Source organism: Echiichthys vipera (assembly GCF_963691815.1).
Source record: "Echiichthys vipera genome assembly, chromosome: 18".
Taxonomy (NCBI): domain Eukaryota; kingdom Metazoa; phylum Chordata; class Actinopteri; order Perciformes; family Trachinidae; genus Echiichthys; species Echiichthys vipera.
The window spans coordinates 12621037-12765215 of NC_139843.1; the positions used below are offsets into that span (position 1 = coordinate 12621037).

A 144179-nucleotide genomic window follows, 5' to 3' on the forward strand; every position below is an offset into this window, starting at 1 on the left:
TTTGGAATTTGGATACCTGCCGGAATTGATACCGATACCAGAGCTCCTTTTGCATAAAATTTGCATTACATCAATCATTAATCTCCATCCACACTGAATCTGTTAAAGCCTCTCTACAGCCACACAGGTGTTTTTGGTTATTCTTGCTTATCAGATCTCTGCTTTGGTTGAAGGTGGGCAGAGTTTTGAAGGGAATTTATAAGGTCGCCTTAACAGAAGACTCAGGAAGTTTTCAGTCAATCATAGTATACACATCCACACAGTCCTAAGAAGAGGTCTAATCAGACAGATTAACTGCAAACACCTGTGTGGGGGTTCAGAGCCTTTAAATACGCACTGAATGTTTGGAAAAAGCCATAACATTTATCCTGAAAAACAGCAACATTTACCATGCACCAGCAGACTCCCTATGTGTTTGACTAATAAGTGCGCTCTGCCACACACATAGGAACACAGATACACAAGTAGCAAAGGGCCACACACACTCATGACCTCCAAGATTCCACTGGTCTTACCTCGTCTCGCCCTGTTGAGCTCCACACATGTATTTATGTTTTTGTAGTGACATGAGAAGCTGTTATTTAAATAACTCTGACAAAAGCTCAGCTCAAAAAAGTCCATATTGCACTACACAGCTCTGAAAAAAAACTTGATTTCCCTCATAATGGCGAGTAATCAAGCAATCGATTACTCACAACCGTGCCAATACCAAAGCAATTTATCTGAACTGTAGGTTACTCTGGCTTCATATACAGGGTCTTCCCATGACTGTGGGAAATCAGCTGCCATGCAAGGTAAGGTTTAGCCTTCTGGCACCATAAAACATTTTGCTGCCAAATAATTGTTAATGAACCAAGAAGAGATAAATGATCCATCACAAACCCCAGACAACACTCTTTCTCTTCACCCCACTTTTGAACATAATTCAAAGCTGTGCACTCAGAGGAGACGGTGTGAAAATCAGCAGCATCCACCCACAATCAAACCACACCGCAGGACTGAATGCATCACTATCTGCAATGCCAGCATCCTGGACAGATGGAAGTGATATTGACATTCAAACCACTGGATTTTTCTCTCTCCCTATAAATATTGTGTCACGGTCCCCGATCATCCATAAATGTGTCAATTTCTGAGAAACACTAATGGACTTCAATGGACTACTACCAACAGTATCTCATTAGGATGTGCAAAAAGCTTGAACTTTTAAACGCATTTTGTTATATTTGTCATATACTGTATATGGGTGACACTAGACATTTTGATTTCCTCTGTTTGTCATATGGCTTATAGTCTAGTGATTAACAGTAAAGTTCAGGCAAGTAATGTAAATCAACTTTATTTGAAAGAAATAATGTGCGTAAATATTAAGACACTGGGAACAGTTTAGTTTAGCAAAATGGCTGGAAACAGCTATCTTGGCTCTGTCAAAAACCAAAATCTAAAAAAAAATTGTTCCAAGAAACACTCTTTTCCAGTCTTTCTACTACTGCTAGGATAACTCCTGGCAATTTTCCCAAAATGTCAAACTATTGCTTTTAGGCCAACAAGTAATTTGTCCCTAAAATACAATAATCATGCCGTGAAATGGGCTGATGGACATTATTTACTTTCAAATGCTATTTGTTAACACTGGTGTCAAGTAAATGTTCAATGTTTAGTGCTTAGTTCCTATATAGTTTCTTACTTAAGTCCATAAAAATAACCAAGCTACTTTATAGTACCCAAGTGGCACTAGATCGATGCAGTTGATTAATGATTATTTGACTCTAAATGCCTGCAGAGCATAGTCTGTAATTCTTTTATGCTTATGCACAGCTCTTTCTGCTCTGTGGAGCAAGACAATAATTCCTCTAAGCAGTGTGCATTAAAAAAAACAAGAGCCAACAGCCATGCCGGCACCTCTGTATGGATGTACTTCAGTAAAGCAGCACTTTGGCAGAAATAGTAATGTCAGCATGGCAACATGCTCACAATGACCATGTTAACACATGGTGATATTTAGCAGGTATAATGTTTGGTCACCATCGTATGCCATCTTAGAATACTAATAATAACTAACAATTAACCTAAAGAACACCTGAGGATGATGAGGGAATCTTACTAGAGTGCTGGACAAATTACAATTTTGAGGTGATGGTGGTGCTAGAGGAAAAGTTAAGGGATCACTTAAGTTATTACGATTCACCCTGAAGGTAACATTAATGTTTGTACCAAATATCATTGTATTACATCCAACATTTGTTGAGATATTTAACTCTCAACAAAAAATGTCAATCTCCCACTGGCGAAGGAGGAAAAGTCAGAAGATCACCAAAGTCATTAAAATTAATTTTCCGGGCACCAAGAAGGGTTGTATGAAACTTCCATCCAAAAGTTGTTAAGATGTTTCAGTCTGGACCAAACTGGTAGAAAGACCAACTGCTCAATATTGGCATCTGTAGAGCAACGCTGCAAGCAAGGCTAAAATTTGTTACACAACTCAAATGAATAGTGTTCAAAACAAGTGTTCATTTGTGTTCTGAAACAATTCAGCTTTTATACATGCAAGGCTGTATTTGTGTAAACTGTCTCATGCTCTAAGAAAAATAAATGACAGCAACCTGAAACTCAACATGGAATCACTACAATGCCTCTGACCTCTTGGATAAACCTCTTCAGCACTCTCAAGAGGGGTCAAGCTAGCACATCACATTGAGGAAACCCAGGGTTACACGGGCCCACATCCCAATCGTCTTAATCCAATCCCATGCCAGACCAGATGTAAACGGAGTCGAGGGACTCTGGCAATAAAAGCTAGCCTCTGTGGCATCCTCCACCGTCCCCTCCAGCAGGTTTCTGCTTGCTTGGTCTGTGCTGCCTGATGCTGGAAAACTGCCACCCGACTCTCTATCAAGCTGTGACCACCCTTCTTGCCAGTACAGCAGCTCTCAGCCAAAGACCCGAAGATGTCCACCAACTTCTTCTGAATCCCTGCCAGGAAAGCTGCAAGGGGCATTAAGCATGTTGTCACATGCGGACAGCTGTCAAGTTGTTTATTAACAGCACCCTGTATGAGAGAAATGCAATAGCAGGTGCTTACACTTTTGCAGCCTCGCTTCAGTTGCTTGCACTTTACTTGTACTTGCATGAAAACTATTACTCAAAAAACATCCCCTGCCAGTCCCCTGAGGCCTGCTGGGATCTTTGGAGAAGAAACCACAGACACCATGCTACACTGGTCTCACCACAGTCAATCCTGGCCCAAAAAAAAATCTCCCAATGTACCACTCATGCCTTTGCAAAAATTTCCAGGATACTTACAAGGATATATCATGGAAAATAGAATGCACAACCCCAAACCTAAAATAGTGTATCAGGTGCAAGATGGTGGTGGGCAGCATACAGTATAAAATGAAGTCCAAAGTGAATTCTGGATGTTTAGTTTTCTGCAGGTATGAGTGAAAAAAACACAGTCTCTGAAAATTATCAATCAATGTAGGTGATGATGGCAACAACCAGTATTTTAAGTCAGTATGACCATATTTGGTTCATAGGACTGACAAATGAGAGGAAGAAAATCCTTATTACAATTTTCTCCTTGCTTTGGCTAGTATAATATGTAAACATAATATTGTACTCATCGATAGCACTGTTGAGACAGGAGACACTGAAATACAAGCCCCAGATGGATTTTAAACTGCAGTCTTAACCCAGCAATTAGAAGCAGTTCTAAACAAAGGTAAACATTAAAATATACTAATAACTCATTAAAACTGTCGCTGTGGGTGCGAATTAACTCTGCAACACTAAAGAAACTCATTATAGATTTACTTCTGGGTTCAGACAACCAGAAGTCTTCTTTAAAAAAAATAACATCAGTCAGTATTCCTATCATTGAGCACTGCAGACACACTGTATGACAGGTTCTAACAGAAGACTGAGACTCAAGACATACTGTATGGAGTGTTTGCAAAAATCGGATGGGATGAAATTTGTTGGCAAATAAAGATAAATGGATGCTAAACGCTAAAGCAAAGTCAGTGAGCAAGGAGAAAGGGAGACGGTAGAGCTATCATGCAGTGTTAGTTTTGTTTATGGTTAAAACTTGGGATAACAGTTAAGGGTTAAAGGTAAATGTTTGAAAACTAAAATGACTTAATTATACTGTATACGGTGGGTTAAATTGTAACGTTAAATGATTCCTTATGCCTTGCTCGCGTCTCCCTTAGGTCAGCTACATTACTGCATGAATGATGTTGATAAATTAAGGGGATTAATGACACCTGTGCAAGTTACACCACAAACAATAACTTATCTAACTTGACTAGGAGTGGCAATAACTTGCCTGGGATACATCTGAATCGCAGATTTAATGGAAGTGCCCTTCCTTCAGAAGAGTAATGTAAGAAAACACCTTTCGAGTGATAAACTTCGCACAAATACAGGTCAGTATAGTCAATGTCAGACATTTTAATGGACGTGTGCATCTATTAAACTTACACATATAGATAGATTTTGAGATGGGCTCTGGCCAAGACATGAGCTGCCATTCGTTCATTTAGGTTCATGTCAGGTTGGGAATTTTCAGGCCAGATCATAGCTCTACACAAAGCCGGGTGAAAACCCACAAAGTTTCCCTTTAATTCACCAAATTAGATGCAGAAATATTCTGGCTCTACATGCTTTTTCCCTGCTGCCTTTTTTTGCCATTGCTGGCCTTTTTGTGCTTTTCCCTGAACGAGTCTGTCGCCAGGCAGTGGCTCTCACTCACAAGATCACATTCATTTTTCACTTGCCTGATCAGACAACCGCATGAGGCATTCTGTTCACCCAAATACTTGCTCCAGGCAAGCAGGCAAAGGTTTATGTCGAGCCCTGAGCATGGAACTGAATGGCTGTTATAAGTCAGTCCAGCAGTTTTAAAAAACTTTAGTTTTAACTTCAGAGCAGGATTTTCACCGAACAGGCAGAAAATCATTGTTTATTCTCATCCTGCACACTCATAAGACGACATCATCATGGCAAATTAAAACAAATTATAACATAAAACATCAACTGTGAATATCAGTGTGAAATGACAAAATAAGAGTGATCGTGGAGTCTGTCCCTGTATCTTATTTCTGCTTCAGTACAAGCAGAGACATAGACGCACTCAATATGCACAGAGTGTCACTGCGACTGTAAATGTGAGAAAACTGACTTAAATTTCTTCAAGTATAAATGCAAAGTGTATTTACAAGAACATTAGGTTTTTGTGTCTGTGTCTGTGTCTGTGTCTGTGTGTGTGTGTGTGTGTGTGTGTGTGTGTGTGTGTGTATGTGTGTGTGTGTGTGTGTGTGTGTGTGTGTGTTTAATATAATCTCTTCTCACTTGATTTAGATTTAAGTCACTGCTGAAAAAGAATGTCAGCTTAAATAATGCACTGTACTCATCCTACGCAAATTCATACTGTCCATAAAGAATATTTATGTGTGATGGAGGAACACAATGGGTAAAGAAGCAGCACCATCTACTTGAAACTGAAGGCCTGGATGTGTGCGTCTTCACCAATACAAAGTAGCATGCATGTGTGCAGAAAAAAGTGTGTAAGTGCAAACATGAGCACCTATTCTTGTGTGTGTGTGGATTCCCTTTCAGATTTCTCACAGCCAATTAGACGCACTTACTACTGGCCTACTGTACACCATTAAAATCAAAGGGAAATTTTAAAAGCAGAAATTCGTCTGTAGCTTATCATTACCGAGCTTACATTGTGGCGGAAACATCAAAGGAAATCCCTTTGGCTTGGATAACCACAGTGCATCTCTTATAACCAATAACACATAACAGAACATAGAAGAGAGTTAGTGAAGTGACTAAAGCAGCAGGTCAGTGTGTTTGGAAGTAGTTACTTTTCAAAGGGGTTTTACTGAAAAGTGAATTAAAAAAGAAACACATGGCTCTACACATATCTAGAGCTACGTCTAAAACCATTGCTATGAAGTAAGTCCAGTTATATTAATACAAAATAATGCATGCAAAAAACACAGCTTTCATACATAAAATTAGTTTGGAATTATATACAATCACAGTTGGTTTAGAACAAAAAAGATTCACTCCATCATGGACCGTAGCCTTCCATGGACCTTACTCACCATAAAAGAAGAGAAGAATAGGAGCTTTGTGCTTATTGGTTAAAGCTCCTGCTGCTCACACTGGCTGGAAGTCTCAAGTCTTTTGTGTCCTTCATGCAGTGATAGCATCAAAGATGTCAAGTAGTCAAAGATGGCTGCTACACCTTATTGAGACGCAACGGGAGACTTTAAAAGCTGGGCCAAAGAGGAGAGCAAAAGAAAAAACTGATGAAAGAACAGCTGTGGCTGAAAACCAAGGGGGCACACAGTGGTGTGGCCTTTTACTGAAGGTACTAGCTGAAGTACCTCGTTTTCAGTTGGACAGGTAAATATTTAAGAGTGTTTTATGCCGATATATATATATAACTAGGAAGTCCCATCAAGATTAAACATCTCTTTTGCAACTGAGGGCGCACTCACATTGTCCATCCCTACCATGCCCTGTGATTTAGGGTATTTGTCGCCCCCTCCCTCTTCCCCCGCGGGCCAGGCCCGTTTGTACTCACACTACCTGGGCCTCGGCGGAATACTTCTTGCCTGCCTATACGTCATCACACCGTAACACGTCACACGCATTGATTGACGTCATTGCGATGCGTCGCTTTGTTTACAAATCTTTCCACAGACCTCTGAGTTTTTGTGCGTCTTGTCCAACTGTTTTTGAATATTTTCATCCGACCATATCTGCAGTAAACACTCCACCTCCACATCACACCAACGTGAACCTTTCGCCGCCATTGTTTTAAATGTCTGTGCATGGTCCGTCCTTCTTTTTTTTCTATGTCCGAACAGGCGCACACAAAATGATGTCAGAACCGTCTCGAACTAGACTTTAGCCATAAAACGTGCTTGGGCACAGTACGGATGGACAGTGTGAGTGCGCCCTGAGACTTAGCAAAGACAGGATCACCTACACCTAACTCGTTTTGTCCTGTTTTTCAAACTTCTCACTTTGATCTGAACCAAAAAGAGTTGGTCTTGGTCTGATTGTTTCTAATGAAAGCATTTTTTGATGGATCGGACTTTCAGACCAATTACAGGAAATTCTGATAGGCGATTGTCGTGTTATAAGAGTAAGTAAGTGTGTGTAAGTGTATACAAAGTGTGTAGCTGAGCAAGAGAAGGAGAGAGAGTGTGACTGTGGATCATAGAGGCGAATACACTCAGACAGAGAAGAGATTAGCAGTAAAGTCGTAGTAGTGGTAGAAAATGTATTGTGTAGATTTCAGAGGAAGGGTCTATAAACAAGACCAGTAGAGTGATGACGACAGGAGGTAGATATGTCACGTAAAGATATTTAGTGCACTTGCATAATTAGGGTTTTCAAAAAAAAATCAATACTCGATTTGATGCGAACTTGCAAAAGTATCAATACTTTTATCGTCAACAGTGCCGACTCCACCTCCTCCAGACTAGGTATAACCTCAACCAGCAGCGCTGCATATAGAAGCTACAGCTCATCTCCCTGAGCATATGAGTTAGCTGCTGGAGGACCTTCACTACCAGTTTTAGTAGAAAATTAAAAAAGCAAAAGTGCCGTTTGGAAGTATTTTGCATTCAAGGCTAACAACCAGGGAAAGGGTAAAAACGTAAACTAGCCGCTATCGGCTAGCGTCTGATAATAAACAGTAACGTTAATGGCAGAGCCAAGCAGCTAATGTCATCAATCCTTCCTGTCTAACGTTAAGAGATGTTAATTTAAAAGGATGACACTATTATGAGTGTCTGAAAAATCAACCAATAAGACAGAAGCAGTGGATGCCTGCTATACCAACTCTATTTCATCAGCAACGATCATATGGAGCCAAGTCACCAGAAACACAGAAGATAAAAAGGACTACAGCTGAATACAGATCCCTGTTTACACTGTGGAGAAACCTGACTAAAACAACTTATTCACCAACTGAATCGAAGGTTTAACCTCCTTTATGGAATCATAATGTACACAGAAATCCCTGAGCTATACAACACAATGAAAGAAACAATACAGTTTGAAAGTATTTGTTGAATATATTTCTAATTTTCGAAACGTCATGTAACTTTTCAAAAGTGTTGTTATTGATTGTTTATATTGTTTATTTTATAAATTCTACCTTCATTTTTTGTAATTTTCTCCCTGTGGTAACGAAAATGGTATCGGGTATCGAGTATTTTCCTAGGTATCGGTATCGACTTTGAAATTCTAGTACTGTGACAACCCTATGCATGATTGCAATGTGAGACCAAAACGAACATGATCAACTGAATACAATAATAAAAAAATTAACCTTGGTTCTGACCTTGGTTCAGACTTCTAGGTATGTAAATAAGCTCAAACGCATTAAATAACTCAATAACCAAACTGAGAATTAATCATGATACTGACGGTCAGTGCAGTCCAGAGATAGCGCTCTATGTCCTGTCTCTGAAGCTGAGAACCTTTGAGGAAACTCCATGGGAAAAAATTGATGTGTCCCTTTAAAGCAGCTAAAGTCAATATTTCTACAGTGCACTTGTATTTGAAATGAATCAAGAAGTCCACACAACTCTGCAGTTCCCCTATGCTCTAACTTTTGAGCACCTATAAGATTCTTGTTCTTAGATTTATGGTGTGCAGTGTTTTGGGTCACTGTCACATATCTCAACAGCAGTGTTTTGACCGCAAATGTTTTCAGCAAAAAACTTGCATAGAATCAATCTGGAGACAAAGTTGGATACTAGCTGGTAAACATAGTGGATTATCGGTGAGGACTATAACCTGACCATAACTGAATTTTTTTAGGCATATAACAATAGTAAGTAATGGATCTAGATAACAACAGAACAGACTTTGCGGAGTTACTGCATATGTAGTTTAAATAAACATAAGGAGCGTATAGCCAGGTAAGCAGTTCTAAACTCAAAGAGCATGTTTTTTTTTCATGGCTTTTGTACTTTCAAAGGTTTATGTGCTAAAGCTTGACTCAAGACCTTTTGGATGCATAAAAGTTCGTATTGAAAGATAAGGATGCTAAAACCTTTATCAGTGGTATGATCCACCTCCTGCATATTAAACAAGCCTGAGATTTAAGAAGTTTGAACAGTAACACTGAAACGTTGTCAGAAACTCGTGCCTCATTCTAAAAAAAATCTACATGACAGGTGGAAAACGTCTAGCGAGACACCGTGACCTCTAGAAATTGGAATGGGTTAAAAAAGCTTCAGAACAGCTTTTCACAGTAGAAATATCAGCAGAGACATAATCCTGTCAGAGGGTATGATCCTGAGTCTTAAGTTCTCGGTTGGTAAGAATACTAAAATTCTCTACAGTTTTCTGGATAGGTTTCAATACTATGATTAAACGTGGAGCTAACAAGTTATGTTTTTCAGTGTCCAACAGTGAAAAAGAACCTAGAATTATCACATCTGTTTGTAAAGGAAATTGGAAGGAGCAGCTTCTAAACCGCTTTCTATACCAGACTATCAAGTGCTTATTCACACTGCAGACTCTATCCCTCAGCACGTAAGCTGGTTTGAGATAATTTAATTATTTGAATAAGGATTAAGATTCTATATCAGGATGCACGGTTAAGGAGTTGTTGAAATGATCAACACACCAGTGACACAAACAGTGACAGTGATTCGTTTAAGTACCGCAAGAAAATAAGAGCTTAGGCAGCAACAGTTTTTTAAAAAGTAATATTTCTATTTTAAGAAGTCTGTAAATTTCGACACACACCAAAAGGCTCTTACTCTTAATCAAAAGGGTGGGTGACTCAGACAGAAGTTATCAAAGGAGATGGGAGTATGTTACAAATATCTTTTGTTGTATGTCTATGCTGTGTTTTCTATTTGATTCTGCTCTCTCTGTTTCTTTTCTAGTCCAACCGTCCTACTGACAGTTTGTATACAATAGGAGTGAAAATCCTTTCCCTTCTCACTTCTCTCCGCCCAACCCTGTGACAGATGAGAAATTGAACAATTGATATTTCTGACAGAAACTCAATTAAATCCTGTGGCCACTGTCAAAAATGCTACACGAGAGGACTGTGTGTTTGTGTGCATACATCAATGAGATCATACAGTATAACCACACATTTTACTGCCTTTGTTGTGCTTATTGTATGAAAGAATATATAGAATAAATTAATCACGCATTATGTCTAGAAAACTGTAAAAAAAATGTACACAACAGACATAACGTCTTCATAATGTAAGCATTAAGACACATAAGGTATAGGACTTCTAGTCTAGTCAATGATTTCCTTATCTATCTGACCACACATTTTTTATCTGCTGATGGGGATTTTCATGATGGTAATTCTAATAAAATGATCTTTTCCTATGAGCTGTTGGTTACATCCATATTTCATTATGGCAGAATGCGGAACACAAAAAGAGAGTGAGAGAAAGTTAAAGAAAGAAAAGAAACACAGACTGTGCAAAATGCAAAGAGGGAGCAAGACTGAGACGAGAGAGGAACAGTAAACGAAAGAACGCGAGACAGAGACAAGCTGCCCCTGTGGCACTTTGTGATAAGGATATAATGTAGATTGAAATGCCTCATACCGGCTGAAATCAGCATAAAATGGTGCAGCAATTTTCTTTTTAAACTCATGTCATGGCTTGACTGTCAAATTATACACCGACTCCTCTTTGAGTGTGATCTGAATGCAAATGAGGATTCTAATCTGAATTTGCGTAGAACATCTGAACTACAGTGCAGGTATATAAAGTTTTGTGTCAACACCTCAATAAAACAAAGGGTCAAAAGTGTTAGACAAACAGCATGGAGCCTATCTCCAGAAACTCAAATTTAAATGGAAATAGTAATGTTTGTTTAAACTGTTATCCAAAAAATGCAAACCAAGAATTTGGTGCTAGATTTTTTTTGGTTTCCATCCCAATTTGTCATACACAGCCACATTGTCAGGACCCCTTGGCGTCTCTTGTCAGCCCTGCACCTCCAGCTACGTATTTCGCAGTGGCTACCCCTGCAAACCCAACTATTATGCTCCACACTTGTCGCTGTTTTTGAGTAAACTGCACTGTAACTTCTGTTACTGTAACCATCTTTTATAGGTTTTATAGGATATATATGTTTTAAATCTTTGATATGTTTTAAATTACCTTTGATGTGTTTTAATTTATATGTTTTATGTGTTATTTCTCCCAATGCTTTTAATGTTTTATGTGAAGCACTTTGAATTACCTTGTTGTTAAATTGTGCTATACAAAGAAACTTGCCTTACCTTGCCTCCACTAGGTCTATGTTTTAAACATGGGGAACACATGTTTAACGTTGTGAATTCAAACAAAACAACTTGGTTAGGTTTAAACCACTTGGTTAGGGTAATGAAAAGGTTAAAGGTTAAAATAAGTACGTTTCTCATATAACCCATTTTTTTCAACAGTGCTCAAGGGTGCCTTGTGCGTCAGTATCAGATGCCAAGGGTGGTATTTGACACCCTTGGAATAAGAATGGGCTGTACAGTTTATCCTGAGAGGACATTAAAGTCTGCATAAAATTTCATGGCAGTCCATCCAATAGTTATTGAGACTGTCGTAAAATGACTATGATTCTCCTTTTCTTTATTTTCTACAGTAAATAAATACACCATGTTGGTTTTTCAGGGTGGCTAAGTGCAAATTGGTGTCCTTGAAGAGCTTTGAGAAGCCTCCTAGCAAAATGGTAAATAATTAATTTTCATTATTTTTTTAGCCACTATACTCTAGTGTAGATTTGCACATTGACAGAATATAACTGGGATTGTTTTATTCATGTTTTTGCCCTCTTAACCTTGATGCAAACATTTACATGTTTTGTCCAAAACACCTTCACTTTGAATAATAGATGTTTGAGAATACCTTAAATATAAGATCCTGATAACTTCATATAAATGTGACACTGTAATGTTAATAAGTGAAATTTTAATCCAGAAAAGGTTTATTTGACATGAATCCTTTTTTTGAACATGCCAAAATGATTGGCTTGTTTGCAAAAGTAATTCATGGTCACTTGCTTAATGTTCCAAAAACAAATTATTCAATATTAATTCACATTTACTGCACTGCAAGGCAAAATTATGAAAATACATTTGATGCCACAGCTACCTGGACTGAACTGTCCTCCTTTTCTGTCTTTAGCCATCCACTGTCTGTGTGCTGTCCTCATCCTGTTTCATCCCTGTCATCATCATCCACCTGAATATGACTATCTGACCTGTGCTGGAAGACAAAAATAATCAATCAGTTCCAAAAACTTTAATGAAAGATGAAAGTTTCGGACAGGGTGTGAAACATGATTGACATCAAGTGAGGTTGGATTTATTTATAAACGTGAAATCAAAAGTGAAACTTTGTGAAACAAAAAAAAAAACACTTGCCGTTACCCTGATTCTTCTTTTTATTTGCCACTTCTTTACCTGACTTTTTTTCTGTCACTTTTCACCATCCATTAAATACAACCTTTAAGGGAAGAACTACATCACACAATGTCCAGGCTCAATCTGGAATAATGGTACAAAATAATCCCCAAAGAGTTGCACTTTCTAAGCAACTAGGGACTTGAAATCTTAAAAATATAGTGGTTGCTAGATATAAATTCACTTTACAGTTGGTAGCAGATGATAAAGGGGGGGGAACAGATACAACTGAGGTTTTCAGTCACAAAAAAGAAACAACATAGGAAACATTAAAGATTAAGTAATTATTGAGTTCCAGAGCCCCACTGTGCAGCCAAACTATTTCTGGGACCCCAATCCCATAATCCTCAGCTTGCCAACAAAGCATTTTCAAACTCATTTCCTGAGAGCATCACATCAGCCATAAAACCACAAATGGAGCAGTAAATAATCTAATAACACCCAGCAGTTTCTTTTTATGGCTACCTTTTTCTTTTTAGCGGTGGACAGCCTAGCTTGACTCTGCCTTCTGGCAAACGTTCAGCCAATTAAATCAAAGCTAAATAAGCAGTAACAAAGTGACACGGTTGGTTTGTGTTCGAGAGGAGGAGGGCGTAAAGCAAGTAACCAATCAACATTCAGATATTCAGGAGCATCTGTGGCTCAAGAGGAAGAGCAGTCGTTCGTAGGCAGATACTGAACCTCGAAATTCTCCCGATGGCTGTGTTGCATCTACCAGCCCCACAATCAACTAGGCAAATTAAAGGTGATGATTTTCAGTTCTTCTTCTTGTTTTGTTTAAAATCCTAATGAAAGACACGCATACACTTTTTTAGACCTACTTTTTCTAGATTGAGTGCACACAATTAATTTAAATGTAGTTACGTGTGCTAACAACTTTCCTGTCAGTGTCCTGAATTCGACAATCCTCCTGGCAATCTGGCAAAACGAAGCTGCTGTGTCACATTGGCCTAAGTAGGTGGAGCTGGATAATTGGACTGTGCCATTCTGCTTCAGCCAGAGGGGTGTTCTCTGGAGCCCCTTCATCTTCACCCTTCAGAAAAGGAATGTCTTCTCTCTCCTGCAATTAACTATGGACTGGCCAGCACGGATAATATCATACATCCTGCAGTTACAGTAGGAGATCAAGGCAGTGTCTCTTGGTCAGAGGAGTTCTCACTATATTACTTCCACTAATATTTGTTCTGTTTAGTTTTGCAGTTCTGTGGAGTATTCAGCTCTCCATCGTGTCACTTTTGGTTGGTTTTGTTATCCATCTTAAATGTTGGAAATATTTTGGGTGAATAAAACCCCTCCCAGTTTTATGTGTACCCTGGTCCTTCACACTGTGCCACTGGTGTGTGTGTGTGTGTGTGTGTGTGTGCGTGCGTGCGTGCGTGCGTGTGTGTGTGTGTGTGTAAATGGTTGAATCTGGCTTGTGTTGTAAAGTGCTCTGAGTGGTTGCTAAGGCTGGAAAAGTGCTATATAAATGCAGTCCATTTACAAATACCATAAACCTAATGATGTCTATAATGCAATAGCTCATTGCAGTGCAATGTTAAGTGAGATGTTGAGGGCATAATGCATCGTCAAGTGGGACTTCTACTGCTGTCCATTACACACCTGGATGAGCTGACAATCTAAAAATAATAATAATACAAATAATAATAACTATTGTAACATTATTTGTATAGCATATTATTTAATGCAAAGAGGCAGCTCAAATTGGCTAACAAGGCAAGATCAAATGAATAAAAAATCTGCTTTATGTATAAATATCCTGTTTTTATTCTAGCACATTGTGTCTGAGTGCTTAACCTAAGCTTTTAGTGTTGTCAGGGACACAGCAATGTTGAAATGTTGGAAGCCTGTTGTGCATTATGCATGCCATTATAAATGCTTATGACCAGTAGTGGAAATGACCAGATTTTACCATGGGAACTGTGTAATGTATATATAGAAAAAAGCAAATGAATGCTTGACAACAAGCAATAAATAAAGATTTTGTGAGTGAGTTGTCTGACTGAACATTTGATGTCCATTTAATGAGCAATTCAACCGAGATGAAGCACCCCTGATTTGAACACAAGGTGGGGCTCATCAAAGAATAAAAATTAACATAACGTTAACACGCCTAGATATGTCAGAGAGACCAATGTTAAGAGTTAGAAATTAGAGCAAACAATCGACTGTTGATCTCAACAGCCTACCTGTTAGCTGGTCCGCCTGCCCTACGAGACAAAAGGTTGTGATTGGTCAGATTTCAGTGTCTGAATGTGAATGGGGTCACACGTACCTGCCAGTGAAAATTAAAGATGAGCCCGGCATAGTAGTCTGGTTCCCAGGCTAGTACTGTAATAGAAGAGCACTTGTGATGCTAACAATTATTATAGAATAGGGAAAAAAAAGAGAAAGAAATTTCAATACAACAAAAGTACTGAGAATATGATAATAAATGTAGAGCGTCAAAGAAGACAGATTTTGTCATTTTTCATACGAGTGGAATTCTTAGTGACCAAATGATAGTTCAACTATAAGTTGGGTAATTGCTTTCCCTCCTACCTGCAATGCCTGTCTGACCTTTCTTTATAAAGTTACCAAATATCAAAGACCCTGTAACTACAAAGCCTTGCACCTCAACAACCTGTGCTGTTCACACTTTCCCGCTTGATTTTCTAAGACCGTAGGCGTAGTGACAAGGTTCACATTAGGATTTCAAAGGCTGAAAAAAGAAACGAAAACAAAGCATCCCTGCATACGACTAGAATTTAGTCACACGCATTTTAAAGATGTACACGCTTGTACATGCAGGCTAGTGTTACAAGAGATGTACACACTTTACACATGCATGTGCTGTAATCGACCACAAATCTGCACACAGGTGCATGTTAAACCCACGCATAGAAGATGCAGCAAGCTTTGATCCATATAGATTATCTAAACTAAAGCAGAATTAAGGAGGATGATTTAATTTAAAAATGCATTCAGTCAAGACCAATTATTTTCACATCATGTCTGTTGTCACACACTAAACTTTGGACAGGACAGACAAAACCCTCCACAAATGTGGGAGAAACTTCCACTAAAAGGTCCTTAAAAGGTAATAGTGGGATTATAATGCATTGGTGTTGCTTTACAAAACTTGAGCTAGTCAGTATTTGTGAATTAACATGTACCACATGTTATTGTCTTTCTCTCAACCAGTAAGAGATTATTATATTTATTTTAATAGTAATCAGCACACCGTCAGCCCTACCTCAGGCTAAGTTACTTCCTCACTATTGAACTTTCCTAATTAAAAAATTGCAGCATACTTACTTAATAATTAATTGTCAACAGATCCATCCCTAATGAGAACTGAACAAACTCTGGAAAAGCTAGTAAGTGAACTTTAAGTTTAGATTGTTATGTCAATCCACGTATTTATGAGTTTATTCAAAATGATTTGGAAAACTAATAAATTCTCAAACATGGTGATCTGCTGCTTTTGTGTGATTTGTATCATTTTAAATTAAATTAAATATCAGCCACTTAACTTACCCTGAGAAATAAATGTTTTTAAAAAGCTAGTAAGTGGACCTTGAGGTGGGATTGTTTTATCAAAGGCGACATAAACTCCTTGTCAAGCTTTAGTTTATGGCCAGGTTCATTTGGATCATGTTGAAGAATGCGGGGGTATAACTACAGATTTGACGCACTCCTTTCCCTTATGAAAACATGTTTTACTCCTCATTGATGCAGACAGAGATTTTACCATAAATACAGACAACAGTCCTGCATGCCAAGTGAAAGGCTTCCTGTAATTCCACAAGGCAGTATATTTCTTTATATTGCTATCTCCCTCACTCTTTCCTTTAGACACACACACAAACACACACGCACACGCACACACAGGCACGCAATATGCTGGGTCAGGCTGAATATGTTTAATCATTTATGAGTCACCAGCACTGCTAATACAAACTGCTCACCAATACCCACTTAATAATTAAAGCCTCGTATTGATTGTGGAATTACAATGCTTGTGTTGAGGGACATTAGTCAGTGCTACTGCTGATAATAACACTGCTGATTCCGTCCTATAAAACTAGCTTTAATACAGTTGGTGAATGAAGATTGACGGGATAGAATGAAAGGAGACAGGGGGGATTTGAAAGACACACAGAGTCAGAGATTGACAAGGAGTCTTGAGTAAAACTAAAAGACAAAAGTAGGGATGCACTGATATATCAGCAGAACATTACTATTGGCCAATATTTGCCTCGTTGAAGCACAATGTATCCTATGACGCCGCGGGTGACGGTGTCATAGGCTTTACTGGCTGTAGTGTAATAGTGATCCAGAGTGTTCTCCTCTCTGGTATTTGGGAAGTTTGTGGCTAAGGTTTCCTTTGTTAAAGTCCCAGAGGACAATAACTAAGGAGTCCGGATAGTTCCGCTCCACGTCCAGTATCTGGTCGGCGAGTGCACACTGTGCGTCCTGCACGTTGGCCTCCTGTGGAATGTAAACACTGACCAGAATGAACGAAGCAAACTCACGGGGAGAGTAGAATGACTTGCAGTTAATAATAAAAGTATCCAGGAAGGGAGAACAGTGCCGCCTCATCACTGTTACATCATTGTTGATGTAGAATATATATAATATCTCCACCCTTTGTTTTGCCAGGAAGCCGCGTGTCTCAGTCTGCGCCGTTAAGCTGGAATCCATTCAGCTGCAGCGCAGACTCTGATATGTTCCCACATAGCCATGTCTCCGTGAAGTACAGAACAGAGGATGAATAAAAGGCCTTATTTCTCCTCAACAGAAGCTGGAGTTTGTCTATTTTATTGCCCAGTGAGCGAACATTTGAGAGAAATATTTTGGGTAGCGGCGTGCGTCTTCCTCGTTGGCAAAGGTGCAAAAGCGCATCGGCTCATTTCACCCTGTGTCGGCGTGAGGCCACAAAGGTGAGCGCACCTTTGACAAGAATGTCCATTAAAATAGCATTAATATACATTTAACAGTATACCGGGTATTCCGTAAGAACTGGAGGAGAAGTTCTAGTGGCGCAAGACACTATAAAAAAGGATTTTGACTATGAAAAAGTTCCTCCAGTGCGGAAACGGCTCATCTTTGCTTATGACTTGAGAAGTGCGGGCTGTGTGCTGCCATTCCCGCCCCAGACACTGAATGTCAATCAAACTCTGGTGAAAGCCGCGTGGAGGCAATCCCAGGCCAGGCTGAATTTTGTTCTGATTTTCATGTACAGCACCTTTAAATAAGTGATGTTTATCTAGTCTGACTTTTAAACTTTTTGACATTTTTCCATCCCAGTGCACCTTCTCCAAGAAGGCCAGTCAGCTAAGCATTCAAAGAGTGTCCAAGTCCAGATGTTACATGTAGAAATTCATCACATAAAAGCATTTGTGTACCATGTTGTCCTGCTGTGTAATGCATGTTTGCATGTGTGTGGTGGAAATGAACAGAGAAAGTCAAAAGCAGAAAAAGAAATGGAAAGAGAGCGTGTTTAGACACAGTGAATGTGTTTCACTTCATGCACGTCTACATGTGCTGTGAGCTCCCTAATGAAAACATGGCATCACACCAAAGATGTGGTTTCTCTGAAGTTGACAGCCAGCTTTTACATTGATGCTTCTTTTCTAGAAAGGCTAAATAAAAAATATTCCCTCAGTTACTGATGTATCATTTATCATCATCACCTTTATTTAACGTCATTATGCTGACATTGAGTGTTTTGAGGGCTGGGAGTCAGAGGAAAGAAGGTTTTGACAAACTATATGAGTAAGACAAAATAGCAAACTGGACATAATACTCAACAGTTGTAACAGTTGTTTGCTGAATATATTGTTGTCACATTAACAGACAAATGATGAGGTACTATGTATTAATAAATATGTCTAATCATCTGGTCCATCTGGCTCCAGTCCCTGGATTTACTCACATTTTGGCAAATTTTAAGAAAACAGCTCAATGTGTGACAAAACTACAAACTGAATCCTATACCTTCAGTTGCTGAGTGCCTCATTTAAGTGCGCCTTAGCAGTTTGTCTATGCAGCTCCCCTCAGCTATAGCCTCCAGGTCACAAAAGGGTTTTTTTCATGTAATATGAGCAGCATCATTCACATTCATGATCTTAAATTAACCAATCCATAACACAATGTTGTTCCAAATTCAAAAACAAAACTTTTTTTTATATCAAGGACCTAATATGAATATGTATGATTTGAAAATGTGCACCAAAGCAAGCCTCACAACAGAAACATGGGTTGAAAAAATAAAAGCAGGATGTAGCCAATTGAAAATCGAAATGGAAAATCAAAACACAAAGACCCGTTATCCCACATTCTTCATCTTATACTCATCACCATCATCACTTGTCCATCCACATCATACAATTTGTCAACGCACAAAGCAGCAACTCTTAGCATTCTGGATGAGATATTTTTCACAACACTGACAACTTCAGTCATTCAACCATTAACAGCTCTCTTCTTCATTCACACATACAATGCTAGGACCTTCTTTTCTTGTCCCATCGTCACCGGAGTATAGAAGCAATCAGTACCACACATAACAGTATTAATGTGGTAGAATAAAGGTCGACTGCAATAAAGATGATCCTGATATTATACAGACAAACTGACAGACTGCGTGTTGGTATGAAAGATAAAAACAGAGAAAGACAGATGTTTTGCGAGACTGTGAGTGCAACGTTAGAAGTGTGTGTGTGTGTGTGTGTGTGTGTGTGTGTGTGTGTGTGTGTGTGTGCGGTGCGTGTATGTGCGTGCGTGCGTGCGTGCGTGCGTGCGTGCGTGCAAGCGTGCGTGCGTGCGTGTGTGTGCACATGTATGTGGGCTTGTGTGTGTGTCTAGTGGCAACAAAATCCAAACTGAACATATGAAACCTGTCTGTTTGCCTGGAAGTCAGAAGAAGATGAGTATATAGATTTTCTTCAACTGTGCCATCTGTCTCAAAAATGTAAGGAGCACATGTGCAAGCATGTGTGTCCCCCAACACACACACTGGAACATTCATTTGTAGAAAGTCCTTTGTTTGTCCTGTGGTCAAAAGAAAAAAAAAAAAACTAAAGCATGTAGTGCACATTTATTCTTCTGAGTCTTCTGAACTGCTCAACCACTTAACTGAACAGTTAAGACTTACTGACATCAACTTCAGTGCGACAGTTGTCTGACAAAAACAGAACATCTAAGCAGCTGGTCACTTCATCAACGTCATAGAAAATCCAGTACAGTTTTTTTTAGCAGCAGTTGTTTCCATTCAACTGTCAAGGGAATTTAAAGCAAACTTTTGAAAGGTTTAAAAGAAAAAAGCAAATCAACTACGCTGCGTAGTTTTGTCAGAGGTTGGCGCTAAAGACTTTGCATGGCTGTAATCCGCCAGTAAACAGCAGAAGAAATGTAGGTTGCTAACCAAAAACCAGAAGGGCGCATTGGTCATCTAAACACATGTACGAGAGAAAATTGATCTCTTTGGGTGGTCTTTGGAATTTGTTTCAGTTGGACAAGTTTTTGTTGTCCTAGCTAGTATTAGCCATGTTTGATGCTGTCCGAAGAAGAAGACATGTCATGAGAATATGCGGCAAGACTTTTATATGCGTTTGAGGAAGTTTTATCATATTTAGCTTTTTCCATTCAGTTTTTCAAATGTGAATCTATGTTTATGGAAGCACAGCTTATTATATTATATATCATTGTTATTCATAAATCATGTTTTTCTTATTGTGCACTCGAGGGAATATCAATTAAACCAGTGTTATTGTTGTGGTTTTAATGAAATGTCAGGACAACTATTGTATGCATTGTTAAAATGTTGTCCAATAGTTTGGTTTATAACCAAATACAAGCAAGGCTAATGGCAATTCCACCAGCGTCAGCTGTACTTTGTGTTCAGTGCTAGCAAATTAGTAAAGGATAGCAAGCTCACACTAAAATCATTTGATAAACATAATACCTGCTAATCCTGTTTTCAAGTCCTAGCAGGTGTCTGGACACCTAGCCTTGTTTAAATACCTTTCGGATATTGTTGTTGTAATCACTGAACAATAGTCACTGATGGAAATGGTAACCATTTGTCATTTCTGTAATATCAAAACATTCAAAAGAGATTGTTGGTTATGTGTCTGAAGCTGCTTGAATGTGACTAAATAAGTAAAGCTTTAATTTCAATATAGTTGGTGTCAAACGGCATAAACCAATCGAACCTATACAGAGTGGTGTTTCAGCAAACAACATTCAAAGATTTATTGTATTGAAGACATTTTTTGACTCTGTCATTTATTGTCTGAGCTTTTGATCCAGATACGTTGTGTATCTTGAAGACAAGAAGGACCCAGCTGCAGTCTGCAAAGCATTGGATCACTGTCATTGCTCCGGCTGCTTAGACAGCAGCCTGTATCTGGGCTCTCGTACCTCTCTCTGAGGTATTTGAGACGCTCTGACCTTTTGGTGGCCACTTAAAACTTTTAGACAAGGAGCTTATTGACTGTCAGCAATGATTTATGTTAGTAAAGACAGATCGCGAGGAGGGAGGGACTGAGAACAGAGGATGGAAAGGAACAAACAAACTGCTGACACCTTTTATGATAAAAATGCTACAGAAAGAAGGCAAGAGACCATTTAAACAGTAAAGCTGTAAGTGATACTTTGCAATCACTTATTATTTATGTTATTTACGTAGGTTGAACCCTAGGCTAGGCAAGTCTATTTATGGAACCTTCCAACAACAAGGCAACTCAAAATATGTTACATAAGATATAAAGGCATTAAAATATAAAGGGAACAAGAACAAATAATATCATATGTAGGGTTTTAAAAAGATTATAAACTAGATAAAATATACCAAGGCAAACAGTAGAATAAAAATCACTGTGCAGAAACAGTGCAGTGCAAGCTATGAATAAAAACTTCCAAGGTTAACTTCATAAAAATGCTGGGGGATTCAGAAAAGTTTTAAGCCCTGATTTGAAAGAACTGAGAGTTGGAGCAGATCTCTGGATCTGTTTCAGACACATGGTGCATCAAAACTGAATTCTCCTTCTTCCTGTTTATTTGTGACCGGCGAGAGTAAGCAGACCTGTCCCAGACGATCATCTGAGAGGTACCGTATGGGAGCAGAAGATGAGAAATGTATGTTGGCCCCAAACCATTCAGTGCTTTATAAACAAGCAGTACAATTTTAATGTTGAGTCTTTGGCACACAGGAAGTCAGTGTAATTATTAAATGCTGATAGACAGAAAGTAGTCGCTGTACTTTAAATAGGACTCAAATCAGTTTGGTACTGTGACCAGAATTCTTTAACAAGACTAGAGCAATGTAGGTGCTGTGGTGTGGTTGAAGTCCTGACCAGAAAACAAATAGTTTAGGGTCATGGTATTAAAAAAACAGGCCTTAAAACGTGAGGTTTGATACGGGTCTATAATTGTTCAATAGCGAGCTGTGAAGATCATTCTTTTTGAAGAGTGGCCAAATAACTGTAGTTTAAGGGCCTGTGGGAAATAGTCTGAGAGTAGAGAAGTGTTGATTATTTGCAGAAGACCTGATGCAATGTAGCTGAAAACAAAGAAAGCCTGCAGGTAGAATATCAAGGCAGCGGGACAACAATTTCAAATTAGCACAATTTCTTCCAAGGTTTTTATAGTCGGTAGGAACAAATTGTGTCTTGCTAATTGAATTGGTTTGAAGTGGATGCAAGAACAATACAGACCCTATACCTAAAAGGAGGAACTAACAGCGTGTCTAGTTTTCAGACAGTTTCTCAATGATGTTGGAGAAGGACTTTAGTTTATAATCTTTATTGAACATTTTAAAAATAATAGTAGTAATAATAATAATAATAATAATAATAATACAACAAACTAAATAAAGCGAATGAGCAGTAAAAAGGAAAGCAAATAAAGAAAAACAAGCAAATGGGATCCTCAGAATCCTAAGCGATAAACACATGACTCAAATAATATAGTTCATGTTTAAAAGGGATAGGAAGAAGTTAGGGTAAAAAATCGGGCTTGTGTGTTAAAACAAATCACAGCAAAACAGTAGCAAAGAGAATAACAAGAGATAGAGAAGAAAGTTTGAAGTTAAAAATTATAAATACACAAGGTACTGGTATCAAATTTGAATAAGTTGTCTCGTTCATTTTACTACTCATCAAAACCACCCACAGCCAGCAACCCACAGAAGTAAAATGCACGTGACCATTTTCACACTGCAACAATTTTATGAATTTTCTAGAAGTTGTGGTGCTAATCATGTTAGTGTTAGCATGTGATAGCAGCATATCTCTCAATGTGGTTGCATACCTTTCTTTGACTCATCATTCAATGGAAAAAACATGTGTGGCGATGTGTGCTAGTATTGTTTCGTTAGCTACCGAAGTTGAAGGCTAAGCCATGGGACACTTTTCTTAGGACCCACTCAAATGACTTGTGGGTCTCTGGGACTAACTACACTGAAAACCTTCTGATGAAGAAAACCTTGGTGACCTTGTTGATCTTATCAGTTCCATCAGCCCGGGTAGGAGAGAAATGTTCCCTCTTTTCGTTGTCCTTATTGTCAGCAAGATTGGTGTTACAGAATGTGCTGGGTTGGGGTGGAGGAAGACGCCCTGGAAGTGATCAACCTCCTGTTCACCAGCACTGTGTGACCACAGAGTGTTAAAGCTTTTTAACCACTTACTTGAAAAGGCCAACTCAAAACGTGTGTTTAAACTAGTGGGATTCAGTTTACTCATGCCATCAACCATGTTGCAATTATACCAACACACCTTGCCTGAACAAACGTGCTAATAGCCAATTAAATATGGCTGAATCTGAAAATGACTTTGGTCTCCGTTCATTCCAATATTTATCTTTGACTTCATTTCTCTGTGTCCACGTTTCTGTGTGATTCAGAAAGTTCACCAAAGAACTTTTTTCCTCTATGCCTCAGATGTTGTGACTGTTGCAGCATACTGTCTGTCAGGGCTTTTTCTTAGATGTTTTCATAAATCCAGACTGTAAGAGACTTTGATTGGAACATCAGAAATGTAGCAGTGACTATTTTTCTTTTATTATTATTCCTATAATTATGTTCTAGAAACTTAACCAAACTTTTCTTTCACCTCTCTTACTGCTGTCATGTCTCCTGTCTGTTTTCAAAAAAAAAAGGTTATGGAAGTGCACTTAACAATACAACATAGTTGATGTATGTATTTTGATCAAATTCATTTTACCTTTTAAAATAGATTTATATATTTATATCATTTTACATGAATTTTCTTTAGCTGTTTCTCAGTTCAGTTATATTTAAAGTTCACTAAAATCCACAGTTAAGACCAAAAAAATGTTTTATAAATGCATGATGTTTCCATAGTCAGTAAATAATCCTGCTAAATAATAATCTTGACTTCAATACTGACCCAAATATCGCGATTTAGATTTTTGCCATGATCAAGCAGCCCTATTCAGAATGGTGAAAAACAACAACCAAGGATGCATTACTAAACATACACACGTAGCTATTATACTACACTATACAACTACATTACTATGTGACATGGTTTACTATAATAAAGAAGGTCAAATATTCAGAAATAAGTCATTAAAAATAAAGAAGTTTATGATAAAGGTAATGTTTAGAACCAGTGTTCTCCCTCATGTATCAGTTAACTGCTGCACAATACCTATTTTTGTCTTCTACTCTCTCCACTGTTTCTCTCTCTGACTTACTTGATATTTTCACTGAATCTCTCAATCTTTTTCTCTAATTCTCTATCCTGTTCTCTTTCTCCTCTTTCTGTACCTCTCCCCATTGAGACTACTCTCCTCCCTCCTGCACTCTGTTCTTCATGCTTATTGTTCTACGCTTATCTGAACCTTCTCTGAAACTCCCTGCAGGATGGGTGGGGGGTGTACACACACACAAACACACGCCGTTGACTCGGCACACGCATTTCCAACTATGCTTCATATACTACGGCTATACACAAAAAGCATTTGGGACATACAGTCATGCTTTCACACAGGCAGCGGGCGAAGGTCACACATACACACAAATACACACATGCCCAGCAGTTGTCGTGACATTTGTAATAAATGGCTTAATGGAATTTCCTCTGCTGGTTAGAAAGGATTGAAATGCCACTGCAGGCATGATCACAAATCAATAAACCATTCTCAAAGCTGCCATTTTTGTGTGTGCGTGCATTTTTCCAGACCACAACTGGTCAAATTTTGCTCTGCCACAGCAGCTCCATTTTATTTTTCATTCATTTCATTTTGTTCCCTTAAATGTCCCTAAACCGTGCTGATAAGATAAGATGAACTTTATTGATCTTCAGGAAAACTGCGGCAGCCGAAAAAATACCTAAAATTAACTATATTGAAGAGTTTTCAGTGTTGCGTTGAAGGGATTATTTGCTGTGTCCTTTCTGTAAAGTAGCTAGTTAGCTATAGCAGATTTTTGAATTTAAACCTTGTAGGACAATACCATTGATACTAGGTTTTATCCAAGAACAAATTAAAGTAAGATATTTACTGACTGCCGAAGAACCCTGAATGTGTACAGACCATCGTCTCACCAACTTTTGTTCCAGCCAGTATTAAATTAGCACTAGTGTGCTCTGTTGTTTTTATCACCTAGAGACAAGATTAAATAAATGTGAATTTGGGGTTTTCCAGAAAGATCAGTAATGATATGGTAGAGATGTGCAGGGACACGGATTAAGGTTTAAATCTGATTCATTTAGGATAAATCCACACTGCCTTACTGCCTGTAAATGCCTTTCTGGCTCAAATATTTGATCCTCTTAGTTTCTACATGCTAAAGCACTTTGTAGACAAATTATTTAATTTTGTATTCTCCTCTGATCATTGCTTTACCCTGGTATTCTCCCCAATCCTCTGCTGGCTGAGTTCAGTGTGTCACTGAACTCCAACATGGCAATGAACACCCTAATTTCCCCCGAGAGCTTTGTGTGATTCAATAATGGCGCTTTCTCTTTTTTGAGGCTTAAGTGAAGGCATGAATTATTCTGGCACATTTGACGTCCATCGTTTTGGAAAAGGCATGGGAGGTAATATGTGCAATTTAAGTCAAGGATAGATTTATTAGTTACGCCACCTCAGCATGGATCTTCTGCAGCTTTTGAAATACTTTTAATGGACGTTTTCTTTTTTCTCAATCTCTTGTCCACTGTTCTAAAACTTGATTTCACCCTCGGACAACAGTAACCAGGACTGCCAGATACATTTTGAAACTCTGTGTGCACTTTCAGCACCCTTACCTTTTAACTTGATGTTCTGAACAGTGTCTGCTTTCAGCATTAGAAAATGATTGTCAGCTCCCGTCTCAGCTGAGCTCAAGCCACTGTTTTAAAATAAACATTTATTTCAGTCGATACTGATAAAGCATTACTTATTTATTTATTTATTTATTTATTTATTTCACTGTCTACTTGTAAATTTAATTTGGGGTATGTTTATATTTTAAATGTGATAACAAATTATTTAATTTCTTATTAACACAGTGTATTTAATAACTTCCTTATTAAGTTAATTGATAGTAGGTTTATTTATTTATTTAATCAATTAATAGGATTATTACCTATCTTTGTTAGGGAAACACAATTTGATAAAAAATGAAATTACCTTGGGAAATTGTGATGGACTATCACTATTTTCTGAAGTTTTTAGCCATTATGAAATCATCAGGTTAAGATAAAGTAAGAAATATTGATCACCAGGCAAACTAAGCCGCAGTTCTTGCAGTACAAGATAGGAAAGAGTGTAAATAAAAAGTGCTGATATAAAAAAGGGTTAGAAATACAAGGTTAAGAAAATAATTGTAAGTAGGCCAAAAACAAAGGTCTACTCGAGTTTTTTTTAATAGTATAGAGACAAGCATGTATATAAACTAGATTCTTTAGTGCTTGCTCAATAAAATAAATGATACTTCTTCTTTCTAATAAAGTGACATTTCAGACACCAACATAAACTGGGGGGCTATGTGCTTGTTACAGCAGCTAGAGGGCCCAGTAGCATCCTATATCATCTGGTACTTCCTGATAACTGCACAAACTCACATACAGTATAGCTACAAAGCTGGGTGCAGCAAGTGCAATAAATAATACACAGGCAGGCACCAAAAGACAAGCAGTTAGAAACAAAGAAGCCAACAATGTGGCACAGCGACCAAATAACAACACATCTGGAAGAAGCTACAACATGTCTATTGTTGTTTATTCTGTCGGCTCATCAAACAAACACCACAAAAACAACATAACAGTCCTGCACCCAAACCAGAGACGAACAATAAACTAGCTTTAACGGCTTACCTTTGATGTCTGCAATGACAACATTCAGCCGGTAGTCTCTCCGGGGAATGTTGACAAAGTTCAGTCTGACACGGTTGATGCCAGTGCGGACGTCCAGTACTTTTACAAGTGACGGGAAGTCTCACAAACTGCTTAAAACCGTCCATTAAACCGTGTGACGTGATGTCCTCCACAGCCGTTGGAAGTTAGCTAGCAGGTTGTTTTGGGAGTTAAACTAGCAGCTAACTTACGCTACGTTTGTCTACTTAGCTACTGGCCGGATGCTCACTAAGCTTACTCTCTATTTTTCTTACTTTTAGTTGTTTTGGGAAAAAAGTTTTGCCATGTTACAGCTAAACTCCCACTCCCCCGGGCTTCATGACCGACATGACAGTGAAGCATCATGGGCACACCTGCTCACAGCTTTTGCTAAATGTAACCATGGCAACTCAGAGACGATCAGGGGGCTACCATCAAGTGATAAACAACAACAACAAATGACAAAACGTTATCCTGAGAAATGATGAGAACGAATGAAGGGTATCCATTTAATGGATTAGTTTGAAATGGTTTTAGTGTGTTATTTTTTAGTATCATGAAAAGCGCTACATTAATAAAATTATTATTATTAGTATTATTATTATTATTATTAAGAGATTATTGGTTTAGCCCATAAAATGTCACTAAAAATCACCTGCACAATTTTTTAAACATTAGTGATGTCATGCAATTGCTTCTTTTGTGAAGTGGTTTTACTTAGGCTAACTAAAAATATCAGTACCACCCTGTGAAAGTACTTTGAGTAAAAGTCCTGAATTCAAAAGCAAAAGGGCATATTATTTTGTATCCTACTACAACATGTTTACATGCTTTAATGTTCAAAAAAACAATTTTTTTCATAATGTCTGCCTAAATATACCTGGATTCACCCCGTCTGTAACGCTCTGTTTTAGCTCCTGTCTCTTTAAGCCCCCCTCCCAAAAAAAACCCAGTCTGCTCTGATTGGCGTTATCAGTGTCTCTGCACTGTCACTGCAGCCAGGTACTTTCTACCATAGATGTAGGCTATTATAAGAACTGTATTCCGCAGCCTTGTCTTGCAGCCATTTTTTCTAGTTGCCACCAGCCCATAGGCTACCATTGTAAAAGAGAAGTCTGTAAAATTGCTGACAGGACACCTCAAACTGCAAACAAGGTTGATTATGATCATAATTTTTTTAATCCATGAGGTTTTTATATTTCTACAACTTTCCTCAAGTCAAGAAAAGCAATCTAAAGACCCGTGACTGTGAAGTCTATGGACTGAGCAGGAACTGGCGGGTGGAGCCGGCAGGAGAAACACTGCTGGGCGTATTCAGTGGGCGCACATCACGGAAGTAAACTTGAAACCCAGACATTTTTGGGGGTGTACAGTAAGGGCCAATCGAGCAATTCTCATTGAACTGATTAAGTGCTGGTATGTGATCCAGGTATTATAACACATCCATTCTTTCTACATATAGTATAGTTGTGGCATCATAACAGTATAGAAGCTGTGGCAGCTTGTGTAAAGGCACAGTTTTTGAATACGGGTTGTGTGCATTTCTCTGTAATACTTTCACAGTTAATAAAAAGCCATGTAAATCTCCCTTTTTACAAAATGGGATTTTTAAGCATAGGTTTAGAGTAGTATTATCAGCTAAATTTATCAACAAAAAAAAGATACTCATTCTGCAGAAAAATTAATGTCTTGTGAGAACCATGTTTCTCTGAAGGGTCAAAGCTCAGAACAACCGCCCTGTTTTCAATGTTGTAACTGTGCATTATCCAGCTAATCAGAGAGAGTTAGTTTATTTTGTTCAGGAAATTGTCTCATTTTCTTAACCCGTAAAGGAACAAGTCATCCTTTAGTTCACAATTCAAATTAAAAGTTGCCCCATTTGGAGACACATGGCATTTAATTAGACCTTTCATAGTCAGCATCGCCACACTACATGCAAATCTGACACATGGTGCTTATGGAGCCATTATCTGGGGAGCTGTAGTTGCATCATTATATTGGAACAAGTTTTCTTCCCGCTGGTTCAGTGTCAGAAACTGCCAGATCCTTGCAAAATGGCTCGGGTGCACAGGTGGTGCAACAGTGATGGGTTTTTGGTTCCTTAGCCAGCAATATTTGGATGAAATTAGGTCCTGGTTCCTTTTGCTGCACTTCAGAGGGATTTGGGTGATGTAATGTGTGAATCATGGGTAAAAATCCAACAATAATATAGTCAAGAATATACTTTTTTTGTGTGCGTAGTTGGCCCTGTGAGTAAGACCTCAGGAATGAGGAGAGGAAAGAGAACCGAGCACTTGAGGAAATGCGGAGAAAGAATCAGCTCGGCCTGACCCGCTTTTCTGCATTAACAACTGCACACACACATTGAGTGTGTAACACATTTGGAATTCATGGCCAAAGGTTTGAGGAAGAGTGATTTACATATTACTTTCCACACAGCAGTGCTCGCTTTACAGCACAGTTCACCAAACCTATTGTAAAACTAACCTAAAACTGATCATGTCCAACAATTATTCAAACTCGCCCTTTGCCAGTACCACAAACATTGCCCTGCTTATCTCTTATGTTCAGCCTTCTGTGGAGTCACTTGACCTCAACGTCATCACTGAGGGTGTTTTAGCATAAACTCAATCCATCAATGGCTTTTATCATTCTGCTGACTGGTGATTGTCAGCATGACATTGGCTCATGTGTTTGATCAATCACTATATACTGACATACCTTCAAGGGGGTACTATGAAAAAGTTCCTCCAGTTCAAAATTGCCTTTTGTTGCTCTTTTTTTTTTTTTTTTACCTAAAGTGAAATTCCCGTGTAGGATCATCCCAGGGTCTTTTTAGGTAAATTGGGTCATCAAATAAGTCAGCTAGACAATTTATTTTGTGTATGAACTATTAACGTAGATTTTTTTCCGGAGAGTCGCTAACAGCCTGCCGCGGCTACACTGATATACTCGGGGAGGCAAGTTGGACGCATAAAAACGTCTCTTTTAACCACAAATACTGCTCCAAATAACACCAAACCTCTGCAGTAGCATGATATGAGTCCCTTCACATTAACTGAAGCACCAACAACGTAGTTAGAGAACACAGAGTTTATTACAAGAGTGTTTTGAAAGACTTACCTACTGGCTCCAGTACAAGCCGCACCATTCAAGTCGATTACCAAATGCAATCCAAAGGGAAGGACCTCATTGATGATTTATTCCAGCAAACACTGTTCAAATAGTGCTGTGTGACATGCCCAAAAGGTAAGAACTGCTTAAATGAAGTGGTCAAAAAGATTATTTAGAGGAAAGTTGGTCGTTTAGACGATTTGACTAATCAGTATTTGGCAGATAGATTGATGGATAGATAAATAGTTATTAGTGACACCAGGAGGACAAAAGGGCATAATTACCACCACCGCTGTAATGTAAACAATCTGTTTTGTTGTAATTGCTGTAATGACGGGTCTGTCATTTTTCTTGGGAGAACATGCTCAGAATTGTTTTCAGGTAGGAACCAAACTCATCATCTCTAAAGATCAGTGGAGAGGTGTTTCATGTTTCATGTTACTTCACTGGTAAGTAGTTTTTAAATGAATTGGTTGGTTCTATCCAAATTTATTTGGAAAAAGGACAAGACATCATGACATCAAATGCAAAACTGGTCGATTATCACAAATACTCACGATGGAAAAAGACAAGGGGTTGCTGGCTACAGCGACTCAAAGGACAAGACAACTGGCAACACCTTTGATGTTTTGTTTTTTTTGGTCTTGCGTGACCTGAATGATAGAAATGTCATCAACACACACACTCTTTCGCTGGAAATACTCATTCATGGACTCAGTTGGACATTACACAGGTGAGTTTTGTTCAGCTGGAGTTGAAACAATTCAATGGATTCACAGTGTACTGTGTTTTCCTTTTCCCCTGAAAAAAAAAGCCTGAAAACTACACTCACCTTACGCCAATCCCACTGTCTCTGCCAGCCAGTCAACCAAGCGTTGCATTCCTTCTGTGCCAGTGTTGGCTCATCATACAAGATCCCCATGTGTGTGTGTGTGTGTGTGTGTGTGTGTGTGTGTGTGTGTGTGTGTGTGTGTGTGTGTGTGTGTGTGTGTGTGTGTGTGTGTGTGTGACTGCAAATTTACAGTATGCCTGTTTTTTTTTCTCCATTTTTTAAGGGGATGGAAATGTCGCTTGGTCAGTCAACAAGTCTGTCAGTCACTTTGTTCCAGAAAAAAAATATCTCAACAGGGGACTGTCATAAAATGTGGCACATAAATTCATCAAAGTTTCAATCCTAATGACCTTAGTGACATTTCATCTTTTGCTACCAGCAATTTCAGTTCATACCAAGAAACCCAAGACACTAATAACCAAATTTAAGTAAGATATTCTGGATATTTACACCACGCTGAAGGTAGATCTAATTATTTTTGTTCACCTCTTAACCTTTCCATCAGCATGATGTTAAGCTGCAATTCCAGCCTGTAGGCCTATATACAGGCATACCTCAAAATATGTCTTTTTTTTTCCTTTTTTAATAACCCAGTGACCTCCCCTCTGGCCATTTGCCAGAATTTTACACAATATATCTTATATTGCAAATATATAAACTTCATTTGCTAAGCAAATTCATGCCTCCCATAGAAAGGAATCTTTTAATATTGTTATAATGCCCCGCGGCTCACTCATGGACTTGCCCCTTCTGTTGTGTGTATAACCCACAAAGGTTATAGGGAAATGGTATGGTAAATGGTGCATTTATATGCTTCATACACTTAAGAATTGAACCACAAGACAAACTGTTGAGAAAGGCTCTGTTCTGTTTGACCCGCAAATCCAAGATGGAGGAAGGTATTGAGGCTTATTATCTGTGATGCATTATCCACTTCTTTATTAACCTATTCTACTGGAGTATACTGCTAAATAAAAGAGGCATTATATAGAAGTTATGGGTACAAAGACTTTCTTTTTTTCATTATTTTGAATCATGTGAACTTACTGTCCTGTTAGCAGTAATGAGTTAACAAGCTTGCTAACTGGCCATTGCCGGCATGCTAATTTATAGAAAGAGGTGACAGTATGCAAGTTAGCAAGCTTTTCAATAACTCTTTTGGATAAAAAGCCCTTTTACTAGTGACTGAGTTGTAGAATACTGAAAATAAACTCTCAGTAGACTGAAAATGTAGTCAAAATGTCATACTTGGAGAGTTATTGTGACTGCCTCATAACATATTCATGACTTGCTAACCATTAGCTCACCAGCTAGCCTACTGTATAGTAGTTCTTCAATTAGCTCTTTGAGTAGCCTACTCCCTGGGTCTATAGGTCTACATCAACAACAGGCACCTTTAGCACCATTTTCTACCTATTTTATGAATTTGTGTTGATGAATTTCATTGTAGCACTTGTGTGACCAGAGCTTTATGTAAACTCTGCTGTTAAGAGCATGTAAAGTAAACGCTTTTGTGAAATGAAATTAAATACAATTGTGGTAGGTCAAGGCAATATTGGAAATATCAGCAATGATCTATTTGAAAATTTTACAAGAATTATACCCTTAATGTTACATGATGTGCATTAGAGTTGTCAAGCACAACAAAGTAGACATTGTTTTTTTGTTTTGTTATTGTTCACTCTCGACAATTCTTTCTGTTTCTCTCTTTGTCTTTGTCAACAGGGTTGAAAGGCCTCTCCTTGTCTTTGTAGATGTCAAAAACGGCTCCACACTATGTATCTGCTTTTCCCCCGCCCCTTCCCTATTCTCCCTCTCCCCTTCTCTCTGTTTCTATTATCCAATAAGGGAAAAAGAGCTGATGTTTCTTGCTCCGTCACTCTCCATCGGTCTGTCTGTCTTTGTGTGTTGCTCCACGTCTTTTACTGATGTCAAAAATAGACCTGTTCACTCCTGTTCCCTCCTGCTCTCTTTTTTTTCAGCCTCTCTCGCCTTTCTCTTCCTCTCTTTCATAGATGTCAGAAATACATTTGTGTGCTCTGAATGTGGAGTAGAGGTGATGTTTGGATGTTTTGAAGCAGAACTGTCTGTCTAACCGTCTGAATACAAACTGAGACCTATTGATTCCTGTTTTACGAAGGGATCAGAGGCTAATCTGTATGGCACACGCAAACACATTAATGCACGCACGCACACACGCATGCACGCGCACACACACACACACACACACACAAAGAAACTCACACTTTTGTGCAAAAACCACATTCTCACACAAGTGCCCCCCCATTACAGTAAGTATGTGTTCATGCACAAATGAACAATAAAAACAGGCTTTCATGGATACACACACATACATACACACGCACACACACACACACACACACACACACACACACTCACACACGCACACACACGCGCACGCACGCACGCACGCACGCACACGCACACACACACACACACACACATAAGTTAACTTTAGGTCATAACACTGGTGAAAAATGAGGACTAATGGCCAAAACACATGGGCTGTGTAAGCGGTGTGACACGGCAAAGCACACCCATTATATCCAATTGAAGCTGCTACATGAGCCACCGGTACTCTTATTGATACTGATACTGACACTAGAGTACTCTCGCCTTTATTTGATATCCATCATGTGAATAGTAGCATCTCAGCATGCGGAACTGACAACTTTGGTTGTAGCGGTAGTGGGCCAATCAAGAACTCTTGGCTGCAAGTACAACTTACCAAACAGCGATGTTTTTTGTAGATCTGGGTTGAAAAAGAATCTAATGCAGGTGTTGTTTGACTGTAGGTGACAAGTTTCAATTTGGTACTGGGTTATTTTGGTTGATACCTTAGGTACCGGGTATCAATACCCAGCCCTAATACACACACACACACACACACACACACACACACACACACACACACACACACACACACACACACACAGTAAAAATATATAAAAAGTCAAGAGGATCATATAATTGTCTTGTGATTTTCCAAGCAAAGTGATTTGGGGGCTTCCATGCTGAGTTACTCGCAGCCTGTCACTCCCCATAACACCAACTCCTCTTTTATTAATTCCCCCTCTCTCTATTTTACCAACTTCTTTTATTTATTCAGGTCATATGTCTATTCTGCCTTCTGTCATGTTGATTTGTGGTGTGATTTAGATGGAAGAACAGAACAATTTAAACTAAATCAAAGCCAGATCATCATCTTAAACAAACTTCTGACCCCAGACATTTTTTTTTCCAGAAGACTATGATAATGCTTAGTTTTTAAACTGAAATCTAAGGTTGATGCAATAACAGATTTTTGGCAAGTAATATATTTTTAGGATTATGGTAAAAGAGAATCGATTGTGGTGATCTGTGGGATGATTTCTGAGTCAGAGAACATGGTAATAATAGGGGGTAAAAGAGGTACGTCTAAGCGTTGCACCTTCTGTCATGATGATTTGTGATGAAACTTGGATGAAATATTGCCCCAAATGGAGCCAAATTGTTTCCTGAAATAAGGTAGAGTTATCTGTCCGACCCTAAGGGCGCTGCTGCTGTCAGAGAGAAAATTGTTTTCCTTCAAGCCTAAACTTTTCTGATTTCGCATTCCTCAAAAAACTGGTGCAATCCTAAATTCGGTCACCGGCTGATTTAAATGGGTTACTAAATTATTCTGGAGATATTTGTGTCAGGTGTATTTATAAAGTCTTTTTCATAAACAGGCTCGTCACAAAGTTCTTTGCAGAGAACAAAGGATTATAATAGCAGATAAGGAGGAGGAGACGAGACGGATGGAACAAGAAATAGATCAAAACACACACAAGTGATGGCAGGATATTGTTGGCAGGTTTTAGTTTTCATAGAGATGCTGTATAGAGTAAGTGGCTGTTTTCGCATTCAGTTCAATTCAGTCCCACATAAAGTAACTCACACGCAATCAGTGTAGGAAAGTAATATCAGGCCAACAGCCAATAAATGCTAGCAAATTTTGACTGCGGTTGCTTTGTATACTGTACTTCGACCGGCCATTTTGGCAGGTACCCAAACCAGCATATGGGGGTTCTCTTAAAGCACAAAATGAGTTTGGCTGCTAGAATAATGGAAGTGAATGATGAATTTTGGGATGCATAAACCGCCATGGACAAAATCCAAAAGAGGGTTTGTTTTCTGCCCGGAATATAATGGAGTAGGAGTTTATAGAGTTGCATGAATAGACACAGCATATTACAAATGACAAATGTGTTCACAATGAACATATCATGGAGAAAGTTGTTCCACAGAGGAAAAAGTTTAAATGGAGTTTCTTACCTTGAAAATTAAGTGGTGATTAATGCGCTAATGCAAAAGTGACTCACTATTCATGTGTCGGAATTGTACGTTTCTGCAAACTACAGGTGCAACTTGTTCTCAATCCCTACTCGTCACACACTTGGTGTCTTTTTTGAAAACTGGATAGTGATGCTCCTAGGTTTGCTATGTAACTTAAGTTTGACTCTCACACTGATCACGAAACTCAGGTCTCCTGGATGAAAATCCCATGTGGTTTTGATGCAACCCTCGACCCCTAACCTCCTTCATTACCACAGTTTGGGGTTTTATACTACAGTTTTATACTACATCATACGACTTCCGGAGTGTGTAATATTGGCTTGGTAATGGTTTTACATAGGAGTTAGTTGAAAGCCTGGTGGATGGCAAATGCTAAAGGGTGCCAAATATGTTTCATAACAATGTATCTGTGGTTTGCAGAAGCCAACAATCTTTTTCGGGCAAATGGGATGTTAAAATGTTACAGGAATAAGTAGACATTGAGGCAAATGTGCTCATTTGCTTTATTGTCAAGAGTTACATGGGAAGATTGATGTGAAACTAAGTAAAAACATTAATATAATTGTCTATAATGCCTGTGATTACGTTGAAATAAAATGTATTTTATGTATGTATATGTAAAAGTAACTTTTCAGACACAAATAGCTATATGGTGATCTGTTAGAGGAAATATGATCTAATATCTATCCAGCTTCTTCATATTTCAGATTGAGTCTGTGCATTAAACTGTAACTTTTATTTACCGAACTGAAATTATTCTTGATAACTGGAAGTGACTGGCTGATCTGATACAGTGTAATGATTAACAGGATGTAACGGAATGAGAATACAATTTAAACGGCCAATTGTAAAAGTGTTTTAAGTGAAATATGTACTTTGAATCACAACTAAATGTATATCTATGCCGCCCTTGTAAGTGATCAAATATAGTAGTAGTATAGTTTATATACAAAATGAGCTTGAACATAGAAAAAGGAAGCCTGCATTAATTTACTGTACAAACACAGTGATGCACTTCTATTGTGTGATATATTGTGGCCCCATTCTTGGCAACGATTTCTTGAAAAAGATACATGCTTGTGTTTTGTAGCTGTCAGAGAGGCAGTGCCAGAGGGTTTGAAGTGATGAACCACGTCCCTTGTAAGAGAATAAGAACACTGAGCTCACGCAACAAAGCTCTGATTCAGTGTGGTGCCACAAGTTCCCCACATGGGGAACGTCTTTGTTGTATTCTTTACATTTGTATTATTGTTATAAAAACACCCTGTCCCCTTCCTCCCACCTTGGTATTTTTTGTAAATTGGCACTCTCAGCAGGCCAGTTCGATTCTCTTTCAGAGAGGCAGTCGTCTACCATTTTGATCGTTTGATCATTCTATAGTTGAAACATAGTTTCCATCAAATAGGCATTAAAGCTCAGCCATGTTTCCAATTATAGCGTTCCTTAATCGGCTTATTTCATGAATCTCATCACTGCGTGGTATGTTCATTTGGCCACTAACTGGATAATCTTTATTTTTATTTCCTTTTATTTCATGTCAAATGCTATAATATGGGATTTACTTGATGCACAAGGGGATGCCTGTATTGAATACCATGTCAGGCTAAAAATGATTAAATTGCTGCCTTGAATGCAAGCCACTCATACTGAGGAAGGCATTGCGTTGACTAAGATCATCAATACATATGTAAAGGACCAGTGTGTTGGATTTAGGGAAATCTATTGACAGAAATGGAATATAATATCTAAATGAAATTTCATTAGTGTATATGTATCCTGGAACTAAGAATTATTGTGTTGCTCTTCATATTTACATAATGTGCAGTTCCTCTTCCAAGGAGCCTGCTATGTTTCTACCGTAGCCAACAACATACAAACCAAACACTTTTGTATTTTTTCCCAATTCATTTTTATTTTACCTGAAGGCCACCTCATTTTCTACTCAAGCGGAAACCTCCAGGGCTGAAAAATGAAGCCAACACAGAAGTGCCAAAAAAGGGAGGGGTGAGGGAAGGGGTATTGAGATGCACACTGACCCTTTAACCCCAACCCCAACCTAACTTCAGCCTAAACAGAACCCTGACCAAAAACCATGCCTTAAACCTAAACTTTAATGGTTTAATAAGGAAATCTCATCTTCTTCTACCTTGTGAGGAATGCCTTTTTGTGCCCAAATGGGAAGCAAATCCCCATAAAGTTCATATGTGGTTTGTTAGATTACACAGACCCCGCAAATTTTTTAAAAGCGGTCAAGGATGATAAAGTAACAATCTTTTGCTATTTGACTGTTTTGTCTGGTTTGTCCTCCAAAGTTGTAAGGATTCTTTCAGACTTTTTTTCTTTTCAGTCAAGGCCAAATTTAATAGTGTCTCTTTCTTTCTCTTTCCTTTGCCGGAACAGATAAAGCAAAAAAAATGAGACACAGAGAGATGGACAGAGAGAAAGAGTAGGTGAGATGGAGGATATCCACGGCTGTAGATGTAATGGTCATCATTGTTAAGTCAATATTTCGTTTTCCCACAACAGCCATTTTCTCTGGGAGTTATCCCCCGCATCCTTGAACAAGACACTGAATCGTGCTCGCTTGCTGTTGCTGTCGCCACAATGCCATCATGCCTTAATTGTAGGATAGATGAAGGTGGACAGAAATGACAAGTTGCAAATAACATAGCCAACCAGCTTCAATATTCAAAAGCCAGACCCTTTTCTGCAGAATCTGGCACAGACAGAAAGCATTTAGCTCGGAGCTCAAGGTGAATACAAATGTCCAGTCCACTAATCATGGCCGGAAACATGGCTTAATAATATCAACAAACAAAATCCTGGGGTTGCATGGTTTAAGAGGGAGGATCCTCCAATCAGGAATAAACCAAGCATTTCATTGGCAACGTCAAAGTAGTGTCTTGAACTCTTTGATGAAAAGATGTTGATTAGGACCCAGAAAGCCAAGTCTGCACTAATTTCACAGGCTGGCACTGCCTTCTCTAATTTAACCAGAGGGTTAGACTCGCGATTTATGGCAAAATGCTTCTTTTTTTTTTAAAGTTTCAACTTTCTAGGAGTTGATCCCACAGGTTTGCTAACTTGCAGTGTTACAACATGAAATAACAAAAAGTAAAAGGGATGTGTTATTTATCAATTTGTCTGTGTGCTCATGTGGAAAAAAATCTCGTTTGTTTCTTTTATCCTCACCTTTGGGGGAGGCTGTTAGCTCAGCCTCAGGCCAGACACCTTTTTTAAGGTCGACAGCCCATCAAGGTGAGTGACAAGTACGTGAGAGGAAGTGCGAGATGGTTAAGAGTATACTTCCTGCCCCGAGAGAAGACTGTTACTCTTTCCACAACCTACTCACCAAACAAGAAGGCTGATATTGGGAGATGCCAAAAACATTTAGTGATGACATTTTTAAACATCCAGTGTTAACATTTATAATTGCTGGGCAATAAAAACAATTGATTAAAGTCACACCAAGTAAGTTGAATTTGTGAATTTCTGCGCCTCCCAGTGGTAGTACAGAAGACACTCCGCATCAAGGATCCAAGCCAGGGACACCGATCAATCAATGACTTGGAAAAACAACACAATGTCATCTCAGTTCAATTTGAAATATGCTATATCACACATACTATATTCTACACATATGAGCTTTAAAGGTCCCATACTATGCCATTTACCTCTCTGAATATCTGTACCGTCATTACAGTGTAAGACTGTAACAGCACTATATACTGTATAGCATAGTTGAGACATCACAACTGTACATAAGTCCTGACGGCTCGTTTCAAAACCGAGTTTCTGAACACAGACTGTGTGCATTCCTCTGTGGATTGAGAATTTTGATACTTTCACAGTATTTACAGAGCACCTTGATGTATTTATAATCGAATAAGACAGCAAATCTCACTTTTTACAATATGGGACCTTTAAGGATTATAAAAGGTCGTCATTATGGGTAAATAAAACATGAAAACATAAAACAAAATCAGTTTGCAGCATTAAGATCAGATGGCCCACATGCATCCACCTCCACACAGTTCATTCTTGTCATGATAGAAACCATACACACTTTGCTGCATATTAACACTGAGTAATGGCATTGAATGTAAATCTGGGCTCCAGAATCATCCAACAGAAATGTAATTTCTTGGAAGGCTGGCTTTTGTTTTCACGTTAGTCTGCAAAATGCCCCCTTTCCAAAAAAAAGGAAGTAAGATCATTCCTTTATACCTTAATGGTCATCTACTTCTGACATCACCTGAAAGGGTCTGTGAGAATTTTACGAGGGGTTGATGAATTTTCGCAACCTTCTAATCTGAAATCAGCCTCAGTGGAAATACATTTTTTTAACACAAACAATAAACAGACGAAAAACACAACCATCCATTGGTATACACATTTTTTTGGGTGATATGTATTAAATAATGATAACTTGGTGTAAGTGTGAAGCTAAATGCTAAGTGAATGCTAAATGGCATGTTCTTAAAGTGAGACTAAGTCACTTTTGAAAGAAGAAACAGCACATTCTTGCACCTACAGACTACTGATTTTGTAATTTATCTTTATCTTGTTTAAATGATAATGACCAAAACAAATACAGGATGAAAGAGAAACAAACAAACAAACACATAAAAGAGCAAAGAAAATAGATTCTCCTGCTTGCCAGTTAATGATCATTTAGGCTGAACAACACACAAATATTGAATGACCTAATCATTTCCATGATTAGAAACATTTACAATATACTTTGAGATTTTGAGTTATTTGACAGTCACGACTGTCAAGAAGAATCGTGTTCAGTTAAATGCATAAGTGAGAGAGAATGACGAGGATGGAACAACAGACTGAAAGAGAAATCTGAGAGACAGTGAGTCAGAGAAACAAGAGTCAGCAGAGAGAAAGAGAGCTGCAGAGATTGTTGCTCATTCATCCAGTCTCGCAAACAACAGAGTTACAGACGCTGAGACAGACGAGGGAGACGGGGAAGAAGAAGAGAAAGCGAGGCAAAGGGAAGAGGATCTTGTTCGGCAGAGAGATCACAGCAATACGGATCTATTTACAGATTAGTAATGGTTCTGACTGTGTGCTTGTGTGTGTGTACATACTGAAAGAAGAAACACACCTACACACACACACACACACACACACACACACACACACACACACAAAGCAAACTTACCTTTGCCTGGTTATCCTTATATCCCCTGAGCAGAAAGCAACGTATTGCCACTGCAGTTTGTCGTTGATTGGCTGTATTTCATTATTATACTGTAGCTGTTTTTGCACCATCTACAGGCCTGGGTATGACTATATGATATTCATCTTTATTTTAAGCATGTTAGTGATTAAGTTGCACACATTGATTACATTTCGGACTACAAAATGATCTTTAAAAAAAAAGTAAATCTAATTATCTAGTAGTTAGTAGAAAGTTAAAGTTAAACAAAATATCCTATGAACCAATGAAACATACCATTTGTCTCTTCTGCCTCTTCAATTTCAATTTGCTCCTCACATCTGATAATATAAAGGTCCCATATTGTAAAAAGTAAGACGCCGTATTAGGGCCAAGTATGAAAAAACCCCCTTACCCGGGTAATATTTAGAGAAAAAGAGTTACAGATTCATGAAATTAAAAAGTAGCAAATCTACTTTTCGACTTTTTCTCGTAGATTTGCCACTTTAAATCTCATAAATCTGCGACTTTATTTTTTCTCGTAGATTTGCCACTTTAGTCTCATAAATCTGCGACTTTTTTCTCAAAATAAAACCTCTCTTCTCCGGGTCTGTAGTTTACTTTTTTTTCACACTACATTGTCGTAAAAAGGTGATATTTTTCATGTCTTTTTTTGTGTCTAATTTGATGTGTAATTTTGAGGCAGGCCGAGGAGCCAAATAAATAATGTGAAACTATCAAAACGTTCAATCCACTGAGAAATGCACACAGCCCGTATTCAGAAACCGTCGGGTCATCAGTATGCTTGTGATGTCACACCTTTACTATATATATAGGTGCCATTACGGTGCCATTACAATCAGAAATTGCGGAAGACCTGGAAAAGATGACCAATCAGAGCAGACTGGCATTGCCTTCCCCTGGAGGGTCTTGGTATGTGAAAACCAGCCAGTATTCTTCAGCAGCAGTCATGTTACCTGTGTTGACAAAAATGCTGGCAAGTGAAAAGAAAAATTATGTTTCAGAGATCAATGAAACAAGTCCAAGTAGACAAAGATCGAATAAAGAAGGATCATATTATGTTCACATTTATTCATTGAGGCATGTTTATGCTGTGAATCACAGTGGTAATCAGTTTCTCTGATGTGACCAGATAGGACATTTTCTGTCAGTGTGTGGAGTGTGGCAGTCAGACACAATCACCAAGGGTGGACTGAAATCCTTCATACATTCAAATTAAATTACCTCCCTTCTCAACAGCGTCGGTAACTATGTTTTTCCACATCACGATACAGTAAACCCAGGGTGACTTCTTCAGTTACCCAAGAGGACTCCAACATAGTTGGGAGATGAAATTTTAATGACCTCTGGGGACTTTCAGAAGGAAAAAACAGAAGTGGCACAGACAACAACACAAAACAAAAAGGAATGCTAGACGTAGAGTTGGACATAAATATACAGTGTATTAGAGCCCGCATCAGCTCACCAGAGACGTGTTTTGAGTTGTTCAGTAGGGACTTTTCATTTAGCCTTCATTCCCTGTCTGACTGCAGTCTCCTGGGTGTTGTCGTCCTGCCTGCATTCCAAGACTTGGGGATTTCACTCTAACTCTAACACCGTACCAGGCATAAAAGTGCACACACCCCGTAATTATTCAATGTATTCTCATCAACAGGTTTTTATGATATCTTACAAAAACATATGGACGATAATTCGTATCCTATCTTATGAAATGTGACATTTTATTTAACATTGTGAAATGCTGACTAGTTACGTTTAAGCAGAAAATGTGACTAAGATGACTTGGTTAAGGTTAGAGAAAAGGAATCCTATGTTTTGGGACCCATCCACCACCTCAACTGTCCTCCCAAGGCCGTTGAAAAGGGGATGAGTCAGACTTTGGATTAACTCAATCAATTCCTGTTTCTGTGTCACGTGTGTTTCTCCACGGCCCCGCCACTTTAGGAGACAAAGTTTGTATTGTGAACGTGAACACAGATTATGGCCTTTTCCCTTAGCCACTGAAGTCAATATTGGACCTATTGTTCACAAGCCACATCTCTCCTAAACATTCTGACACCAAAATGTCATTTTTGAGACGGACGGATCAGGAGAAAGTCAACTTTGTTTGTTTCTGTCTCAGCAGCAATGTCACGCCAGATCTGAACACGAACACAGCCAGCTAATGTCAACTAACACACTCGTCCTCAGATAAATACGTTTTGCAATGCTAATCATGGCTGTTAGCTGTGTAAGAAAATCTAATTTTAGCAATAGAAAATATGAATTAATTATGTTTATGTAACTTTTCATCAATCCACATGATGTTAACATTACTTTCAAACAAGGCGAAACAGAAGGTGTATGACATTTCTCTCCAGTGGGGCTGCTTGAGGTGTGGTATCTGTATAGAGACATTTTGGCTGAGTCACCAAAAAAATGGTATGACACGTGTAATGGGACTAGAGCTGCGCTCTTGGAGCAGATGTGCGAATAGTGAATGAGGTCAGCCTCACTTATTAGAACATGCAGTATGTTTCATTATGTTGAAACTCCGAGCCTCAAGAGGAACATGCTTTTCTGCCGTGTCTTGCACTCCGCCTCTTTGTTGTCAAATCAGCAGTTGTTTATGAGCTTTCCAAGTACTTATAGAACTGCACATTTTCCACTCCTTCACCCTGAATGGTGACAGGTGTTAGTAGCATCAAGTTCTTATTGACATTCAGAATTTCAGTGGCAAGATAATACCACAGTAGAACCATGGAGTAGAGACAGAAATAGCTCCAGGCTGCACTTTATAAATGAAAAAACTGTTTTAGTTTTAAAAAAATACACTCAGATCAAAAGAAATCAGACCATCATGAATTGCTATACAGCTATATTAGATGCAAATGGCTCAGCACTCATGAGGATGCTATACGGATTATTAAGCCTCTTGAGCTTAATTTGTGATTTGTTTCATTGGGCTATGTAAATAAAAAAAATGACAAGAATCCAAGCAGCATGCAACAGACTCCACGGGGATTGCGGTCAACCTCTCTTGGGGTATACAGACGAGAATGTACATGAGGCACAATGCAATTCATGCACTCCCTATTTTTAATAGTTAAATAGATGAATAAATGTAATTTAAGAATGAAATAACATCCAAAACAACTTTCCTGATCTTCCCAGAACAGTTAGACTACCCATCTCACAGTGCTTTGCTGTGTGATTAATGCCAGATTAATACCCAGAATGACACGAACATAGTTTATTGAGTGAAACTTTCTGTGAAAAGTAATAGATGTGATCAATTGATGATGATTTGTACTTGATTGTTTATTTATTCTTAGTCATCACAATGTATATAATGAATAAACAGCAACTTGACAGTAAGTCTGTGATCAAATTGCTGAGTCACTGTGTTAACATACTGTTCATTATACTGGACTTCATTAAACATGGACAATGATCATCAAGTCCACAAGAGATATAAAGTTCTGGAAAGAGTGCTGACTTTTAAAACTTTATGGGAACTCTGCAATTAGACAACTTCAGCCAATTAAATCTGCTGCCTGGATCAAGCTGCTGTAAGCTTTAATCTGCCGCAGCGCACTGTGCAGCACTGTGCAGCTGTCTGACATATGAAGACCGTGAGAAGTGATATTTAATTGTCGTATTGTTTTTAGTTATCTCTCTAATGGGTGGGAGTTGGGTTGGGTGACTGGGGTGGTGACTCTCCTCCCCTTGCTGCTCGCCAAGATAAGAGCTGAAGAGACACAAATGTGTCAGAAAACACCCCGATTCACCCCCAAGGGCTCGCACTTGTTCACAATGACTGATACAAACTTGTTGTAAGTATTTTCAATTCTCTGTTTCTTCATTTAGTAAAAAAATCTATTCAGTAAAATTCACCCTTACAATTTATAAGAATGTCTGTGCATGCACATGTATTTTAGAGATCAGGATCTGACAGAGGTCAAGAGTCCAAAAGGGAGCAAAAAGAAGCAAAAGAAGGGAGATGTGTGGAAACCAGAGGGATCCAGGGACCCATTTGTTATGGTTTGTGTCTTTCTGTGAATGTGTGCATACGTGCACTGATGTAGGTTTACTGGTTTCTGTTTTTTGACAATTTGAATACTGAATAAAATTGCCCATGGGTGTATTGTTTGCATTTTCACATGAAACATGTAAATGCGCCAGTTTTGGCTGTTGGGCTCAAGCTGATGTTATGCTGCTGTGTGACGGTCAAATTACAATCTTCTTGGCAAAAGATTACATAGTAACTTGTCCCTGCTTGTCTTGTTATGCCCTAGCTGGACTCACTTTCTGAGTCGAAGCAGCAGGACATCCAGAGAGCCCTCCACCTCTTCTCCTTGGGCCCAAGTATGCCCAAGACCCTGCAGCAGGCCAAAAAACACATATACCGCTTCTGGGAAACACAGCCTGTCCCAGGACTGGGTAAAAAGCAACTCTCCTAAAAATGTCTCCTAAAAATGACATTCCTATTCCCCAATTACGTTAATACAGACATTTTGTGCCAGATTTATGTTTGTCTTTGATGTCTTCAACCAGGCCACTGCTCATGTGCCATGTGAAAAGTACTTCGATCACCTCACTTATTTATGTAAGAGACATACTAAGTTCAATGTAAACCATCAGCTTTTTCTCAACCTACCCAAAGTAGTTTTGTTATAATTGACAGTGTTAACCCCATGTTTAAAACAGTGACAATGGGGCTGTTAAGTTTGACTTAACACCCTTTCAAAATACAATTTCCTGGTCCAAGTGCTCTGTCAAACAAAACAAAGAACAGCGGTTGATCCTGTGAACAATTCCGATCACTTCTTTCTTTAGGGAGACACCTTTTCATCAATAAGAAAGAGGTAAAAGCACTGCTGCATTGTACAAATACAAGTCTTGGACCGACTTGGGCCCAGAAATCGTATTTTGAAAGGGCATTATGTCACGATTTAATAGCTAGATGGGTGCAGGTCACTAGATCCATCATTATGTCTTGTTTGTTGTTCTTATCAAAGCCACAGCGTAAAAAAAAAAATGTATTTAGATTTTTTTTTAAGAGCAGTTTCCCTGTACTGCCCCAGTCTTTATGCTAAGCTAAGCTAACTGACTGCAGCTACATATTTAACTTACAGACATGAGAGAGACATCAATCTTCTCATACACTAAAAAGCGAATAAGCGTATAAAATGCTGAACTGTTCCTTTAGGTGTGAAAACGTGCTCTTCACCGTAGAGAAAGTCACGCCAAATCCTCACTTTGACTTTTTGGAAAAACTACATCGTTTACATCACCTTTCAAGCTACTTCTATAATTTTATTGCTAGACTCCTACGGTTTATTCACAGCACATTACCACCAACATCTGTGGGCGGACATGTTATCATATTCCCCCTGGTGTGCATGTCTCGCTATGGCACCTGAGGATATGCGCTGGTGGAGAATATGTCGTGAAAAAAATAGGAGAAACATTCATCAAAACATTGCTGTGAATACCTTTAACTGGACCTCTCAGTTGCACAGATTTTGATTTTTAATTCACCTTTAATGAATGCTTTTATACAAAATAGTAAGAAGAAGGAGCCCTTTAATCCTTTTTTAGCATTGATATTATAACACAGCAGCCATTAACCGAAGTCCATCCTTCACAGTAATTACAATATTGCAAATGAAGTTGTGCATTCCTCATTGGTTTTTCTTAATACTTTCTTTATTCTTCCTCAGGTGACACTGACAGCATTGTGACTCATGGCCCAATAGTAGAGGGAGAAGCCAATGTCCGTAAGGAGCCCCTCTCTCTACCTCAAGGTTTCTCCTGGGACACTCTGGACCTGAGCAGCCCTACAGTGGTAAGTGTATCATTGCAAAGATCTCATTACAACGCACATCTTTCAAATTCTGGTCTTCCAGACGTGAGACACTATCCTTCTCTTAGTGTTGAATTCAGAAAAGAAATGGACTCACATATCCATGTGTCATTGCAGTTGAGAGAGCTATGCACTCTGCTCAATGAGAACTACATGGAAGAGGATGACAACACTATCAGAGTTGAGTTCTCTTCGGAGTATCTGCAATGGTAAGCTTCAGTCAGACGCATTTAGTCACTTTTGATTTCTAGATTTTGAATGTATGTCAGCAAAACTTTCTTTTTTTTAACCCTTTATTCATCTAGATAAGATTGATACATGCTCTGTTTCAGCCCCGTCTTGCATTAATACACCTTAAAACTGCTCAGTACAACTGCATCACATTTATTTTTACTTCTGAGTAACACTAATGGAATTAAGGTGTTGAAAGTCTATAAAGGATGACATTCTAGTCTGACCCCGCGACACACCGTTATCAGTTATGTCCTATAAACCAGCTACTCTAATCTCTTCACTGCTGCCTTTTTCCACTCTGATCTGCATAAACGGTATCTCCACCTTCAGGGAACACTTACATCCAAATATAATAACATTTACTTTGATACGAATTATTAACATTAGCATTCCAGGAACTGGCACAGGTCTTTGGCTGTGAGTTGAAAGAAAGCCGCTGTATTCATTCAGCTCAGTCATCTCATGCTCAATTCTTTTATTGGAAATAATCCTTAATCAGAGTTTATTGAACTATGCCTGCATGTATTCACAGTCATACTGCAGACAATGTCATTCTCTTCCTCTTAAGGGTTTTACAACCTCCTAACTGGCTGGCCCAGTGGCACTGTGGTGTACGAGTAGACACCAATGACAAGTTAGTCGGCTTCATTGCTGCTCTTCCTGCAGATGTTCGCATATATGAGACGTGAGTAGCTCATAAATATATGCAAAGATATCATTTGACATCTGATGAGCAATATTAGTATTCAGAGTTAATGCGGGCAAAACTGTAGCATTTTTACCTGCAAGTGTCTCGCAGCAAATGTTCAAAATGTGCTCTGCAGGGAGAAGCAGCTGGTACAGGTCAAATTCCTGTGTGTTCATAAGAAGCTGCGCCTCAAGCGGATGGCTCCGGTTCTGATCCGAGAGCTCACCAGACGGGTCAACCAGCGGGGACTCCATCAGGCTGTCTACACAGCTGGTGTTGTGCTGCCCACACCACTGAGCTCCTGCAGGTAGTCGCTGCTACACAAAGTTGATTTACATTTTATTTTAAGGGGAAATAATATGCTTATTTTGGGGTTTTACTGGCTAACATGTTTGCATGCTTTTATGTTAAAAACCACACTTTTTCTCATGCTGCCTATGTGAATATCTGGTCTGAAATTCTCAGTGTAAGCGCCAGTCTCTTTAAGCCAAGTTGGTCAGTGTTTTTTCGGGGTCTTCCGCATTTGCGCTCTCTGCATCTCTGCACCATCATTGCCGTCTGGGAATGACTGAAACGGCACTGTAGCTGCATTTTCTACCTATTAGTATACAGTTGTGACATCGGAAGTCCCGAAGGCTCGTTTAATAGCACAGTTTCTGAGTAAGAGCTGTGTTCGTTTCTCTGTGGATTAAGCGTTTTGATACTTTCACAGTTTTTTATAAAGCACCTCAACATGCATTTATAAAAGACATGGAAATCTTGCTTTTTACATGGAACCTTTAACTTTAGAGTGTTTATTTAGTCATTGTTATGTTTCATGTTATAAAGAAATACTTATGTTTCAGGGTCTTAAACGAAAACAAAACTTAAAAACTTCTTCAGCTGGTTATGCAGTCTTTGCTTTTAGTGTATAGTATGTGCTATTTCTTCTAAACAAATATGTTACCATGGGGAAAACAAATTAGTTTCACTCAGATAATCTAGTCATCTCATCTTTGGTATTTCTTTTATAAATCAACCATCTCTACCAAATAAACACACTAAAACTTTTAGGTACTGGCATCGCCCTTTGAATCCCCGTAAGCTGATGGAGGTGAGCTACCCGGGTCTGAGACAGAACATGAACCTGCAGAGAGCTCTCAAATTCAACCGTCTGCCTGAGGTTAGTTTGTGCTGCCACCTAGAGGCATAAAGCCATTACTGCCATTATAGTCTGACGTCACAGAGTTTCAACTCACTCACAGGGTGTATACAGAATGTTAAAGTACACTGATTTTAATTGTCATGAGATTGCGGTAACAAGCATCCCTACAGCACTTGCAGAAACATTACCTCCTCTCTCGCAGGTGACAAAGACACCAGGCCTGCGCCCTATGACTAAAGCAGATGCTGTGGGAATTCACTCACTTCTGCAGGAAAACCTCCGGATGTTTCCCCTCAGCCCCGTGTTGTCTTTGCAGGAAGTCGAGCACTGGCTGTTACCAAGGGAGAATGTGAATGACACCTATGTTGTGGAGGTCTGACTTGACAATTTGCCCATTTCAATTTTTAATAACTTTGGAGAGGGAAGAGCTTTCCTCTGCATTTCCTGGTGAAAAAAATACTTCTATTATGATGCAGGAGTTACTAACTGATTTACCTGCCCTCCACACGCACACACACAGGGTGATGACGGCACACTGACGGACGTGGTGAGTTTCTACAGCGTCTCCTCCAGGGTGCTGAATCACCCAGTCCACACTGGCCTAAGGGCAGCTCATCTCCTTTACATCGCTTCTACCGCCACAGACCCGGTTGACCTCATGGAGGACACACTGGTTCTGGCTAAATCTGTGAGTGGGTCATAATAAAAATCCCTTTCATTTAAAAAGTACATAACGGTTTAGACTTTAAAGACGCCATAATGTGCTTATTTTCAGGTTATACTTGTGTTTGTGGGTCTTCTGCATCAGTGCTCTCGGCTTTAACTGTAGCAGCATTTTCGCCCTATATACAGTATACTGCAGTGCCGTTGTGACATCACAGTAGCACAGAAATCCCAATGGCTTGTTTAAAGGCACAGTTTTTTTGTAAACATTTGTTTTTATCTTATTTTTTATTGAAAGTCAATAGAATAGATAACAATATATGTATTTTTAGAGGGTTTTTATGTTTTAAATGTGTGTAGAGTCGGTTTACTGTATATTACAGCAAAATAAATGCTCTTTTTCCTAATGGACAGAAAGGTTTTGATGTCTTCTCTGCTCTCGATGTAATGGACAACAAGAGTTTCCTTGAGAAGCTCAAGTTCAGCCTCATTGACAAGAGTCTTCATTACTACCTGTACAACTGGATGTGTCCTAATATGAGCCCAGACAAGGTACTGAATACTGTAATGTGAAATGTTACTGTGATTCTGCATATTCAAAGTCCAAAGCTCTCCACACGGTTTCTCTCTATTGAAAAAAGAAAATCAAGATCTTCTGTTCATCGTCTCATATCTTATGAAAGTAGAATCAAACTCCTGAATCTATATATGAACACAAAAGCAACTTGTAATCTCTCCTGATTCGTATAACTCCATTCTGCTATTATTTTATACTACACATTGGGAAACTTCAATGAACATAAAGAATCATGGGTCATTCAAGCAGTTCATTTTAGTGCGACAAGGGGTTTCATGATGTACATTTTCTTTTACTGCCACACATTAAGGCTGGTGGGAACGATCTCATTAACGCTGAAAATGCAAATCACCAGTAATTCATAGTAATGGCTGTATGTTTTACAGGTGGGCTTGATGTTACCCAACTAACCCGCCACTGAAAGAAGACAGAGTGGTGAAGATGACAGGACCAGAGTGATTGGCACCGACTGTGGATATCAAACTGCATCACCAGCACGAATCTGGGATTAAAATATAAACTGACAAACTGTTAAACACACTCACAGATCAAGGAAATGACTATAAATCAAAATATCATTCAAGTTGTAACTACATTCATCAACTGGTTGTCAATTATTCACTGAGTTCAGGTGCTCTGCTTGTGTGTGTGTGTGCGTGTGTGTCTGTGTTTGTGTGTGTGTGTGTGTGTGTGTGTGTGCGTGTGCCTGTGTGCGCGCGTGTGTGTGTCTGTGTGCATTAATCTCTGGGTAATTCAACTGGTGATGTGACACTTAATATTAGAAAGATCAATGCACTAATTTAGTTAGAGGATAAAGTTGTTAATCATTCTCCCTCTCTCTCTCCCTCTCTTTTTCTCTCTCTCTTTCACACAAACACACACACACACACAATTTCATACATGACGATACAATCCATTTTAGTATGCATGTAGCAGATGCATTATGCCAGGTGTATATGCAATCAAATTAAATCTCATCTAGACATGATATAAATACAAGATGCATGTTTATGAATCAGAAAGCATGTTTCTACAGGTTTAACCCCTTGCAGACAATTCATAAACAAAACTAGACAAAGTAATGATGCTTTCCTTGAAAGAAAGTACTTTTGGCTCTCTTAAATCTAAATTTCAAAATTTAAAATATGAACAGCAGGCAGGGGGCACTGCAACCTTAATAGTACAGTGAATCCTTTTATTGTGAGCAACCACAGAGAGAGATTAGATGCAGACACCACCTGCTTTGCATTTTATTGCAAATGCATAGAAAAAAATCACACACATGAATCAAATGTGTGTGTGTGTTTGTATGCATGCTAGATAGTGACAGACATAAAGACCAAGAAACACAGATAAAAGGAATAGATGACATGCTAACAAACCTAGTTTTAGGATGCCTTCAGGTCCTGTCAAAAATATAGTTATATATACTACAGTAGTCCCATGTATACAATTAATTAAAAATAATGCACAAGAAAGTATCAGCTATGTCGTCTTGTGATCTGTCAGAGTATTGTCTTCAAGTAGCATTTGTGTAGCTGATGCCAAATCTAACTTTACTAGATTATCTAACTATACTATTCTAAACTTGGCGGGTGGTGCCCATCCAAGTGAAAAAATAGGTTTTTTTTACTGACTTTATTTTTGGGCAATTTTCTTTCCTCTTTGTTTTTTGTGTGTGCAAAATAATGGATGGTTTTACCTCGCAATTAATCAAACGCAAGTACCTGTTTTAGATAACACTTTATAACCTTTATTAAACCAGAAAGGTCCCATTGAGATTCAATATTTTTTTCTTCCAAGGGGTCCGAGTCAAAATGTGCAGCAGAACAAAAAGTTTACAGCACAAACATGGACAACTGAAATTACACAAAAATACATAACAAAACGCAACAACAGCTACAAACACTCCAGGAATTAGGGGCTAAATGAATCATAGCAAATACCTGCACCTGCTAAAAGTAACAACATAAAAAAATGACTTTAAAGTATTATATTCTATTTGATGGCATGAAAGCCATAACGCATAAAGCATAACGTAGACACTACAATACAAGGGTCACAACCCAAAATGGTTTAAAAACAAATGTATTGCAAATTATTACATTCTAAAGCTCATTTATGTTTGCTTGCAACGGTCTTAACTGTATGAACTGCAGCATAGTAAATGCAACATAGCAATATGTTAACTACTACAACTACTACTACGGTTACTAAATGCTTAAAGGTTGAATATGGAGAATGAGCAGAACGATGCCATCTAGTGTCTCAAGATCGTAGTCGCAACAACAGAAAATAATTCCACCACTCGGGTTGCCAGGTTGGTCAGACCAGGCCCAATAGCCTACAGGAGACGGAGTCTGTTTGAGCCTGTTTGAACCCATCCCCCCAGGCAAATTGCACAATGAGAACAAGTATTGCAGAGGAGTTTTACTAACAGTTACCATAAGCCGTTACAGCTAAGTAAACATGAAAGTTAGCTTACAGATCAAGGAGAAACGTAGACATTTTGGCATGCGTTTTAATACCTCTGAATTCCTTTATCTCAGTCCACTGAGTGAATGCTTTGCCTATATTGACTGTTGCTTTTGCCCGTCTCTGTTCACTCAGCTGGGAGAAATAACAAAGCAGGTGCAGGATTGGCAAACTCCATTTCACCTACAGTAGCTGCCCACGAACAACAGGCAACCCTGGCAACCCGCAATGCTGGCCGCTATTGGCAGGTATAATGTTAACAGTACGTGACAGTCATTGTCAGTCTGTAAAATAACAAAATAAAATAAACAATTCAGACTAAATATATTTTTTATGGAAAAGCAATACTTTAATTCGGTACCCATCAAAACGCCCAGTGGGTGTATTATTTAAAAAATAAATATAAACCTTTTAATGAAGATTCTACATATTCAGCCTTTAAGTAAGTACGTCTAGCTCATATTTATAAAAGCAAACATGTTTCGTGAGTGAATGTCATTTGTAATTCCATACTTCTTTTCTTTTCTGACTGTTGCCTACTTACAAACGAATCATAATTTGGAGCACACATTTACCAGCAGTCCCTGAATGCATCGCCGCGCTGTGTTTGGGCCAATCAGAAGCGAGAAGGCATTTTAAGTTTGAAGTTACTAGACCTGCCGTCAGCTCTCAGTCCTACCGCCCCTGCATCCTGCCCGGGCAGGACAGAGCCGTGTCTCCGCACAGCTTCGGTTAGAGGATGCGTATAGAAACCTAAATCTGCTTTTTTAAAAGAAGACAAATGTCGACTTATTTCGGTTTTTCTATTTGGTCTCCCTTTCATTCTCGTCGATGACTAACGGCTGAACGTTAGTCGAGTTAGTGGCGTGCTGCAGTTAACGTTAGCATTGTCGGGGACTTTTCTCCAAACGCATCTTTATCTAATGTGCATGTTAAAACCTCATTTGTTGGAAGCAGCTCCACTGTAATATCTCCGTGGACGTTTTGTTTGCTGACGCTTGAGCACACCTCCTTAAAGGACTGCAGGTATGTTATGCACACGGCTGTTTATGTTGCAACTTTGTAATGAGTGCGTTGTTGCGGTGTAACTTACTACGGAAGCTCATCTATGACAGTTATATTGTTTCGGTACATATTGTTACATTTAAGGATATGATGCGTAGTTTTGTGTCGAAACGCTCTCGTTGGTTACTCACACTCTCTGCAACTGTCATTGCATGTGTCAATGTAGTTTCCTTCCTTAATCATCAGCCAGAATCTCATATACTGGAGGAGGTCGTGTTTTCTTTTTTTGCTTTTTAATCGTGCACTTGAAAGCACCTTCTTGCTATCTGTACCTTTGTTTTGCCAAGGCCTTTGTATAAGACACAACACCTACTGTAATGCTCCATTGAATGTAGGCTTTTTTTTTTTGTTATGGCCATGTGTGACATATCAAGTGACAGCTTGTTCTATCCTTTCACCCACTGTTTTACTTTGGACTTTGCAAATTGGTCAACAGAGACTTGTTCAAGTGGATTCAGCCCCTCTGCAGTGACAGGGAATGGGGCGAGCAGTTGGGGTTGAGTACTGTAAAAAAAAAAAAACACCACCTGTGAAAACAAAGTCATAAGAAAGTGTGAGAGAACTGAAATGGCTTTCACCCTGTAGCCTATTTTTCAACTCTGCTGGGGTTACAAGCTTACAGTCCAATGTCACTGAAGGCTAGATTATGTAAGTTGGCACAGGATAGTTTGGAATCAGAGTCATGTTTATCTGTGTCAAACTGCCATGGCTGTGCAAACATCTGTTGCAAACTGCATCTGTGTACAGTGAGATGAACTAGACTTGTTTGATTTCCTCTGAGATAGGGCGACTGCCCTCTCTCGTGAGGTGTAGCCCTTGTTTATTCAGTGTGCCTTACTTTGTAACTGGGCCTGGCTCTTATCACTTTTCACCAGGCTGGGAATTAAGAGGTTTATGTTCAATACAATGCAATTTTAGTGAGAGAAACAATATCACCTGAAGTTCATTACATTGTATTTTATTGTGTATAAGCGCTATCAGGCGTTTCAAGAGTAACTGCTAGTTTCTTTCTAGAGATTTACCGATCCAGTTTTTTCCGATCCAATCCAATACCTGTGCTGAGCGTATCGACCGATACTTATCCAATACTACTGTCGAATGAATGAACCGTAGAGATTGCCATGTGAGTGAAGGCATAAGGCTTGACATAAACATTTAGCCTTGTTTAAAAAAAGGTAACAAATTAACACAGTTATAAATGTACTTAATATTATTTATTAACAAATAACAAAGTGTACATTAGCGTCAAAAAGAAAGAAATAACACTTCCATGTAAAGTGCACTGCAAACTGATATTTTAAAATGTGATATAACATTTAGCAGCTGCCTGAAACCCAACAAACAACGGCTTAATTATCTTGCTGTGTATGATATTAATAAGACATAAATGACTGGATTGTAATGCTGGATCGGCCTCATTCATCCAAAAGCCGATCCAAAGGGTGAACAGAATAAAAATCTGATTCTCAAATGGTGAACAGACAGAATAAAACTTGTTAAAGCTTCATATCCGAGGGCTATGGTATTTGAGGCTTGGCCAGGTTGTAATTTCCCCAGTGTATGGCATCTCAGTGGCATGTGTCACAACAGGTCCACCAAGACTTACCTTAGCCAGCTTGTGTTGAGCAATCACAGAAAAAGAAAACTGATGCATGCCTTGATAAGACCTACAGGACAGCACATGTTTGTGTTACTCTTTAACTCATTAATAACAGCAAGGTGCTCTGTGTTACTGTTGTCGTGTTGGGAAGTAACAGAAAGTTGACAGCGACGCTGAGCAGTATCCAGCCTGTGCAGAGCAGCTGGAGCAGAACGTGTCCGAGCAGGGAGTGGCTCCTGTCATGCTTACACGATTCTGCTGCTCATTACCTGCCTCTTCTTTGGACCGTGTAAAGACCCCAAACAAGGAGACAGACGCTCCATTGTTGTTAAATAGAAGTAAGTGTTATGTAGTTGCGTTGAGGATTATCATTCACCTGAGTGCCTCTTGTCAGTCAGGGGGGAGGCGTCGCCTTGCCCCTGCAGGGATCTTGTTGCTCAACAGCACTGGTGAGATGGCTTTCAGAAGGGTGCAGGAGTTTGCTGTGGCTGAATGGCTCCTGCTTTAGAGACTTGTCTTGAGTCTTGATCTTCATCCCAACATCTACTTGTTATTCTTTTGTTTTTTTTTTCAGAGCAAGTCGTCAAGAGTGAAACTGTAGATCAAATCAAGAGAAAGCTATTCCAAGGAATGCAAGGGTTTGAATCACAATGTTGTTGTTTATTGGTTCCTGTGTGGACTTTCCCTCCGCTTAAGATCAGTTAATGGTCTCTCATTTGGGCTTTTATTTGTAGGTCCTGCAGTTGTTTTGCCAAACTTCTGTCACAAAGGTGTACGTTTGATTTTGATTTTGTTTGGTGCACTCAGTGAATGTGCCTCCCACATAGTTGAAAAGTAAGTGAACGGATCTTGTTAAATTAGGATTGTAAATGAGATTTAAATGGGTAATTAAGGTTTTTTAACAAGTCTCTAAGATGGAAACACCCAAAATAAGTACACCTGTGCACCCAGATTGCCTCAGTTTAGTTGAAAATGAGAAAAGATGCTTTTCTATCTGTTTTGGATCGGCAATGTGATGCTTTGATTACTTTCCTTCTTACATTATTTAGTAAAAGAATATACCACTACTCAATTGAAACTTACCTCCCTAAAAACACTCAGGAATAGGGATGTCACAATACCAGAAATATAGTTGTCAATACTAATACCAGTGAAATACCCTTATTCTCGACACTCAATTTGATTCCAGGGAAACTGAAATTTTCTCACCTTCACTAATTTGGAAGTGTTTTCTCCTCCTTTCCTTCTTATGGCAAAAATATCACATCATGATCTTTTTATCAAAATCATGATTTTATCACAGCTTTTTTACATTGATTTTTATGTATATAAAAGCTCTACATACGCTATGAAGATGTTTTACACAAGTAAGGGAAGCATTTATTTATTGTTGTAGATATTGTGTTTACAAGGTCAGCAAGATATTAGTATTTTAATTCAAGATTTTGAGTCTTAAGTTTCACCTGCATGTGTTATTTAACAGTTAAATAACATGCTGAAGCTGAACTGCAAAATGTAGCTGCAAAAAGTGAAGCGCGAGCCCATTTCTCCCCTCTCGCCTAAGCTCTCAGTAGGGTTAGATGTTGGCTGCACAGCCAAGACGTTCTGCAGTACAAATATTTATATAAAGCAGAAGGGATGTGACAATGTGAGCAATAGGAACTCCATGGGGAAGAGTGCTAGAGGGTTTCCCTCAGGCTAATCTTCACTAAGACATATTTATAAACTTAGCTAGCAGTTAGAGTGGACCGCATCCAGCTTCGTCACCAATACGCTAACTGTATTTGGTCAGCAGCTGCACAGCCAGAGCCCACTTCAATGATGTCTTTTACCAGTGTAATATTTGCATGGCACATACACATATGGTTATACTTCAGACTTTTATTTGATTTGCACACACATAATAGTTCCCATGTGTAGGGGCACCACAAGGCTTCTCTCCATACTACATTTCACTTTGGATTAGCTCAGAGCCTGAGCAGAATTTCATCTGACACCCCCGACAACTGCAAATAAAGCCTTAGAAATAAAATAGTGTGTAGAGTGCTTTGAATCTACGTTTATAACAAGTGAGTTTATGGGCAGCCTTCTCTGTGCATGTCAACCAGGGTTTTATCGCCTTTGTGTCCATGTCAGTGACAGATGGTGCCGTGAGACATCCATTAATAAATCATACACAAGCAAATGTATCTTTGTAAACCATATGTAGGGATAAAGTCAAAGTATGGTGCTTTAAACACGGAATCACTTTTCATGCATTCTGTAAAGGGGGTGTTACGTTTGCCTTGATTAAGGGACAGGTTTGCAGACAATATTTAAATAATGCTGGCCTTGTACAGCTTATTCTTTGAGTTGTATTGCCGTTCAATTGTGTGCACAAGGTTGTGTATAGTCATATGATTTCAAACCTGTTTCTGCTGTAGCAGCACCACAACTATGAGATTCACAGGACCCAGTTGTATTTTATGGTTGAATCAATATGAATATCTATAAGGAGATCGACCGTTTCACCAGCTGACCTGCAACAGCAACAAAACACCATCTGTTATGATATTTCAAATAACCAAATTAAACTGTTTACTTTCTTGCCAAGAGTCCAATGGGCCGACCAAAAGAACATCGCTAATGTTAGCTTAACATTTTTTTAATAGACTGAAAACAGGAGCAAATGGCTAGCCTAACTCTGTCCAAAGGTATCAAATTTGCCTACCATGCCTCTAAAGCTCACTGAATGTTGTAATTTGTTTGTTTAATTTGTACAGAAACTTAAGTGTAAAGGGGTGCCATTATGTGCCGGACTAATAAACAGTAACTCGCCATCCGTTGCCAGGCAATTGTCAGAATCGTAAGACTTTGGCTTTTGAGGTACCATTTCCCCTGGTTTCCAGCCTTTATGCTAAGCTAACTGACTGTAGCTTCATTTTTACCATACAGACATGTATGACAGTGGTATCAATCTTCTCATCTAACTGGCAAGAAAGCAAATGGTGCATTTCTCAAAATGTCAAACACAAACACAGTGTCCCATGCATATTTGTTTTTACAGTAATATCATATGAGGAGGAGTTTTTTGTAATTTATATTGATATTTATGGGGAAGGCTAATATCCCCAGTGGTCTCAGTACTGCTTACCAAAGTGTTTTAATATTTCAGTTTTTTTCTCCACTTAAAACAGTTTAGTTGGCATTAGGTGGTTAATACCGCTACTGTTAATACTCCATCTCTCAGCCATAACCCTTCCCCCTGCAAGACAGGAGACCTTTTTAACCCCTCCACTCGCTGCTCAGTGGCATTCCATCTGGCCAGATGGTGTCTGCTTCGCAGACTGGACACCAAAGAGCAGAGAGAGAGAGAAACCCTACCAGCAGGATTCAGCGGATGACACATTTCACCCCACTGAGCCCCCCCATGCCCCCTGTCATCCTCCCTCTCTGTTCAGTCCTGTCTGTATCTTATAGGCGGACAATCTGGGGATGAAGTCCATGTTGATAAGTTGTTGGCAAGCACATTTGATGATTTCACAGCTCTGTAGTTCCTCTGTAGTGAACTATGAGCAAGCGTTACAGAAGAAATCACTTATTTCTGTGTTTAGCCCAGAATGTTTATAGACATAGCTGGCGTCTCATGCTTTTGACACATACGACACTACACTCAAAACATTTACTGTATATAAAATATGTAATGTTATCATGAGTGGAATAATTGTTCTTTCATGTGGGAACTAGCAAAATGAACACTTGAAGTACATACTAGGAAACATACATTCCCCAAAACTTCAGTTCAACTCAAAGTAAAGTTGCCAAAAGTATCGACGTATCGATCATTTTTCAATACCACGTTTCAAAACAATAAGATATCGCCATTGTGCCCTGACTCAAAGTAGTTACAAACTGCTTTGATTGAATGTACTGATGAATGCCTCGGTTGATCTGCACATTCCTCACTCTTTCCATCAAAAGTTGGCTAATTGAATGCACTCAAAGAGTTGGTGGAGTGAGGTGATGCAATGCTTTCCATATGCCAGAATACAACAGTGGGTAGCAATCGATGTGAGGGTAGGTGCTTAAACTGTAGTTACTACAATACATCTGTCCCATTAAAATAAAATTGAAAAAAAAATGCTAGGGTGTTTCTGGACCACATTGAGTCACTGAAAGAAGTCCAATGTAGCACTGTGATTTGTGTTTGTGCAAATATGCACACATATGATCCCCTAGCTAGATAAAGCCCCATAAACCCCACCCTTCCCTCTCCACACTCGTTGGAGAGCCAGTGTGTATTTCTGTCGGCCTGTTTTTGTGATTCTTCAGTAGTGTGTCCTTGTGCACTGCAGTGTGTTTCTGTGTGAGTTTGCTTGTTTGCCTTCCCATACGTCACATTTAATGGCTCCTTTGAATGTGGCAAACAGAAAACCGGAAGGCTTGGACAAAGAGCTAAAAAAATTTAAAAAACAGAAAAAGGAAAACACACAGATGCTCCTCTGTGTTATACGTCTTTGGCTTTATTGAGTTTGAATGACTGTTGTCGCCCTTGGCAAAGATTTCAAGGAGGGGAAGCAGCACACTTTCTTTGCCTGGTGACAATGGTGGCTCCGCCTCAAGCAGGCCAGTACAGTTTTTACAGTGTCAGTTACTTAGGCAAGGCAGAGTGCAGGCATGAGTACCCAGGGGGTTGTTATGTCAACTGCCTCTCGGGTGACTGGCTGCAGTCAGCAGGACTTCTGGTAAAAGGGATTTGGGGGGAGCTTGTGTCTGTGTGAGAAAGAGAGGGGAGGGAGAGATGGATTAGTCTCAGGCCCTGTTTTTGCCCCATCCTCCTCCTCCTCCTCCTCTGCAGCGGCAGCAGATCTTGTCTTCCCTCCACCCCCGTACCACCAGACAGGGGCCCCTTGGCACCCTGTAGACACATGCCCCACAAAGCCATCACATCCACCCCCACAAAAAGCCCATTCACTCCTCAATCCTTTCCATCCTTCCTTTTCTCCCCCTCCTATGATCTCTGCAGTTCTCTTCATTCTGTTGTTGTGCACATCATCCTTTGGACTCTTTTCATCCTCCTCCATCCTTCTTATGCTTCTTCCTCCTTCCTGTGATTTTCCTTCCTCGATCGCTTCATTCGCTTCTCCCCCGTTTCCTATTTTCCTTGCAGGTTAAAGCCAGGGAAGAGTTGACTCATGTGATTAAAGGGTTTTATCCATTCGTCCTGTCAAAATCATCCTTTTGAAGCTCTCCATTAGCGGAGGCCAGTTTCAACAGGATCAAGTGTTGTGAGTCTCAACTTCATTCTGCTAGTGGTTTCAGGAAGGGTACTTAAACCGCCTTCAGTTCTGAATGATTGCTTTATTAATGGCCACATTGGCCACTCAGTATGAGGTTGATTGTTGTAAAAGGACGGCTCAAAAAAGTGTGACACACCCTAGGCCTGCTCCCCTCCCCTGACAGTTTCTGATGCATTTGTTTGGTCAAATAGATCGGTTAGGAGCCAGTTATTGGATTAGGGACTGGTGACCCGTACTTAGGCCTATCTGCTTTCAATGATTGGTCACATGACCTGGTTTCAGTCATACACACCCATGCACACAAACATGCTACGTACTGTACACTGTGCAAATCATGCAAAACACATGCATTTGTATGCTTCCTGGCAATATATGGATTAGTCAACAGTGGTCTGTTTCTTTTTCTGGATGCATATATGTAGATGCATATGCATGAATATCTTATGCATACTAGATTTGATTTTAATCCAAATTTTATGACAATATCAGCTTCACTGTCACCTAGATTTCCTCTGCATTGAATGTCTTTTTTGCTCCTTTATGGGACCTGAGTTTGGCTGAAAATTCCCCAGAGCTGCAGCAGTTAAAGAACTTTTCTTAAAAATCGACAGTCTGTTTTTTCTTGTTGTCTTTGCAGTCCATACAACGACATTTGGTGAAGTGGAGCAAAGTTTCCACTACCTTCCTTCAGGAAAAATGTGTGTCTATGTCTTTAACAGCGCAAAGTCTCTCTGATGTTTGCAAAAGCTTTATGTGGATTCCTGAAGGTTTACAGTGGCAACATGTTATCTTGATACAAAACGTTGGTTGCTGAACAGATACCTTCTGTCAGTAAGAACCAATGCCGAAATCGCCATATCGAGGAATGGCAGATTGTTTATGACTGAATTACAAACTGCTTCCGGCACCTGCTGTACTCAGGCGCAACCCCTCACCTAAACCAAACAGTATTTACAGTAAGTGAGAAGGCATCTGACACGGAGAATTGCCTGTTGTGGGTTCTTTTTGTCTTTTTGGCGGAAGTCTCCTCGGAAGGGAGCATTGGAGAGCTGCTGAAAACTGCCAAATGATGCATAACGATTTGTCTCGCATCATCTCGCTCTGCTGTATTTCGGCATATTTCCAATGCTCCGTTTGGAATTCCGCCATGGAGACAACACCGTTCATATTTTTGTACATCGATTAAAATGGGTAAAGTAGCTCTTTAAATGTGCATGCTCATTGCTTTGGTCCGGGACAGTGAGATAACCAGGTTATCACGCTGTCTATTTAAGCTTCACTTTGGGTGTTACTCGCTTGAAAAACAAATCCTTGAATATTTATGCTGTCAAAATCCCCTACTTTTTTCCATGCAAATCCACTGTTTATGAGTAGGGTGTAGCCTGCATTCCTGCTCTGTCCTGTGTGGACATGTGAATTCTGAAAAGATACACAGGCCAGTGGGCTTAAGGTCAGCTATGCCTCTGAGGCACCTTCATGTCTGGCCCTTGTCCTGGAATGAATCAGTATTGTCTGTATAGTGATAGTCATATCAGTATTTACTCCCTATGGGTGACATATATTCTTTTCCCATAATCAGCCAGATTTCCATTGCTTCACTATGTACATAATGACATCGGTGGGCTGTGAGTCATTTTTATTTCAATTTTGTTTAGGTTGTTGTTGTTGTTTAAAAAAAAATGGTTCAGACGCCCATAGGCTGGACTGGTGTGGAACTGTGTCGTGGTCTGAATAGCGTGTCGTCGTGTTGGCCTAGGCAACATTTACATAAGATATAATATTGTTGATATCAATGCGATTAGTTATATCAATAGAACATAGATCTATTGCCCAGCCCTAGATAAACTTAATGCATAAATGGCTAAAATAGAATGATAAAACGCATAAATAAACAGTTGAAATATTAAGTTAAATATAAATTAATGGTAAGTTAGCTAACATGAATGGATATATGGTTGAAATGCCTAACTTCTGCTAAACCAACCAAAGGAGTACAAATGCAAACTTAACCAAACCGACCTAAACCACGACAATTAAAGTGTTACACTATTGTTTATATATTTAATACTGATAACTAATGTCCGGATTAAAATAAATTCAATTGAACACATTTGGAACATTTAGGGTGGTGTCGATCAAGAGGTACTCAATTTTTTCTCACTCGGCTGTGGGGGTTTGTCAGACAAACAAACTACAGATTTCATTGACATGGATTAAAAGGGTGAACATTCATCACATTTAAAATTGCCTTCAAACTGCTTTGGCTTCTGCAACTTCTGCATTTGTCAGTAGGCCTTGAATAGCTATTATGTAATGCTATGATCACTGAAGGTCTTTGCAGAGAAGTAACTATTTAAAATCTGGGCCATCACGTTGTACTTTGACTTGTAGGGGAAATGATGACACTGAATCTGATACTGTTTTGAGTGCAAAGGGGATGTCTGGCTGTTGAACCCATTCAAAGTTTCTCGCTGCCCTTACCCATCCCGTCTCTCAAGAGGGTTTTGGATATTTGCCAAGTTCATGAGTAACATTTCCTTGTTAATCGAGCATTTATGAAAGAGGATATGGAGCACAGTCAGGAAGTGACACACTTGGCCTTTGTTGAGACGGATCTTCCTCTCGTCACCAGTAACAACTCCCAGTGGACAATAAGAGGTCAGAGAACACTTCAGTGACTGGAAACAGAGGACTTTATTTGTTTACATGCCTTAGAGGTGCAGAATAATATTGCCTGTATGAATTAGCAGGTAACTACAAAGCACAAAATTATGTTTCTTACACTCAGTTGTGAGAAGTATGACACTGCGTACACGTTTTTTCTCTTTCACATCATGAACTGAATCAATATTAGCACATTAAATCTTATTCAGAGCCATCGTCTTGTGTTCTGCATTTCTCTGCTTGCTCCACCATAAATAGGTAAAGACACCTTGTGGTGTTTTGGCAGTGTAAAACACCTACCAAAACAAACTTTCCCGGGTGAGTTCACATTTGCTGATAAGGGTGGTGATTCTTCATGTATGACTCAGCTGTGTTTTCAGTCCCCCTTGTTGCTTAAAATAACACAAGCAGCTTCCAAACAAAGCAGCCATGGTGTTCTGGGTCTCCACGGACAAGCTTTAGCGTACTGTTTTAGCACTCCTTTTATAGGTAGTGACCAAGGTGAATTATGTAAGCACGTGCACAGTCCTGAAATCAACATCCAAACTCAGGATCATTTTGCCTTCATAAGGAAATTTGCAGACTTTGGAGAGACATTCAGTTCAAAACCCCAAAATGGCTCACGTTAAAGATATGTGCTTTAGATTTTGATAATAAAAAAAAAAGGATAAGGACTGTGCGGACTTCACAACCAAAACAAACCTTATCTTGAAATGCTAAGTAATGCTAGATTCGAATGTAACAGGCTATCTCATTGGGCGTCGAGCTCTTGAAGGCATGAGGCTGGGTAATAGTGGATTTAATGCTACCAATTGATTATGCCTGCATGTTTTATAGGCCATTTGGTTCTCATATCATGCAGTAAATTCCATTTAAAAAGCTTCAGCTGCATCTGATCCTGGTTACATTCCTAGAATATGTTCTAGTTTCTGTTCTGGTTTAAAGTTTAATTGGCTATGGGTACTTGAAAACCTGGAATGGAAGTTCCTGGTGCTGATTTGTCAATTCAACAAACAGATGGTGAATTTATTTCTACCTGGTGCACTCTGCGCTGTAGATTCATACATTTCTGAGCGAAGGTGTCTCTGGCATCTCTGGGCTTATAACAAGGAACAGACAGCATGTAATCGCCCAGCTCTTACTTATTATTGTTAGCACTTATTTCCTTTGTAATATTTCAAAGCCATATTTTTAAAGGGGACAAAGAGTCCTGATTCTGGGTTGGTTTTTATAGCCCAGCAGGTGGATCGGGGTCAGAGGGGGTGCACTTCAGATTGGTTCAAGCTTGTCATCATTACGGAAAAGGCTCTTGGAGTCAGCTCATTTATGACCAGACTCACCTTTCTATTCCCTCCTGGCTTGACCCATTCTTCACTTTCCCTCTTTCTTCTCTCATTGCTAACATTGCCCAGACACGGCACTTTTCATATATATTTTTTACCCCTCCACCCCTCTTCCTGGCCATAAATGTGAGAACCAATGTGCTGATGCCCTGTTATTTGAGAGATACCAGGGGGCTACTTTAAACCCCTGGCCGTCTCTAATATAAATATACCTCATTTTATTCACCTTTTATCATTTCTGTTCTCCTTGGCTGTTCTTGGAGCAGAAACCCCAAAGCATCGTAAGCGCACTTGCACTGTGAGAAATGTCTGTGGAAAAGCCCCTGTGCTTGGTTTGGAGCATTCACAAATTACGCACACATAAGTTTTATTGCTGTTGTCAGCTGGCGTTGCAATTTTGCGTGTGCAGTTTTCAAACTTCTGCATCCGAGCCATATGTGTGGTTGTCTAGTCTGTGAATACTTAATAGAACAAAATGAGGTCAACTCAACCTCTTATATTTTTTTTGCCTCCTAAATTTAATTTGAAAAGTTGAAAGTTATTAAATAGTGTTTTTTTTTTATTGTGCTGGAAGTGGAAAGGAAACAAATTATCTTTTTCAAGGAGGCTGAGCTGAAGCCTGTCCCACCATGCATTGGTTGGGAGGCCATATACGCTGTGGATAGGTTGCAAGTCTTTCAAAGGGCTAACTCATGTAGACAGACAATTCACATTTAGGGCAATTTAGAGTTTCTCATGCCCTGTGTTTATAGTAAATACAGAACCATTATTAGGTAGGATAATGTTGAAAACCTCAACTTTTTCCACTGAAATTAGCAGGGTTTTGCATCTGCAGGGTTTTTAAATGCGGAAAAAACACGTTAATAAGCAATAGACTCCTTTCCAAATACTAGTAGTCTGCCTTTCTGTTTTTTTCTTCTTTTTTCTGGCATGTCATGTTGGACGTCGCATCATGAACGAGCTAAAAATAAATAAATAAAACCTTTAGTTAACAGTAGAAAGCAACATGGAGTTGCAATGGTATGGCTCTTACTTTTTTATATATAATAGAATTCAGTCTCTCTTTCAAAATTAAAGGGTGTGCTAAAGAGAAACTAAAATTCAGATGCAAAAAAATTTTGTCCACTAGGGCGTCATGTTTCCATCACTGCTGATCGGAGCTGGAGCCGATAAATACCTGTGACTACTACAGAGTCATTTGTCCCGGGAATGAAGGCCAATTGTAACCTTTCCAACTAAAGTCAAAAGCCAGATGCTTGTGGGTGTTTGTGGGTTTTGTCCAGTGGGAAAAGGGCTTAAGTATGGACTAAAATGAGATGAAGATGTTGTTTGATGTGTGATTTTTCGCTTTCTCTCCTCCCTCTTTCCAACTGGCTCCAAGTGAGTCGATGGAACAGAGGTTATATGAAAGTCTCGCTGCGGTGGTCGACTGACTTTGAGCAGAGCTGGCTGACATCATTCTCACAGGTGGGGGGGCTAGGGGGGATTGTTAGCCGGGGCAGGGCAGGGCAGGGCTTAGTTTGGAGCTCTACAGCTGAGCCACTTTCCTAAGCTGGAGAAGTTCAGTCTATGCCTTGGCACATCCAGTTTAACACAGGTTTGAAGTGCCTGTCATCAGAAATTTTACTCTACAATCATGATGCACTAATGGTGTCTTCCTTTCTTCTTTGCAGCACTGGGATGATTTTAATGGAGTGAGACACGGCTGTCAAAAGGGATCTACAGTAAAGCTGATCTACATATATCTGGGTTACGGCAATTGAAGTAGCAACTTGGAATCTTCTCACCGGCATTCAAACCCTAAATTACATCGAACTTCAAAATGGATGGTATAGACACCTTGCAGAGTTCGGCCCCAGAGACCAAGGCTGAGCGAATTGCTCGGTACAAGGCAGAAAGGAGGAGGGAGCTCGCTGAACGCTATGGAAACACAGACGAATTCACCTCCAAATATGTCCGTAGGGACAGGAAAATTGGAGACACATCCGAAACAGTGTCTTCAGAAAGCAAGGAGAAGGAAAAATATCAGGATAATGGATCAGAGCAAACATATACCAGGAGGGGTCTCAGGAATAAAGTAGCAGGACCTGTGGAGCACACTGATGATGAGGAAAAAGCCACTCACCTCAAATCGGACACAATTTTATCATCCGGATCAGAAGCTTTCTCCTCCACGAAGATGTCATCTCATTTTGGGTGAGTTTATTATTGTCACAAGTTCACAGTGTTATTCTCAAAGTGACATTAACTCGGCCATGAGACATGAAACACAAAGCTGTCCAGACATGCAAATTTAGTTAGCCAGTGCAAGTAGAGTCCATGCTTATACCTCAGCAACAGATCGCAGTAAAAGCAGTGTTTATTATTGAGGTCTCCTTGATATCTCAGTTTTTACCCCAGTTATAGTACAGACACAGCAAATATGCTTAAACCTGGAGCAGGTCCTTACTAAATGCAATTAATTCAAGTACAGTAGCTCCTTTCCAAGGCACCCCTTGGTCTAGGGAACATTTGCAGTGTAGCTAGTAAAGATGACTCTTGCATTACTGTAAAAGGGCTTGTTGGCTCTTAATAAGTGCAGAGAAGGCAACGAGTCATTACATTTGGAGTTGTATCATTTTTTGGAATTAAACACGGCTGCTAACATTTCCAAAATTGGCCATGTGTACAAAGCAGAGGACTGCCTCATTTATTTTGCTGCGACGACGTGCAAACTACTTGTTTTGGGTCACTTAACAGTCACATAGAGGATCTTTCATGTGTAACACGTCTGGGAGTAACAAAACGGTATTCGAGTCAGTGTGACATGAAAGACATTTGGAGTTGTTAGGAATGTTCTACTAAGATATTTTTTGTATACAGATGAAGTAAAACATGTCCAGTCATGGGTTTTGGGATGTTTTAGCTGTAATCAAGCCAAGGATTCTACAACGTGTGCGAGCAGCCAGACTTGTCTGTTCTTGAAAAACAGCCTGAGGGAATAACGAAGAAGGGAGAAGAATTGAGATGGTCAGAGTGCTGAGATAATATCAGAGATTAAGGCTTGCAAGCACAGCCATGATTTCATGCCCTGTGCTTAATGTAGCAAACAACTAGAGAAGCTGTGAGTGATGGCTTGTGATAGATATTTTAATAAAATTGAAAAAGGCATGTCTTGTGTTGTAATCAACTCTTAAAAGAAATACAGTACATGCATCACAACGTGTCTCAACAAATCTCAGCTATCAAGTGTTCTACTTGATCATGAATATTTATTCAAGTGTGTGGGTTTGTGTGTGTGTGTTCACGTATGAGTGTTCGCGTGTGTGTGTGTTCGTGCGTGTGTGTGTTTGACCGTAATTAAAGAGAAAATTCAGAGTAAAGTCATACACTAAGTTATGGACTACATTTTTCATTACAGAGAGCACGAAAGTGGGTTGACATGTCGATGCTTTTGTCTCGCATGTCTGTCATGTTAGCTACTAATCTTGCATCTCTGCATGACAGGGTAAAGCTGTGCAGGCATTCTTGTGCAACATACAGAGTTAAACAGAGGCTTCATAGAAGCTGTTGTTTTCAGCCAATAAAGAAGTCAGACGATCATCAGTTATTCCTGAGATAATGAAAAACTGTCTGTCAACGGCTTTATCCGAGACAAACAAGAATCTTTCTGTGTGGAGTTACAGTGAAGTTACAGTTGTAGGGTGACATTCCAACACTGCATTTTGGCATTTGAAATCACCCTTAGTGTTGTATGAAAATGCAGATTCTGTACTGTCCAACTGCCTAACTTTTAACCTGTTATTGCAAATGGAATCCCATTTTTCTGGTTGCCTTAATGCCGTAGTATGAACGAAAGAGCACTGATAGTAGAGAAATGTGAGTCTCTATCTAAAGAATGCAAAAGCATGCAAACCAATCAGTGAAGAAGCATGAATCATGTGACATCATCCTACAACAGCATGACAACAGTATGGGATTGGGAAGACCATACATCAGTGCATGTTACATATGTGATACAAAACTGTAGTTTATATTTGGACGAGCCCCCCAAATATGTTACGTCCCAAGTAGTGTCTAGGGGAAAAGGGATGAACACAAAATAAAATTCTATTAAAATAATACCCGGGGGGTTGGGGGGGGTCAAGGTCCAGTGGTTTTTTAAAAGGTAAATTAGGTTTTTATTAACCTTTGGTGTATTAATTAATACCAAAAAAACTGCAGCTTCACACAGCTGTAGAAAAGCATGCACACAGCTCGGCTGCAAGAAGAACACACAGCTAGCACACAGAGAGAGAATCCCCCCTCCGTAAAGTATATTGTATTATTTTGGGTTTGATGTTATCTCTGTCATCAAGCATGTGTAGTAAACTCCAGTAATTGTGCTACTGGTACGTTGGGGTTAGCCAAACACCTGGATTATGTGCAAGACTGAATGGGAATTAGGCTGATTATTGTTTACATGACTGAACCATTACACAGTCCCAGTACCTGCCATATGAAGAGCTGAGCTTCCCAAATGTTAAGCAAACAACTTAGAAACATCAAAATGAAATCTTTGAACTATATGCCACAGTCATGATTGTGACTGTTCTGCCCTCACCCTCTCTCCCTGTTTCACTGTCTCACTTAATGCTTTGTGTGTAACAGAACAGAGTGGGGAAGTTTACTGTGTTTGATGAATGACTGGCCTGCTTTTGAATATAAAGTGCGTTTAGATTTTCTCTCTACAACTTCCCCTGTTTATCCGTCTATCTGTTTTTATTTGCTAGCGTAGGACTGACTCATGCAGCCACTCCCCTTCAGTCGGCAGACAAAGTGTGGGTGGGTTTATGTAAGTGTCACTGCACCATGTGGTTGCAGAGGAGGATGTTATGAGACCTAGGTGGCATCAGTCCCAAACAGACTTTCTAGATGCTGAGCTTTAAATGGGTAAAGTTTTTTGACACTGCTTTCAAGTCTGCGTGCATTTCACACAGCCAAATATTGCTATTTATTTCATTACTTAAACTATTGTTACACCTATATCAATGTGTAATCTTCCATTGCATTTCCCATCTCCAACAACATCATATTTACATGCCCTAAATACTTTGCCGTGGCATTTTTAGGTTCCCCACTATAATGCAAAGTTGTACGGAGGCGTGCCAGCCCAAAACTGACAGAACTTTCCGTGGTAGCCAAACCCAAGCCCAAAATTACTCATAATCATATACTGCTGTATAAAAATTACTTTTCAACACTGTTTTGGGACTCAGACACGACACCAGTCGATGCAAAACGATACTGAATCAGATCGAGTTTTTAATCATTGTTATTTCCGTCATAATACAGCTGCACACTCTACACTAAAGAGGCCAATATACACAAAGTGCTTGTCAGATGGCAAAATAGCTTTTGCAATCCCCTTCCCCCCCAACAGCTTTTCGACATGGGAATAAGGGGGGGGGTATTCACACCCACTTCATGCAGAGATTGGCTTGGTATGGAGAGCTGAGAGAGTAAGCAGGGTTCGAACTTCTCTCCTTTTTTTAACATTCTCTACACAACTACTGTCACTTTGCATGTGAACAACCAACTGTAATGAGCAGCTGTTCACTCCACCTTAAAATGTGAAAACTTTAGCCCTCATGACGTCGTCAGACAACACACGAACAATTTATTTCTTTTTTTAAGCAGAAACTCTACGGTGCGCCTATGTTCATTAAAGTTATTAAAGCGATTTTTTGATTAAACTCCATCGCAGCTTTCGGTGATGTTTGCTGTAATATTTTATGCAATGTCCTGTAGTATTTTCCAAACTGCTCGCAGCTCATTTGCTCACAACGCTGCCTGTTGTTTGCAGTTTTGATGCAGCACAGTTGGCTAAACACTGATAGGAAATGGACCTGACTGCATTTAGCCGATACGATTCTTTACATTATGCCTGCCTTGGTCCTCAGCTTGAACCTGCAGATCGGCTTGGAGCCAGCTCCCCTTCTTCAGCAACCTAACCTCTGACCTCTCCCAGATGTCCACCATGATTTTCTATTATGTTTAAAAGCAGGCCTTTCCCCCTCCTCCTGTTACATCATCGCTGCTACCCCACAGGCAGCTGCTGTCCCCATCCATATTTAACGCCCATTACTTAGAGATGAATGGCCATCTTCAGAGGCTACACAGACATCGCGGTTATATCACTGGTAACATGGGACTGTAAGAGCAGCATGAGTAAATGTTGCAAGATCATACGCAGCACAGTGAGTGGCTGTCCATAACTCTGTTGATAGCTCGCTTTATATTACACCTTTTTATGTGGCTTGAGTGTACATTTTTGGACTATAGTTGTGTAAGTAAGACTTAATATTCTCATTTTTCTGTCTAGTTTGCAAACCTCACTTGTAAAAGACACATAATTTCTGTCATCACTTCAGTGTGTTAGAGAGTGACCTCATTTGTCTCTCTCTCTCCTTCTCTCTCTAGGCTGCTGGAATCCGATGACACAGAAGAGCCGAGGGGTAAGACGATCTCTGCACTTTCACTGCGCTCACACTGTGTTATCCCCGAACTCATTCAAGTTCTTTCTATTACTCAGCGTTAAATGGATACTGAGCTCATTGCTGACATCAGATCACCGACCTGTTTATAGATGTTGGCTGTTTTATATTCTGCCACCGAGGTTTTGTTCACTGTGTAATTTAAAATAAATGTTTCGCCTCAAGCGATGGTTTTCCTTTTCTCCAAAAATAAGGTAGATAATGTTCGGCACGTGCCTGCAAAGTTTTTTTTTCAATGACTGTGACTTTAATGGGTGTGCACACTGTACACTGGAGGCTTGTTTTAGCCAGCTTACATTATGAACTAATTTTGGAGCCTGCTGCTACAGAGAGGAGAAAATAGCTAAGTTTACACATGGGTTGCTGGCTGCTTGTCCCACTAAAATTCAGCCACCTGAGCCCACAGACTGCCTCCTGCCTTTTTACCTAACTGGGTGGCCTGCCTGTGTTTCTCTACTCATGTATTTGACTAGGCTGTCTTGCTTTTTGCTTTCCTATTGGCCAGTCAATTGTGTGCACGTGGGAATGCTCGACTGCACAAGAGATAGAAAGATAATGACAGCGGGAGGTGATAGGAAGGCCCCGTGTTATTTCAGTATTTCAGGGAGTGTGAAGCAGTGTTGGGTAAATAGCGTAAACAGACATTTCTTTACCTTCTAAGTCAGTCAGGAAGTCTAAATGATACTCAAATTTAATCAAAACATTTTACTGGAGTGTTTGCACAGCTACTGTCTTAGATAGAGCTTTTTTCCTTTCAGCAGCAGATGAGACTTTGTCAAGTTTAAAACTGGCGGTCACAATACCAGAATATCAAACCCCAATACAATATATATATATATATATATTTAAAAAAATCTGTATAACTCTTTCAATATCACAAAAAAGTCCTAGGCACACACACATAATCTTTTTTCTTAATCAACCTGTTCTTAAATGTTTTAAATGGCGGCTTGTAGGCCTACACATTCTTTATGTAGTTATTACTGCTTTTAGTCTGATTTCTTTTTTCTCTAATGTTGCTTTGCGTGTAAACCCAGTACATTGGGTTTCTCCTGTATAAATAAAGGATAAATACAATAACTAGTGTTTTTTTCTTAGAGCTTTGGTACCTTCAATACTTTCAAATGTATAATTAACAGAGATTTTATCGTTTTAAACATGTGGTATCAAAAAAGTATCAGATACTTTTAACAGCATTAGTGGCGATGAATTATTATTCTCCCTGCTGCATAGTGACACTTACATTGTTATATACCGTATACAATAGTCTTTCTGGTCTGATAACACAAACAGGATTATGGAATTACTGTATTTGGTAAATAACAAAATTGCATTGTAAAAGTTAAACCCTTTTTTTTTTCTTTTCAAAATCTTTTTTATTGATTCACAGTTGCAGTGCACTGTACATCCGGAAAGAGTGACATTTTCATTGTCATTCTATATAACCCAACACCCACCCTACCCACCCTGGAGACCTATACATCCCAGCCAAAAATAAATAAATAAACTAAATAAATATACTAATAAATAAATAATAGTAAAAAAATAAATAAACGGTAAATATTATTATTAGGTAAAAAAAAAAAATAAATAAATAAATAAAAATGCAAATAGTTACCTTCAGATGAGTTAGTGGAAGAAAGGAAAAAGAAAAAACAACAACAAAAAACAAAACAAACAAAAGCACGTATAGCACATGTTGTATGTTTGTTGTTTTATGCCTGTGTCTCTGCATGTCAGGTTCGCTTAGCCTGTCGGCCCATCTATGTGTAAGTTAAACCCTTTTCTAACCGCATTGAGTTTAATGGTTTTCTGTTCTATTTAAAAAAAAAGTATGTTTGCAAATATTTAAGATGTCTTTTTAGTAGTATCGAGGTTGTTAAACCACATTATTGTGGCAAAACATTTTGTTATGACTGGACTAACTTGGAAACAGAATACAAAATAAGACAGAATATGGAGGATTTACTTTGCCTTGATGCTTCTCTGGTTGGAAGATAAGAACTGAAGATTCAGAAAGAGGAACAAAGAGCAGTGGGTGTTCTTCTGTAATTGATGTGCGTGTGTTTGTGAAAGCAAGAGAATGTGAGAGCATTGATGGGGCATTTACACGGCTGATAAGCTTTTTGTCCAAGCTGGCAGAGGATTCCGTGCTCTGAGCCAGGACGCCATTTGTGGTCACTAAGGGCGCACTCACACAGTCCTTCCGCACCGGGCCAAAACAGGTTTTTCGGGTAGAGCCTAGTGCGTATGACCAGTGTGAGTGCAACCGCTCCGCGTCTAGCTGCGGCCAGTTGGCCGTCCTCAGTCCTTTTTAGAGAAGTGGGCTTTTGTAGAGCGCGTTTGCACATGTAAGAGCACGAGTGTGCACACGTTTACGAGCACAAGCACGACGCCTACGGCCGCTCTGACGTCATTTTATGTGCGCCTGTTCGGACATAGAAGAAAAAAAAAGACAGACCATGCGCGGACATTTAACAACAACAACAACAATGGCGGCAAAGGTTCAAGTTGGTGTGATGCGGAGGTGGAGTGTTAACTGCAGATTTGGTCAGATGCAAATATTTAAAAACAGTCGACAAGACGCACAAAAACTCAGAGGTCTATGTAAAGATTTGTAAACAAAGCAACACATCGCGATGACGTCAATCAATGCGTGTGACGTGTTACGGTGTGATGACATATGGACAGGCAAGAAGCATTTGCGCGAGGCCCAGGCAGTGTGAGTACAAACGGGCTGGCCAGCGGGGGGAGAGCATCACACCAACGTGAACCTTTCGCCACCATTGTTGCTGGGCGCAGCTGGGCGCGGAGCAGTTGCACTCACACTGGTCAAACGAACTAGGCTTTACCCATAAAACCTGTTTTGTCCCGGTACGGAAGGACAGTGTGAATGCGCCCTAAGGATTTCCCTGACGCTTCAGCTCTCCCACAACCCATCAGTATATATACAAACATTCAACCGGTCATACTGAATATATTGTAGAAGCCTAGGGTTAAATGTGTGTTTCCATTGCAAAAGAGCACTCTGTCATGCTCATATTAACAAAGTATCGAGTGTATTCAGAATGATTTCAGCTCACTTTGTCTTAACGATTAGATTAGGAAAGTTAATTCTGCTATAAAACAATCTCTACACTTCCCCTCAGAGTCTATTGGCTGAAATTCACATTTGCGCTGATTTTATTAGTCATTACGAGGTCAAAGGCCCATCCAATAAGCTCTCAGCAACTATGACTGAGCAGTCTTGTGAGATGGATGAAAACACTTATGGAAAAGTCAGTGAACTCAAGTGGAGGTTTTTCCATCTCTTGAGTTTTTCTTTTTTCACTCTTGTCTCTCGCTTGGTCTTTGGACAGATGATGATGTGGAGAAGATTGGACTGGAGTCAAAGCTAAGAGAGTACCGTCTGCAGGGAGTCAGCGGTCTGCAATGTGTAATGTGTCATCATCCGAACTAAATCATGCTATGTTTTGGACAGCAGGGGAGCTTAGAAACATAAATCTAGAGTATTAAAAACTAGAGCCTCAACAGAACAGCCGTCAGAAAAGGGGAGTTTGTCTGAGATTTTATTTGGATTTGTTTGTTAATTTGTTTTCTTTGGATAGGAGGAACGATTTTATCTCTCATTGTCAAGGCAATATAAACAGATCTGGAGTTGTAGAATGGACCTCATTTGAGTGTGTTGACTTTAGAAATGTGTTGTTTTAGAATACTATTAAATTGAATGCTTATTAGAAGATTATATTGTTAGGTCTGTTTTTGATTAGACAGCTCGCATGAGAAATAAGTGTGTTTCTCTCGTACACACACAAGAATGGTATTGCTTTCTTTGAGAAATCCATTATCTCACCATGAACTCTTGACTGACTGATAGATGCAGGATGGTTTTACCTTCCTGCCATATCTGAATCCACTGGAGCCCAGTGACTTTTCAAACTCATCCTGAGTCAGTGAAAATATCACTACATTCATTTCCTCTTTCTGATCCAGAGACACCTGGAAGCTCCGGTGATGCCAGTGACAATTTATTCTGTCTGTTTTCCTGTCTGCATTTTTCAAGCTGTTATCCGCAGCCAGATACACTTTTCACTTTTCACTTGACCTGGAAAGACTTTTTTTGAACCGGCTCTTTGGCTCATCATCTGAGAGAAGTTACTACATGACGGGGTTACTGTGCAAGGCCCAGACAATATGGAGGGGGAAAGCAGTGACGTTCGGCAGAGGGGCACTGGACACTCTCTTAGGATTAAAATATGGATGTCAGTAGGCTAGAAACTTGTTTCAGTGAGCCATGCATTCGTCCTCAGAAAAACCCACTGGTGGTGGAAGTCCCACAGGCAGTAGGGCTTTGACTTTTGCCCAAAAACCATTTTGGAAGATTGTTTTTTTTATTAATATTATTATCTGAATATATTCTAATATTTATTAATAATATTTTGACCATTAAATATCTTCAAGATGACCTTACGACACAACTGTTTCTAATTAAAGGTCCAGGCCTCTTAATTCACAGCTTGACTGCTGTTAGAGGATGTTGCCCAGATAATTAGCATCATTTTTTCAATGCTGAGTGAAACACCCCCATTCCTGACTGTTCCTGACTGACGCTGACGTTACCTACAGGAGACCAGACGGACAATAATAGCCTTGCTAACGAGCTCGCGATTCACAACTTCACCAGGCTTTAAAAAAGCCTTGGAATCTGCACTCGATTGGCCCTCAAGGAATTGATGCAATCAGTGGAATTAACTACTCATGCCTATCCTCTAGTGGCGATTGATGATCCAATTGTATATCAATGATTGAAGGGATTATTGCCCAATAGGTTTTTTTTCACGCTGATATTGAAGCAATTTTTTTAAAGGGGAATTTAAGAATTTTTCATCCTGGGCTCGATTTCCCTAGCCTTGCGAGATCATTGCTCAGCTCCATTGTATTTCACTTGCAGATCAGTCTGGTAACCATATGGTAACCACCTATAGTGGTGATAGACACATGATTTATACAAACAGCATCCATTATTTCACAAAAGATCTCCAACGAAGACTTCGCAGATGGATATGTAGAGCAAATGCGAATTATGCGAATCAATCCATCTGGCGGAGTCAGGTTAATATTTCCCAGGTATTTCTGCGTAAGTGACTAATGGCAGAAACTTTCTGGGGAAATTGGTTCAGTATTGACCGCCAGCGTTGTATCCAGGTTGCTGTTATCTGAGCTACAATGTAATGAAACAGGGCACCTGCGCACTGTCAATATTGTGAACTAAAAGTGTCTGGCAGTAGTGTCCCGTCAAACTACACACCCAAGGATCCACAAGGTGCAGTGTTTCCGTAGTTATTAGGAGAAGTGTATTTCTGCATATTGTTGGTACCATTCAGAAATGTGCAAAAAGGAACCGTGTTTTATTAAGAATATTTTAGATAACACAAAGTTACGGTATGCTTCACAATACTCTCCCTCCCTGAAATTCCCCTTTAACTTATTACATTTATTTAACAATCCCTCAAACCATGCCCTTGTCGACCAAATTCTTATTGGCCATGTCAGTGCATTCAGTGCACTGTGGCCCTTTTAGTTTATCTAGAGATAATGCTCAGATTTTTTTTCCCCCAGGAGTTGGACCAGTCGGCCAAAATTTTCTTTGGTTGACTACAGCCCTGGGATTTAAATTAAATTCCCTTTTACATCTGCCTTTGTGAACGTGTTTGTGCTCAGTTTTGTCTTTGTGTGCCAATGTATTCTCTATTTATAAACGCATGTCTGACCTCACCATCTCCATCAACAATGTGTTGTTTTGTGGATACCAAACACACACACACTGTCCGCGTAACCCCTCATTCGAAGGTGACACTCTGACTGATGCTAAAGCAAATGTCTTCTCTGTGGAATTCATAGGTATTCGTAGTCATCCCTGTGTGTGTGTGTGTGTGTGTGTGTGTGTGTGTGTGTGTGTGTGTGTGTGTGTGTGTGTGTGTGTGTGTGTGTGTGTGTGTGTGTGTGTGTGTGTGTGTGTGTGTGTGTGTGTGTGTGTGTGTGTGTGTGTGTGTGTGTGTGTGTGTGTGTGTGTGTGTGTGTGTGTGTGTGTGTGTGTGTGTGTGTGTGTGTGTGTGTGTGTGTGTGTGTGTGTGTGTGTGTGTGTGTGTGTGTGTGTGTGTGTGTGTGTGTGTGTGTTCTTTGTAGCTGACGAGAAGCCTGTGGACTCAGCCAAGAGGACTTCCAAGATGTCTCTTTTTAAGGTACTGTATTTAAGGTCCTCTAATTTCTTCCATCCAAACATTACATATTGTTTTATTGATTTTGTGTGTGTGTGATTGTCCTTGTGTTTGTGTAGCTTTTGCTATTATGATTTAGATTTCATAGCTCCAAATGACAGCACACACTGAACCAAATCCAAGCTTAAAAAAACATTTATGAACTCATGAGTTATGTCAAAGGTGCTATATCTACATTTTTCTACAGTCTAAGCTTAAATCTTTTCATTTCCCTTGCTGATTTACCCCCATCCCTTTCCAACTGCAGCTGGTGTACGTTTCAACCCCCCCTGGATCTTTGCTCCATCAATAACAAATTGAGCTGTTCCATACGCCACTGAGCTATCCCGCACCTGGGTGCACACATGGCCAAAGTCATGACTTCACACAAACACACATACACACACAGTCGAAGGTCTTAAAGCATCGTTGGCAAGAAGAAGTCTAGAGTCCTGAAAGATCCATTCAGGAACAAAAGCTTGATAATGCCCCCAATCCTATGGGAAATACACATGTGTGCTTAAATATGAAGACACTTCCTGTCTTTCCCAGGCTGCTTAAGTTTCATAAGTGGTTAGGTTTCATGATATTGGATGTAAATAGCTGTTCTAACTTGGCCTTCACAGGCCAGGAGCAGTGCCAAGGATGGCCAAGTGAACCCAGATGGCAGCAAAACCTGCTGGGAAAACAAGCTCCCACAAAGAGGCTATCTCACAATCAAATTACTTTTTGTGTTCTCTTTCCCCCCCTCGCTCTCTCCATCCTTTGTTCTCACCTAAATCTCTGTTATTATAAGATGTCTCCCTTGAAAGTCATCAGCAGTGACAGATAGCCCTTCGCTGTCTTCACTTTCCCCCTTATCACTCGTTTCTCCTCCACAGTCCCTGTTGAAAGCCAGTGAGTCAGTGTCTCCAGCAGGAGTGAGGTTACAGTATGTCTGCTCTCCAGCACGGATGGAGGCAAGGAAATGTGTACATGGAGACTTCTGGAGAAAGATACAGTTCATTTGTATTTTACATTTTACGTTTTTCAGAAGGGAATGCATTCATGCTGGGTGGAAAACAACTTAATAATCTGTGAGGATCAGTCAGTTTGGAAGAGGCTATGTAATTTTGTGAGAAAAGAGCACTTAATTTCTGTTGCTTGGCTCGCAGCTGGAAATCCACTTATCTCCACCAGGTCATCCCAGGGGCCTTGGTAAAGTGTTTACTGATAACAGGTCTCACACAGCTGCATCCTTCACACTGTTTGGCATAATCGTCAGACTTGCATACAAAATATCTACATCAATGTATTAACCCTCCTCAGGGTTCAAAATGGACAGTGAGTCAGATGGAGAGTCACCCACTTAGGAAATATTTAAAGTCTCTCGCTCTCCGATCCATTTTAGCGCCTGTCTCTGTCTTTGAACCCGCCCTCCCGAAAAAGCCCAGTCTTCTCTCATTGTTCAGCGTTTCCAGATCTTCCTCATCAATGCTTTTGGTATCTCTGCACCGTCAGTGCATCCGGGGAATTACTGTAGCTGCACTGTAGGGACAATTTCTGCCTGAGTATAGTATAGTTGTGACATTACAACTGTTCAGAAGTCCTGACTTACTTGTATATTCATTAATTCTGGAATTTTCAATTCAATATTTGTGGAAAAACGTAACCAGGCACAATTTCTTAATCAGAGCAGCATATATATATATATATATATATATATATATATATATATATATATATATATATATATATATATACAGTATATATATATATATATATATATATATATATATATATATATATTTATGTCTGGTAATAAAGATGGTTAAAAAAAGAAAAGTAAAAACAAACCATAATGCCTCCCTTGAGAGCACTTTACTTTAATGTGGAAAATGAAGTATGGGCTGTACTTATCTCTGTCCGTATTTGGTTTTTATTGTATCATTATGATTATTAATATCAGGGTGGAAGGTTTTCTTCACAAACACTCGCACTGACCTGAGCAACTTAATTGGTGCATTTGAGGGGTTAACTGCTTTGCTCAAGTGTGTGGGTGGAGCCTCATTCATTCATTTATTCACTCCCTCTATCACAATTTGTTTTTTAGAGCTAGTGTAGGAAGTAAGCACAGCACAATCTCTTGCAAACAAAATCTAAACTCTCCACCTTTCTGCCTGGCTGTAGGACTTGGAGGGGACAGAGGAGGGAAGCAGCGGCCGACATGCCACTGACAGGATAAAGTGCCGGCTGATGAGCAGTGACGAAGAGGAATCTTCTACCAGGTAGGCACGTTCCAACTGATTTTTTAAATCGCAGCCGAGTTCACTCTCAAATTGATCTCTAACTGAAACAGAAATCTGTTTGGTAGGTTCTTTTCTGATATGTTGTTATTAAGTTATGAATGGCGGAGCACAGATGTTGTGGTCTGCGGTACATTACGTATGGCCCAACATGAGCGGATAGGACAAACTGATTCTCCAACTGACACACTCACACACTGACGGAGGAGACAGAGCGGAGCACAGAGCTAATTACAGACCGATTGAAAGGCTGTCTAATGATGTGAACAGCTGCAGCGATAAACCAGATAAACCTGCAGAGCTTGCCTTTAATACCCCACACACACACACACACACACACACGTAAACACACATAAACACACATAAACACGCGTAAACACACAACATTCAGGGCTTTGTGTGGTAACCATGGTGATGCAAACAAGACTGAAGTCAGTAGCTGCAGCACTGAGAGCCAAACTGTACTAAGCACTGTAACCACCGAGGTTAAAAGTCTGGACTGAGCTGGAGAGTGTGTGTATCTGTATTATCAATCTATGTGAAAACCATGCTAACGTGAGTGTGTGCGTTTGTGTCTAGAGGTAGATTAAAGACACAAGTTAATTGCTGTCCTTTTTTGTCCACATGGAGTTTCAATTGATCCACAAACGGCTCTCAGTTTCCTCCAGTTTCTTCAGTTCCACTGAATGCAACAGCCAAAACACTTTCATAGAGATGAATTCAGCTTACGAAAAAAAACTAAATACAGTTGCATAAAAAAGACATTGCATTGAAGCTCAAAGCAAAAGTGAATGCGTTCGAGCATCACTGCCATCCAAAGGTCAAAATCACTCACATCAGAAGAGATGAGATGATTACGAGCTGTCTTAGTGAATTCCAAGTTCAGCGTCTTTATCATTGTGTTGGCCCAGTGCCTACACTGATTACAAAGTGTCAAATCAGCAACTGCTTGTCGATTTTGGCAACGCCCTTTTTGTTTATAAAAATAAAGAAAAACAAGATCACCCTCGGTTGTGTAGAATACAACTCTGACACAAGCTTTACTTAGATATGCTGTATTTATTAACATTCAGCGAGACACTGAACCCCCAAATTGCTCCCTTGTGCATGGGTGTGAATGGAAGTCACTTTGGATAAAAGCATCAGCTAAATGAAATGTAATGTAATGTAATGTACTCTATGCTGATCGGTCAATTACATTATTTTGGAATAGCAGACCGTTGCTATTGGTGCAGTTCTGATCATAGACTCTGGAGGACCATTTTAACAATACACTTTAAATCTATATTTTGTGAGAAATTATTGTTTTTTTTAGTAAGTAACCTTGCACTTAGCTGGTTAATGTATGGCGAGATGTTCATTATTGTGAAATAAACCCCTTCAGTGATTCTGCATCATCTAGCCGTTTGCTCTACATCATCCCCTTACCTGTATTCTTAGTATGAACTGCTTATATCCCTAACCTTTAGTGTATATATATATATTTCTCCATAACAGAAGGAATATGTCGTTGTGGCACAGCAGACATTTCTTAGTTTGTGGTTTAAATTCACCTCGCAGCCAGCTCTTTCCTTCATTTCCATTACGTTATAGCTGAGTTGTTTTGTAAATTTATGAAAAGCATAACTTTTTTCCTCTTTCTGTTTCCACCATCTTAATCTTCTTTTTCCGCTCATATTTCAGCCTTCCCAAAAGGGATATAAGCAAGTTAATGGATGAGAAAGAGGCCACAGATGAACCTTTGTGGAAGGAGCAGCATGAATGTGCTTCCGCTGTCGAAGAAAAGGTCTGTTTTTTCCCCATTGTAATACATTACATTTGATATATTTTTAAAAGTGCCACATAGATTCCATAACTCAATTGGCTAAAATATAAAAGTCATCTCTCTGGATTGTGTTTTGGAAAGATCATATTCTCGGCCACTGCTGTTGCACCACATGCAAGCCAATTCCAAAACTCTTACTCACCTTAACTCTGGCTCTCTTTACCGCTGTGTCTGCTTTGGTTTAGTTTAGGTTGTTTTTTTGAAGTTGAGATGTAGATTGTAATTCATACCACTGTGTTCATCAGTGAGTGTGTGTGTGTGTGCCACACGCACACACACACACACACACACACACACACACACACACACACACACACACACACACACACACACACACACTCTTCTGGATAAAATGTGATTACGTCACCCAGATCTGAAACTGTTCCTCACAAGGTAATGCAAGTATGTTTATGCAATGTATACCACACTCCAGTGGCCCCACACTTTATACGGTCCGGTGTTTTTCATTTGAGTAGACCACCTAGTATGCATTGCACTTTCACACCCAGCTGGCCTCACAATCTGCTTCTTTCTTACTCTTCTTCTATAGCTTTCATACTTTGACCTGTCAGTACAATGTCTGTTGTTGCTCCAGCTGCTGCTATATCATGTAATTTTCTGTTAAGGGAAAATATAGGAGGAACTCAGGCACCAAATGTTCTTAACCACACAAATGTGCTCTTACCAAGGTTGGCTGAGTGATGAATCCACCTTTATCGTAATTTGTTTATTACAGACCAATTGAAAGGCTGTAATAAACACTAGGGGAGGTCTGGTCTGCTAAATAAAATTAGATGTTAGTACTGTCAGTACTGCTGTTACATTCTAAAACATATAATAATATAATCAATAAATATATATATACAGTATGTACATGCATAAGGATATATATGCTGAGGTGTTAACCATTTGTATTTGAAGTAGTGAAAGTGTAATGGTAAGAATGCTCTCTACCACTTGTAAAATGTTTGTTTTTTTACCTAAGAGAAGAACAAACACAAGATAACATTGGTGAATCCCAGAAACCAGTGGGTACTAAAAAAAGTTGAAGAAGAAACAATTGTGCATATGCACAAAAATGAGAGAAGATATGTTTGTATATTGCTTATTACACACACAAAAGCGTGCGTTTAGGTACCATTTCATGTTCATGTTTGTTAAATGTGTCTTTTTATTGCATTTTGAAGTGTAACTTTTTAAAATGCCTTTTAAACAAACAATCACATCCTTAAATTTTATGGCAGCTCAAATTACAAAAAGCCTTTGTGTCAAAACAACAACAACAACTTCACTTGACGCATGTTTTTTGTTAATCTCTTTTTTTTTTCTTAGATAAACAACAAACATGAGTCTTGCGGATGTATTGACAGGGGCAAAGCTTTCACAATTTTTCTTGACACACTGTTTGTTTCTCTTGGATTTCCCTTTTTCTAATCATCATTGTTTCAGTTTTCTCAAACTCAAAGTCTTCTTTTCTTCTTCTTGCTTACGTCCCTTTAACCCCTTCAACTTTCTCAAATAGTTGGAACAGGCGTGTTTGTATATGTGAAAAAAGAGAGAAAAAAGGGCTTTTTCTATTAATGTGGAAACTGCAAAGGAGCTTAAATTGGAAAATATTGGTCTGGTCAGAGAGATTTAGATGCCATAATCAAGGACCACGGAATTCACTTAAAGTACTCTTGAAACTTTAATCGTCTTTGCCAGATATTATAAATATTATGGATTGTAGTAAAAAAAAAGCTTTCCCTCTCTTTTTCCTTCTCTACATCAGCCTTCCAGTCTCCTCTCCGACAGAACTCTCCCTCTTAGCAAGAACAGAGACGCCTCTCCCCCTCCCTCTCCTCCCTGCCAACTTGCCTCGCTGCAGCGCCAAGACTCCGGGCCTCGGGGCATCAAGGGAATCCTAAAGAAAAGCCGCTCCACCAGCGTGGAATCGGACCACAGCGAGGGCTCAGCGCCCGATTGTGCGCCGGCCCGGCAAAGCAGCGTCACCCTGAGCCACACAGAGAGCGAGGAGGAGATGGAGGAGATGGATGAGATGGATGAGATGGAGGAGATGGAGGAGGAGGAGGAAGAGAAGGAGGAGGAGGAGGAGGAGATAGAGGAAGAGGAAGAGGAAGAGGTCAATGGGGAAGAGGAGTCATTAAGTGACGATATCGCAGACGGAGGGAGCTTTAGTATGGACAGACAACAGAGGGATGGAAGCAGCAGCAGCAGAGGGAGCTTTGAGGAGATGCCGAGTACCTCTCCTGACGAGAGCCTTGAGAAGACGTCCACAGTGTCGGAGGATGTTGAGGAGCTGGAGAGCAGTTTGGAAGGAAGCCAGGGCTCCTCACTCAAACAGAGGTCATTGGATATATATATACACCCATAGCATGATGAAGTGTAAGGCCTATGTAAAGACAATTAATTAAAACAACATCATTATGATAAAACTGTGACTGGAGTAAAAAGACAAGCCAGGGAGTACAACTTTAAAAATATCTTTAAAACCCAAGCTTTCCAAAATGCATAGCTAACGTACGTAGATTAGAGAGTGTATTTTAATGGGAAAATAATGTGTTTTTTATGCCTTTTTCAGGCTGGCTGAATTCACTGGGGAAAGTGAGAAGGACAGACTGAAGAAGGCCAGACCATCCATGATGATCCAGACACCACTGGCTGATCGCTTCGGTCAGCTCCAAGGTGCTGAAAACGCATGGATGAAAAAGGTAGTTTGTTTTACTTATTACTCATTGAGCAGATTTAGTTGTCGGTTAGCGAGTTGGTTGCTTAGTACGAATAATGGGTTTAAAACTGGAGTTGGAGTGCATTACTTTTTGGGATGGGTGAACGGGCAGTAAAGAGCAAACACCGCCACATGTTGAGGCTTCCTCTTCCGCTTTTTGCGCAGGGAAAGAAAGATTAGACTGCAGCCACATTTCTTTCTCTGCTAAGTCAGCTTATTTCCCTGAGTCGCTGCCAAAAGGTTGTGAGGTTAGGAGGGCTGGGGGGGTGCAGCAGATTTGGGAGTGGTGACGCCAAAGCCCAGAGATCCAGGGCTTAGCTGGCCTCCCAAAGACAACGAGAGACACGCCCCTTCCCCTTGTGAAAATAAAAATCCTACACCATGACCAAACACCTGCAAACCTTCCGAGCTAACACCCGCTTCCTTTTGTTGGTTTTTGTACTCCCCTCTCTGCTCCTGTCCTCCATGAGCATGCTTTTGTGTTTTTTATAGACTTCCAGCTCTCACAAATGGATATAAACATCCAGGTCATACTGGTTTTACACAGGTCAGAATAGAGGGTTTAATGTTTAACACATGCTTAGATAACAGACATATTTTGAAGTGGTGACAGAAGTGTATGCAGGTTTCTACATGCTCTACAAACAAGACCACCCTTGTCGAGTATCTGAAGTGAAAAACAACACCACAGTCTATGGTAACCATCCCACGGACACTGCAAGTAAATAGTTGAACTTCAGCATTGTAAAAAACATGGATATCCCCAAAACAGTCTATGTACACTAAGGGTTGAAGTGATGTCATGTTTATTTATATGGCGCATCTTTTGGCTTGATGTCTGTCCAGGTCAATGATCCTCTTGAGGGATTTCTTGTTTAGGCTCATCCTTCATCCAAGGATGAGCTACCCGTAGAATTAATCCACTCTTAGTCTGGAAAAAGCCACTTAATAAGTATGTGCAGACAGCCAACAATTTGAACAAATCCCCACTCAATTAATGATGTCATTTTATGTTTGTGCGGGCTGTCTTCATTAGTCAACACAAGAGTCCATAAAAATGAATGGCACAAAAAACAGCATCCTCACACGCATGAATGAGGGGCAGACTTATTTTAATTCTATCTGAGGTTATTGAATTGGTGGGAACCCCGCTGTGCACCTTGGCAGAGATGTAAATAATACATGGTCTGGCTAAATTATTAGCAGTGATGCCATGTTGGCATTAGCTATGGGCAATTTCCTTGCATGTGACTATTCATGTTACATTTCCGTTTCTCTCTTGAGGAAAGGCCATTGGTTTTCATGTTTAAGCATGTCATTTTATCCCATGTGCTGCCAATCCGTAGCAGATGTTATTGCTCTTCGGTTGATATGTGGGAGACAGGGAAATGTAACATGCATGGTGCACACTATGGTCATCTTCAATCAGCTCCAGATGTTTCCTGTTAAGCCCGCTAAGCTGTTCCCTACAACACTGCTGTCTTGTAAAGTAAGGTCTTGTTGTAAATTACATTTATAGAGGGTCTGCCTTGTCTTGAATAATGATTGTTCATCGTTAATGACGTTGACTGTTTGCAGGGTGTCATTAGTTGATAATGAATTGTATCCTGACAACAAAAAACAACAACAGAAAACTGCTGCTTTGTTCATCTAAACTCAGTTTTTAAAATGTAAAGTCCGCACAAACATTACACGCTTATTCTGAAATTGAGGTTTGCTTTGAGATCCCCTGGGATTTTGTAAATATCAGGTTTTGTATTTCACTGATGACTCATTGGAGAATTCTGATTCAGTCCATTAGAAATGATTATGTAGAAATGTCGTCCCTGGTGTCTTGATTCCCAGAAAATGTATTAGAGATAATTCACTAAAGATGAGTGGATTATCTTGTTGTGTGTCGGAAAAGTTTTTTAAAATAGTCCATTTAAAAACAGCTTAATACCATGAAAGGGAAAATAAAGATACGTGTACTTTGAACTTTGAAGGAATCCAACTTCTTGTGTGACATTTTCATTTGATTACAACTATACCGTGGCTAGTTTAATACCCATGCATTGCTTTCAGTTTATAGTGTTTGCCCTCTCTGCACACGCTGTGATAAACAGGCTCTTTATCTTTCTCTTCCATCCTCCCGTTTCTTTTGTCTTCCATGCTAAAACATATGGCTAGAACCCACTCTCTCTAGCTATTGCGATCTAAGGTTTGCTGTTTCTCCTCTATGTTCCTCTGACAATTTCCCTTTCCTCTTCTCCTCTTCCTACTTTTCCTCATCCCTTAACCCTTCTTTCCAGTTTCCTCACCTGCAGACTCTACCCCTTTCTTTGACTTTGATACCTGCTTGTCAACCTTTTCCCAGCCCCTTCAGGTGAGTGTGCGCATGGACTTAATCCTTCTTCTCTACCTGGGCTCTGGATAACTTCTGACACACTCTGTGAGAATTATCACTGAGAAATCAGAGCTGTCAACACCCTTGCTGTTGGTACATGAATGTGGTCCGCTGGCCCTGCAGTTGGTCCATATCTGTGTTAGTGGTTTGGCTGAGGTGCGGCCTGCGCTGTACAGTGTGGCAGGGCTGAGAAAAATGGTTTCCTGTGGGGGATTGAGGCCCAGGCCCTTTTCCTCTCCTCCCCTTGTCTCTGGGGTCCTGTCAGGCCAAGGTATTTCCCCCCACTGATTGAGTCCAGAGATGGGCTGCTAGCTGAAAGGTTGAGAAGGCTTTAGGACTGTGAGATGACACAGATAGATAGATAGATATTGTAGTTTGCATGTGTGTGCAAGCAATGATCATTGGTGTTTTTGAGTATTAATAGTTTGAAGAACAAAGAAGCAGCCCCATAGTGCAAATGTTTGTTTTGTTGGTGTAAAGAATTTCTTTGAACTTTTGTCTCATGTCAGGCTAATATTTGACCACTCCATGCAACATGTTTGAAGTACAAACAGTGTGTGCAGTCACAGTGAGTGAGAGAGAGGCTGTTATGGTTTGAGGGGAAGATTGTTTGAAGGGAAACGGGTGTTTTTCCATTTCGTTGCCACACGGCTGTTCGGATAATGTAACATGTATCACATTTATTCAAGACAAACAGGATTCCTCAGGCTTGTTTACTGTAATGTACTCCTTTCCTGCCATGGTATCAAAATGACTGGTTTCCAGTGCTGGAGAGTGTTGCTCAGGGACATCTCAACAGTAAATACGTGTATTGTAAGACACAATAACTGAGGATTAAACTTTTGACCTTCCAGTCACAGAATCTCTTTTGTTTAACACAGATTTGCAAAATAGAGACACTGAAGAGCAGTTGTCTACATGCCAGTGTCTCTACTCTTTACAGTCAGTCAAAGATGTGTTCCTCTTTTTTTTCTTTTGGTTCAGAAAAACATTTGGTTGTGATTGGAACACACCTCAACACTATGTAACCCCGGAGGTAAAGTTTAAATGGCGATAAATCACAATATCTTTCTCAAATCTTTCAGCCTATGATGTTATATTGACATCAATTTAATGCCATAAAGTTGGTTTTAAGCTGCTCTCATATTCTTATACCGCATTGACATCAGTGTGGCTGCAGTTCATCACGTTAACCAAACATATTTTCGCTTTGAAGCCGCTGACATCTGTGAGTGTTTAAGTTTAGAGCTCACAAGTAAAGACGGTGCTGTGAATTTCAGTATGACGGGCAGATCATCGTTCATCCACAAAGAGAATTCCTCCATGACCGTAACGAGCTGTTCTGTTTCGCTGATCACGATCGTTGCTTTAGCATTTACTTCCAGTATCTGTAAACAATGCATGAGTTTATGATATAGTTTTTTTCTGTGTCTTCTTGTGGGCATTAATAACTTTTCTTCATACTGTTGGTCTACTGTGAATTTATTTTCTACGAGTGCTTCTCCCGTGCTGTCATAGTGTGGAGATAAGTCTGCCTTTTGAGACTACGCTGCGTGTAACCTACCGGAGAAGGGAAGTCAACTCACGGTACATTTCACTGAGTGAATTGCTCATTATTAGCGAAGGAATAATGGGTGGCAGCCAGTAAAAACCCAGGCAGGGTCATAAAACGCTTCGAATATTTAGGAGGGGAATATCATTAATTACTTTAAAACAGCTCTGGGGTCCAGTGGGACCAGGGGGGCCAGTAAACCTCTGCTAATTCATTTTTAATGGTGGAGTTCAGGTGCAAAAATGGCAGCAGGAGTAAATCACGTAAGGAAAGCTCTAATGAATAGTGGGTGATGGATAGCCTCAGTACAGTTTTGGTGTTTTATTGTCAGGACTCCACATTCTTCATGCTTTTTGTTGTAAAAAAAAATAAAGTTTGAAAAACGCAGTAAAAGCTTTTGGAGGTGGTTGTTTTTAGTAGAAGACAGAAATAATTAGAAAATAATGGGCTCTTTCATATTTCTGATTTCTGCCGTGAGGTTGCTTCACTATCTTCCACCATTAGTCTCTCCTACTCTCATAAAACATATCTTGCTCACTCATGATTTCTTCAATTTGTCCTCATAACTGTCTGTTCCTGTATGAAATAAATGGACAGTTATGACGCATGACCTACGTCCCTTAATGCAAATCTAAAGTTGCATTTGAATAAATGTTCCAACAGAAATCCACTGTAGATGTGACGCCCAAGATGTCGCTGGCGGACAGGATGAAGATCCTTAAAGACAAGGAGGAGAGTTGGAAGAGCAAAGGCAAAGGAGCAGCCAACGACTCCGTCCAGTTCACTGTGGCCGGACGTATGGCCAAGAGAGGTGAAGCCGTGGTTACCCACTGTAATTTGACGAGTTGAGCATGCTTATTGTTCCGCTGTGTGAGGCCAACTCTTACACTAGTATTTCTTTATTTTTAGAAAAATGATAATGAAAGGTTGAATGAAAATTAACAACTTACTAACTAACTTAGCAGTATGATTTTGTAAAAAAACAAAACAATCATTGCAGCCCTTATAACAGCGCATTTTGCTGTGTCACATTTGATCCTCCATACACAGGCAGTCAGCCTACAGTGGTTTACACAAAGCACATTAGATAGGATTAGATATCTTCAGGGTTGTTGGAGACCGTTTGTGGATGCCATGATGACGAGACCTAAAAATTCTCTTTAGAGCTGCAATGACCTGTCAATTCATTGACAACAAATTTGATGCTCTGACAGTTTCAGTCATTTTTCTGGCCAAATACCTCTAATGTGAGAATTTGATACTTGTTTTATACATTTGCTCTTTGGACTGTTGGTCTTAAAACAAGGCAACTGAATATCCTTTATTTTATTTTATTTTTACTATACGTATATTACTCACTATATACTAAAAAGCAATGAATTGAGAAGAAAATTGACATATGAAATAATAATGAAAATGATTGTCAGTTGCAGACCTAACTTTCCCGCGGTCTTCCTCCAGGTCTTGTGACAGATACCGGAAAGGAAGAGTCACCTCTCATCGCCCTCAAGAAGTCTAACGCCACGCCTGTGAAGCCGCACGAAGGTAGCAGACATTTCCCTTTCAACTTAAAGTCAGTGTGTGAATCATCCAGGAGATCAATAAAGTAATAAGCCCGAAACGTCAGGTTGATGAATGAATCTGTCTGATCATTCCTCTACTCAGGACTGCGTGGGTGTGTATAGACTATAATTGACCGGCATCTCCTCTTAGCTTTGTTGCTCCTTTAAGTGCCGGACAAATGACACCATCACATCATTATATTATTATTGGTAATTGGAAATTTGTGACCTCATACATTTCCATCAAAGCTCCACCCACCTTCAACCTGAGCAGAGGTCTAGTCAGCCAGAATAAGTGAAAACACCTGTGTGGGTGTATATTCATTCTTGAACTGGACTCTTGTGGTCAGATGACACATTTCTTTTAAATATTTGTAGTAATTTTAATAGCATTTTATACCTCTTTACAACAATATGACTTTTATTTTTTAAATGTACATGTATATTATTTTATATTAAAAATATTTTGTATTGTAACACCGGGTGGACTAAGCCACAATGAATCAGGCCTTTGTTTTCATTTTACCTGACAGAAATCTCCAGTAGAACTGATGTCAAGGTGGAAGGAGATAAAAGGCTCGACAAGCTTGAGTCTTTCCTCGATAAGCTCCACAATAAAGGTATTATATACTATATTATTATATAAAGGTAGTTTTATTGTATTCCACATAAGGTGATAGTCAATTACACATTGTGTTATTCTTTAAAAGCATCATATACAAAAGAAAAGTTCTGTAACACTTCCTGGGCCATCCTTCCTGTGTCCTGCCATTGCGGGTGTGTCAGGCGTGAGCAAAAGCAAGACATCAACCGTGGAGGTGACGGCAGAGATGGAGAAAGAAGTGATGACCCTGGATGACGACGAAACGTTCGGCAACTTCTACAAATCCGTCTCACCGTCGACACTCCATGACTCCAGCTTGGTTTTGACGGAGGAGGACCTCAGCCAGATCCAGGCTGATACGCCAAAGTTAGTTTATAATAATCACAACATTAATGAATGTTTACTTATTAACCATTTTAATCTTATAATTCCCCATTTCAAGTGTAATTGTCAGGTCCTTGAATTGAAAATCATCGCTGTTTTCTGTACGTATGTTTTCAGGCTCACCTCAGCCGTAACAGAACACAAGCGAGCAGTAAGACCAGCCAGAAGGAACCAGGGCTCCAGGAACCCTCTGCGGGCTCTGGCTGCCCGCAACGACATCCGTCAGGTCTACACCGAGCAGAGGCTCAACGTGGCCTCACTAGAGACCAAGAGGATCCAAGTGGAGAGGAGTAAGACTGCTCAAACTTACTGAATCAATTACACATTTTAAGGGGAAAGTTATCCTTTAAGACGGTGGTAAAACATTCGTGAGACATTGACATGATTCTTACATTTTCCAAGGACTTTATCTGCTGTCCCGCAGGTTTCCTTCCTGAAACGCAGCTTATAAGTTGTTTATCGTCAACAAATGCTTTGCATATAGGCAAAAGTTGAAGCTGGATGCAAATCAGCTGTACTCAAGGACTGAGGCTGTTCTGAAAGATACGAATAGCTGTACTCGTCAACTACCTGATATTCATATACTGTGTTTTCAGTTCTGATTGCTGCTTTTGTATTTCCTATATTTAGTTCCTCTCCATATAGTTTCTTCACAGACTATTCTGACCTCAGTGACGTTTAACAGGTTACATGAGAAAGACGAGGAAGCAAGCACTGCAGCTGTGTGATGGCTGTCTAATAGCTCACATGAAAGAAGAAATTCAAAAAGCATGTCTTCTTTTCTCTTCCTCAAAGTGGCCAAGCACTCCAAAACAAACCTGGCTGACGTGGCCCTGGCGGGCCTCGCCAGCAAGGAGAACTTCCGCAAGGTCAACCTGCGCAGTGTGAAATCCACCGATGTTGTGACGAACAACAGTACATTGCCTTTCAACAAGCTCATGCTCATTCGGATTAAAGGTCAGAAACGCCAGTGTGTGTGTTTGTTTTCTATAAATCTTGGCTGAATGGAGGTGTGATAAATGCTAGTTTGTCAGCACCTAAAAATGCTGTTAATGGGGAAGCTCAAGTGTGTTTCTTGTGTTATTTATTTAGAATGTTAAGTTAATAAACCACCCAAAAATATTTAATTGCAGATCTATGTATTTATTTTATTTTATAAAGTTTGAAATTACAGTGAAATAAATTTGTAAAAAATCCAAAACAAAATACAGCATAAAATATAAAATATTAGAAAAAAACGAAAAGAAAATAGTTTTTTGGCAACGCAAACGCTACAGACATCCACTTATTATGCTGTTTATCAGACGATCTTGACAAAACCCCAATTATACAGAGTACAAGTTTGGGCTGAATACAAACTTTTGTCACTTCACAAATTTTCCAGATAACTTCAGTCCAATCATATCTAATAATACCTAATAATAATAGTATTTTTTTGAGCTGAGTAGGTGTCAGTTTCATGTCATGTCAGATATTTTTGGAGCACCATTCCTCATTTGTTATATATCATCTCAAGACTTTTCAGAGTTGGAAAATCATAATAATAACTTCTTTATTAATATTGTTTGTATCTCCTTCTAGTAAATGTGTTTCCAAGTAGGAGGCTTTGTTTGGTTATTTTGCCTGATTCCTAAAAGCAGTAACTGTACTTCCAATTGGAGATAACTCCACCAAGGTTTTTATTTTGGGGAGATCAGCTACTTCATCATTCTTATCTCCATATAAACAGGGCCATTTAACGGCTTTTACCCCCTATCTTTATAGATTTAATAGAAATATCGTCATATAGTTCTATGTCAGTGATTTATGTTTCAGATTAAGGCTACTGAAGTGTGGAAATATAAGCTGCTTTGTCATTGTCTGTAGGTCGGAGGCACGTCCAGGTGCGCCTGGTGGAGCCCACAGCCAGCTCTCTTAACAGTGGCGACTGCTTCCTTCTCATAACGCCAAAGCAGTGCTATATGTGGAGTGGAGAGTTTGCCAACGTTATTGAGAAAGCTAAGGTAGAGAGCCTCCAGACACAAAATGAACAGCCGGTTTTGAATTTGGGCATTTTACATGGGGGCATTTGATAAAGCACGATAAACTCTCCACTCGAACGTGACATGTATAATATGCTTTGTGTGACAGGCGTCAGAAATGGCTGCGTTTGTTCAGGCCAAGAGGGACCTCGGGTGTAAGGCCTCCCAGGTGACAGTGCTGGAGGAGGGCATCAACACTGACAGCAGATGGGCCAAAGAGTTCTGGACCCTGCTCGGAGGACATACTCCATACAGAGGTTCTCTTTCTCTCTATCTGTCTCTTACATTATTATCAAGCACAAACAGAGGTTAATACAGTACATTCAAAATTAGTAATTAGGGTGAAAGTTAGTGAGAATTGCAGGTTGTTTCATAACACCTTTTTTTAGACATTGTTTTCCTTAGGATCACCTCAGCATTTGGAGGATTCTTCTACACACTCTGCCTCCCTGCACATGTGCTAACTCTGCTCTCTGTGTGTGTGTATGTGCGTGTGCATATGCATGTGTGTGTGTGTGTCTGTGTCTGTGTCTGTGTGTCTGTGTGTCTGTGTGTCTGTGTGTGTTTGTTATAGGGGCAGGGGAGCCAGAGGAGGACGAGCTGTATGAGAGTGGAGTGTTGGACTCTAATGGGGTGTACAGACTTCAGGGAGACAAGCTGGTGCCTCATGAAGATGCCTGGGCCTCCATCCCGAGCGTCTCCTTGCTCGACTCTAAAGAGGTAACGGTTAGAATAATGACCTCATATGTCTGGGAAGTCTTTGACAAGTGTGGAAAACTATTTTGATCTAATTTACATCTGGAAAAGTCCGGGGCTGCACAGAAAGTGTGAAAAGTTCAAGATGTTCATAAAGCACACATAAAAGCCCAGACAGACATTCAAATACACATTGTTTTTGTTGTTTCGCATGTTGTAATAACTGCTTACCATCTTCTCGCCCTCTTCCCGCCTGCTGCCAAAACTTCACACCAGGTCTTAGTGTTTGATTTCGGCGGCGAAGTGTACGTTTGGCATGGGAAAGATGTGCCCTTGGGTGACAGAAAAGTTGCTGTGAAACTGGGCAAACAGCTTTACAGCGGCAGCTACGACTACAGCAACTGCAGAGTCAATCCTTTAGATGCCTGCTGCATAAATACAGATGTTCCTCAGTGAGTATCACATCTTAGTCCTACCATCTTTTATGGCAGTTACCACAATTGTAAAAGTACATTGTGGTGCACATGTTGATACTTGATAAATGCAGTTTTATGCGGCGATATAAAGTGGGCATGAATGGAGAGCAGAAGTTTGTCAGGTTATTAGTTGTGTTATTGTAGCCCCTAGTGGTTTTATCTTGCCAGTGCAGCTTCAGAGGAGATGTTTTAAAATGATCTGTGTGTGTATATGTGATTTCCAGGCAGGGGGAGGGTCGACCCAGCTGGACTCTGTTTGGCCGGCTTTCAGAACACAATGAGACGTCCCTGTTCAGAGAGAAGTTCCTGGACTGGGCTGAGAGGAAGAAGGAGGAAGCAGCTCAAGCAGAGGAAATCAAGGTATTGATGAAATTAGACTCAAGGGTGTTTGCATTATTTGTTATTTCGCAGCGACTCTGTGCTCGTGTAAAATGTGAATCAGAGACAGCTTTCGTAGATCTGTTGTGCTCGTTTGTCTCATTTTCTTTTGGTCTGTTGATCTTTGGAATTCTGTTTTGAAGGAATTAAGAAGAAACACTGCTTCTGTAATCGTTCAATTCATCAATATATTCTAACTTAATTAACAAATTTAAAACTGACTTATAACGTTCTTTGTCTGCTCAGAGCCCAGTCCACGCCATCGAACGCCCCGCTTTTGACTTGGACCTGCAGCCGTGTGACGCCAAGACCCTGCTGGACAACGAGCCGCAGCCGGTGAAGACAGTTCTGGAGGGGGTAAACGTGCAGCGGGGCCACGGCCTGGTGAGGGCAGATGATGGTAGACAGGCAGAGTTAGCTACGGTAGCTGTAGACGCCTGGCACATCAAAGAGCACGGCGAGGAGGAGCTGCCTAAAGAGAGCCTAGGCCAACTGCACCAGGGCGACGCCTACATCATCCGCTGGAAGTACTCCATCACCACACTTGGTGAGTCATTCGTTTGACACAGAGGTAACCTGAAAAATAAATGAATAATATGATGACAAAGTAGTAAGACTATTAATGTGATTGAGTGCAACTGAAAAACAGCTTCAGTGCTCAGAGAAAAGAGGCAAATTTAGGTGTAGTTAACAAGGTTTGAAGGAAGAGATGCTTTGGCGTTGGTACAAAAGTGGAAGCAGAAGTCCTGACTTTATCCCCTAGGTTTACTGTTGCTCTGTCTGGTCCTGTGTCCTCAGTGGGGAAGCGACAGAAACCTGGAGAGCTCAGTGCTGGGGCTCCTGGAAGAGAGAGGACTGCTTGTTTTTTCTGGCAAGGCAGTCACTCCAGCGTCAGTGAGAAAGGAACATCGGCTCTAATGACTGTGGAGCTGGGCAGCCACAGGGGCTCACAAGTGGGTATCAGTTCATCACGGCCACACACAATGTCATTTTGTTAATGGTAAAGGTCCCGATTAGTACTCATAAGTAGCAAGAGTTTCTTCGATTCATCTACTGGTTATACCCCGGCTGTTCAGGTGTTGGTGAGTGAGGGAAAAGAGCCTCCGTGCTTCCTTCAGCTCTTCCAGGGAGGTTTGATCATCCACAAGGGCAGTAGAGAAGACAGCGCCAACGACACAGGTAAAAACATTGTTTATTGCTTTCAGTGACGCACCGTGTTTACTGCTGATTTACATAGAGGCTTTGGTTCGGTGTACAAAACAAATAAAAAAATGTCTGGTTCACCTCTTCAGATGGCTGGAGGCTGTTCTGTGTCAGGGGTGAGGCGGAGGTGGAGGCCTCGCTGGTGGAGGTAGATTGCCAACGCGCCAGTCTGCGCTCTCGTGCCAGCGTGGTGCTTCTCAACGCTAAGAAAGGTGTTCTCTACCTGTGGCACGGCTGTAAAGCGCACACCAGCTCCAGGCAGGTGGCCAAAAGAGCTGCGGACAAACTAACCCAGAGGTAAGGAATAGGCAGATGAATAAATATAGTAGATGTGTAGCGGGTTGACTAATATGGACCAAGATTCTTATCTGTGTTTTCGTCTTCAAGATGTCCCTCAGAGTTAGGTCTGAGCAGCACCAGCAGTGTTAAAGTTGAGGAGGTGGAGGAAGGATCTGAACCCGAAGAGTTCCTAAAGGCTCTGGGCCTGCAGGACAAGAAGGTCTACGACTGTATGCTACAAGGTGCGTCCTCACATTCAGATACTTAAAACCACTTTCCAAATTTTCAGCTAGAAATAAAAAGAATGTCTTTATTGACTGCTTGTTTTCAGTGTGTGAGCTCATATGTGTGTGGGGTGTGTGTGTGTGTCATCTCCAGATCCAGGGAAATACAACTACACCCCTCGGCTCTTCCGGCTGAGCGCCAGCTCCGGGGTGTTCGAGGGGGAGGAGAAGCTGTATCCCGCCAGGGTGACGGAAGGAGTCATGGCGATGCCCTTCCTGCAGGAGAACCTTTACTCCGCGCAACAGCCAGGTACCACGCACACCTGTAGCAATGTTCAAATTTATTTTGTCTGATGCTTTCTATGAAATTAAACATTCTTTCTGGAGTATAAATCAACTTAAAAGTACCTAACAGAAAAGGATCTGTTAAATGTTTGTCCTTGCCTGATAAAGAAGACGTAACAAATTTTATTCATTCACTAAAGAGACCCCCTTGTTAGTCATTACTCTAAATAATGGGTACATTTCAAAGATTCATCATGAGAGTCACCCTTAATCTGAATCACATATATTTTGTAATAAAAGATTCTTTGCAGCTTGACAAAAACATTCAGTTACATATTATTCCCTGGTTGGTCCTTGGACTGATGAAAATCTCTTTCACAGACTCCTCTGTTGATGGATCTGTTTTATTTTAACTGTCTGCTTAATAAAACCTGGACTATATTACATCTCTGTGCTACTGGATCTATATGTACAGTAAGTGCTCTGCTGTCTTCCTTCTCCAGCCCTCTTCCTGCTGGATAACCGTATGGAGGTGTACCTGTGGCAGGGCTGGCAGCCTGACGATACTCAGTGTACCGGCTCTGCAAAGATGCGCTGGAACAACGAGAGGAAGTGTGCCATGGAGACTGTGCTGCAGTACTGCAAAGGTATCATGAGCACATTACTTGGCCCTATTCAGTAGATATCTGAATGTGGAACTGAACTCAAAAGCATGTTTTACACAGCTTCTACTCTGTGGTATAATTTACAGAGAAGAACCCTCGGCGCCCCCCTCTGGCATATCTGGTCCTAGCAGGGTGTGAACCTCTCACCTTCACCAACATCTTCCCATACTGGCAGAAGGACCCCAGTATCACGTCAAAGGTGCAGGGACACTCATTTATTTATTATTTTTGGCAGTTTTCCAAGCTTTATTTTATAGGACAGACAGGAAATAGGGTGAGAGAGAGGGGGAGGCATGCAGCAAAGGGCACTGCCTCAAGGACCTTCAGCCTCTTTACATGGGCGACAAGCGGTTGAAGATGAATGGAATGGACTGGGACACTCATTTATTTTGAGTTTTTTCAGTTTTATTTATTTATTTATTTTGTAACTTTTTTTTTTTACATAACATAACATTCCCTGTAATTGGACCTGAGGAGAAAAAACACAATTATAATTTAAAAAAAAAATACAAATAAAAGTAAATAATGATATGTTAAAATACAGAGTGAAATACAAGTTGTTAAATGTCTGTACATACATACTCAGTCATACACATGTACATACAATTAATACAAATAAATAAATAGCTATTATATTAAATTAAATGAAGGAAAACAGGTTAGAATTTACCCAGATGTGGGCATTTGCATCGGAGTAGGTTCATTTACTCAGAAACGTACATGTTTGACCTTTTTCGGTTAGATGTCTCAGATTTTACTGTCCCAGTATTACGGCTTAGACAGGACTCCAGCTGCACTCCAAGCAGTCGACGCTAGAAAGAATCCAAATCATCTCACTCAACCAGATCTGTTCAGATAAAGTGTCATCCCCCAGACATGTCTATTTAAAGCTGGCATGCAGAATCATGTTAAGTCTGAAGTCAGTGAAGAGATAGAAGAGTATAGTACAACAGATGGAAACAAATTTAAGTTCAAAGGCCCCAGATTGTCAAAGTGATATGTCTTTTTTTTTTTTTGATTATAAAGCAGGTCTGGGTCCTATATACTGTAAATACTTTCAGAGTATCAAAACGCTCAATCCACAGAGAAATGCACACAGCCCTATTAGGAAACTGTGTCTTTAAACGAGCCGACAGGACTCCAGTTCAGTCTCTTTATTGTCCCAAAAGGGAAACTTAATTTGCAGTTGGGTTTATAAGACATATAAACACACAATAAAAGGAAACCAAGAGTTCCAAAAAGGACTTCTGTATGGTTGTGATGTTACACTCCAGAGTGCTGTATTCTTTCCACTTTCACACAGGTGTTTAATTCTAGCTAAATCAAATAAAGAAATGGACAATACAGTATTTCTGTTCTGAATTTGTTTACCGACTGCTTATTATGTGTGTGCGCAGACCGAGAGCCCAAAGAACAAGGTGACGTTAGTGAAGGAGGCGCTGTCTAAGCTCAGTAAGCAGCAGTACTCCATCGAGGAGCTGACCCGGAAACCGCTGCCGGAGGGTGTGGACCCTCTACGCCTGGAGGATTACCTGTCTGACCAGGACTTCAAGGTAGAGCACGTGTTTATGTTTTGTCAAGTCAAATTAATTTAAACGCTGTACCAGCTTTGTTTCACAACAGAGTACAAAACAAATGATAGAAGTCAAAAGGACATTTTAGAAAGGATATTAATCCAGACTGTTGTGCACTCGTCATTAAAGCAAAAAAGAAGAAAAAAAAGAAAATTTAAAATGTTGAAAAGAATGAAAATAGTTTGACCAGACAGCGACAGTGTTTGTATCGAGCATACATACATTCATACAAATATACATTGAACACTGAGGGAATAACTTAAAACAGTATTCATTATTGTATTCGTCCTCATGTAACAGTTGATGTCCTCTTATTTGAATGTTTTTCAGACTCTGCTTGAGATGAGTCGCGTTGAGTTCAACGCTCTGCCAAACTGGAAGCAAAAGAATCTGAAGAAAAGCAAAGGCCTGTTTTAAAACTCTTCTTTTTGTACACAAATCTGCCTGTTTTTTTATGTTATCAGCAGCTTTTCTTACATTTTTTTATTCAAAAAAAGAAAATGATGTCCTCATTTTGTAAAGGATAAAGAAAAAGCAAATGTACAATTTTGTTCAAATGTTGATCTATTTTTAATTACAATGCCTTTTTCAATGTTTCCTTGTGTCACTGAAGTATTTTAGCCTATCATAATGTGCAATTGTTAATCTTTTTGATGGCGAAATGTTTTCCTCGTATGGTAAAAAAAATAAATAGTTACCCTCACATTATAAATATGTAATATACTATAAAGGAATCTGTTTTTATGTCCAGACGGTGTCGTCCTCTGTCTGAGAATGTGTTTGTATGAAAATTGTCTGTTTCTTTAAAACTGAGGGAGGTGTTCAATGATTTTTATATTTCATGGAAAATAGCCAGCTCTGTGTAATGGGATTAAACTGTTCAGAAAAAAATGTCTCCAAAGAAAAGACGCAAAACAAGTCAAAGTTCAGAGAACAATACTATCCACTTTAATTTGTGGACGTTTGAAAGAGACGTGATGGTCTTAAACCGCGATTGTATCCTAGACGTCTGACTTGTATAATTCTAACAGTAAATATATTCAGTTTTTATATTTTTTTGTAGGTATGTTGATGTGGGTGTGACAACCATCATGCATTTATCAAGCCTGGTACTGAATAATTCCTGGTTCTCATGAAAAACTTCCTGTGTGCCAGTGGTGGCAACCCTCTGACCAACTGGTTGATAGGGACCAAATCTAGTTGTTTGTCTCGTTGTGTGTATCTGTGTGTGAGTGTGTGAATGTGCAACTTTAAAAGTATTAAGCATGTGTGGGAATGTAAGAGAGAGTAACTGTGCATTAAAAGCCGCCTTTATAGCTGTAGCTAACACCACAAATGTATACCGCAAATGTGATGTAATGGCATTTTGTGTGTAAACCATAATGTTAATATGACTGCCTGTGATGTCTGAAATTCTCTGCATGATGTTCACAAACATATTTTGCTTATCAATCATGTATTCATTTGTTACAATACGCATCTTTTTTTGTGATACATAATATCTGCATTACATGTGGAGACAGCTTCCAGGCCAGCTTATATTTCATGGCACATAACATCAGTGGGAGGGACATGAGATATTAACGCTCAAGATTCCCTTTTAAATAAAGTATTTAAAAAAACGTTTGGTTCTGATCGTCTTTACAGCAGCACAAGCAATGATGTTATAGTAACTTTGCTTTTAAAGAGTGGATCTTTGCACTGAAGACGTCCCAGTAGGACACGCTAAGGTGTAAATAATCCAACGATAGCTTTCTAGGGCGCTTCAATCAACAGGCACCTAGTGTTTGTGATTGTTGCAGTAGAAATACAACATGGTGCGTCTACGATGACTACGCATATTCATTTATATTATTGCTGTGTTTTTCTTGCTCTTTTTTAGATGGAAAAGTAGGCGAACTCTTTGAGTAAAACATAGCATTACAGATTCTTTTCCTATAGCTTTTTCATGGCAGCCATTTAGACTTGTCATGAAAAGCACAGATGGAACTTATAACATTAACAACGGCTCAATTTCATTTAGGGGTCTCAAAAAAAACCCTACTCTCAGTGAAGCCAGCAGGCACAATACCAGAGCCCTGGAACCATCCCAAACTGAACACAGCCAGTATTCATGTTATTAGTAACACGTGTCAGACAAAATGTCCACGGTGACAACATCCCTTAAATAATGAGGCGGGAATATATAAGATTGATTATTGTAGGTATTTTAGAAAGTGGTTAGCACTGTCGCCTCACAGCGAGAAGGTTCCAGGTTCGCATCCCGGCCTGGGCCTTTCTGTGTGGAGTTTGCATGTTCTCCCCGTGTCTGCTTGGGTTTTCTCCGGGTTCTCCGGTTTCCTCCCACAATCCAAAGACATGGAAGTGTTAGGTTAATTGGGTTTAGGTTGTTAAAACTCTCAACAAATTGCCAGAAAAAGTCAAAAGACATGACCTCAGTCTCCTCAGCTACTTCTACAATAGCTGCAATCCCTGATTATGCTGCTATTTAATGAGAGAAGTAAACAGTTGTTATATTCCTCCTTAAGGCAATTTATGGTAATGTTTTTTGCAAACTAATTTTTAAAAAGTAACAGTAACAGTCATGTTCATATTTAACCACCAGGGGGCGTTGACTGTCCAACCTTTGCATTTTGTAAATCTCTCCTTTTTTTTAAATCAATGCAGCCTATTGGGCCACAGATTATCAATAAGTGATGAGTAGAAAATAAAACATTTAAAACAAACCAAATGGAGCTCCTTGAAATTGTTTTTGAAAGACTTTGTAAATTTCTCTTAAATTGGGTCAAATCCATTAAGACTCATAACTGTCAGGCAGCACATCTGTGCACATCACACACCCCGGGGCCCCTAACATACTGTGTAAACACACAGAAATAGGTGTGTATCACTTAAGGACACAATAACATACAGCTCTTTGTCTCGTCCTTAGATCCTTCTGCCGCGTTGATGCCAACGAGCATGTTATTTTCCACAACAGATGGCAGGAGTCAGATTCCTTGTACAGCAAATAGGCGGCTGGTTTGTGTATTTATTATCTACTCTGTCCTGCGAAGCATTAATCACCTACATCGCTCTGCCTTCTGGCTCAGGTTCTACAGCAGCACACATTGTGGCTGACATGCAGGAAAACAATGAAGCTGTTAATACAATGCAGGTTAGCTTGAGTAATAACACACTGGATATGAGACGATGGCGCTGAATGGGCAGCTTTGGGAGGGAAAAAGAGTCCTGAGTTTTGATCAGGATCCAAATTTTGCCCGAGCACCAGGCTGAAGAAGTCATAAACTCAGACTCGAGCAGTATTTTATGAAGTACACCTCATTAAAAAACATGTTTTCTCATTGGCCATTCTACAAAAGTGGCACAAACCTTTATGTTATACGACATGAGCAATGCATACTGTTTTATGTTTCCCTCTGCTCTCAGTATTGATAAATCAACTCAACAGAATAATTTAGGGGAAGTAAAAGGCTGCTTCTTCCAAATAAAATGACTCATGTACATTGTTGTCAGGTTCAAAAGAGTTTTAATTCAGGGCTGGGCAATAGGACGAAGAAGGAAGATTCCTATCACAATGTGGATCTGAATTATGTTACAGCAATATTTATGTCATTTTGGCGACACTTCTTATCCTTGCTACGTTGTTATCTTAATTTTGCACTAAAGCTCTTACAAATAAGAATATAATTGGTACTTTTCATTCGTCAAATATTTAATCCACACAGGAATATACCAAAATCGGTTATTTCATATAGACTTTTTTTATTTTATTTATTGAATTACTAGAAAACATGCTATATTGTGATATATACTGTCATCTAGATAGGGCATGACCTGTATCAGGAGAGAAGGTTTTGGACACATCAACCTATTTTCAGTATTAATGGACAGATCAAATCAATAGTTTAACATTTTGGGAAATATGTTTATGTCTTATTTCACAAGGAAGTAAATAATGTATTTTTCAAAAAGCCAAACTCTCTTTCAACATTTAAAAAAAAAATGGTGAAATAAGGAGAGACTTCATTACAACATGAAGCACTCTGTGACTTTTTTTCATTGTTTCTTGCTTTTTACCTCAGCTACTGTTCATCTTTGCCAAGACTGTCGCTACCAACCTATTCCCTGGTGAATAGGAGCTCTTCTTTGGGCTGATTTCAAAACTTTTAAAAAGACAAACATAGTACCACAGGGTTTTTTTGTTTGTTTACTTTTCATTGCTGAAAGATGTGATAAGGTCGTAATTGTAGAAAAGTAGAAAACATCAACAGCAAGATAACAAAAGAAAAACATTGAATGAACTCCACATCCAAATGAGATGGAATTGATTGCCTCAGCAAGAGCCAATCAATTCCCCTGCGTTTTCAGAAGCCTTCTTTCACTGTAAGATGTTTATTAGCTTGAGCAGCAGAGATGAACCGGATTTGTCGAGGACAAGGTGAGTCCTTCAGATTCTCATAACTCACAAAGCAATAGTGCCTGGCGCACTTGGAAAGGAAAAAAGAACCCTCTTGTTTTTATGTGGGAAAACCAAGGCCTTGTACAATCCATTGTTTCCTCTCAGTGTAGCAGCTGATATTGAGCCCGACCAAAACTGCAATAACCTTGGATGCCTGCTGTGTTTATGTGTGAGCACTGAATCAGAAGAAATAAAGGTGATAATGTTGCTCATCAATGTTGCTGTCTGTCTGCTGTCTCCCAGCAGCGCTGAGAGGAATTTCCAAATTCTCACAGTCTAATACGAGCTACAGCGGGATTAACTCTCGGAGCTGTGCAGCATGTGCACATCAGAATATGTTCTGATCCTTCAGGTATGATTCATATCAGGGATACCTAGATTTACCCTCTGAGTTTATGACGAACCAAGTATTGTTTTTATGTTGTTGTATATTGCCATAAAGGGACACACAACTTAATTTGACAATTCCTGTGTGTAGGCTGGTGCTCTTTCTAATCATTGTCCCATAAATCTGAAACAGTATTTTTTTATTTTTACACCAGAAGTACTTAATGACACTAATAGTTCCTAGATCATAATTTGCTTTTGGATGACAAAATAATCGCAACTAAGTCCACATACATGCTCTTTCTGAGTTTACAACTGCATCTCCTTAACTGTGTCCCAAATCCAATACTTCATACTAATTCTATATAGTATACATGCAGTACTAATTACCAGCTGCGACAACAATGCTGTATTTGTTTACTACAAGTTCATTTTCTTCCTTTTCCAGTGTGAACACACTACAGACTCAAAACCTGCTCAGGATTAGCATGTAATATGGATCTGGGACCTGGCGAATGAGACTAAAACAGGTGTGTCCTGGTGTCAGTCGACACAAGTGTCATCAGATAAGAACGCATCACTCTGACAAAGACTGAGAAGTGGTTGAAAGCTCTGACAAAGCTAGTACGTGGACCTGAGTTGAGATATTTTTTTCACTTAAACTGTTTCCAATTTAACAGCCTACTAATATGTATCCTCCCAGGGACTGAAAACAAGAAGGCTGGAGCTGCAACACATCCCAAAACGAGATGGAGGATTTTCTAAAACTAACGGTACGTTCAGGCTTTTCTCGTCAACTTGAATATTTAAGGTGGGTGCAGACTAGTGAAGAAATCAATTAAAAGCTTAATATCAAAAGATTTAAAAAGTAGGTACAGCTTTTAGTGCTAAAAGTTCTTTAATTTACTCTGAGATGCAACAGGTCATAACTTAAAGGGAACATGTTACAGTGTGCTCATTTTCAGGGTCATACTTGTATTTTGGGTTTCTACAAGAGCATATTTAAATGCTTTAATGTTCAAAAACCACCTTATTTTCTCATACTGTCTGTCTGATTATACCTGTATTCACCCTCTGTCTGAAAAGCCGTTTTAGTGCCCGTCTCTCTTAAGCACCCCTCCTGAAACAGCCCAGTCTGCTCTGAATAGCCAGCGTTCCCAGGTCTTCCGCAGCATCTCTGTACTGTCATTTCTGGCGTAACAGCACTTTCTTTTATGGGTGGGACCTTTAAGAAATATTGTTGCACCGACCAATAGAGAGCAAGATTTATGTTTTCTTCTCTGAACAAAATCTTAGTAGTTTTTACATCAGGACTAACACGCTCATTATTATAACTGCTTGATCCCTGGATGGACAAATATGAATATAAAAATAAGTTTTCTACAACAGGCATTTTGACTTTGACTCGCAGTAGGAAAAGCACATCAGTCAGCATTAACGATGGCTCTGTTCTATCGAAGTAACTCAGTAAGTCATGGATTTTCACCTTTAATTGAGTCTTCAGACTCTTCTAGGAGGTGATCTTGTTGTAAATGAATAAAGAAATTACGATCAAACAAGCAAACACTTGCACTGTAAACATGACGTGGATTAGGAGAGGAGCTCCTACTGAGCCAGCTGCTGAAGTAAGCGTTTATATTGTCGGTTGTGTAATGTCAGCGGGTGTTTCCAGGCAGCGGCTGGTGACAGTTTTCCCACTTAACTTTAGCACAACACATTCAAAAACACACATACACACACACCTTAACGGCAGACAAACACAAACAAACACACAAACAAACAAATGCATATCCTTCCCATTCCTACACCACCCTCTGATAAAAGCAGGTATCAGATACTGCATGCATGCAAACACACACACACACAAACACACACACACACACACACACACACACACAAACACACACACACACACACACACACACACACACACACACACACACACACACACTGACACACACACACACACACACACACACACACACACACACACAGTGTCTCCCTGTGACAAAAGCCTGCCTGTATCGACCATGACATCAGTGTTGTTTCCTGTGGATGAGGAGGGGAACTGCGGATGACAGATTGATTGAAAGATCTTCCTCCCTCTCGCATCCATCATTTCAGCCTGTTTATCATCTTCTTGCAGTTCAATCCATCTGCTGGAAAGAGAGAGAGAACCACTTACGCCGGCCCTGACCATCAAGTCACCCAGAGGGGTTTTAGACAGCATACAGCTTGGGCTCTGGCATAACTACTCTCACAGAAGACAAGGGGAGGAGAGACGGTTTGTTTGGCTTAAATTAATACAAAGTAACATTTTCTTGACCTCGTCTTTCTGAATACCAAGGTAGCAGTTGAGCTACTGGATAATCTAATGCCAAAAGTTCTGTAATGAGTTTAGGAGAAGTTCAAAATTGAATCTGACGATACAAAGGGATTTGTCTAAGCTCCACACATTTTAAATCTGTTCATTTTGCCAATAAGTTTTGCAATTAGAAACATGAGATAAATTGAAGTGAAGTAAACTACACTGTATGTGCAACATATGTGTGTGAAGCAGTTACACATGCTGTAAAAGTCACTAATTTAGGTACTATTTACATTCATATTAAGGGTCATTTGTTTCTTCTATAATGTCTGCTCTGTTGTTGCACAGTGCACCACACACCATAATAAACAACTCAGCAGATCAACAGACAGATTTTTTCGGATGAAAATAAATAAAACACCTACCCACACATCATCCTTGTGGGCAAACAAACAAACATACAAACTGACTCATTTGTCAAAATTCAAACTAAATGCATAAATTCAGTCTTGGTACCAGGGGTGCTGCTGAAGTTAAGAGGGGGCATGTGGAAAGATTGTGTTGAGTAGCTCAAGATTAGATTTTTGTAAAAATCTATCCATGTATTTGTGTTTGGGAGAAAAAGCAACATCTGAAAAGGGTTATACATCTGAAACATACTGTCACAATACCCAGTAAGCTACCATCTACAAGCTTACTGCACAGTACACACCTCTAATCAACCTGAGCTTAAAGTTATAATCCTTAAGATTTGAGATACGTTGTTTCTAGCGGCCTCTTTGGCGGTAAGATGTAATTGCAGGCGAACCACAGTGACCTCATCTCCCAGAGTTCCTTTCCTCAGCCTCTCTTGTTCTTTCAGAGCCCTCCATCGCGGCCGCTATGCTTCTTGATTATTTGTCCTTCTTCACCTCGATTAGCTTTTTGTTTTGTTTCTTTCTTTGGACCTGTAGTCGAACGTTATTATTTGTCTGTCTGTTGATCCTCCATTGTGAGTCTGCAGTAATGAGCAAGCCTAACTCAGAGGTTGGAAGTTCCTGATTTGCGATTACAACAAATCGCAGCATACGCTTCAGTGACTAGCTCCACCTGGGCAGACCAACCGCTGCTGACTGATGTGAAAAAAGCATCACTAATAGAGAGCTGCAGTTGAATTTTGCGCAGGAATGTCTTCACAGAAAGATACGTGAGTTATTGAGAGTAAAAAGCGAGTCTTCCTTATTTAACTTTCACTAAGCATCATTTAGCTAACATAACAGTGTGAGCGGTGTTCAGTTCAAATAATTTATGAAGTAATTTAGAAACTGTTGAAATAGTTAGCTTAAACTAACGCTAATGGATAAAAAGCCCTTCAAATTATTAGCTAAAATGTGATTTATGAACAGTTGAAATAGCTGAAAGTAATGGATAATTGTTAATATAGAGCAAGACTGAGCACAAAAGCAAAATAAACTTCTTTTTTGTTAATATTTTTATTAGGAGGTAAGGCACATTAGAACAGGATCCGATGTTATAATTACATTGAGTATCACATCACATCCGCATCACTATTGAAAATATAAACATACCAATACAATGTAAATACTGTGCATCATGATGAATGAAGAGCAAGACATACAGTCTGCCTCCTAGGATGTTTTCTATAAACTAAGACTTCTAAATCACCTACTCTGACACCCATTAGAAAGGAATGCCAGGGTCAAAGCTGCGGAGCACAGTGACAACAGATGTAAAAGCATATTCCTTTATCCTTATCCTCAAGGATGTGTCAGAGATGAAAAAGCAATGATAAAGAGTAAGGGTGTTTAAAAAGCGAAAAACACTGCAGGAAGGTTTTAAAATCTCACTGTACACTGGTGGGTAAGACATCCATGTTAATGTGGCCTCCTCAAAGAAATATGACACACATCATAATAATAATGATATAATAATCATGTCATTGCTAAAGATAGACATTGATATAATTGAATAACTCAATGGTTTAGAGAAGATTAAGTAAAGAGATAACACATAAGAGTGTATCAAAGTGAAAAGTAAAACCTTTTCAGAGATGAGGTTTTGTGTGTTCCAGAGGTCGAGGTTGACATTTGTTGCTCAGAGTGAAATATTTTGATTGAACCACTGGATAGATCAGCGTTAAACTTGCTCGAGATATTCAAGGTCCCCAGCAGATAGATCCTAATGACTTCTAGCGTCACCAGCAGGTCAAAGTTTTCTCTCATTCAGTGAAATATCTCAACATCTACTTAATAAAGTGAACATTTTGACATTCATCGTTCCCAGTCGATATTTTCTAATGACTTGACCTATGACCTTTCCTCTTGCGTCACAATAAGGTTGACATTTTTAAGTTGTTGTTGATGGACTTTTCAAAATCCCTTTGATCACAGTCAGGAGCCTGAGTTACGGTATTTTAGGTCTGCTGTGTGTCGTTACAGACAACATAGTTATAGCTGGTGTCATTGTGCTTTGCCGATCTCTGGAGGCAGACGGAAATTTGCTTTTTGCTCTAAGTGTCTTAGGGATTTTAGCAGGAGACAGCTTTATAATTGAACCATAATTTCAGTATGAGGATGGGACTCAGCTAACCCTGTTCTGTCTGTACTTATTACAGCCAGTGAGCTTTTTTGTGCTTGCCATCTAATCCTTGCTAAGCCCTTCGGGTTCTTTGGCACCAGCTAAATGGGGTTGTCCACAGTTTGATATGGAGTGACCTTCTCTGTGGCAGAGTAAACTGAATTAGGTCTGCGAGGGCACGGCCTCTATCCTGCCCTTGTTTTCTCCTTTCCTCACATCCAGTATCCATATCATAGCTGCTCCTGCTTTTTATATGAATTGATTTGCAAAATGTCACTTCCATCGTTGTCTCACTGCCAAGAATCTGAGCAATCTTTGTGAAACGTGTACTAAATGTCTGAAGATGACATCATTGTGGCAGTTTTGCATAGCACTTCTTCATTTCCTGTACTTTAGGAGGGAGGGGGAAGTGAATGCTGGTAAAATGCACTACTTTATCTCTTTTATGGCAATTTCAACCTATAGTTCTCATTCTCGAGCTGCTCTGTCTTCAGTTGTGGATTATTTGTCAAATTTATGGAGAAAAATGTTCAAACTTCTCATATAACTGTTTCATATACAAAAACTTTTTATTTATTCATATTTATTTATTTATTATCACATTCACTGAAATGAATGTTATAAGATTTGTCTATAAATGACAAAAATATAATAATAAAAGATGGTTGTCTGTCTCTGTTTGTCTCTATGTGCCCTGCGATAGACTGGCGCCCTGTCCAGGGTGTACCCCGCCTCACGCCCGATAGGGACAAGCGGTTGAAGATGAATGAATGAATGAATGAAGGCAACAAATACTTAATGCAGGCCACAAAGGAGGTCTGCACACTGTTAGGCTCCACCGGCTTCCACCTGAGGAAGATCTTATAGATCAAAATGTTGCCTTTTTATAAAAGAGAAAGACATTAATCATTTATATGGAGTCTAACAGTGTGCAGACCTCCTGTGTCCCCTGAGCTTATTTTAGACTGACATTTTTGTGTAATTTGGTTTTTGATTAAAAAAGAACAACCTGACCATTGTATTGCTCGGTTATTTTGTATTGTAAATATTAATTAACATGTACAAGGCAAAACTCCTTTACGGGTGAAATCCTGTTAACCATCAGGATTTTGGCTGCTAGTTTACAGGATTGGTAATCACCAATCTTAAATAATTATTTAAGAAACCTCTGAATGTCCTGCAGCTATTCTGGGGGGATTTATTCTGCATGAAAATTACCTTGACAGTGCATTCACTAAAGAAATACTGCAGGAACACTGCTTGTACTTGCACCTGCAGGATAACAACGGCATATATACAGTACGGTAACACTTCAAATAAAAGGTTTGACATTTATGGAAAAACACTTAATACCACTTCCATGTTTGTATTGTAATATAAAGCTACAGCCGGAAGCCATGTACTATAAATTTGTATAAAGACTGGAAACAAATGAGTACCTCTAAAGCTCACTAATTAACACGTTATATCTTCTTTGTTTAATCCGTTTAAAAAAAACAGAAATGTAATAATGGCAATACAGTGTTTTATGGGGGTTATGTGCAATTTCTTATACCACAATCACTTATTAATGTAAGGCTCTGTAGTTTTTATCCCCAACGGCGCAAAGAGTTGTTCAGACTATTTATTGCACAGACTATACAAAGACATTTTGTTTAACAGTCAGTTGTTGCCAGTTGGAAGCCATTTCATACCTCGATTCCACACTTTTTCCACATTTGCATCGAAAAGCCAAATGGTGCACATCTCTTTTGAATTGAAACCCTTCAAAAGTAGTTCCTCTGAACCTCTCTAAGAACCAATTTGCAGCTGAGGGGTTCATACTGAACCTAGATATTATCAAGGTCAGTTCTCACAGGACACACAGTCTAACATTGAGTGTGGAAAGAGGATACTGAGTGGTGTGTGTAATAAAGCTGTAACTGTGTGTGTTTGTGAGGTAGGGTCGTGGGCTTCAGTCATCTGGTTTGTACTCTAAAGCTTTGATATATTTCTAAAGCTTTGATATATTTCCCTAGATCAGATATTTGGCGCAGAGTATCTGGCTAGGCTCTGTTTTTTATCAGTTACAGCAATCTTGAAAATAATTTATTTTTGCAGTATATGTGCCTCATGTGGTTTTATACAAACTCATTCTCCTACGCAGATGCTGTGAAATTGCTTTTATAGATGTGTTTACCTTTGCCTGTAACACACACACGCACACACACACGCACACACACACACACAAACACACGCACACGCAAACACACACACATATTAATCAACTGGTATATTTGCAGCTGGCTTTCAGTGTCACTGCAGGTGTTGTGCAGCGCATCAGCACTCTGTATATGTATCATTTTCAAAACAGTTTTTTTTCTTTTCCCCCTCATTTTTACTCCATCTCCTCTCTCATTCTCCATTTATTCCTACCTTCTCTCTCTATCGCCCTCCCCCCCCTCTCTCTCTCTCTCTCTCTCTCTCTCTCTCTCTCTCTCTCTCTCTCTCTCTCTCTCTCTCTCTCTCTCTCTCTCTCTATCGGGGGATGAACCGATTGTGAAATTCTGGGCTGATGCTGATACCAATGCTATGTTGTTGTTTGTTTATTTTTTGCTTCAAAGCCCCTTTAGTCTGCTGCTGTACAAACGCCTACTCAATGGGAGCAGAAATTAAATGTAAAAGTGATTGGAAAAGCAAAAATAAATAATTTATAAATACAAAGATGAAGTACTGTCTTTCACCTCTTGTGTGTTTCATACAGAACACAACAGTCTAGTGTTTCCATTAAGCCCAAACTTTTCAGTAGGCTGGAACAAAGTTCGTCCGATAAATCAGTGCATCCCTATAAGGACTGGGCAATACGGACATAGTCTTCTATCCCGATATGGTCATTTGATGTCTCTAACAGTATATATCATGATACAGCATGTTTTCTAGTAGTTAAATAAATAAATATATAAAATAACCACATGGTAAAGCACATTTTTGTATAGGCTACTCGTGAAGTTAATACTTGACAAATGAAAAGCATTTTCTCACTTTATTACTTTAGTGCAAAATGAAAATAACGTTTTCAAGTGAAATTATGCATAGACAATGTTTACATGCATGCAACCAAAGGGATTGGTGTGATCTACCGCTAATAATTAAACCACAATTTTCAAAAGAGATTCTCTCATAATATTTCACATCAGATTGTCTGAGAAATTTGAGTTAGTATGTGCTTATTATTATCAGTTTAGACAACTTAATTGTGTATCACAATATATCTTGATTCCAATAAAAGATGATGGATTATCATATTAAATTATCGTCCAGCCCTAATCCTTGTTCCAGATGTATGGCATCTACAAATTGGAGTCAGAGGTGCTGTTGTATACACCTCAAAGCACAGATGAGATGAAAGAAATGTGGGTAATGCAACATTTATCGGGTTTCCCACTGACCTGAATATTTATCAGAGGAATTGTTTGATAGAAGGTATCTATGATATTTACCACAGTCTTCTTGATCCTCGAGAAACTGGACCTTCATCTGGTTTAGAATTAAAACTGCTTTGTAATTATCTCAAATGGTTTCCCAGGCTTTACCCATTTATAAAATGCATTTGCAGTGTCACAGACCATAAACATGAAAAATATCACAATTTAATTGCAGGCTTCTTTTGCAATCTGGATGGCAGGATCACAGTGCTGTTAAAAATGATTGTGAATGATTGTGACATTGTAATTGTGATGAATGTTGTGTGTCAGTGTGTAGCACTAATGGAAAGACTAGCTTGTGCAAACTGACCAGCTAACCCTCCTCACTGAGCCCTTAGGAAGTAATGAACTCTAGCAAGTGACTCAATTCCCCAGCATGTGTCAGCGCATACACGTCGAGTGCGCTGCCACAAAGGATTTTTATATATTTTTGATCCCTTGCAGCCTGTTATTGTGGAGTCACTCATGCATTTTCCCCAGACATATATGTACAGAGACACTTTCTAAGTAAAAATGAATAGACCCTCTTCACATATCTGCAGAGAGACACTCAAGTGTTTTCTAAGCCACAGAAAGCAGCACAGACTTTAATTTGACATCATCAAAGGGCCATCTATTCCCCTCTGTCACTAACAGTCTGTTTATTTCCTCCGTTCAACTTTCATGTCTGCGCTAATGTTGTTTGTAAAGCCAATATGTGTGTCTCAAGTAGAAATGTGACCGTGAAATGTCCAGAAGATGATTTACATTTTTCATTATTTGCTTTCTCCTTAATATCTACAAATGTTCAGGGAGATTTGCACAATCCTCTGTTGTTTTACATATTGGGCTGATGTAATAAATGTGATACAACATCAGCTATTTTCCATGAGAAACTCAATTTCAGCAGCAGCAGCAGAAGGGTTTCACTGTGGTGCTCACTATAGCTGATTTTTGTTTTTTTACGTCCCACCTCAGTGCAGTCCATTACAAGCATTTGCTATTGAGAGAGGTTATGACGGGCGAAAAAATCACCATGATCTTTCCATTTCCACTCGCTAGTACGTGTTACCCATAATAGCACCCATACGCTTTGACATATTTGTAAAATAATCTGCACCATGACCCTTCCTGACAAGGGATTATGAGCAAAACCATTTTCCTGCTGTTTTACAGCCTTCCTGATGATTTCTGCCCCAAGGTCATGTTGTAATGCCACGGCAGTGTTTTCATGTACCGAAAAGAAGCCCAACCTGTGTGTTTGTTGTGACCAGTTCGCTTTACTTTGATGGATGGGATGCAGGGCTTTAAAAAGCAGATGTGCAATTCATCCCCAGTACTCGCCTGCATGTGAGCACATAAACATATACTGTACACATGCATTTGAATACACATTTACCTACTTTTGCTACGTATCCTCACTTTTCCCCCACAACCTGCAAAGGATTTTTTAAGAGATTGATGAGGTGAAATTATTTTCTCTCACAGATTCCCTCCATGTGGTTCTCTTTAGCTAAATGTGCCCTGTGATACACATTGCATAACCCATGAAATTGAGATTTCATATAAAATCTTGATTTGGAAGAAAACATCTGAAAACACCCCAAATGGGGCATTCAAAGAGGAACTTTGATGTTCCAGTTGCTGTACAGAAATGTGAAATTGCTCATAAGCGCATTCCAACCATTCCTGAAGTCATAAAAGACCTTCAACATTAAATTAAGGGCAAGCCCTTTTTATTAAAGGAAAAGATTCACAATTTTGGAAATGCATTGCATCGCTTTGTATTGCGACAGTTAGATGAGAAGAAAATAACAATTACGGCAGGTTATGTGCCAGACTATTTAATGGTCATGAGCAGGGGCTTCCTGGAGCCCCCGCTGGTTGCTGGGCAACCTCAAGATCACTATAAGACTTGAGGAAATAGTCCCACAGATAACCATGGATGTACAGTATTACAAGACTTGGATACCAGGTCAATTAGAATTGCTCTCCTGGTGAAAACGGCAACAACAACAAAAACTTTCTGGGCCTCCGGTTTTACTTCTGGGGTATGCAGCCCACTGAAAATGCACAGTAGTGTTTCTCTCACGGGCCCTGCGACTTTACATTCAGACGAAATCACAGGCTTTTCAAAACGCTTTTCTCAGCTTGAGGACATTTTTACAAACACAAAAACAAACTCCATGGAGAGTCCTAATCAACCTTGATAGCAGTTCAAGGTGTCCTGTCAACAGACGTCTCTTTTACAATGGTGGCCTATGGGGAAAAGGCTTTTTGAGCAACAGGGAGATACCGTGAGTGGCCACTGGAAAAAACTGTATCTAAGGCTGAGTGGCGGCACCGTGTCCAGGTCTTATCATACATCCATGTAGATAACCCTGTATCCATGCAGATAAAATACGGAATATAGCTATATATGGCAGTTATCAGCATTATATCTATCTTCTCATGTAACTCTTGGCATGACAGCAAATAAGCATATTTCCCAAAATGTCTGATAGTCCTTTAAGGTTTTTCCAATAATTCCAACTGAATAATGTTACCTAATATGTAGCCTAAATCTCAGTCTTAAGAGTTAGCAGTTTATGACTTTGCTTTTTTACCCTTTTACCTGATGCTTAAAAAGAATCTCCTTACCGATGTTTATTTAAACTCCTTACACTTTATTGTAGTCCAGCTTCATGTGGATAAATAGCCTTAGTCTATCCAGGAAATCAGGTTTCGAAATGTCCTCAAGCAGTAGATAACATGTGCCTTCATTGACACCATTAAAGTATTTGTCTTTAACTAATATGTCATATTTTCCATCCGTGTAAACAGAGCCGATCCATTAAATGTCACCTGCTCATGTGTAAAATGCGGTCATGCTGGATTTCACTGACAGCTCTCATGGACACCTCTTCCCCTGTGGTTAGCCACTGATCCAACCATGGGAGGTTATCGACACACACACACACACACACACACACACACACACACACACACACAATACAAAATACACAAAACACACTTCACTGAACACTTCACTGAACACTTCACCTCCTGCGTGGTTCTCCACTAAGGCTCCTTCTATCCTCTCCATGCTGAGATGCGCACAAACACACAGGCAGAGAAACATACTTTACACTCATACAACTGGACACAAACTGTACCTTCAACACATAAAACATACATGCGTGTACATATAAATGTACTGCATTTAACTAGAGAAAGCCTCCTATATTCACACAACACACATACTGTATAGTGTTTAAAAATGCATGCACGTTTTCCCTATACTTCTGGGACTCTGTAGACTCCACAGAGCGATAGTTGGAGTTTTAAAGAGATACAGCATGTTTTAAAGGTATTAGCCCATCTCCTCAGCTTACTGACACAGAGAGAGAGAAGACAGACACAGTCATGCATGAGTCCCCTGGTAACTGAACTTGTGTTTTTAGCATGCTAGCAGCTCCATGGATGGCAATGTTGGTCTGTCTCTTGGACGGTCAGAATGAAATTTCTCAACGACTGTTGAAGGGGACTGCCATGGGATTGTGTAAAGACATTTTAGGATAGGTCTAGGACCATCATCAGGTCAAAATTTGAATTTGTTAAATAAAATGAATGATGTTCCAATCAGACTTTGCTGCACTTTGCGGTTAATGCTAATTAGCAAATGTTAACATGCTCAACAGGCTTAACTAATACATTGAACTTTCCTCTTGCATCACCATGAGATTAACATTTTTTTGGTTATTGAAATGTCATGACAACTTGATATCATTAATTAGAATCTAAAACACAGTATCATGTAGTTCATATAGTCCTTGTAGTCCTTGTGCTCATGTGACGGATAACTGCTTATTGTGTTAAGTAGTTCAAAATGATACATTTCTTGCATTATTTATTTATTGTTAAATCAGTCTTCTATCCAGTGTTATTTAGCATTTAGTTCTTTATATGCTTGACATCGGGGGCCCCTTTCTGCTGGGAACACATGGACAGTATATTCTAATCAGTGAAATCATAGTTTGTAGATACTAATCATCCAATATCTTGTTTGACACAATCATCTCAACTTAATTACTTACTTACTTGATTTTTTGGAGCTGCATGTATTGGTCCTCTTGAATGAAGAAAAGACATTCTAATGGTACAGTATCTGAAGTGTGTTTTACGTGTGACAGGGTTGGTTTGATGGGCTGCTGCATGAACAGTAACATGGGCAGAATGTCAAAGCCATATTGTGGCAATGAAGGAAATGATTAATAGCTTGAATGTGTGAAACGGAGCGTTTTTTCTTTTTTTTTTTTACTACTGACTCAGTGAGACAGCTTGCAGCGTACATGTTGGCCTGTCCATGTGGATACTGAATGGCTCCATGTGTGTGGAAATGAATGTGTGTGTGTCATGTGTCTACCAGATGGAGCTCTTGACAGTGAACTGTATCTGGGGGGGTGACAGGCGACATTGAAATGATGTCACTCAGTCCTCTTCCTGTCTCCCCCTAATTAAATAAACTCTCTGTCTCCCTCTACGCGCTCTCTCACTCTATCTCACTCTAATTCCATCAGATCCGGATCCCCTTGCAGGGGCAGGTGGTGTGTGTGTGTGTGTGTGAGTTAGGAGTGCAGGGGGTTAAACATGCGGATAAGACAGCGGGTGCTGTAAATTCATGGCCTTTCCCGTTTGACAAATGACTCTGTCAGCCTATCGAAGGGCAGCAGCCCTCCATCGACCCTCAAGGTGCCCTTCCACACATTCAACTGCGACTGCAAGGATCAAAGCCACAAGTGCAGTGAACTTAATGAACAAATATGCAGCCAGTGCCTCTGGGGAGCACACTTAACACATTATATTGTATCCTGCAGTGCCGTGCCTCCACCTTTAGCAGGGTTGGCTGCAGAGAGAATCAAACCTCTAAAAGGGTTCAGTTTATGCTGACATATCCAAAGCGAGAGCACTGAGTAGGCAGAAGCGACTGTTGCAGAGATTAAACCTGTGACCACAAAGAATTAATAACAATGCTTTACTGTGAAAACTCATATAAGATGAGATAGTCAAAGTGTTAAAAAGTTTTTTGCTAGAATTTTGCTTCTCAATAAGTACAACTAAACAGCTGCAAACTTACACAAAGAAGGGTTTTGATGGAACACCTGCAGAAGCCCGCATAAAGGAGCACTCAGTTGATCTTAAAAAGATTAAAACTCTATCATCAAAATGCGTATACTTAATCCGACAGTACTTTGTTTGAAGCATACTGACTCCTGTAGTAGGCCTACTTCCTATTAGTGAGCATCAATTGGCGGTCTGCAGACCACATACAAAGCTTCCCATCAAGCCCGAACTCAAGTCACAGCCTTTTCTTAATTTTTCTTAAAAAAAAAAAAACTGCTGGCATTACAGAGATGAGCCTTCAATTACTGAATGATGTGTCTTTTCTTCTCCCGTGCTGCTCAGCAAAAATGAATAGCTTTCATTTCCAAAACACTATTAAAGAGCATGTTTTCACTGATGACATTTAGGGAAGGAGAATCTAATCAAAGTCATCAAACTGCTCAACTCTCTAATATTGACTTTTGCACCCATTACAGAAAAAGAGCCGATTGGATTTTCAAAGCAATTTTCAACTGCTCTGAAGAGAAGTGTGTGCGAATCATATTTAATGGCTCAGGGGGGGCACTTCCATTAGAGTTAGATATTGTGTGACAGCGGGGGAAATGAGAGTTGGTTTTGTGTAGGCGGGTGGGATGTGACTCCCATGTTGGAGAGGGATGAGGGGCTCCGTTTGATAGAGTTTGGTCAAAGCAGGCCGGTAGAGTTGAGCTTTACGGTTACAAAAGTAGCTCTGAAATGGAAACATGTGGGTGCCAAGTGCCTTGTTGAACACTCGCTTATCTAATTGCATTTCGACAAGGGCGTGGGGGTGGGGGTAAGAGAAAATTAGCTGTGTGCATATATATGTGCGAGTGTGTGTGAGTCCCATGCCTATTGTAATACCATCATATGAAATCCATGTTATTGCCTGTGTGTTTTGTGCCAGCTTGTGCATTTGTTGTCACTTGCTTTGAGGATGTAATTAGGCAATTTGTTCATGTAGTTACAGTACTTCTGCACTGTGTGTGTGTGTGTGTGTGTGTGTGTGTGTGTGTGTGTGTGTGTGTGTGTGTGTGTGTGTGTGTGTGTGTGTGTGTGTGTGTGTGTGTGTGTGTGTGTGTGTGTGTGTGTGTGTGTGTGTGTGTGTGTGTGTGTGTGTGTTTGTGTTTGCTTCAGCTTGTACTGTACTTAATGTGGATGAGCTCCGTCTCCCTCGACTCATGTAATTGGAGTGTCAAGGATTGGAGGTCTAGATAATTGCTGTGGGGATTCAACACAAAAGCTCCCCAGGTGGAGCAGGAGAATCCCAGGTCAGCATTGCCAAATCGCTGACTGAATGTTTGCCATTTCTTTCTAATACAACACATAGAGACCCAATCACAATGTTGTTTACAATAGCTTCCGGGTAGAAACAGGGTTCCTACGCAGTATGGAAAACTATGGAATTCAATTTGAGTAATTTACAGATCTGGATAAGTATAGAAAAAGGGAAAAGAGCATGGGAAAATGTTTTTATTGTTTCCAGACTATTATCTAACTTTGTTAAATAAAACTGCCGTCCTGTCCAGGGTGTACCCCGATGTCGGCTGGGATTGGCTCCAGCCCCCCTGCGACCCCGACAGGGACAAGTGGTTAAAGATGAATGAATGAATGAATATATATATATATATATATATATATATATATATATATATATATACAGCCAGCTTGATGATATGAAACTAATCAAGCTGGCTGTAGAATGGTGTCGGGTTACCATGGTTACCGCTCGTCGTATGACTGCGATTCTCATTTATTTAATGATTTCTATATGTTTCGTTTATATTTGATTTATGATTTATTTTTATTTGTTATTATTTTATTTATTTACAATTATGTTTACTCCATCTAAAGCCAATGAAGCAAAGACTTCTGTTTTCTTTTGTAGTTCCTGGTTTATTGTCCATCCCTACTGTAACTGTCTGTAGGGGTTGCAGGTTCACAGTTATTAATTTCACTCTTTAAGCATTTAGCTTGAATAAAATGCTGAGTTCATTCACTCATGAGCCACAAAACTGTCCACCAAGTCTACAACAACTGATTTAGGGATTGAGGCTTTGACAACTGAGGTTAATGCTAAACAGTTGGGACAGGCAATTCAAACACAGATGGACGAATCACTGGTTGGCAGCTCAAAGAGTATAAGCATATATGTGTGTGTTTCAGGGTGCATACTCTTGTATTCCTATCTTTGTAAGGGCCAATTAAAATTTTTGGAGAGTGAGGACAATTTTGGGCTTCTCGAGTGGTTTTTCAAGGGTTAAGATGGTTTTATGTTTAATTTAGGCTAAGGTAAAACTAAGCATGTGCTACGGGAGTTCATCTGTACAATATTCACATATATATTTTAGGTCCTCTGCTGTGATCAGTATGTATGGCACACTGTGCACCTGCTGCATTATTAACAAGCAGTGTGCGTATGCGTGTTCACACACACGCATGGGTGTGTAACACATGAAGAAGATGAAAGCGAGATTCAGACACATCTCCCCTTACAGTTTTTTCCCCTCCTCCACTTCCTTCTTCTCCTTTATCCAAACTTCAGTAATGACAAGTTCAGGTGCAAAGGTCAGCCAGAGTTCTACCTCTTCACCTCCATTTAACCTTTCAGACCCGGTATGTCCGTGAATATTATATATAATATGATATTTTAGCATATTTGAGAAGATGGATGTATAAACGATGAGCTGGGATACTGTAGCGTTCATGTTTCATTCATTACTGTAACCAGGGGCAGACAGGAAGAGCATGAGATCAGGTGTGCATCTGTGTGCTCTGTATGTGTTTGTAGTTCAAGTTGATGCATGTGCGCTGTGCCTTGGAGAAAACTGTTTTATTTGCACATGAATGAGCAGTGGTCGACAGGAACAAAACCCCTGAGAGGAAGGCTTGTGTGCATCTATGTGTTTTGCATGAGTGCACATTTGTGTCTGTGTGTGGATGCGTACATATGGTACATATGCACAGAGGCATCTCAGATTGTTTAGCTCGGCTGTACCTAAGAAACACGTACGCATGCTTGTTGTCTTAAGGCTTGTAGTGTGCAAGTAGCACTGCTAAGCCCTCAGATCATTCATCTTATGGATGCCTTGATTTCTTTAATTAACCACTGAAGGATTAATCTAGGACAAATCTTCAACTGTCGGAATCCTCAGAGCAAAACTACAGCATTGAATTTAAAGTCATACCCATAATCTGTTTTTTGAGGCAACAAACACTCATACTACACAGTTAAATAAAAAATACTAGTTTCACTGTAGTGAAGAATATAGGGAGGCTGAGGGTGTCAAAAAAAATCCTATTCCACCACAGTTCAGAACATTAACCACGCTCTTTTATACTTCCTGAGTGTTCATACTAGTTAATATCAAATGAAGAAGTGTCTGAGTATCAGTTGCGACCTCTCTTTGTACTTAATTTTCATTTAGGTTGTATGAGTGACTGCTAGGTATCGGATGTCAACATAAATCTCATCATACGCATGAGAGCTTACATTTTGGGGCTATCTACTGTAATCCACTACTGAACTAATGGAGCTCCTAAATTCAAGAAAACGGCTTCGGATATGTGTAGTGAATGGTGTGCCTCCAGGCTGTTGGCTTTATCAGCAGCTGACAGTGAGACATCCTAAAGTAAGACTGTATCTAATAGTGCTGCAGTTTAGCCTTGATGTGTGTGTTCAAATGGACTTTGAGTGTCTCCCTTCTTCTTTGATCATTCCCATTCATTACATCCAATAAAGTGAGTAATTGAGCTTAAAGGATCATTCCATCCAAATTAAGCCATTCCCGACACATATAAGCATATCAGAGTACAATGGGAACATTTTTTTTTTCATTTGTGGTGCTCACTGTAATGGGAAATTTGGCCATTTTTAACGCATTATTTGATTGTTTAAATAGAGACAGACAATAGCAGGAGGACAGATAAAGCCATTGTCACTAATGATTCATGGGGGGCACATCCTCAGTATTGATTTTTTGGGTTTATAAATATGCAGTGTTCTCAAAAAACCTTTATCTGATCAACTTCACACTCAACACTACACCTCCTTGGTTCCTCAGCAATACAACTGCCAAGTGTGGAGTTGATTGGATTAACTTTTTCTCAAGATCTCCTACATAGAAACACAGACAGATTCTTTCCATTTATAGTGAGATGATGCTAAGAAACACCATTTGCATGGACACTCAGACATCAAATGTGGCCGCAATAGCACAATGTTTGGGGGAGATATTATATCTACGTATATATATTTTTTGGACTAGAAGCCAGAGGGAAGGACCAGCTGTAGCAAAATGTAGCATTAAAAAACTGAAAAGGTAACTTTCTACAGCTTGGTAAAGAGTAAGGCTCATTCGTCATAATCGATGATGTTGATGCTGAAAATACTTCAACATCAATATCCTGGACTTTTTCTAAAACACATTCATTCACATTAAATACTCCATTTCGACTTGTTCCAAGCCATTTGTGTGAAGGGATAGTTCATGTTTATTTTTGTAACAGTCATCACGATTACAAATCAGTTCCAGTGTTCAGGTGTGTTCTTACAGTATCAATCAGAAGTCTTCTCATTTGCCCTGTCTATACTGACCTATCTGCTCTCTGCGAAATTCCGCTGTAGCCGCTGATTCGCTTGATTCGCTTGATTTGCTTGATTCGCTTGATTCGCTTGATTCGCTTGATTCTCAATCATCGGTTATCTCCTACAGGCCCAGAGAAGCGCTGCTGGCTGTAACCTAACAGCAAGCACGTTTCCTTTCTCAAGGCTGGAGGTACAAAAGAACATGTTTCATTTTAATGGCTTATGCATTTTTAAACATCTCTTGCGCTAAGTGCAAGAGTCTCTACATGTATTTGTTTTTGTCATATCTCATCTGTGTCCTGCAGCCCAGGATTCGACTTCAGAGATTTCAAATTGTGGGCATGGGTGAGAAGAGAGCGGTGAACCCTCCTGTCTAGTGTTTACGGCATGTACCCAGTGTTGTGTCAGGACTGTCTGCTCCATATAGTCACGTGCTACATGTAAATGTGCTGTGCCTGTGGTGTCTTCTTCTATCTTCTCAGTCTTCTTCCTCTTAGTGTTTTTTGGTTCAGGATCACCAGTAAATCACTGCATGGTACTACTCAATTACTCAACTAATCAATCAGCACGCCCGATTAGTCCAATATCTTGATGTTAACAAAGCCAGTACAAACCTGAAATGAACCCTGTTTTTATCCTCGCTAGCGGCATAGCTCTAGTTATGGCAAAGTCTGTCCTTAACACTGAAATATCTCAAAAACCATTTGATAGATTTCCATGAAATTCTGTATGCACATGCATGGTCCCCAGACAATGAATGACCAAGTGCAGACGTCCCTCTGTTGGGTTGCCATGTTAGGATTCAGAGAATGTCATGTTGAAGATGATGTTACGGCTGATGGATGATGTCAAATGTAAAGTAAGTAGAGAAAAGTACTAGTACCAAAAAAGTAAGGCAGTTGAGCAGAGCCGTACCACACAGTGGAAAGCCTTGTTTACCTGTAAGACACACAGGCAGTAATGAAAGGACATTTTTAAAAACTATTATTAGTGCTGTTTCGAGTTTGAACGAGTGCCCGCATTTTTTATAAATTCACTTTTTCAATATAATTCAATTACCACTGGGTTCTACAAATGAAGTAGAGCCTTTTATAATGACTATCAATCTCTTTTAGCCTTGTGGTAGCTAATCGTGCCCTGTCCTCACCCTGTCTTTCCAATCTGTTTTTCTCAAGGATGTCACAAGGTCTGTGCGCTCACCGGTGTAGCGATTAAGATATTAGCATGCAGCAGCATATTGGGATACGGCCCGGGAAATGAATAGTGAACAGAAATCACCAACTGTCTTCAGGCCCTGGGGAAAGAATCATGACCTTTCACTTGTTTAGCTGAACCAGGGATTTTTTTCTTTATCTTGAAACAGTAACAGAGATGTGTGCTATGTGAGCACCTCTCGAAGGTCAGCTGAGGCACACATTCACTGTAGGCAAAATTCTGCAAATGTCCTCAGCCGATCCGCCCGCTGTGGTTTTACTTGGACACGGCTGTTTTTGAAATGAGACAGCAAGGTCGCCTGGGGAAACAGAAAATGGAGATACTGATTAGGCGAGTCAGTGTCCGTAAATGATAAAAAAACGAAAGGACATTACCCAGGTTAATGAATGTAATGCTACTAAATATATGACGCAGTTTAACTTACAGACATGACAAAAAACTTGAAGCCCCCACCAACCAAAAAGCTAATGCTCCTGATGCACAGCCAGACCAAATGCAGAACAATACTGAATTTCCCCCCAGTCCAAAAAGCACAAAGCCTGTAATGTCGCGGCAACATGATTTAAGACGTTTGTGTGATTGTTTGACCCTGTTTGACCTTGGCGATAAGTACTTAAATGAGGCAGTGTGCATTGAGTTTTGGAGGGAATTAATTTCTTCTTATGAAAAGTTGTTTCACACTGACCTCGGGCTGACGTCATCGTATTTATTCAATAGTGGCAATTTTAGGTCAACTCTCATTTTTGCCGGGTTGTGACTGGGTCTGATCCGTTCTGGTTCATGGAAGAGGAAGTTTATGGTCAAGAGAGAAGTTCATCTAAGTAGAGGGAGAAATTTTGAGTCACTTTGGTTATTGTTTTATCCTGTTGATTTCAGAGATTCGAAAGTATTGCGATTTTATTTTCTAACTAGAGGTTGCATCACTGTTCCAACGCATCAAAAATCCCAACACTACATAAATGCTATTTCCTGTTTATATACATTTATATACATCTTTACACTTTATGATACAATTGGTTATTGAGATTTCTAAGGCTGCAACTCGTGAATATTTTCAATATCGGTGAATCAATCCATCATTTTCTCAATTCATTGATTCATAAAATGGTGAAATATGTTCAGGTCCTAGAGGACTTAAGAAACCAACAAAATATTCATATTTGAAATCAGAGAATTTTGTCAAAACAGTTATTAGATTATGAAAATACAAACGTGGGCTGGTATTGCATCCTGTTATGTTTTCGGATCAGTTCGGTTCTGTTCAGATCATTTCTGTAAAGTTTTTAAGGCAAAGTGTTTTTTGACTGTACCCCATGGGCAAATAACTGGATTTACTGCCTTTCGGTAGTTATTACCTCATAAATGTGTATAACAAAGGGCTTAAGAAGTTAAACATCTCACCCCATTGGTTGATTTTAATATTTTAACTTCCTTTTGGAAAGATTTGGAGATATATTTGTGACATGTTTTTTTAATGCTATTTGTGTTTCCATCTAAGTGGGACTGAACTTTGTTTGCTGTAGTGTGTCTACATTCTGTACACGTTTCCTGTACTCAGGCCTCTCTCTCAAAAGAGATCTTGATCTCAAGAAGACTACCTTATTAAATAAAGGTTATATACACTCTGTTATCTGTCTTCCGACTTGAAGCACAATGTGCACAAGCTGTTGCAGAAGAAGGGTCATGATACAAACTGTAGGATCAGACTGATTGTGTCTGTGATCGTTTCCTGTTCATTGGTCTGTCACATAGCAGAATTAGATGCAGAAAAGAAGCTGCGTATGAAATGCTCTCTCATTCTTACTAGCAAGTAAAATCCCTGACCTTCCACACATAGAACTGCGGTATTCTGTATTTCAAAAATTGGTAGGTCGTCATTGCGAGAGTAGTTTTAGATCAGGCATAGAAATACGTGTTTTCTATTCATACACTCTCTTACAGTAAAAAGAGAGGCAAGGTAAAGTTCCCCTCCGGACAAAAAAATCAATTCCAATTGTCCTGCTCATAAAACATCCTCAAAGGTTTGCTGCTGCTTTTCAATTTTCATGGCCATTTTCAGAGCCTTTTATTAAAGTTCCTCTGATATATATTTGATGATTCTTAGTTTGATCAATAATTCAACCAAAGCTTGGCTCACAAATGTGCATTTAAGAATCAATATGAATAATAAAAAGAAACGGTCATAAATATATGATTGAAGTGTGTAAACATGTAGGTTAATGCAGATCGTAGAGCAGTTGTTAGTGGGTTTTTCATCACGTTAATATAGATCTATAAATTATCAGTCGACAAGCTGAACAAGTGTGCTAGTTTCTTTGTAGTTAGTCTTTTGATTAAATCATCGAGTAATCAAATCAATCAAGTAATCAAATCTAAAAATTCCCCCGACTGATGGAGCACAAGGTTGTATAAGAAACCGCAGACCTCCACAGAACACACAATCCGATTAAGTCCCTCCCAAACACAATTTGTCCGCGGTTAATGAAAATGAATGTAACCTGCCTCCACACACAGTTTCAACATCATGATGGTAAGGATGCAGTGCAGCATAGTTAGTCCAATCATGTTTCGACAATGTAAACACATATCTCTGCTGTCGGCGCAGCATTTAAGTGTCAATATCGCCTTATTTCCATTTTTCGATTTTTAGGCTGTAGGCTCTCTAGAGCAGCTTTCAAAGACAGACAGGGAGGAGGTCTTGCTCAGGATTATGTGACTACTGATCCTGAAGAAATGGGAAACATATTGTTGTCAGGATATATGTTAGATTAAGCTGTAGGATTATACCTTTAGCCACCCAGTTACCTTCCAGAAATGTTGTCATGGCTGAGAGCTGAATCAGACAGTTGCATGTCTGTCAGCACGGTCTCCAATAAGTAAACAGCTGAAATATGCAGTCAAGGGTTTGCTTGAGCCAAGGCAAGACATGTTTGCGTTTGTGCGTGTGTTAGAGTCACTGAGTCATGTGACGTACTTGTCACAATGTTGATGACACACTTGCCACTCACAGGTAATGACACCAGAGGAAGATGTCAGTCAGAGAACATCTCGACTGTCCCAAATTTACTTACACTATGCTTCTTCAACATGAGGATTTACCTTGCTGAGGTGTGAACGATGCCCTGAAACATAAGGTGAGACCACAGGCCAATAATTTCCACTTTATATTCAGTCAAAAGAGAACAAAATCGGTTTTTCCCACCATCTCTTATTTTACGGTTCTTTATACATATGAAACAACATTTACTTATCAGTGTGCAAGAGGTGCTGAGCCGCAGGTTTATTTTATGCATTCATGCATACAACATTCTGTAGTGGGCTTGACCACAGATAAGCATGATTAAGGATTGACATATAAGTGCTGTTAGTCCAGTATAGATTTTTTAACTGTAGTAGTAATTATTTTGAGGTTATTTTATTTTGTTTATTTACCTTTTAGAATAGATACAGGGCAACATGTGGGATTCTAGCTTATTTTTACATGAAGGGGAGTGCATTGATGCATAGTTGCCCCGTTTGATTACATTGCAGCCCGTTTCCCAGAGGCCAAGCTGCACTGCTCTCCAGGTTGAGAAATACTGAAATTCCCCATTTAAGACTGTGTAAACTGAAAACTTCTGTGGCCAAATTAATCCTTTGCTTGTTTTCTACATGCAGTCTGATTCCACCTCATCTTATAGCTGTGCCGCAACTTTGACCAAATAGTTTTCAAAATCACAGCTTTTTGTTAACATCAGTTCAAAAGGTCACCCTTGGAAGAAGAAAAGGAAACATTTCTTTAGTGGCATATTGATTCGTCATGGGAATGATGTTCTGAGGAGCAATTTCATCCGCCTGGTTCCCCTCTGTGCTAAATTAGACCGTGGCAAGTCTTATCAAGTGTATTTCAGGACAAGAGACTCATTGTGAATACTGATGACAGTGAAAGAGGCGCAACTTCTCCACCCCAAAACTGGAGCTGAGTCCGTTAAAGGATAAATCCACTCAGTGTAGGGAATCCCTCCTAACCTAATAGTCAATGCATGCTCAGTCAAGATATATGCATCATATTTGTCAGTCAAGTAGTATTATATTTCTGAATCTGTTTAAATGCATTTGTTGGCTCAGCAAAGTGTGATTATATCATTAGATAACAATTTAGGCTATTTAGATCTGTAAATATGTTCTTTAGAATAGCCAGAGATACATATTTGCATACCATGCATACATGCTCTCGCACTTGGCTGTAAAAGTGTGAATCTATGAGCTGCAAACATCTGCAAATCAGTCTGCGGTCAGTTTGCTCAGCGATGAGCAAAACATAATTCTAGCCCATTACCCACCAAATATATGTAATACTCAAAAATATATGACTGGAAAGTGGAATCCCACTCTAAAGTAAATCAGTGCAGTCCATTTCTGTCAGCTAAAACCTCTTTTAAACAAGCAGCACAACATTAAACTCAAGTTTACTTTCATGCCTCAAGAACGATGGTTATAAAAAGACATATTATTCAATTCACAGTATAGCACTGCAATTTACAAGTTGTGCGTTGAATATGTGCTGTAGGTCATGGCTGCAGATTTCTGGTCCTATCCTAACTGCACAAACCTGCCTCTTCAAAATGATTTCCTTATAGTTCAATAGAGCCAGATGGAGAACTACTCTCTGGAAAAGCATTTAGCATGAAAAGGATCATTTTTACCCTAACAATCTCTCACCTGCCATATTGTCTTGTTATAAACTCACGTGAGCATACGGTGCAGGCAGCTTTTTTTCTCAAGGGCATTTCAACATACAAGCCACTCTTCTTCCCCTTCTACTGATAATTACCATGACGTAGTGTGCTGCAGTAACATTGACATAAGACTCAGGAGTGGAAAAGATTTTCATCAAATCCTGGTGTGAGCAGATCACTCGACCCACTTTACCGCCGCTGGATATTAGACATTGTAACAAAGGTCACTGAAGCTCCCTACGGCATTTTTTTTTATGTTCTTTTAAGTTTTATTAAGTCCCCAGTAATAAAACAGTAGACTTGGTTTGACCTCAACAGCGGATATGGGGTGAACAGAAGGACACACGTTATAGCTTCCTCCCCCATATTGTGTGCTTTATAGCTTTATTTTCTGTGATTAATGTGCTTAAATATATTTACTAATAACTCCAGCCAGTAATGTCTATGAAACGAGTAATTTTGTAACAAATGCTTCTTAACCCCAGAGGACAGGACACATTAAGATTCTTTCTAACCACAAATGTCCATCTCCCTCACCAACTGGGACTAATGGTATTCCCTCAAGTACAAGTCTTGTCACTGCATCAGCTGCCACACTGCTCACTCACACACTCAGTCAAGTCGCAGATGGCCAGTGCAAGTGTACAGAAGGATTATGTGAACAACACCAAGCAGAGAACAGGCTAAGAGAGAGAGTGTGTGTGTGTCTGTGTGTGTGTGTGTGTGTGTGTGTGTGTGTGTGTGTGTGTGTGTGTGTGTGTGTGTGTGTGTGTGTGTGTGTGTGTGTGTGTGTGTGTGTGTGTGTGTGTGTGTGTGTGTGTGAGAAATTTCTTAAAAGGGAATTTCAGTATTTTTTAACCTGGACCCTATTTCCCTATGTATTTCTGCGTAAGTGACTCATGGCAACAACTTCTTTTGAAATTAGGCAGTGTGGGTAACAAATAATAAATTGCATGTGCCATGTGGGTATCATAGTAGCAATTGCATTTTCTGCCAGAGAGCGGACGACACATACAGTGATTGCTGTTGTCTGAGTGAATCCCATAGGGACTCGCTGGGTAAATAATGCAGAGCTAATTGATTGGAGCTACTCCCAATTGATTGGAATACTGGAACCAGTGTAATAGAAGTGCCATTGCTGTATGAGAGAGAGACAAAAGGTAAAGAGTACTCGCTTTTCTTCTTTTTATTGTACTATAAAGGAGCCATAGCATCTCAAGCATAAATGTATTCCTTTTACACACCTGCCGAAATCCCTATAATCCCTATAACTTCACAGCTAACCCTCAAACCAATCTGCTGGCCAAATAAATAGGCAAATTAATATTTTTTTTATGATTATTAAATCAATGGCTGGCTTTGCAGTGTCTCCGCTGTACTACCAACTATTACCCCGATAAGCGAATAATCTGCTTTGTCAAGTAAGACGGAAAGGTCAATGCCCAAGGGCCATATGACTCACTTTCCTGCCTTACCAATTTGTCCCCAAAGCATGCAGTGATTATCCTCACCCCCAGGCTGAAAAGCTGCCTGGTAGGATATTGGATGAGAAAGAAGGTTCAGGGCACAGATGCAGCTTCTGCACAACTTACATCCTGGCTAGCACTGCGTCATTTTCCCAGAAGACAGACTGGCATTGTGGCCATTGTGAGGACATGTGCACTCAACATTTGTGCGTTCGCCAGACTGGAGAGCTTGTTTGCTCAGCTGCTGTTCTTTCTTGAAACTGGCAAATGTGCCAGGCAGTATTTTATTGGTCATTATTTTGCCCCACTGATAGAAAATCTGTTTGAGTCTGAGTCTGAGTTTCCAGTTTGGCAGTCAAATGTTGTAGTCATGACAAGAATTGTATCAAAAATTCTTTAGAAATACTGTTTCCTCGAAATACCACTTTGTTGGTTGTTTTCTTTCCTTGCTGAGCAGCAGAGCCGAAAGTCCACGGACCTCTGCTGCTCCATGGATAGTGGCGGGTTCTCGACTCTGTGGGGAGCTCCGTGCGCTGTGTTCAAAGAGGGTAGCCACACACAGTTCATTGCTCTCTTTAATGCTTCATCCACGCAGTATTGTCACAGAGTAGGAAAGTGCTATCCTCAAAACAATGAAAACTTTGTTGGGCTCATTTTATGTATCTAGTGCAGCTTGAAGGCAAGAAGGCATTAGCTAACTAGCCAGCAGCTAATTAGGTTTTCTACAGCTAAATGAGTTAAATTAAAATGCTTCATCCACACACTTGTCACAGTGTAGGAAAGCACAGTGCTGTCACTGTAAAGACACTTTCCTATATATAGCCAGTCATTATGTGTTGCGTCATCTGTAAATGCAAGAGTCGGACCCAAACTGATCTGACAGACTGGGCACACCAGTTTGTTTGTTGACGTTAGTGGACTTCATTTTAAGCTAACGTTAGCTAATGTTACACATTGTTGGCTATAGGGAACTGACGAGAGACAAGGGAGTGTGCAAAACATCACTTTGTTTCATTGTTTCATTTGCGTTACAATTCGTTTGCCTATTGGCAATAAAAACATATTAATCCCTGACTATAAATTTTCGTAGTCGAATCTGATTCGTCGCGGCTTGCCTATAGTCAACTAATCGTCAAATCAGTTTTTTTTCTTTTGCTTATGAAAAACCCTCTGATCCGGGGTGACTAGCCATGGACATGAAGCAGTCAGCGACACAGGGTTCCTGAGAGACGTGATTCCTGATTTCTTAAAGGGGCATCTTATTAAAAGTATTTGTTATGATAACATACACGTGTATTGTTTGTATCTTTCTTTGACAATAGCTGACGGTTTATTTAGAACTGTAGTTTCACTTTCACTGCGCTGTGTCAGCCTGTGTTGGATTGAACGTCTATAATGAAAAACAGCAAATGGTAAAATATTCAAATTAAATGATGCTGATGATTAAACAGTAGCAGACTGTTGTATTTCTGGCACACAGATAGATTTAATGCCCAGCCAAGCTGCGCTCGGACGGTGCCGGATCCTGGATAGTACAATTGAGTCTAAGAGGGGGAGGGGGTTATTCCCGCACACTAAGGAGATAGATTAAAAGCACATGAGTTATTTTCACATTTTAAGCAACAGTATTTATTAATAGGCTTATAAATATACCCAAATAGGCTATTTATCATGGTTTATTGGGAGAAACCAAGTATCCATATGTAAAATCTGACATTCAGCACCCTCAGAGCCAGAATGTAATAATCCATTGTTTCATAACTGCATTTTGATGTGAGATTCAACTGTGAGATTGGCAGTCGAATCAGGCTCCTCAGATCGAATCATCGAATAATCGACTATCAGGGTCACCCCTAATTAGTACATGTAAAAGTTACACACAGAACTGTATAAATGGTTGAAATAATTCAAAAGAAAAAGACAGCTTAAAGTAATGGATAAATCATTGAAATGGTTGGCTTAAATTAATGAGTGGTTGAAATGGTAATGATTAAATAATGGCTACAAATAATTGATAAACAGTTAGCTTAAAGTATGATGAACAGCTGGAATAATTAGCTCAAAGAAATGGATCTGTACATCCGCTGTGGTGATTTCAATGTATAAAGTCGAGAAAACTGTCATGCCTGCATGGGCGTCAAGGAGTTTAACATCATGAGCTGTAGGCTGGTGATTTAAACATATTGACCCAGGAAAGCATGCATTGAACATTTGACTTGGGAAAAAATATAAAACCCTTTGAAATGTTTCCGTAATGAGTCATGTGAAGAGGATATTGAGCTGGGGAACACCCTGGGAAAACAGATACACTAACCATTACAGCCTATCATATAATAGGGAAATAACACCCAGTTTTAAATCTATTCAAATGATTGGTGGAATCTTTGAAGGGATTCATCTGACAATAAAGGCTGGGAACTGAATAGGTTATCCCTGCCTTCAAATCAGACAGGGCTGCTGCAGGTCAGAACATGTTAGTTGTTGCACTTGCAGCCTCCTCACTTTGAAGAGTCACCTTAACAGCTGCTTCTCATCTCAGCTCTTCTCATAATTGCTTCCATAGCATCTGGGTATAATGAAAGTTTGAATTATTTATCAATTGTAGTCTGCATGAAACAGCCACCTCTCAATCAGCTGTCACAGCACCGTGCTGTATAAGTCTGTGTGCTCAGCTAATCAGATTTATTTGTGTTGGAAGCAATTTCATTTGATAGGATACACCTGAACAAAGCTCGGTTAGCTGATCGTTTTGAGAATATTAAAGCCAACTGAATTTACCACCATGCTGTGGGTTGATAAATCTGGGGGAAACTTGAAGTTTGCGTCAAAGGTTTGAAAAACAATCAGGAATGTTTACCATAGCAGTTTCAGTATTTGGATGCTTCTGGTTTGCAGATGTGTGTTTGCATGTCTTATAGCTGCTGAAGTTTATTTGGTTTGAAACAATGATTAGCTGGCAAAAACATATCTATCTAAAAGTTGTGAGAATGATGGGAATCAAGAAGAGGAGAGGAGCTGAGACATCTTCGTGTCCCAGAAAATATGCAGATTTTCTGAAAATATGTAAATTTTCTGGGACATGAAGAAGTCTTCATTCTCCAGCCTCTCTTTGAAGATTACTAAATTATCCCACCGGATATTTACTGAATGTGTTACTATAGGTAATCCAAAGAGGGGAGATGAATTATGACAATAAAGACTGCGAACTGTGTAAGGCCTTTTGGGAGATCAAAGGTTTTAGTTTTATTTGGATGAGGTTGTCAAGTACTGGAGCTGCATTTTTCTTTTTTTTTCTACGTATGAAAGAGAGGAAAAGGATGGCTTTGTCACTCACCGAAGGTTTTACCTGAATCAAGGCTCGAAGCAGAGCTGGTGTGTGGGAGAGGCACAGAAAAAAAGTATATGGATGATGAATGACATAAGTTTACAGCTTTGCAAATAATCAAAAAAGAGACAAAAGACACCTCTTTTCTGCTTAAGTTTTTCACTGAAAAAGCCATCAAAAATCATCACCCATTCTTTAATCTTTCCAACGAACCGTGTAATAATATGGCTCTCCGACATTGCACTTAACCTAAAATATTCAGGTCATCTTTTTTGTCTAGTGACATTTATGCTGGAACGTCATCCCCAAGCAGTGCTTTTCACTTATTAAAAGATCAATCAAATATTTACTATAGAAGCACACTCTTCACAAGAGAGACAAACATGCTCATACACTTTCAGTCATGTAGCAGTTTGACTCAGACCATAATTGATTCTGTCTGCTTCACTAACTTTTCACCAGAATCACTTAAGAAATGATGCCTTGAATTTAAAGCAAATTCCAGTGAAGACAATTGCTCATTCAAAGCAGCAGCTGCCCCTGAGGTGCATATCTGCTAATGTGAGCTGAGTGATTTTGTATTCGCAGTGGTAGGATTGTAAGTCAGAGGGTTTGAAAAAGTATTGGTGGGAAAACCCAATTAGGATGCCAAGAAGGGGCATGTAATAAGATTCTGTCACTCTGTAATGGAGTGACAGGGCTGGTAATAAGGCAGGCACATGTTAGGATCTCACTCTGAGCAGATTTCAATCAGGGTTGCACTGGGAAGCATGACCTGCCTAGAAAAGGGGATACAACACCCTCCCCTGCTGGTTAGATGATTGTGAAATAAGGCACAGGACCTTTTTAAGATTATTCATTGTACAGTTTCTACAGTCTACAATAAATAGCAGAGGAGGCTTTAACATTTCATTAAATATCCAGTATTGACTAATAATCGATGAATCATCAGGCTCAGCATTAGGCTGCAATGATGAGTTCAATTCATCTTTAGCCCAAAATAATTAACATAACATAAATGATTAAAGGGTACATATCATGAAAAACTCACATTCTCAGTGCCCACCAACCTATAAACTGTGAAATTATACCACCCAGTCAGTTTTTTGTGGGCTGCCTGGGTTAGAAAACATGGGATTCGAAAAGCCATTCAGATTTAGCCCTTTCCTATGTCCCATGTAGGCTCATTAGACTATATCTGTGACAAGTACAGATACGTCAAACTATTAAATACTAATAAATTAGTCTGAAAATAAGCATAATATTGGGGCTTTAATTTCTTCTTTGACAGCCCTTTTTTAGTTTTTAACTCTTAGTAAATTAAATATAAGTATGAATTGTTCCCACTCAAATGCCATGTAGGGTTAGGGCAGCAGAAAGAAACACAACTTTGACATATTATCCCCTTATAACGATTATGTGGCGAACTTGTAGGCAAACAGATCCGTATTTACACATCCAGCAAATACGGAGCAGCATCGTCATTATTTGGAGTCACAATTTTGTCGACCTGCTGAAAGTCAGTCCAATATCTTCTCTTATTTTAGATCTTTTTTTTGATCCTCACAAACTCCTGAGTGACATATCTGGCTCTTAAGCTGTTAAATTCTCCACTATGTTCACCAGTCGCTAACTGTGTCTGGTATTTGTTGCTGAGTACAGAGTAAAGAAATTTGTCACTGAGAACAGATGCCTGCGGCTGTAAACAATGCTAATGAGAGCGGTGAGCATGATCCAAAACATAAAAGTAAAAAAAGAAAACTAACCTGGAAGACACTGAAATGCTCTGTAGAGCTGAGGGGAACTGCTGAGTCGAGTGATAATTGTCTGTGGGTTCAGTACTATGAGCAACTCCTTTTACATTACATGTAGACATGCGATCCATTGTTAAAAAAAGATAAAAGCTGCTTTAATGTTATCATAAAGTAGGAAGAACTGAGCCCAAACTGCATTTAAGTATAGTAGTGAGACTCCTGCTGAAATGACTTGATCCTTCTTTGTTGTTTTATTGTTCAGATTTATCTTAAACACTGTTTTGGAAATACCTACTTTGCAAATAACTTAAGGTCATGTTGGAGTGGAAGATAAAAGAGATTGCGCTCATTTTAATGTATGCAGTAAAGATTAAAAAGCTGTGAAAAATAGATCTTGAAATAACCATTCTCCAAACGGAGAATGCTTTATTTTTTATCAAAACTTTTCCTTTACGCTCAGTCTGAAAAGGACACCAGAGAAATAAAGAGCACTTGAAACTGATATAGGGTGACTCACAGAGAGAGCAAAGAAAGAAAAGCAATTGAGATTCTGCAGTGGAGAGCTGAGCACTATTTACCTAGACTGCCCAGAGCAGGCCTGTGGGCATAACACAGCTGACACCACGAGTAAATTGTGCCTGCTTCAATCTGTCATAGTGATCAAAGGGAAACTTTTAAAATCTGTTGGTTCTCTCATGACATTTTACTGTCATTTTCTGTGAAATAAAATATCACATGGACATTTCAATTATCTAAATAAAAGATTGTGATATTTCTGTCTGTTTATGTATCTGTCTGTTAAGTTTATGTATCATATGTGTGAACAGAAGGTGGAACAGTATGAAAGAGTGTCCAGGGAAACTCCCACTCCATGTTGTTCGGTAGTTTGAAAGTGTAAAGTGAGTTTTCTTTCCATCAAAGTGATTACCTCATAGATGCAGATTTACTCATAGCTGCCAGAACCCATTAATGATTGTATCCATGTCAAGAGGTGATAAATACAACTTACATTACTGAAGCTTCACATCCCAGATGATCTCTCAATTCACATGATCGCCTCTCACAAAGCTAATAGTGCCGTGCAGTAGAGAAGCGAGGGTTTCTGTGCTCATTGACTATGGATGAGCATCTGGTCAACATGGATGTGTGATCTGATCACTGTCCTCCCTCCCCCTGTTTTCTCCTGTGCACATGGATAAACATGCAGACATACAGAGCCCACAGCCATGCTCTGCAACCCGGTCTGCCTCTACGGAGGCATACAAATGCAACTTTAGATTTTACCCGACAAAGACTTAAACTCTTGTAGACATGAAGAAGCCAAACAAGTGCAGCTGAGATCACGCTAATCATTGCTGATTTGAGACTGTTATACATTTTTGAATAAGACTCTTTTAAGGGTAAACAAAAAACAATTTCAGGCCCACTTTTGCTGGTCTATCTGACTCCATTCATTTGATTTGGATCTGCATTGAATCTATAAATCCCATTTAGCCCTGGATATATGCCCCGAGGCACTGTTAAAAGTATGCACTGGTAGAAAGTACATTCACTTATAAATGTATTTTATTTCAGTGAATCCAAAGACATGCACGTGTTAGGTTAATTGATGACTCTAAAATTGCCCTTAGGTGTGAATGTTTGTCTGTCTCTGTACGTCTCTATGTGCCCTGTGATAGACTGGCGTCCTGTCCAGAGTGTACCCCGCCTCACGCCCGATGTCAGCTGGGATCGGCTCCAGCACCCCCCGCGACCCCAACCCCGGGATAAGCGTTTGAAGATGAATGAATGAATTAATTAATTATACTCCTAATTCACTGTAGTTCAAGAGGAAATATTTTGCTTTTTACTTCACTACTTCTATTTCACAGCTATAGCGACTAGTTCCTTTGCCTGTTTTTTGTGATTTCATATACCACAGATACAAAATATGATGCACTGTAAAATATTAAACTACTCAACAGTATATAAACTCCACCGCAACCATGTACAACGTACGGACTGCTTACACATCGTAGTATTCAGGTGAGTACTCTTTACCAATACCACACTAAAAAACATCTGATTATTTTTGGACCATTATTATTGATGCATGGACATGTAAACAGTACCTTTAATGTTTTTGCTGTTGAGATGAAGCGTGTAGCTGCTTTATATGTTTTGGGGTTTTGTAGTTCTTGTTCATAAACTTAATATTTGTAACTTAAAATGTGAGTACTTAGGTTTAGTACCAGTACCTCAAAAGTGGACCTAAGTACATTAGTTGACATAGTATTAATTGACCGGCCCTTAGTTTAAGAGCTGTTTATGGATTAATGAGTTTATGTTCGTTCAAAGTTTTCAGATGAGTTTGTGGCACAGTGTTGTGTGAGCTTTGTTAAGTAGATCAGGCTGTTCTCAATCACTGTTAGTATTTATGTCTATGAAAATGAATGCCAGGATATGCAGCGCTGCCTCTAAGGATTAAGTCAGATGACGTAGTATAAACAGCTTGACGTCGGCAGGAGGTCTGACTGGATGAATGGGTCAAAAAACATCCAACTTTGGCCCAGAAGACAACTGTTCATGTCCCTTGTGAAAGCAAAAGTCAAAATTGACTTATTTTAACTCACTTGTTTTATAACACAAGTATTTATTTCAACCCAAACCACAATCTTTTCCTAAACATCCAGCTCAAATGTAGTTTTCTACAGATACAACTTCCTTAGGGTGCTCAAGAAGTAAATACATGAGGACACTCAGATACATTTGAATGTATGGTAAGGACTCGTTGGTTTTGTTTAATCTCATCCTTTTCAGGAAGATATTATGGCTTGATTCAGACGTGAAATGAGTCCAGGCTTACAAGTATATCACGTTTATTTGATTCTATAGATGTAATGACCTTCATTCCACCAAGGAAGTGCAACAGAAGTGAAAATTGGACTAATTCATTTCCCAAGCACAATTTAATGACAGAGGATTGAGCGAAACAGATTTTCCTTTAGAGCTGAATCCATCATTATACAGTATCATGTCTGTGTGAAGAATGACCTGTGATTTATTCTTCCACCCTCCATCGTTTATCCGAGTTAATTTTATCTTAAGCTGGACAGAGGTCATTTTGCGCTGTCAACGTTATTCTTCGCATTACGACTAATTAGCTATGGACATCCTCAGATGTATGATGTCTGTAAAATCACCCTCCTCTGGAGCGCTTCTATCATTATAGCCACAATCAAGACAAAAGTGACAAAGTGCTACTGATTAGGCCACTAAACAGCATGACTTCTGTCAGCTACAGGACAAATAAAATAATTAGCTGAAGCTGCAGCCAGAGTTAGGCTAGTAGCTTTGACTTCAAGTGAGCAGAGGGAGGAGTACAGTGCATTAGCCTCCCAGCCAGGGTTTGAATGCCACCAGAGGATTTTGTCTGGAGTTTCCTTTACTCTGAGCTCTCGTTCTCCAGAAAATTGCTTCATAATAGAAACAACTTACATTCACATTTAAGGCTTTAATATTTAACAAGTGTTGGTTTATTCATCGCAGCAGGTAACACATGACCTGCTGGTGAATTTTGTCGCCGGAAAAACCACAGGGTGTTGATATGTGGACTCAGTACAACAGAAAAGGTGAGCATATCTGCATGTAGGAAAACAATAATGTACTCACACATTTGATTTCAAATAATGTTTTATTTAGAAGTTGCAATATGAAGTTTCATCTTATATTATCAATAATACATGTGTCCCCTGATGTCAGCAACCCTGCATTCCCAAATATTTGTTTTACATTTTAATAAATCAGTTCATGATTAAAGAGTCCAAAATTGATCTGTGATTACGGTTTGTCACCCATGCGTATAACGGGCCAATGCAATCAACACTCAGAGGTAAAAATAGTTAAAAGTACAGTAGTAAACATACAAATCAAATGAGCATTCAAATAAACAAATATTCAGTACAAGTGCTAAATAAATACAGTGTATCAACCTGACTTTTGTCTCAGGGTTTCAAGTTGACTGACTGTTAGCTAAGCCCCGTCCGCCATAGTTACGTCGCCTGTCAAGCTTTTGTTCTACCATGGCACATATTTAGTTTACAGTGCTAACAGTGGCAGATTTAACACTTGGAATTCTTAATAACATTTAAACAATGGGTGCTTGATTTTTCACAAAGAGGTAGACAAAAGCAGGTTTCTCATGTATAGTCGGCAACCATTGATTTTGCCAGCTGTATGTTAGCTAGCTAGTTAAGCCAACGATAAATTTGTGGGTTGGCTGAAACTTAGACTATGGCTGATTTTTTAAATGTTTCCAGCTGCCTCTTTTTAAAATTATGTAAAAGGGGTTGTCAATATGCACGTGATGGCTACATAAATGATATTGTGCTAAAACACTAAGGCTTAAGTTATACATCCACGTAAAAACTCAGCATCATCACAAGCTGAACAGGACAAAGCTGCTAGCGTTAGCCTACCATCCGATAATTTCCAGGATAGTACTATAGAAATACTACCCAGTGAATGTGCTAGTTGTGGTAGTCAGGTAGTCAGTTACTTGCATTTACTATAGGCCTTGGAAGTAATGATCGTTTAGCACTGTAGTCAGCTCGATAGCCAGTTATGCTAACATTAATTTAGAGCATATACACAAACACAGTTTCATCTATTCCTCACACTTTTGCACTTGTGTTTTTGGTTTTGAAAAGGTTAAAAGAAAGAAAAACCACCATCCAAACTCTTGCAGAGATATCAAAGTCAATAGAAAGATGCAAACTTACGGTGGGCAGTTCGAACGAGGCGAACAGTGCCTCATTCCTGTATCGAATGGCGGGAATAACGCAGTGCGAAGTGCATGTACGAGGTCGGTGTGAACAAAACATTACAGAAAAGGCTCACTGGAAGCCAATAAAGCAACCGTCTCCCTCATTCTTACAAAGTTGAAAATATTCACTTTTGGACCCCTGCCTCTTTTTGCTTTGCTGTTCGGTCCTGCTTCAAAAAGAAACCCATAACACCTTGCATATCAATGTCACTCACGTCCCATGGAAAATCAATGGGTCTTTAGTTTTACTTGGGCCCAATGTACACTACTTGATATATGTGGAGAAATCCAAAGCTTGACAGACCTGTTGTGCCTAGTTACAGTTGCTAAGCTATGAGTGGACAAATCGCTGTTCAGGGGAGGGGTTTAGCGGATGGTCCATTCAGTTCATTCTTATTTGTAACTGCCATGTTTGTTCAATTGAAAAAAGTGTAGTTATTTAAGATAGTATACGCTTAATGCAACTCTATGAACAGAAGTGAAAGAAACAAGCACAAGGGCAGAAGTGTTAGAAGTCAGTGGGGGGCACAGATGGTGATCTATCAAAAATGACTCACAGTCTGAACGGATGGATGGCTTATTGGCGTTGTCCTTCTATTTGTGGCAATGGACAACTAAGTAGAGAGCCTGTAAGTAAATGTAATCTGCAGAAAAAAATAAAACTTATATAATAGTAGTCTTTATTTATATACAATACCTAGCAAGTCTGATTAAAGTTTCAAAATGTTTTTCAAAGGTAGCCTGCAGAAGTCAGTGGTCTGCATTCATTCTGCGCAGTTTGGCAGGCAGATTGTCCTCTGGCCGACTCCCTACCAGGGGGATCTGAACTGGGGTTGGAGTTGGAGCAGTGATTGTGCTAATGGCTGCTGGCAGTCTATGCTTCTCCAGATCACCCTCCTCTGCATCTCCATCCAAGGATAACAACTGGACCTGCTCTTCCAGCTGTTCTTGCCTGACAACTGGGATGGAGCTGGACCTTAGCCTCTGAATACTAAGTGGAAGGTCTCCTGTGCTGGAGGCCTTCCCCCCAGGCAAGGCTGGCCCTGTCTTCAGTCCCTTCCAGAAGTGCTCCTCCTTGGTGGAGCTCATGCGCTGAAGTTTGCTGGGCAACCTGAAGGCTTGGTCCTCTACGTGGTCTGCATAGTCAGCTGACAGGAGCCTTTCCCTGCGGCGGCTGCCATTGCCCAGCTGAGGGGAGGAGGGGGTGGGTGCAACAGGGAGAGAGTTGGGCGAGGTCAAGGAGGATTTCTCCTCCTGCTCTTTGACGCTGTAGGGAGGTGTATTCACCTCAAAGGTGTTGTGGAACTCGGAGTAGTCGACTCTGAAGAAACCCTCCTCCAATGACATGACGGGTAGGAAACGATGGCCCCACAAGACTTCATCCTCAGTGTAAGATGTCCTCGCCTGGCATGTCATACCTGCGTTGGAGAGAAGAGACATAAGTGTAGAGAAATATTTCAAATACAGATAAGATAAAGATAAAAATGAGAGTGCTAAAAACCTTGTACATTTATGAAGAAATTTATAGAAAGTGGGTTATTAAATAAAAGACAGACAGCCAGGCAGGAAACAGAAATGAAAACTGGATAATTGCTTCAGGGAAAAGACGATATGGGAAAAAAGAAATGACAGAGACGGAGAAGAGCTTGTACTATTGAATAATTAAAGACCATGAAATTAAACATTCCATTAAGTATTTTATTTTATGTTACTGAGAAATGCTCTATGCCACTGGCTAAATAATGATGAAATAATGATTAGGGAGTGGGACGTTTATTTAAAGTTATAAGGAAAGTTTAATATATATTAAAAAATAATAAGTAGCTCTAACCAGTCGTTTCCACGATGCCCTCCAGGATGACAACAATCTCAAACTGCTCGTTCATGAGTGAGCGCTGCGACAGATCAAAGAACGGGCTCTTGGTGTTAATCTCGTGGCAGATGGTTAGAGGCGACACTAAGAAGAGCTGGTCCGCCCCCGTCCCAAAACCCACGTCCAGCTCACACTGGTCCAGGGGAAGGAACTCCCCCTCTGGAGTCTGCCGAGACTGGAAACACAAATGATCAGGACATTTACATTTTTAGTGATAATTCAGAATCATTCCTAAACTTTCTCCTCCACAACAGGGTCAGAGCACTGAGTATAGGAAACAAATAATAACAATAATATTCTTATTAGCACCTAATTGTTCATTAATGTTTAATTTATAGCACTGAAATATAAATATACACCTCTTTTTAAAGTGTATGGTTTAAATGATCTTTTTATGAAAATTCTAGTACTAATTTTAAATCCAAAAATAGATTTTATGCGTAAAAAAGTTACATCCATAGGGTTAAAAGACCCTGAGGATGACTGATGTGCAGTCTACAAGGACACCACGCCAGCCAGGGCAGTTTTGTTGGATAGTATGTGCCACTTTGGCAGACATTTTTCATTAAAAAACCCTTACAACTACTGTATGTGTGCATGTATTTGTTGCAGGTGTAACTCTGATGGGAATGTAACCGAAGCTGTGTTAAGGGTCCCATGAAATAGGTTGGAGAAGGCAATTTTCCTCTGTAATTAGACATAGTTCCACATGAAATAGGATGTGGGGGTGGGAGTCAAAGGGAGGAGGGAGTTAATTTTAGAGCACAAAAGCAGGTGGGACAAATCCTGCAAACTAAAAAACATCCAGCAAAACTTAACCTTCTATTGATGTTGCGGCAAAATGAATGCAAAACTCTGACCTGCTGCTTTAGTGCTAGTTTGCTTATGCAGACATGCATGTTTTGTAAAATGGGAAGGGGTGGCTGAATTTCCCCAAAAATCTATGATGACATTTCATTGAATGGAGTGTTTATTTGCCTCTGAGAGTTGAATGAGTCAACAAAACATTCTTGACACTTTTGGCAGAGACATGGGTGGATTTTGAAGTAGAAATATAACAAAATGAATATTTTGACATATTTTTTGCTGTGATAGATGGAAGAAAAATGCACCTAGAAGACAGGACCCTAAAGGGTATTCTTAGGATCTTGATGTTGTTCTTTATATTGGCAGACGTGCTGGGTGAAGGGGAGAATAAGGCTGTGAAAAACAATGGACTCCCACATCTCTGTCAGGCAACATGAGCATTGGTAACATTTATAGTTTGAGACATTCAACTTTTGCTGTCATTGCCAGCACATTAGAGCACTTTAAAACTCTCTGTGGTAGCCTGTCCTCTAAGACAAGTATCATTAGATTATGGAGAACACACTAGTGTTCACTCTTGGGTAACTAAGCTCAATCAAATAAAGCACTCTTTCAGCTGTTAAATTAAAACATGAAATTAGGGAGAAGCCTAACTTCTCTATAAGCTTATAAAACATATTACTCTGTCCATTGCAAGCCTCTTACTCTAGTTGATACGTCGGGAGTGAATGATCTACAAAGGAGAAGATGTTTGTTTCGCCCAGAGGGGCAAAAATAAAGACCTGTCCCAACCCATTTGAATTCCACTATCAACATGAGTGAATAAAAAGCACATAAATGCATGTTTATATCTAAACTAAGTCATATTCTGTTATGGCTCATTTAAATAGCTCTCCTTGCCACCTCATGTTAACTGGTATGCAGAGTAGCCTCCCATGGCCCTTTGAGTGCAGAGCCACTTGGACCACAGATGGCAAACAAACTGTCATTTGTATTCACAGTGATGTTGTGGACAGAAGGGTGTGACATTTCACAGGAAGACGTCTGTGCCCACAGATCCCTGGCTTGGTGAGGGAAAAGTGCCACCAATCATGCTTTATCAGTGGTGGGCGCTCCTGCAATATGCAGACAGGGAGCTAATGCCCCATGTCTACTGAAGTTAAATCAGAATGAAACTCCGAAAGCAAGAATGGCAGATGTTTAACAAAAGTGCTGCCGCCTGGAGGGGAAAAAATAGAGAAGTATAGCTGTAAAGTCTGCATGGTTTATTCTTTGACTTAATAAGATATCATAACTTCTCAAAGATGCAGTGTGATAGCTAGGGGTGAAACATATTGACACTTGAGTACAACATGAATATGTATTGTGATACATTCTTTTTGTAGGTCTTCAAATCCCTAACCACGAGATAGCAGTGATGTATCTTCAGCTATTTGACTCTTCCACTTCCACTTAACAACATATCATATGGAGTTGTTATTTTACACTAAGACAGTTTAACTAAAATTAGATATTAAAAAAATATCAATATATCGCCTTGCTTACAATATTGCAGTATACTGAAAAATGACCCCTGTATCATGATACGTATCTTATCACCATCCACACTTAAAGTTGAAAAAAATGTTTAAGATTTGTGAAATATACTTATTTGCTCTCTTGCTGAGTCCGATGAGCAGAATAAAGCCATTCTCAGTGTGGTGCCTGAATGCTTTCACTGAACAATAGTTCATAAACGTTCATATTCGTGAACGTGAACTGAACGTTCTGTATTACTGCCTGATGAACGTCACTGTGAACGCGCTCTTGCTGGTGTCTGTGAACGGCACACTTCGTTCAATAGGGTGCCAGATTTCTATAGAGCCTTCCAGGCGAATCCGGGGCTAAAACACACCGTAAACAGGCTTTAATATGTAGCGGAAAAAATAACCAATCTGGCAACATCAGCCAACAGTGTCGCACTGCCGCTTGCGTCATCAAAACAAAACACGGCAAGGAGGCGTCGTATGATCATTTAAACAAGTTTTATGACAAGTTTGGTGAGGATAGGAAAAACCTTACACTGTGCAAACTTTACCCACCGGCTTTCAACAAAAAAAATCTGCACTTCAGTCACATCCACAGCAAACCTGAAACGACACATTTAACTGAAGTACGAGGCATTTCAAGGTATTTGCAAGCAAATAAAAAAATCAAAAGACAGTAAAGACAGATCCTCGACCCAAATCCCATGAACTGCGTACAATAGCGGCTCCATTGTCATCTCCCAGCCACAGCTGTAAAACCTGGTGGTGCAGTATATTGTCAGAGACCTGCAGCCTTTGAGTAAAGTGGAAAGCCCAGCTTTCATAAACTTAATTAAGGGGTTGTAGCAATCCAAAAAGGTGCTATCAGGTAAAAATTAAAACTGTTAAAATAACAGTTTTATATGGGCTGTGGCAATAATTGTAAAAAAAAGAATAGCTTGCAGCAGCATGTTGAAAAAAAACTATGAACTACTTAATTTTTGGAACTGAACTTAGTTCAGAATTTTGAATTATGAACTAGGAACTGAACTAGTTCATTTTAAGATTTGTCAACTTAACTTTGAACTACAGTAGTTCATGTAGAAAGTGAACTTTCCCAACACTGGCCACTCTTACGTCTGTACGATAAATATGAAGCTACAGCCAGCAGGGGCTTAGCTTAGCATAAAGACTGGAAACAGGGAAACAGCTAGCCTCATTCCAAAGGTAAAAAAAATCCACCTACCAGTACATTTAAAGCTCACTAATTAAAATGTTGTACTTTGTTTATTACATAGATATACAGCTTTGCTATCTTCTGTCAGAGCAAGTTGTTCCCAGTCTTTGCTAAACTAACTGGCTACTTGCAATGGCCTTATATTCATCAAGCCAGAGAGTGGTATCAACAGTCTCATCTGACAAATAGGCATATTTCCCAAGATGTCACACTCTTCCTTTAAATGAACATTAATATCTGAGTATTGTTTTGTATTGCGTTCATATGTTAAATATCTGTATAATGAATAGACTTGCTAATTGATACACTTTTAGGACGTTACATTTCCCTTTTGATATTTTTATATAAATGTACTCTAAACCACCTTCCTTCCCCATCCTGTAGTCTAATACATCGCTAATAGTTTTTTACATATTGCTGTTGATTTTTGCTTCTAAAAAAGCTTCCTCAGGAGCACACAAAATAATTTTCAGCCTGTCATGATTTTATATAACTTTATTTATTTCACCCAATAATTTAAACTTGTAAGTCGTCATTGAGACAATGCAGGCAGGCGTCCCATTTGTCAGCACTGCTCACACAATTTCACTGCTGTTAGGTTAATTGATGACTCTAAAATTGCCCGTAGGTGTGAATGGTTGTCTGTCACTGTTCGTCTCTATGTGCCCTGCGATAGACTGGCGTCCTGTCCAGGGTGTACCCCGCCTCACGCCCGTTGTCAGCTGGGATCGGCTCCAGCACCCCCCGCGACCCCGACCCCGGGATAAGCGGTTGAAGACGAATGAATGAATGAATACCAATTTCTTGGGAATCCAAATTTAAGCCAATTCTTGTCATGAGAGTGAAGCCGCTGTGTTTCATTTATTTTTCATTGCGACAAGAAA

At 39.6% G+C, this 144179-nt stretch overlaps 3 protein-coding genes across 5 annotated transcripts in view; 2 read left to right on the forward strand and 1 right to left on the reverse strand.

Moving 5' to 3' along the window:
• Positions 1 to 44030: 44030 nt before the first annotated feature.
• Positions 44031 to 49850, forward strand: LOC310960522 (glycylpeptide N-tetradecanoyltransferase 2-like; the record flags this gene model as incomplete). Its single annotated transcript, XM_083932236.1, has 12 exons — positions 44031 to 44101; positions 44207 to 44309; positions 44564 to 44708; positions 45992 to 46116; positions 46252 to 46343; positions 46937 to 47053; positions 47193 to 47363; positions 48110 to 48218; positions 48403 to 48573; positions 48721 to 48888; positions 49278 to 49415; positions 49827 to 49850. 12 exons carry the CDS (start codon positions 44031 to 44033, stop codon positions 49848 to 49850), a joined length of 1434 nt encoding a protein of 477 aa, XP_083788362.1.
• A 2776-nt stretch (positions 49851 to 52626) lies between these two features.
• LOC310960758 (supervillin-like) lies at positions 52627 to 99381 on the forward strand. 3 transcript variants are annotated; one of them, XM_083932549.1, is made up of 29 exons: positions 52627 to 52941; positions 65540 to 66062; positions 70308 to 70342; positions 76568 to 76623; positions 78808 to 78905; positions 80607 to 80709; positions 82520 to 83094; positions 83330 to 83459; positions 88078 to 88225; positions 88876 to 88959; positions 89510 to 89596; positions 89763 to 89946; positions 90082 to 90254; positions 90760 to 90921; positions 91831 to 91967; positions 92095 to 92242; positions 92560 to 92705; positions 92958 to 93133; positions 93382 to 93517; positions 93782 to 94082; positions 94334 to 94488; positions 94612 to 94714; positions 94828 to 95035; positions 95126 to 95259; positions 95396 to 95551; positions 96030 to 96173; positions 96278 to 96390; positions 97589 to 97744; positions 98096 to 99381. In XM_083932549.1, the coding sequence occupies exons 2-29, from the start codon at positions 65689 to 65691 to the stop codon at positions 98180 to 98182; spliced, it is 4509 nt and encodes a 1502-aa protein (XP_083788675.1). In that variant the 5' UTR covers positions 52627 to 52941; positions 65540 to 65688; the 3' UTR covers positions 98183 to 99381. The 3 variants fall into 3 exon arrangements, with proteins under 3 accessions (XP_083788675.1, XP_083788676.1, XP_083788677.1); XM_083932550.1 differs by lacking the exon at positions 52627 to 52941 and adding an exon at positions 54790 to 54918; XM_083932551.1 differs by lacking the exon at positions 52627 to 52941 and adding an exon at positions 65400 to 65463.
• Positions 99382 to 139699: 40318 nt separating this feature from the next.
• Positions 139700 to 144179, reverse strand: part of LOC310961413 (G protein-activated inward rectifier potassium channel 1-like) — a gene marked incomplete at both ends in the record, with an annotated part of 9416 nt that continues 4936 nt past the window's right edge. The window contains one exon of the mRNA XM_083933459.1: positions 139700 to 139921. Within this exon, the coding sequence (XP_083789585.1) occupies positions 139700 to 139921 (222 nt within the window). The remainder of the gene's footprint in view (positions 139922 to 144179) is intronic.

Bases quoted from the DNA above. Each gene is read 5' to 3' on its own strand.
- LOC310960758 (XM_083932549.1), top strand. From the start codon at position 65,689: ATGGATGGTATAGACACCTTGCAGAGTTCGGCCCCAGAGACCAAGGCT. The intron at 66,063-70,307 runs GTGAGTTTATTA...TTCTCTCTCTAG, and splicing joins AAGATGTCATCTCATTTTGG to GCTGCTGGAATCCGATGACA. The intron at 97,745-98,095 runs GTAGAGCACGTG...AATGTTTTTCAG, and splicing joins TGTCTGACCAGGACTTCAAG to ACTCTGCTTGAGATGAGTCG.